The sequence below is a fragment of the Labeo rohita genome, chromosome 13 (assembly GCF_022985175.1).
Source record: "Labeo rohita strain BAU-BD-2019 chromosome 13, IGBB_LRoh.1.0, whole genome shotgun sequence".
NCBI lineage: Eukaryota > Metazoa > Chordata > Actinopteri > Cypriniformes > Cyprinidae > Labeo > Labeo rohita.
The window spans coordinates 7,325,590-7,469,768 of NC_066881.1; the positions used below are offsets into that span (position 1 = coordinate 7,325,590).

Below are 144,179 nucleotides of genomic sequence, written 5' to 3' on the forward strand. Positions count from 1 at the left end.
GTTACACATATTTATTGAGTGGAAATCCAATGAATTATTTTTCTGAGTGTACCAGAAAGAGGCAGGCATTATTTAGTTTATTAGTTTGGAAAGTGCATGATATTCTAGGGCAGGCTATCCATGTAAGATGGTATGATTTATGTTTATTCAGTGTATTGGTGGCACTGCAGTAAGGCTACATTATTAGTCACTTCATAACCCCAAGATTAATTTTTATTCTGCAGAAGCAAAAATATCATACAACATGAAGCTGAGTAAATAATGACAAATTTCCATTTTTTAAAGACTCCAGCAACCCAAAATTCAGCTATAGGCTGCCGCTGATACAATTATTACATTAATTATACCTGTAGTTCTGATATTTAGATTTAGTTTTAATGTCAGTTACTTTATACTTTAACTTAAGTATTGCTACTTTACCTGGGGAACTATCCATGAACGTATGTTTACTTTTACTTAAGTAGGATGATACAACACTGTTAATTAAAGGTTCACCCAAAAATGAAAATTATGTCATTAATTACTCACCCTCGTGTTGTTCCAAACCTGTAAGACCTTAGTTCATCTTCGGAACACAAATGAAGATATTTTTGATGAAATCTGAGAGCTTTCTGACCCTGCATAGACAGCAACACAACAGACAGGTTTAAAGTCCAGAAAGGAAGTAAGGACATTGTTAAAATAGTCCATGTGACACTGTGGTAGGTCCCTTGCTGTTTATGGAGGGTCAGAAGCCTTTTGGATTTCACTGAAAATATATTAAGTTGTGTTCCAAAGATGAACATAGGTCTTACAGTTTTGGAAAGACATGAGGGTGACTAATTACTGACAGAACTATCCCTTTAAGCATTGGGCAATACATGTTTTCCCATTGAGCTTTGGGGTGCTTTCCAAGCAAGAGCAGACCACACATGATAAAGACAAACCAGAGGAAGCCAAAATATAAGCACAGTTTGGTTGTGATTGCTCCTATACAGATGACACACTGGGCAAAGTCTTTTCACCACAGGGAATGTTTTTAGCTCTCAAAATGTTGATTCTGGTTCATAAGAGATCTACTGCAGATGTATGCAATAAAATCACTGAGCAACTGTGCACAACATGAGAGGATAAGATCAATGAGCCTGACTTAATTAAAATCCTTTGTATTTTTTTGTTTATGTCTCTTTCACAGATTAAATGTAATGAAAACAGATCTGGACAGCAGAACTAACGCTTTTGCTGTTCACTGTGCTGTAAGAATAAATCATCTTTGCTGTAGGGACAATTAATCTATTCTTGGTGTGTCATATTAGATAGAGAGCCAAAACAGATTTAAAGATTAAAAAACATCTAAAAAAGTCTGTCATATTTTACTAACCCTCATGTCATTCCAAACACATGGGACACAAACAAATAAACCTGGATTATTCCACGGGACTGTTGAATGCCTGAAAAAACATGGAACAACATGAGGGTGAATAAATGACAAAATTGCACATTTTTGGCTAACCTTTCCTTTCTTTTTATCATTTCCTTCTTATATAAGCACTTAAGAAGTTCTTAGGGATAGTCAACCTGATCTCATGACGAAAACGTACTATAGGAACATTTTCGCAATTCATAAAAAATGTATGTAGCACCACGTATGTTTCATGATATATTCAGTGTGAAATGTCCACTGAGTGGCGCTAAAATAGTGATCTTTTTTCCCCTGGAACAGATGAACATACGGTACGTTTCACTGCAGTTCTGACTTGAAATGTCCGTTGAGTGGCGCTATAACTAATGCTCCGTGAAGTTTTAAAATAACGAACCATCTGCACTACACCTAAACCTACCCGTTAGTATGAACAAATGCGAATGTGACGTAAAAACGCAATCGCAAGCATGCTTTTAGCTTGTTTTTCGGTCTCTCCTCTTACAGCTCTTTTATTGTGAACAGTGTTGCCAAGTCCGCAGGTTTCCCCCGGAATTGGGCTATTTTGACGCTGTTGCTGCGGGTTGCTTTTTATGTCCGCGGGTAGAAGCAACCCCAATAACGTTATATTTAGCCCCTGGCATGTGAACTGTATGGGTAACCCTACCCGGAATGCGAATTTTAGTGGGGGACCCCCCTCAAAACGCAACTGGGCTAGTTTTGAGGAGCAATTGGGTGGGTTTCGTTGTGCAAACCTGGCAACCCTAATTTTGAGTCATGTTTTTCGCTGGATTCGTACCCAAGGACATCCAAAGTCCAATTCCATGCTGGCAACTACCACTTTCAAGGCCCAGAAAGGTAGATAGGAGACTGTTAAAATAGTCCATGTGACATCAGTGGTTCAACCTTAATTTTATGAAGCTACCAGGGTACTTTTTGTGTACAAAGAAAACATAAATAATGACTTTATTCAACAATTTCTTCTCTTCCCTTTCGGTCTTTGACGCACGTTGACAACAGTACCTCGACACATGCCGGGTTTATAATTTTATCACAGGTTTGAAACGACAGGAGGGTTCATAATTAATAACATAATTTTTGGGTAAACCATCCCTTTTAAAAGAAGTGAACACAAAGAGTGTTTGATTTCCTCTTTATGTAAATATGGTCATAAGTATAGCAATTATGCTCATAAGTGTTCTACATGAATAAATAAAAGTAATACAAAAATACAGAAAATAAAGACCCTGCCTGTGTTGTCACATTTCACAGACCAAAGAAATTGTTCTAATTTCATCCCAGTGTTTTCATAAATATGTGTTGATTTCATTTCACAATAACGCTGATATTACTTAATTATTATTATCATGTTTTCTGTTAGATTTGAGCGGCACGCTCAGTCCTGTAGATCACTCTCGGCATGCGTTCAAACTATTTCATAATTAATATTCCAGCCTCATTTATCCGCATACGTCTGGGCTTCTCATGACGAAAGTACTTTGTAATTATTCATGCTGAGTTTTGAAATGGACTTTTCCCTCACATTCTCCAAATCCCTTTTGTGACTGAGAGAAAAGCACAGGTTGCACTGACATGTCCTGCAGGGGTGTAACCTCCTTCAAGTCTGTGCCGCGTTCAAAAGCCGAGAGCTCCTCTTCATCTTAGCAATCAGTACCTCGTTTAATAAAAGTAATAGGTTCTGGCGTAAAAAAAAAAAAAAACAGACTTCAGAAATAATTCTAAAAGTATTAATTTAGCATTTAAGCACAGTTTGTGCCATGCATCAAAACAAATTCTTTTTGGGTCTTAGCATACATGTGTGATCACATCTCTGCGTATCCTCCACATTAGCGCTCATGTTACTGTGGGGTTAAGAGTCTGGTCCTCGCTAGATAAATGTGTGTCCGTCTCCACAGGGGCAGCTGGAGTGGTGCCGTGTGGTCAGTCAGACTGGTGCCCTGAACGCTAATTAGGCTCATAACACAAATCCATGAGGATTCGTCATCCTCTAATTACCTCCTCACCGTGCCTGGTGGGTCCACGTCGCGGTGCTGTCGCACATTAATGAGCTACGTCTCAATACTAGCGTGTTCCAGATCGAAATAATTAAGACAATGTTATACACGACTGTGTCTACTCATCTCTGCCCTGTCTCTAGCCAGGTTGTGTAGGTGGTTAAGAGTCAACCTGACCTGAATGACTGCCAAAAATATTAACTTGGCTTATGGCCCTTTGCTTCTTTTTTGATCACTCTGTTCTTCATTTTAATTTTTTTTTTTTTTTTTTTTTTGGCTTTATGCTTTACTGAGTCAAAGATGCCTGGGGGAGATTTAAAAATGGATGATTCTTAAGCCTTGATTCTAGAGCAATTATCAGAATAATACTAATCTATTTATGTTCATTAAAAATACAGTGTGAAACTGCCATTTTGAGAAAGCCCTCCCCCAGGTGCAGGACCTCTTAAAAAGGAGATTTGAAATCTGCCATCTTTGTTCATGTGACTAACAATTGCAGAAAAATATATCATGACATGCTGACTGACAGTCTCAAAAACGTATAAACTTAATAATTATCCTGAGCTGCGAGACAGATATCCATTTAGTGCTTTTTAAAAATATTCTGTTGCTGGTAAAAAAAAATAATAATAATAAAAAATCACTTTAATATAGTGAAACATTAGCAATATATGATGGTTGTGGTTAGTAACTTTTTTATTTTTTAAGGATAATAATGATTTTATTTAGGAAGGATGCATTACATTGATAAAAAGTTGCAGTAACATCTTTTACATTAATACAAAACAAATGAATTTCAAATAAATTGCATTCTTTTGAACATTTATCAGAAATGCATGAAAAAAATATTAGGCAGCACAACTGTTTTCAAAATAATAAGAAGAATATGTATATTTAGAATAATAATAAGCAATGATCACATTAAAATGATTTCTGAAGGATCATGTGACACTGAAGACCGGAGTAATGATGCTGAAAATTAACTGTGCATCACAGGAATAAACATTTTAAAATATATTTAAATAAAAAAAATGTTGTTTTAAATGTAATTTCACAATATAAATTATTTTGTGTATAATACACAAATACACTTTGTTAATATATATATATATATATATATATATATATATATATAAATATGATGTGTTGGGATTTTGAAATTTACATATCCATATAAGGGGTTATGCATTGATGAACTAACTATGCAAATGTTTATGAATTATTCTCATATTATTCTGTATTAATAACTCATAAGAATCATATATTAGATGTACTGATGATAGTGAGCTTTTTGTGATGTGACTAGTCTTTGACACGTACAGTCCGTACTGTACTCGGGCTATGTCCTTGAGGTTAGATATGTCTAGTTTTAATTCCGGCCATGTTTATCGAACATAAAGCTGTCATTGTAACTCAAGAAAAATGCACATGCTTAAGCTTTAGAAGCATTTTTAGATATGTGAACTTGTTGTCCATCTTGTACCCATGAAGTGGTAAAACCACAGAGTATAATTATTCTGTTTTTCAGACATCATGTGATCATGTAGTCATTATTAACCTTTATATATCACAGTTTGTCACGTAGCAGGAAAACTGCTTCTTTTGGGTGGTTTCAAACCCTCTCGAGAATACAGAGTATAAACGCACCTGCAGACAAGGAACTGTAGCTCTTCTTCTCCTTTTCTCTGACACTTCTGGGCTAGCCCTAGACTTTCTACTTTATACTTAACCTTCTCAGATTTGTAAGACTTTAAGGTTTGAGATTAATTTGCTTGATTTTTAGATTGAATAAGAATAATTTTGATCAAATTGGTTTCATGCAACTTATTTTTCTTGAAATGGTTGCTTGATTTTCATACTGAAACTTATTGTAATTTCTCAGTTTTAATTTATTATTATTCCAGTTGCTTATTTTGCATATGTTAATCTTCTTTTAAATAAATTTGTTACTTCTTCAACCCACCCTGACGTGGATTCGATCGTAGATTCGATATATATATATATATATATATATATAAAACATTACTTACACTATCAGAAAAAAATCTATTTTATATTTTTAACAATGTAATCAATATATCATTTATTAAAGTTGAGTATGACTTTAATCAAGTTGGTGTTTTTAGACATTCTACTTTTATTCTAAAAAAAATAATTTAGGGCTGTATCAATTTTAAAAATATATATATTTTATTTGTTAACTTATGTTCGGCTAGTTGCCCTTTAACTATTTTCGATTTTTTTGCATCAGTCAAAGCTCTGTAAATATTGGTCACAGACAACTGATTACTCCCTAAAAAACCCCATCATGTTTTCATGCCATTTTAAAGGGGTCATCGGATGCTAAGTTCACTTTTTCATGCTGTTTGAACAGTAATGTGTGTTGGCAGTGTATGTACAAATCTACCCTATAATGATAAAAATCCATGCAGTGGTTTTTAATTAATCTGTTAAAAATAATATTCCCTTTTTTCAAATCGAGCCGTTCTCAGATGCCTGTCGGTGTGCTGTCACACCGACAGATGCCGCTCCCACAATAGTTGATTGACATGAGCTCTCACCTCAGACCAGCTGTCACAGTCCAGTAACTTTCCATGTTTTGTTGCCAGAGCAGGGATGTAAGTTAGACAAGAATATCTCCGACTGAGCGATTGAGGTGTTGTGTTGCTGGATGTAATAATGAACACAGTGGTCGTCATTTACTCCCGACATCTGAGCAGCTGAAGATGCAGTAGATTAAGTTTGTTTCTGAATGGAATGCGCCTCCCGATCTACATATATCCGTCTATGTTCGCGCGAATCATTTGTGATTCAGCTTCACTTACAGCAGAAGTGAGTATAAGGGGTTTTTTACGAATCTTCGCGATTGCCTTTCATTATAACGTGGTAGTTAGGAAGTTTAGTGGCTAAAGTAAACAACACCGTCTTTCCACAGAGAGAAGAGAGGGGCGGGGTGAGCAGAGCTCATTTGCATTTTTTTTTTTTTTTTTTTTTTTTTTTTTTTTCCCGGCCTGTCAGTAACACAGATAACACATGACAGTGTGTATGTGTAGCTATGTTATCATCATTCACGGCCATTTTTTTTTTTTTTTTTTTTTTTTTTTTTTTATGTATTTAATTAATTTAATTTTATGTACCTTTTTATTTAACCATACTATTACAGACAAGACCGGGGGGATAGAGAAAACGGGGAAAAAAAATAAAATAAAATAAAATAAAAATTGGGGAGAAAGTCAACAGAAGAGGGGGAAAGAGAGAGAGAGAGAGAGAGAGAGAGAGAGAAGAAAAAAAAAAAAAAAAAAAAAAAAAAAAAAAGGAGAAGGAGGATAGAGAAAGAGAGAAAGATCAAAAAAAGATAATCTGCTTCCATACCTGCTGACAAAAGGAGAAAACAACAGAAGACACAACAGCAGAGTAACTGCAGCAACAACCAACATCTATATAAATCACAGTAAATACTACATGTTAAATGTTATTGTGCAGCACACATAACTAATATTACAAAACATGTTTTGAAGCAACAGCAGATCAAGACAGTGTGTGTCTGTGAGCACCTGTTTTTACACCAATGTGAATGCTTGTGTGTACACCTGTGTGCACACCTGTGTGTGTGAGCGCGTTTGTGTTCATAAGGTTCTTCCATGTAAATGTTTAATAGTGTGTGTGGGGAACCACAGCCCCGCCCCGCAAGGTATGAAGCAGACATGGAGGAGACCCGGGCCCAAACATCCGGATGCCCCCGAGCACGAGAGTCCCAGGAGAACCACCGCAGGGACAACCGCGGCCCCCACCCAGAAAAGGGCAGAGGAGGGCCCGGAGGGGGATCATCCGGCAGCCACAATGCAGACGTCCCAGGGGGGCGTGGCGGCAAGCCCGCAGGTTCCGCCGGCAGCCGGCCACACCAGAGCAGACCGGCCCTGGGCCCGGCGATCCAAGGGCCCCCCACCCCTAGCCGGGGCCCAGCAAAGCCAGGGGGCCAGGCCCCGCCAAGCAACCGCCGAGATCGGGCCAGCGCTCACCCGAGCATCCCGCCCGGAGCGAGAAACCACCAACGCACCGGCGGCCGGGGCATCCTCCACCGGCAGGGCGTGGTGGGGGCCTGAGATGATGAGTGAGGCGGAGTCTAAGGCCTGACCTGACACATGGACATAGACAAACAGGCACACATATATACAAGCACACGTTCCCACCCTCATGCACGCAAACAAATATTCGCGCACTCGCCCCACATGTAGACATACAAAAATGGACACAGTACCCACAATCACACTCCCCATTTGTACTCTATACTCCTGGATCCAGGCACCACTACCCCCAGAGGGGCAATCAGCGCCAGACCCCGGAGCTGAACCCTCTTCACTCTGGCGTGGAGACAGGAAGACCACCCCGGTACCCCGCAGCAGCAGAGAAGACCACCAGCCCAGACCCCGACCGGATGGCCAGCTCGTCCTCACAGCCCCCAGCCCCGGACAAAGAACAGAGAACAGGGGTGTGAAAAAAAAAAAAAAAAAAAAGAAGACCCCATGCCTCACCTCACCCGCTCAAATGTAGTGTTGGTGTGTGTTGTTCTAAAGTGCTTTAAAACAGGGGAGGGGCAAGACACTAACCACCCTCCGCCAGCTCGTGTCAAATCGGCACCTCCCCAAGAGCCCTCAATGTCTATGTGTAACTTAAAATTGAGAAGTGGGCACCAGCACCAGAGAGAAGGCTGAATGAACAGACCGCCCCCTGGATGCCATTCAGTGTGCCCACCCCCAAGGCCCTATATGTATGTGTCATGTGACAGTAAGTAATGAGAGTGTCTAAGTTGTGATGTATGATTGAGATGCAGGTGGCCACAAGGAGACAGAGGAGTACCACCTCCCCTGCATCCCAGCAACACACCCGCACCCCAAAACCCTACCTGTATGTTGGTGTGATGGAGCGGGAGAAGGGAAGCATTAGGGATGGGGAGGAAATCATTGGAGGGGGCAAAGTACCCCCCCCCTGGAGCCAGCTCCCCCGCTGACCCCCATAGGCACCCCCGTTGCCCCAAATCTGCCCAGGGCAGGGGGCCCAGGCCCATCCAGACCGGGGCCCAGGCCCATCCAGACCGGGGCCCAGGCCCATCCAGACCGGGGCCCACGGCAGCCGGGGCGGCCCACCGGACCCCACAGCAGAGGAAAAACTACCCCCACCCCATCATTCAGTCAACTCCCAGACTACAGAAGACAATAGACACCCAGGTTAAGTCCGTCCTCCGCCTATATTGCCCCCCCTGCAGAGTGGATACTGACAGATGGTAACAACGTCCCTACCAGCTAAAGAGGCCACCGGATCCACCGACGCGTCAAAGGCCCCCGCACCAGGGCCGAGCCCAAGCGCATGCACCAACCCACGCTCCCGGCGGCACACCAACCAGGACCCAAGCCCCCAGGCCCAGCCGGAATCCCAGCCCGGTGGCAGAGCGGCCCCAGAACCCCAAGCCCCCCCCGGACCTACCCCGGAGCAGTACGGCCGCCAGGCCGGCAACCTACGTCCGCCGGCACAGGCCTCCCCAGCAGCGCCGCATGCAGCCGCCAGAAAAACAACACCCAAGAGCCACCAACACCCCATCCAGGCCAGGACCGCAGCCCCAGCGCCGAACCCCCCAAGAAACCCACCCCTAGGGAACTCCCAGATGCCCCCAGCCCATATGGCCCCCCCACGGCGACAACAAAAACCAAAGCCGGACAGAACCGTGACCCCCACTCACACTAGGTGATGGAGCTGATCAAAGGAGCCCAGAGAGATTGATCTAATGTGGCAGCAGAAGCTGTTTCAAGACTAATATAGTCCAACAAACGATCTCTATATTGGTTGATATTAAGATTATTTTTATTTTTCCAGTTCATGAGGACAGTCTTCTTAGCAATGCATAAGGCAGTGTAAGCCATGTGGATTGAATTATCTTCTGTAGTGACACCATCTAGGTAGCCCAACAAGCAGACTGATGGAGAGGCTGGAATGGAACATTTAAGACACTTTGATAAGTCTTCACAAATCCTGTACCAGAACCTCTGAACAGGTGGACAGAACCATAGAGCGTGGATATAATTGTCAGGTGTATTGCCTTGACAGTGTGAGCAGTTGTTAGAAGCTGTAAAACCCATCCTGAACATCCGATGACCTGTGTAGTGCACTCTATGCAGGATTTTGTATTGTATTAATTGTAAACTGGGATTTCTAATCAGTTCAAAGGTTTTTAAACATATCTGAGACCAAAAATTATGGTCCCAGCTGACTGATAGATCTGCCTCCCATTTTGTAATAGGAAGCGATACTGATTCATCTATTTTGGAAAGTGTCCTGTATATTTTAGACAGTAATTTAGGGGTTTTGAGATTAAGAAATTCTGCCACACTTGGTGGTATTTGTAATTTGATATGATTAGACTTAAATTTTCTTTTTACTATAGATTTAACTTGTTGATATTCTAAAAATCTGTTCTTGTTAATCCCATATTGTTTAACTAATATGTCAAAGGGAATAAAGTCCGTCCCTTCGAATATATGTTCCAGGTATTTAATACCTTTACAACTCCAATCTGTGAAGTTTATCATATTATTGTTTATTAATAGGTCAGGGTTATTCCAGATGGGAGTACGTTTGCATGGGATTAGTGAAGACTCAGTCATTTTTAGAAACTCCCACCATGCTGTCAGAGAAGAGCTGATACTGATGCTTTTGAAGCATACGTGTCGTTTGATGATCAAGCTAATGAATGGCAGATCCGAAATCTCTATATTATTGCATAATGCCTGTTCTACATCTAGCCAAGGCTCGTCTAAGAGCGTGTGTTTTAACCACCCTGAAATGTGTTGAAGCCTGTTAGCTAAGAAGTAGTGGTGAAAGTTAGGCAGATCTAGTCCTCCTTTATCCTTGGTCTTTTGCAGCGTTTTTAAGCTAATACGCGGGGGTTTACCTTTCCAAAGGAATTTAGAGATGGAGGAGTCCAGAGATCTAAACCAGTCAGGTGATGGTTTGCTCGGGATCATTGCAAATAAATAATTAATTCTTGGCAAAACCATCATTTTAATTGAGGCGACTCTTCCCATGAGTGATATGGGTAGAGACTTCCATCTGGCTAGATCATCTTCTACCATCTTTAAAAGTGGGATGTGGTTTAATTTAATTAAATCTCCCAACCTAGGTGAAACATTAATACCTAAATATTTAATATTTCCGGATTGCAGTGGAGTGGAAGAGTTCTGGAAGGAGCAATTAATTGGAAGAACTGTAGATTTTAACCAGTTTATTGAATAATCTGAGACTCTTGAGAAAGAGTTTATTAATGTAATTACCTCAGAGAGAATGGTTTGTGAATGCTGAAGAAAAAGTAACACATCATCTGCGTAAAGACTGACTTTATGTTCTACATTCTTGCATTTAATGCCTTTAATCACTGTAGCCTGTCTAATTGCTGCTGCTAGTGGTTCAATAAAAATTGCAAACAGTGAAGGGGAGAGGGGGCATCCCTGCCTGGTGCCCCTCTGAAGACAGAAGCTGGAGGATGTTTGGTCATTTGTCCTAACACATGCTGTTGGAGAGTTATATAATATTTTTAACCAGTTTATGAAAGAATTTCCAAAACCAAATTTGTGTAGAACTGCAAATAGAAAATTCCAGTTAACCCTATCAAAAGCTTTTTCTGCATCTAGAGACAATATTGTAGTTTGAAGGTTTTTATTGCATGAATAATCCATCAAGTTAAGTAACCTACGTGTATTTGTTGAGGAGTGCCTCCCTTTTATTTTAGTTTGGTCGGGATGAATTATGAGAGGAGTTATCTTCTCTATTCTTTTTGAGAGAGCTTTGCAGATTATTTTAATGTCCACATTAATAAGGGATATTGGACGATAGCTGGTAGGCAATACAGGGTCTTTGCCTGGTTTTAGCAATAGACTAATGTTGGCAGAATTCATATTTGGTGGAAGTCTACCATTTTCCTTGGTTTCCTGCAACATTCTGTAGAATGTTGGTGCCAAAATTGGCCAGAATTCTTTATAGAATTCTGCTGGAAAGCTCATTTGCATTTAAAGGAACAACCCCTTAGAATGAGATGATTTTTGCAGAGCTGATTTTAACCAGGTAAAAAGGGTGTTGTTTTACAAAACCATTGAGAATTTTTAATCAAAGTATATTAGAGACTTTTCATTAAGACCCTAAAGAATCATATCAACTTGTGGAAAATGGGCATCCGATGACCCCTTTAAGTCTTAATTTGACGTAACAAAGTGGTTTTATCCAAGTGTGTTGAGTTGAGTTGTTTATTTTTATTTTTTTAATTAGTCTACCCACTAATGGCATTATATTGTTCATTCAAACTGATTTGCAAACACACACAAACACAAAGGCGTGATTTATCGCATGAACCAATCACAGCCAAACATAACCAGTCATATCCAATCATATTGCGATGAAGGTGTTGCCTCCTCTCACGTGACTTTTCCCCATTCATTCCAACGTGATCTCATGATAATTTGTATGTATTTTACGTAAAATGTGGTTCCACAAAACGTACATTTACTTACGTTTTTACAGGCAGTAAAACGTACAATACTGACGTATTTTTAGCATTTAAACGTACAAAACTGACGTATTGAGAACACCTAAAATCCGAATCCATATGCATATTGAAATCGCTGCGTTGATTTAATTATTGTTGTTTTTAGTTGTCATACCAATGGCCTTATGTTTTCAGTTGCACTTTTAAATAGTTTAGTTTATTTAATATGAAATTATAATATTTCATTCTGTTCTGTGTGATTTCTGCTGCCAGTTCGTTTCCAAGGATAGGTATATATATAATGTTAAACAAGACTACACTTTAAACCCTTAAAATAAATAGCATTTCTGCAATCGTTTAACCATCCATGTAATATTTACTTAGTTTGCTGTGGTGGGACACATATGACGTTTTTTTCTCCGACATGCTGTGATAGAACCATAAAACATACCAAACACGCAACATAATTACAAAATGAAACAATTTTATTTGTGCGCTATAATCCAGATCTTCAGAATCCATACGATTGCGAGGAACAGACCCCAAATCAAGACTTTATACGGCGATCTTCATCTCCATCCCAGCAGTGAGTCCAGCAGCAACAGCAAATAAACCCGCGCTGAAGTGCATTTTACAAATTCAAATACTGCCGCAACAAGAAACTACAGGTTTTACGGCAGGAAAATCTAAAGCTCATTGGCTCTCGCCTGCATTCGTCACAGATTACGACATGCAGTGTTTCTGGTGGGAAGTGTTTGAAAGATGCGCGGGCACCGCCTTCATGGAGTGGATCAGGATAATAATTTGGATGATATTTTCACAGATTAACTATTTAAATTTTGCTGTGCACCTCAAACAAACCTACTGTATTCCGCCAGAGAAGACTGCAGCTGCAACGCATCGTCATTTGGATTACTTTTGGTACTGCTGTACGTTTTTAAAATAAATTAATGAATGTGATTGCACTTTTCTGTCTGCCATGTTTTTGTACAGAGAGAGTGGGATTAGTGACTATAAAAATATTTTAATGCTGTATTGTTACTAAAATGTTAATTTCCCTGCATATTTTGGTCAGTTACGTTTTATATCTTTTTATATTCGCTATAAAATGGGTAGGCTCCGAACGTTACGTATAAATACTTACGTATAAACAATGAGACCAGGCTGTTCATTCTCAATTACCCCCCACCAAACTCACCGCACGCTTTAGGGAGTCTGTTAAAACTCAATGGGCTCAGGGAGGCGAGAGAGACGTGGACTCCCGCTGTAACTTTACCTACTGGTGTCACTGTTTGACAATGTTTCCTTAGAAAAACAAGTAATTTATACACTTCTTAATGTTACATTTTATAATACCGGTGTTGTTTTATTTTTGTACTTTGAATTTCTTCATAACTCAATATTTTGAGGAGACAGTGCCTCCCTTGCCTCCTCGAAGGAAACACCATTGCTTAAATGTACGAGTTGACATGTCTTTGGAGCTGTTTAATGTTTACAGTGTGTAAAAATAAATGACAATAATTACAAATCAGCAACATTCTGTTCCTCTTTGAGGTAAACTTTCCTACGTATGAAAACAGAAGCTGGTTTCCTGTAATGGCATCTCTATATTCCACAGTAACATGACTAGCAACATTGTGAATTTGCTGTCTTGGTTCACTCTGTTTTATATCCGAGGAATAAGCTTTACTTACAAATGCTGGTGGTTGCTGGCATTTTGGCCCTAGCAGCTTTAAATGGATGTTAAAAGGATAAATAACGCTTGTCCACATTGAAATGTGGCCTTAGATAACCAATGGGTGGAGAATGAGGAGAGAGAACCAGAGACATGGTTCTCTGGGCCACTCTAAGTGACTAACAACCAAAATCTACTATAACGCCACTCAACACCTAGTTTTCTTCTTCGTCTGTTCTGTCATCATTTCTTTTGATTGAAAATGTGTTTTCAGGTTTTACACTCTCAGTATGTTTATTTGTTTGCAGGTACAAGGCTCTCTTCTCTCATTCCCTTCCCTATATCTACTGCTTCTTTAGTTTAAATGCCTCTTCCATCACTTTGGCCCACAAGCAACCTGCTGTCTCAACCAAAACAAAAAAGTGCAGAGCGCTGAATATGTTCTGGAAAGTCATGACAGCACAGAACACAAATAGATGCGCTTCCACTAACTCAACCATCTTCCATCCTACAAGAGTAGGCTGTTTCAATGGTGGAATTATATAAACACTGAAGTAGTCTCAGCAACCTTACACATAAATAATCTTTAAAACTGTTACATGTATAAACGTGAAGAGAAACATTCTCTAATCAGGTCTGACCTTGCAAGAGGTAACATAAACTATAACTTAAACTATACATGCTCACAAAACATTAAATTAAGCACACTGCCTTATAATACTACCAAAAAAAGGGAGTCTACCACAGTTGAAGTGCATTAAGACATTGCTGTAAGCTAACATTTGGGTGAAGGTTCTCTCTGGTGGTCTGGGGGAGAAGCTGCAGTCTACTGAAGAGAAGCTAAACCAGGGGTGTCAAACTCCGGTCCTGGAGGGCCGCAGCCCTGCAGAGTTTAGATGCAACCCTAATTAGACACACCTGATCCAACTAATCAAGTCCCTCAGGCTTCATTGAAAACTGCATGGTATGTGTGTTGGAGCAAGGTTGGAACAAAACTCTGCAGGGCTGCGGCCCTCCAGGAACTGAGTTTGACACCCCTGAGCTAAACTAAAGAGAAGCCTTTCTCAGTATAGTACATTCTCTCCTAGACAAAATTGCAATTGCACACTTTGTATACAATGACAAAACGCTTTGGAACAAGCATGCATCATAATCTGGCACATTACATATTTTTGGTGAGATTTTTTGAACGTGAAGAAAGAAAAGTGGGATATTTTCAAGGAAGGCTCAAGCTGGAGACACCTAAAATGAAAACTGGAAAATGGCATTTGGTTGAACAACACAGGATAGTTCACCAAAAAACCCTGCTGACAGCAATGCAACTGACACATCCAAGGCCCAGAAAGTTAGTAAAGACATTGTTAAAATAGTGACATGGAAGAGAAGAAATTGTTGAATACAGTCGTTATTTTTGTTTTCTTTGCACACAAAAAGTATTCTCATAGCATTATAAAATTACGGTTGAACCACTGATGTCACATGGACTATTTTAACAATGTCCTTACGACCTTTCTGGGTCTTGAATGTGTCAGTTGCGTTGCTGTCTATGCAGAATTAAAAAGCTCTAAGATTCGATCAAAAATATCTTAATTTGTGCTTTGAAGATGAACAAAGGTCTTACGGGTTTGGAACGAGATGAAGGTGAGTAATTAATGACCGAATTTGCATTTTTGGGTGAACTGTCCCTTTAAGGCCCTTTAACAGTTAAGAGATTATCCATTAATTCCAGTACAAACCTGGAGTTTTCTTAGGGATCATTTAACAATATATGTTCCACAGTCATGTGTCTAAAACATTTTTAAATGCACAACTGAAGCACGATGACAAACAAGCCTGCATGCTTATCCACTGCAGTTCTCAAAGAATAAAATTGAGGGTGCCAAAATTCCACTGTGGGCTGATGGAAAACAACTCCTGACTTGATCTCTCAGATAAACTGAGTCTGAAACCCTTACTTCAGACAGTCCTCAAACCTTTCATTTCTGCCTCTAGCCATTACACAGTCATTAAAGTGTACTTTCAGAAGTGAAACCATTTGTGAAGCTACTCCACAGCCTGGCTTTGTATCAACTTACATCTTATCAGGAAAACTTGTTTTGGGAAGTCCAAGTCATTTTAGGCAAGCGGTTCTTTTGAATCACTTCAAATATTGGTTGTGACAAGTTTGGAATGAACTTTGCGAGGGCATTCCCAAGAAATCTTACCACATCTTTTTGCTCGCTAGAGTGAGCATTTTTCTGATTGCCTCGATTTTGCTCAGAGCAGATTTCAAGCCATCTGGCCAAGGTATTTTATCTCCTCGAGGGCTGTTCAGCATTTCTTTAGATTTACTCTGAATTTCTTCAATATAGTTCTCAGGTCATGCTGTTCTTTAGATTTTGCCTAGACATCCTGAAGGGAACTGACTAGCTGTCTTGCCATCCTACATTATTACAGACGTGTTGAGTTTATCCTAAAAAAGAAAACAAAGGAATTGTGCATTTGACAAAAGGACTGTTAAATGTATAAAGACTAAAGCTGACTTTATCTCGCTTGAGATGCCAGAAGCAAAAGCATTTTACATCAATTCATGTGATTTCTTTCTCTGTAGGCAGCTGTTAATGTTCTTTCCTCGCTGCTGTGTTCAGATCACACAGGTCGAAGCAAATTCATGTTTGACTTTCCACCAATCACAAAGGGTTTGATCCACAGGGAAGACGCCTCAGTCTTTTTCCTTCTGATTCACTCTGATTTCTCATTCAATATGAATACTATCTTTGTTGGTGGGTAGACTTTTGAAAGTACATGCCTGAACAACAAGTTCTCCCTTTAAGCATCCAATGCCCTCAAACACATCTGTGCTAATACTTTCTATGAACTTCTTTTCTTTACAAGTGTTGCTAAAATGGTTTGGCTTTGCAGATATTTATAAATGTTTTTGCATGTCATTTATTAATGTAATCAGTGCATTAGTTAGTAGATGTACAGATATCAATAGATAAAAAAGAATAATTTTACAGATTCTATTAAGTAGTTTCCACAGTAGTTTCTATTAGTATACTGTGAAACGTTTTCACCAGTTTCAACTTAAAAACTTAAGTTCATCGGATGCCCATTTTCCACAAGTTGATATGATTCTTTAGGGTCTTAAAGAAAAGTCTTTAATATACTTTGATTAAAAATTCTCAATGGTTTTGTAAAACAACACCCATTTTACCATGTCAAAATGAGCCCTGCAAAAATCATCTCATTCTAAGGGGTTGTTCCTTTAAATGTTAATGAGCTCTGCTCACCCCGCCCCTCTCTTCTCTCTGTGGAATGATGATCTTGTTTACTTTAGCCGCATTTAGTCACGTTTAGCCGCTAAACTTCCTAACTACTACGTTATAAGGAAAGGCGATCGCAAAGATTCATATAAAAACACTTATACACACTTCTGCCATAAGTGAAGCTGGATCACGAATGATTTGCGCGAACACAGACAGATGTATGTAGATCGGGAGGCACATTCCCTTCACAAACAAACGTAATCCACTGCATCTTCAGCGGCTCAGATGTTGAGAGTAAATGACGACCACTACGTTCATTATTACATCCAGCAACACAATACCTCATTCGCTCAATCTGAGTTATTCTTGTCTAACTTACATTCCTGCTCCAGCATCGAAACAAGGAAAATTACTGGACTGTGACAGCTGGTCTGAGGTAAGACGCTCATGTCAATCAGCTATCGTGGGAGCAGCCTCTGTCGGCGTCTGTCGGTAGGCACTGCATGGATTTTTATCATTATACGGTAGATTTGTACATACACTGCCAACACAAATTAATGTTCAAACAACATGAAAAAGTGAAGTTTGACCCCTTTAAAATGTAACTTAAAAGTACAAGTCATTTCAACTAATGAGTTAAATCAACTTAACCCTCATGCGGTCTTCGGGGTCCTTTTGACCCGCAAATGACTTTCGCTTAATATTTAAAAAATGTTCTCTTTGTCGAAACAACATGAGACTTCCTGAACCTGTCCGCACTATCTAGATCTACAAAAAAAAAAAAAAAAAAAAAAAATTGGAGTGATATCTTGATTTTATGTTAGTGTTAAAAAAAAAGTTACATTCGTGGTCTTTGGGGTCTCTAGAGACCCCATGCAACAAATTTAATTTTGTAACAAAGTAATAGTTTTTTTTTTAAAACAAATTTTTTTTTTCCTGTTTATTAATGTTTTTACTACATTTGTGCCATTTTTGGAGCATTTATTATATATTTTTAAATTTATATAAATTAATAAATACATATTTTTTTATAAGTTTTTTTTTTTTACAAAAACAGCTTTTTGTGTAAAATTCACTTTATAAAAGACCCACATTTTTAACTTTCATTCATGGGGATAACATGGATAATTTGACATGGTTTGGTGTAAGATTTTTGCCCATCATTTGTAAAATGCCCTTTTAAAAATAAAAAATTATCATTTTTACCAGTAGATGGCTACAGAGCTCCACTGTTTACTATGTGCTATTTGACCAGCTAAAAGATATCTTTTTACAAGTTTTTTCAGTTGGATTGATATCTACATATAATAAAATCACAATTCTAACAATAAAAATACTTTTTGTCAAAGTTTAATATTTTTTGTACTGAAAAAAACAGTTTAAAACCAGTTAATGGTTAGGGAATCGGGCTTGCAACTGAAACGCTGCAGGTTCGAGTCCCTGATCCGGCAGGGATTGAAGGTGGGGGGAGTGAATAATCAGTGCTCTCTCTACCCTCAATACCACGACTGAGGTGAGTCCCTTGAGCAAGGTCCCCAACTGCTCCCCGGGCGCCGCAGCGATAGCAATATGGCTGCCTACTGCTCCGGGTGTTTGTTCACTACTCACTACTGTGTGTGTGCACTTGGATGGGTTAAATGCAGAGCACACCATACTTGGCCACACATCACATCCTTTCCTTTCCCACTGAAAAACTTGAAAAAAAGATGACTTTCAGTTAGTCAAATAGCACATAGTAAATAGTGGAGCTCTGCAGCCATCTACTGGTAAAAATGATAATTTTTTATTTTTAAACTGGCATTTTCCAAATGATGGGCAAAAATCTTACACCAAACCATGTCAAATGGTCCATGTTATCCCCATGAATGAAAGTTTAAAATGTGGGTCTTTTATAAAGTGAATTTTACACAAAAAGCTGTTTTTGTATAAAAACCTATTTTTTTTAATATTTATTTATTAATTTATATATGTTTAAAAAATCATAATAAATCTTCCGAAAATGGCACAAATGTAGTAAAAACATTAATAAACAGAAAAATGATTTTTTTTTTTAGAAAAAAACTATTATTTTGTTACAAAATTAAATTTTGTTGCTTGGGGTCAAAAAAGACCCCAAAGACCATGAGTGTCGTACCTAACGCGAGGACCGCACAATTAAAGGAGAAGTCTACTTCCAAAACAAAGTTTAACATATAATGTACTCACCCCCCCTTGTCATCCAAGATGTCCATGTCTTTCTGTCTTCAGTCATAAAGAAATTATGTTTTTTGAGGAAAACATTTCAGAATTTTTCTCCATATAATGGATTGCTATGGTGCCCCGATTTTGAACTTCCAAAATGCAGTTTAAATGCGGTTGTAAATGATCCCAACCGAGGAAGAAGGGAGAAAAGATTGGTTATTTTCATTGAAAAAATACAATTTAAATACTTTTTAATCTCAAACGCTCGCCTTGCCTTTCTCTCCCTTAACTCTGTGTATTCTGGTTCAAGGCAGTTAGGGTATGTCGAAAAACTCCAATCGTATTTTCTCCCTCAACTTCAAAAATAATTTCAAAATCATCCTACATCACTGCAGAAGTACTGACACAGTCTTTGCAAAGTGAACATGCAAAGAAGGTCAAACACCCTTAACAAAAAAAGGTAAAACAGCGATATAGGACGATTTTGAAGTTGAGGGAGAACGTGAGATGGGAGTTTTTCGACATACCATAAACAATCTAGGCAAAGTAAGACAAGACAAGCATTTAATATTTAAAAGTTAATAAATTGTATTATTTTATGAAAATAACCAATCGTTATGCTAGATAAGGCCTTTCTTTCAACGCATTTGGGATCGTTTGAAGCCACATTTAAACTGCATTTTGGAAGTTCAAACTCGGGGGACCATATCAGTCCATCATACGGAGAAAAAAGCTGAAATGTTTTCCTCAGAAAAACAATTTCTTTATGACTGAAGAAAGAAAGACATGAACATCTTGGATGACAAGGGGGTGAGTACATCTTTGTTTTGGAAGTGGACTTCTCCTTTAAAAGTAATTTTAACTCACTTTATTGTAGAGAGTTGAAGTGACTTGTACTTTTAAGTTGATTTAACTTAAAATTTAAGGCAGCTGCTAAGCTTGTTTTTAAGTTGAAACTGGTAAAAACTTTTTACAGTGTAGTTTCTACATATAAAAATATATTTTAACCTTTTTAATGAAAATTCTGTTATTAATTACTCACCAAACCCGTTAGACCTTTGTTCATCTTCAGAGCATAAATAACGATATTTTTGATGAAATCTTTGATGAGCTTTCTGACCCTGCATAGACAGCTGACCCAGAAAGGTAGTAAGGACATCAATAAAATAGTCCATGTGACATCAGTGGTTCAACCGTAATGTTATGAAGCTACAAGAATACTTTTTGTGCGCAAAAAATATTTTTCCATCATGAGTTTGAACCTATGCCAACAATGGTCTTATGTCTAGCAGTGCTTTTGTTCATTTCTCAAGTAATTGAGGCAGAAACAAGAGTAAAGTGCCTTTTACAGGGATTTGGATGAAGTACAACAAGACAACTTTGAAAAAATAATGATAGCTTTTGCTGTGCCATTATCTGCTGTAGCACCAGTGGAGCAGTCAGGTAAATTGCTTTGGATGGAAGTAAAGGTTCAATAAAGCCAGCCCCTCTGGCATTTTCTGAGATGTGCATCTTATTTAATACATATCAGATGGCCTGATGAGCCTCTTCTATGCCTGTTGGCTCATACACTGTGACTGATACTATTTTAGGGTAAGGCAGGACACAAAGCAAGGAAGAGTTACAAATCAGGTTAGGCAAGAATTGGCAATTGATCAGTAGAGAAGACAATACCTTAACAGTACCCTTCTTTAACCTTCACGCCATGCTGCTTTGCTTCAAGAAATTGACATATGGTTCAGGCAATTCGATATTAAGAGCGAGATGAGTATTAGCATGCAAAGTTAGATTTAAGATATACTCAGTGTATTTTAATAATGTGGTGGGCCAGAGTGATTGGTCGAGTGGATGGCCGTACTTTCATCCAAATGAGCAATTATATCAGGGCTGAGAGGAAATGAGAGATTATACTCTATTACGCTGTCCACTTTTTGCTCCCTCTCAGAGAATAATGAACTTTGAAAATGATAAATGCCCTGATGATTTAGTTGCGTAAGAGTACAAAGCATTAGCAGGATGCAAGCCATCTTTTCTCATGCAGTCAACCCTCTCATGTGTTTCACACTGCTTTGCATGAATTCTATTTTGGTCTTTAGATTTTTACCAGAATTGACAATTTGCAGTTATTTTAACAATTATCACACAAACAGAGAACTGTTCTGACTAACTGTATTTCGTGACTGACTGCAATATATCATATCCCATTTCCTCATTTGGTTTGAAGACAAAAAGTACTTGAGAAAAATATGTCTACTTTTCTATATGGTATGCAAGAAAAACAATATGTTTAATGAGGAGTAAATCCAAATATGTAGTATTCATAAGATAGTTGACATTAAATAAGTAAATAAAAATTTGCACCCAATGGACATTAGTAATGTCAGTGCTGCTAAGGTAGACCGTGCACAGTTGAAGCACTTTTTACATTACCACACCATGTGATACTTTTTTTTATTTGTCTACTAAATAAATAATGATTAATAATACCAATACATAGTTCATATTTTCCACAGTTAGTTCATGAGGTACTTTTTTGAGGTACAAGTACTTTTTTTGTACTCACATCAGATACACTTGAAACTAGGGTTGTCAAACGATTAATTGCAATTAATCGCATCCAAAATAAAAGTTTGAATTTGCCTAATATATGTGTATGTACTGTGTGTAATTATGTATATATAAATACAAGCACAATTATGTTTAGATTTTAGAAATATTTACAAGTATATGTATTTATTATAATTTGTATATAATTGATATTGTATATAAATAAAAATATTTTGCATATACACTACCGTTCAAAAGTTTGGGGTCAGTAAGACTTGTAATAGTCTTTAAAGAAGTCTCTTATGCTCATCAAGGCTGCATTTATTTGATTAAAAATATAGAAAAAAAAAACAGTAATATTGCTAAATGTTTTTACAATATAAAATAATGTTTTTTATTTTAACATACTTTAAAATAGAATTTATTCCTGTGATGAAAAGCTGAATTTTTATCAGCTGTTACTCCAGTCTTAAGTGTCACATGATCCTTCAGAAATCATTCTAATATGCGGATTTATTATTAGAATGATCAATGTTGGATAATATCAACAGTTGTGCTGCCAAATATTTTTTGGAACCTGTGATTGTTTTTTTTCAGGATTCTTTCATAAATAACAAGTTTAAAAAGTACAGTGTTTATTCAAAATATAAATATTTTATAACAATGTAAATTATTTATTATGAACTTTTAATAAACTTTTAATTATTAACTTAATACATCCTTGGTGAATAAAAGTATTAATTTCTTAAAAAAAAAAAAAAAAAAACAATAAAAATGTACTGACCCCAAACTTTTGAACGGTAGTGTAAATTTTTCTCTTAAATATATACATTAATTTGTGTGTATTTATATATATACGTAATAATTGCACACAGTACCCACACAAACTCAGACTTTTATTCTGTATGCAATTAATCATAATTTGAAGCTAAATGCAGATGTTTAAACGGACAGACTATGGATGAAACCTGCTATAATTACTCTATTTTTAAAGAATACATTTGATTTAAACTATTTGAAGAGTTCAGATGCCAACCCAGCTAAAAGCCAGAAAGAAATTTAAAGAAATATGTCAAATGGATTTAGCTGGTTTTGCATCTGAACTATTCATTTGTCTAAATAATATTCACAAATGCAGTTCATAGGGGACATGTCATATTATAGTTACAGTATGAAATGCTATTTAAACCATATTTACACATATTTACACATTTACCTATTTTATCTCACAGTTCTGCCTTTTTTTTTTCCTCTGCAAATGCAAGTTTATATCTCATAGCTTAGACTTTATAACTCAACAATAGCAAGTTTGTCAATTCTGAGAAAAAAAAAAAAATAGAAAAACAGAAGTGTGGGATATAAACTCATGATTCTGAGCCGCGGGGAAAAGAAAGAATGACAAGTTGTTTTTTCATATCAGAACTAAGATATAATCTCGGAATTGCGGGAATAAAGTAATCATTTTGAAATATAAACTCAAATTTATTCTTTTATTCCATAGGCCACTACTTGAAAACTGTAATTTTCTGCCACAAGATAAGCTCCACCCACCAAAAACATCATCACTGTTTGCAAACACCAAACTGGTATTGTACCATTTCTTTACTATACACAACTGATAATTTGCTACTTAGTAGCAGAACATCTAATAGCATGTTTGCACACCAAAACCAAATTTAAGTATTTGTGCTAACAGATTACATGCAAAGTCATTGCAAAGATGTGACACAAATGATTCAAATTGGGCGATGCCATTGTCAAGAACACGCAATATCTACCTTTTCCTTAAACGCAGAAGTAAGCCTATGGGTGAAACATCTGGTTCATTAGCCACTATAGAGAAATAACATGACGAATAACGACATGCGGTAAATGGTAAGACTGTAAGAACTACAAACCAGTGTGCTTATAATTAAGTTAATACATTAAAATAATACAGTAAGACACACCAATTTGCAATATCAAGCAGTAAAACAAACTGTTTTGTACAGCTAAATACAGTTGGACACAGATAAGACTGGAAATCTGACCCATAAAATTTACAAATGGCCATCCCCGCTCTTACGGGAAGAAAAGAGTGGATAGGCCTTCACCTCAATAACGTCTTCCATGCAAGTTGAAAAATTTCTTCTTAGGCGAAAAATTTGTATGACGTGTTTTCACCCAATGCAATCAGCGAAGAGCTTATTGAGACGTCCGGTTGCATCAGAAATTTGCGCGAGTGACACGAAAAACATCCCGCCAGTAATCACTGCAATAAAACGATGTGAATATGTGCTTCACTTTTTTTTTTTGTTTGTTAAACAGCCCACATTAAAGTTAAACAGCCCACAGTTCATCCCTGAATAATTAAGATTAAGAGTTTAAATTAAGAACAGTTCATCCATAAAACATTTAACAGCATTTGTAATACTTTTAATACTGAACAATTAAAAACCATCTTAAACCAGTGTAGAACTCTAAAATCAAATATTATCACTCAGCCAGTAAATGAGTAACTCATTCACATACTCATAAATCAACTTACTATTATTTAATTACTAATCATGGTGTCAGATTCAGATGTACAGTAGCTCCATCAGTTCGTCCCAAAAGTCTAGGCCTTAACAGAATCTGACACAATAGGATTCAACTGCAGCTACAGTTGTTAGTGTGTGTTTCATCTTCACCCCATTGACCAACCCGCACTGCTCTAAATTGCACGGTAACACTGAAGGATACATTGTTAGGACAGACCAAGTGGCAACCTCCCGGTTTACCTCTTGAAGCCAACACGGAAGTGACTAATACTGCAATTCTGTTCCAACTATACACGGTCTACCCTACTATTTCTGCAAGAATAGCATCATGTTTAATTAACAAAAGTAAAAATGAGGCTGTGAAGGATAGACACAGAGTATGTTCAATGGATTGTACTGTTGTTTAACAAAACGCCAGTTGTTCTGCTGGTGAAACCTTTTTCCAAAAACATTTTAGTAAAGAAAAACAAAAATTCTAAGTTTTGAAAACTCTGTTTCTTTTTCTGACTTTGAAAACAACAGTCATATATGTCATGTACTCATATATACAAATCAAAGGAAATTAGATTTCGTATGCTATGACAGCATTAAGGCACTATGAGTTATTCAAGTAATACAAGCCAAGGACTTTAGGAAGTTAGAAGTGTCTGCTAGATCCTCACACCAGAACTGCCTTCAGGCCTGCTGTTTCTCATTTACTGCCTTTTATATATTCATAGGCATGGATCACAGGGTAATGGCCACTTTACCCAGGTGACATCTGTAGCTTTTTCATATATGTGACTCTCTGCAGTAAATCTTCAAACAACTTGCTGCAAACACTCATGCACACTCTCTTTCACACTGCCATTTTATCTTCATTTTCTGAATTTTCTAGCACACTATTCTAAGTAAACCATCTGCTGAGTCGCACTGGCTCCGTGTCATCAGAGGATGATTTGGGTTTATGGATTTGCGTATCTCTATTGAGCACTGGCCAAAGGGTATGATGAAAGCGATGAAGTGCAAATGGATTCCATTATCCTGCACTTTCCACTGATAACTCACAATTGAAATGAGTGCCGCACTTTCACCAGGCTGCAGGGTCATACAGGTTGACAAGAACAAAAATACCATAGCCATCTTAAAAAGGTCTTAGCATCATTTTTATTCATTTTGCTTTGCAAGGGTTCTTGAACACACACAAATGTCTTTTCAAACAACCATTATCCACCTTCTCTCTGCACATTAAATTATGCACAATATAAAAATATGAGTTAAAATTACAATGATTTGTCTTTGTTTCTAATTTCTTTAATGTCTCTCATATTTCATTCACTAACACGGTTTTCACCTTGGCAAACTAGCATAGTAATTCTTGACAACATTTTATTGTGGGCAAAATGTTCAGTGGAAAAGATGAAAATGTAGTTGTATAAATCTTTATCACACAATAAATTTTAATACAAATTCTCATTATCACAGCAACTGTGGCAAATTAAGCCAATGTAATCATTATATTTTTAAAATAAAATTTAACTTACAGTCTGGATCTAAGACAAGGGTAAAACAACAGCATCTATACAAAGGATATTTGAGAATATACAAAAATGATTAAGCAAATAATACACAAATAAAAAAAAATACATAAACGTATATATGCATCAGGGTTGCCAGGTTTTCACAACAAAATCTGCCGAACTGCTACTCAACACTAGCTCAATCACATTTCGAGGGGGTTCCCCGGGTAAAATTCACAGGGGCTAAATATACTGTTATTGGTTAAAAAACGGACATGAAAAACAACCCACGGCAACAGTGTTAAAGTAGCCCAATTCCACGGGAAAACCACAGACTTGCCAACACTGGTATGTAAGAATCAGTTCGTTTTAATAAAAACCAAAAAGAAGAAGGTCTCATTGTTAAAGAAACACATCTGTGAAGTTAAAATGTGAACAATTCAGCTTCTGTTTAAAAGATGATGCAGTACAACACACAGGCCATATAGGAACACTTCAATACTTGGTACACAATACACCATGACAGAAACATTGTGTGGATTATTTTTTGAGTATGTGTCATTTTAAATGGAAAATGAACAGATGTAACAAAATTACAAGTTACTAAACCTAACAGCAAAGGCAATGATAAAACATTGTAAACACAGCAGGAAAACAGCCAAAAAACTACAACAAAAAATTATTCAACAACAAAAAAACAAAAACTAATTATTTATGCCCCAGTGCATGATGGGAACACCAGTATCAGAAAAAAATGAATAGGTTTTACTTAGTTTTATAATATTGATATTTATGCTTTAATTTTTACAAGCTAGAATTGAGTACTAATATAGCATTTGCATTAAGTTACTGCCTGAACCATCTTTTTTATGTAGAAATTTCATTTTTCTGTAGTATTTACTTCACCATAGAATTTTTTATATTTTTTTTCAAAATTGTTTCTCCCACCTCCTCCTCAGACTCTATGCTCACATGGGGTTGCCAGGTCGAAGAAATGCAACAGGAACAATATGCCTCTGGTTTAAGGATTTTTAGATGGATGCCAAGGCTTTATAGATCGGTTCGAATCTGCGTTCTCTGTCCCGGTTCGTTTACTGGCTTCCATGGCTGGTGTTTTCCGCTAATTGGCAACTCGGGGGTCAAAATACTTTTGGGTCGAAATCACACAAACTAAAACAAAAACAAACATTGCAACACGGAATCACGTTTCAAACTAGAATAACTAGCTTTGACATTGTTTTTCCAACAAACGCAAACAAATGTATGTTTCCTAAATATCTGCAAACATATGTTTTTTATTAGTCCTGTCAACATTCACAGGCAATTAATGGTTACAGTTTAACAGCACAAAAAATATTTAACGCTGGGGCGGGGCTAAGGTTGGTCACCCCACTCATGTGTTTCTCCTGCGTTCTTTTGAACCTTTGCACTACAGTCATGACGAATGTGCCACTGTATCTTGGCGCTTTGGAAATGAAAACTTTTTAAAATCTGAAGTACAAACATGAAGTGAGCACACATCCATTCATTTACCATCTTCTGCATGCTGCCACTCAGCTGCCAACAGCTTACAACAGCTGCCACTCTAATGACACAAACATACCATGGTTCAGCACCAAAAAACACAGTATGAACACAAACCAGTGGGGCCAGTGGGAGAGGGGGGGAAAATCAAACTTAGGTTTGCACCAGGCAATTGAACTAAGTGTGAAAGCAGCCTTAAGAGTCACATTAGTTATCAAATACAGTTGCCAGTCTTAAACACTAACCTGGCAATTCACGCACACCCTTGTACCACCAAACCTGCCTTAAACAGGTTAAACAGTTCCTTACGATTTAAATATTATACATCGAGACTCCCTGATTGTGTTCTATTATGCAAATTTCACTCGCGTTTCATTTAAATGTCACACCACAGTTATGCCGACACACATAAGTGCACATCGCAGAATCTCTCTGAGGGTTTTCATTAGGAGTATCATTAGTGACAGACGTGAATTTTGTGAATGCATGATTCTTGTTTGAGAGTTAGGCTAGACTAACTTCAGTCTAAAGAGAAGGAATGAGTGAAATCATCTATTGACAAAAGTCTTCATATCTAAAAGCACAATGTGCAGACCATACAAAGAAGCTAAACGTAGTATGCAGACTTTACAGAAATACACTCTACAAATTTAATAAATCTACACCAGACTTTATGTCTTCAAGATTATCGTCAATCTCTGAGGAGAGTGTAGAGTCAACTGAGCCTCGGCACTCAAAGTGCCATGGAGGCTCTTCCTATTAAGAAGAGCTCAACAGGCAAGATTGAAATTATGTAGTTATTTAAATTAATAGTTTTAATATTAGATAATGATAATAACCCAGGGTCATATTTGTTTTTCTTACTTTCAGAAAAACATGCAAGCTGGAAAATGATCATCATGCCTTCTTTCTTCAGGAGAGTATGTAAGGCTGCAAAGCTCTTCCTCTGCTGTTCCCAGCACACAATGGAGTATCTACCACAGCTGGACCCACAGTTAAACAACTCGAAACCAGACGTCAGTTTATTCATCTCTAAGGACAGTGTGGAGAGACTGGAATTGTTAAGTCTCAGCAGCCAATATATTCAATGCCTTAGCATAGGAAGGGTGGAGTGATGATGTTTTATCCAGTTCAGAGAGCTACCAAGAAAAGTGTAGCTTTATACTTTCAGGTGAAATGCCTGTTGAGTCAGTAGGGGCTTCAACTTGCCTGTGCCTAAAGACAGCATCCAAATTAGATGACTCTACACCTGACATCTACTCTAAGAACAACACAGAGAGGCTGCAGTAGGAGGCTTCAGGTGATTAAATAAAATTGCATTAAAACCAAGGACATTCATGTAGATTTAACAGTAATATAATAACTATTTTCATTGAATTGAAGGTCAGAGATGTCTCTAATAGTTATCAAATTTGTTGATCTTCGTTTTAAAATGTAGGAAGAGGAAAGGAGTCTGCTCTTTCTTCAGGAGAGTGTGGAGGGCTATGAAGCCTCCTTTCCACTCCAAGAACAAAATGGAGCCCTTTGTGCCGCCGCCAGAGCTGGATGATCCAGAGCTGTCACCTGACCCAGAGTCCTCAGACTTCATCCCTACTAATGGTAAGTCTGTGATCATTATAACAGATACATTTAACTGAAGCCAAAAAAAAAAAAAAAATTCAATTAAGTTAATTTAAATATACTTCAACTGGAGATAGTTTGCAGCTAGCTGGCAACTGCTGTCTCTTAAACAGTCTCTGAAGGTCTGGCTATGCGAGACTAGCATTACACTGGCTCATTCACCCGTAGCGGTAACATAGTTTGTGTTCACCTGTGAATACAATTAGCTTAACTGCTGTTAAAGTGCTCCTATTATGCCATTTTAAAGGCTGCTAATATTGTTTTATGAGTCTCCTAAAACAGGTTTACATGTATGCAAGGTCAAAAAACACTTTCTCCAAAATTAGATTTCATTTTACCTAATTTCTAATTGATTCGTAAACGACTCTCTAAACCCCTCCTTTCCGTGAGTCCTCACTGCTGTGATTGGTCAGATGGTGCAGTCCTTTATGATTGGTCTACCGCGTACAACGCTTGTCGAAAACTAAATGCCCATTGCCATAACTGAATGACAGACTTGTCATTACACAGAAAAGATGGCATCGATTTTACCTTACCAATTCGAGCTGGAGTCTGGCGATGAAACGGTTGAACTGGCTGATCGACAAGCACGGTCTACCGTGGAAAGTGCTCACAATTTGCTTATATAAGCAAACCGAGCACACCTCTATGTTGTAAACTTCAACACTGTAACGCATTACACTGTGTAAAGTTGTTCACCATCCTTTATCATTACTCCAACTAATGAGACAGACAGTCAAGCTGCAATCACAATTTTTTAGACTACAGTGGGCCCACAACTGAACAACAGAAGCGCGAGTTAGCCGGTTAGCAAGACATGTGTAGGGTTGTTTCACAACATAACATACACAACTACGTGTTTTGAACAATCGCTAAAATACAATCATCAATTCTTAATCATACTTACAGGTAGAGGTTCAGATGAGCAAGCTGGTCAAAATAAACTGGGCACTAATCTATCTTTTAAGCGCAAATGTTTGGTGAATCCCACTTTGTACTTCCAGAGATTGGAAAAGCAGTCGTCAATAAAATGACAGGAAAACAACACAAGATTGGAATTGTACTGCTGAGGTGTGCTGAGGTAACATAAAAAAAAATTATGTTAACTACTGATTCTTTGTAGATTCGTCTTTTGGAAGTTAATATAAAACAGATTTGCTCTCACAGCATAGTATACAGTGTCTTCTCAACATGAGGTAAACCACATGGAAATTTTACTGTGTTTGTGGGCAGGCAAGTTGTTCGCAACGTAGAACGTGGGCGGACATTATGCAAATGTGTTACTTCATGATGTGCAGCTGTAACAGAATAAGATGCAAATTCCTGATGACTCGTTCAGGCAATTGTGAGCCGACTCTTTTTTTGATAGACAATAACTTTATTTATCGTGCACTGTCGATTTCACAACTTTGCAGATATTTTATGTTCACATACAGCTACATGACACTGCATGAAAGGTCATATGTGAACATGGATCACAAAACCAGTCATAAGGGTCATTTTTTCAAAATTGAGATTTATACATCGTATGAAAGCTGGATATATAAGCTTTTCATTGATGTACAGTTTGATACAATGAGATACAACTATTTAAAAATCAGGAATCTGAGGGTGCAAAAAAAATCAAAATATTAAGAAAATCACCTTTACATTTCTTTAAATAATGTTCTTAATGTGTATGACTAATCAAAAATTACAGTAAGAATTTTACAAAATATCTTCATGGAACATGATCTTTACTTAATTTCCTGATGATTTTTGCCATAAAAGAAAAATCAATAGTTTTGACCCATACAATGTATTTTTGGTTATTGCTACAAATAAACCCCAGCGACTTAAGACTGGTTTTGTGGTCCAGGGTCACATATTTGAAAAGGCATAATAGGAGCACTTTAAAAGGATGCTAAAAATAATCATCTGAATGGGTGAATCGGGCTGCTGCTTTCTCAAGAAAGTTTATCATTTTCACATATTTTAAGAATTGTTAGTTTAAGTCTTTAAGCCATTCAAGTGCAACACATCCTGAAAGAGATTTTCAACACAGTACCAACATTCACGTCTTCTTGAGTAAATGCACACAAAAACGTGTTTTGATTCTGGCACGCTCTTCACTCCAAACCAGCCCTAAATGCTACGATCAAACATCCCTTTTCCTGAAAATGATTACATTTATCATGTTTGTTATACTTTTTTTTTTCTTCATTAAAGTGGAAATCAGTTTACTAAACTTGACTGACTGCTTCACCTCCACTTTAAGCATAAATTCAATAGACAAGCAGCAAAAACTTGACTTGATCAAATGTACAAAACTCAAAAGAAATGTAAAGTACAGTACAGTACATTTAAAAAAATATATTTATTTAGTTATAGTTTTCCAAAATTAACCTTTTGTCGCATCTCATCTCTAGCCTGGGCATCCCAAACCTCTTATTGCAGAAGTTGCACTGCTGCTAATGATGATGGAAGAACCCATAAGCCCTTACGCCATCCAACTATATGAGTGATTTAAAAACCCCCGAAAATTCACACTCATTATAGAGTTTCCGGATCCGAGCTTGTGAGACTTCATCAACAATAATCCTCAAATGAGTGAGACAACAGCTGTTACGGATCTGGTCGGTGAGCTGTGGACCGCTTACCACCAGATGTTGCTCTTACTTTATTTTCACACTCAGACCACACCCCGGACTATCTCCCTTCATGCAGCGCGCTGATTGGGTCAGCACCTGGGACCAATCAGGCGCGCTATAAAAGCCCCGGTCTTTCCCCATGCAAGCCACGGTGCATTGTTGTAGTTTTCATTGTTTTGTAATCTGGTGTTTCCTAGTTCCTAGTTCTTAGTTCCTAGTTCCTGTGTTTAACGTTTCTGCCTGGCCATCTCGTTTCGTCTGTCTCGCCGCCTGCCTTTCTGGACTCTAGCCCGTTGTAAGGATTCCTCTTCCATTTAACGTCTTGGATTATGTTCGCCGGTGATCGACCCACACCAGCCTCACGGACTTCTATTGTGCCTAGCCCCAACATACCTGTTTGCTGTGATTTTGACCCTGCCTGTTTGACCACGTATCTGTCTCGTCCCTACAATAAAAGCTCGCGAATGGATCCGCTCGCCTCCCGTCTCACTCGTCTCTCTGTAACAACAGCACAGCTCATCATGCATCAGGCTGTGCAAGCAGTACAACACTGTATTAAGCATTGTGTTTTTGTTTTGTTTTTTTTATAACAACATTCATCCAGAGAATATCCTGTTGAGAAAACCCACTTTGGAGCTTAAGTTGACAGACTTTGGCTGCGGTCAGCTACTTAGTAGTAATGGCTATGATTACAAGCAGTATAGAGGTGAGTTGGGATTTTGTGTAACAGAGTGTGGAAACCAGCATGTAGTGACTAATTAATCATGTGATGCTTCTAAGAATTGCCTAATGCTGAAAATACCTTGCTTAAGGGCTTACTTCCCACCTCTTCATCTATGGCAAATTCTACACCGTCTCCACAAACGTCTGGGCTCTTGGAGTGTTGTTATATGAAATGATAAACAGATGTTTTCCATTTTGTGACAGAATGGAAATCATGCAAGCTAAAGTTAGATTTGAAACCCCAGATTTATCTAAAGGTGAAAGAATAGCATTGATAACACAGATTCAACGAAACACTGGTAGAGAATGTCATTTAGCCTAGTAAAACACAGAATTAAATGTTCGCATTAAATGTTCACCAGTTGATAAAGGTTAGAATTACGTGTTCAGAGATTTTATAATAACTGTAATGCTCCCCTAACCTTAAATGAACCATTTTTCAGAAGCTGTTTTCATACATGTCAACATTAGTATCACATGAAGATGACTAACCAGCTCTCTCCTACAAACAGAATGCTGTGATCTGATTCTCCAGTGCCTAACCCGTGATCTAACTGAACAGCCAATCCTCGAGCAGATCTTGCAGCATGACTGGTTTCAAACAGTGGATCTAAAATAAAAGTATTAAGATGATTAAAACATCATTGGTTTCGGAGTTGAGACAGTGTAACAGACAGAATAGGAAACTACATTTGTGCTGTTGTATATCTTCAGCCCTCGATCAGAAATGTAAATTTAAAGGAGCAACAACAATTTACAAATAATGTACTCACCCCCTTGTCATCCAAGATGTTCATGTCTTTCTGTCTTCAGTTGTAAAGAAATTATGGTTTTTGAGGAAAGCATTTCAGGATTTTTCTCCATATAATGGACTTCATTGGTGCCCCAGGTTTTGAACTTCCAAAATGTAGTTTAAATGTGGCTCCAAAGGGCTCTAAACGATCCCAGCCGAGGAAGAAGGGTCTTATCTAGCGAAATGATCGGTCATTGTTTTGGGGAAAAAAAAAAAAAAAAAAATTCGGTATACTTTTTAAAGGCTCGTGTAGCACAGGCGCTGGGATGCACATCCACGGGTCGTTCTTGAATGATTTGTTCATTTTGAATGAATCTTTAATGTGACTCGAGAAGAGCGATCTCGGGGGAGTGATTCGTTCAGTCGCGCAACATCCTATTAGGTTCTGTACTGGAATTAGTTCACCTGTTTCGAGTCTTCGGGTTTTTCAAGTCGTTCGTTCATCTTATGGGGCTGTCACGTGACGGTGATTTTGCTAAAATGAACGAAATGACTCGAAAAAAAGATTAGTTCATTTTGCTGAACGAGACCCAAAGGTCAGAGTCTGTAAAATGATCCGAACTTCCCATCACTACTACGAATCATGTCTTCGAATCACCACAAGTTCATCGTCTGTGTATTCCAGCTCAAAAAGGTAGAGTATGTCGAAAAACTCCATCTTATTTTCTCCTACAACTTCAGAATCACCTTTTTGTTTGTAAACAGGGTTTACAAACTTGCACTTTCTTAGTCTTTGTGCGTTCGCTTTGTAAACACTGGGTCTGTGGTTCCGCATGACCTTTCGACGTGATTCAATAGTACATGAACGCACATCCCAGAGCCTGTGCTACACAAGCTTTTGTGCTTAAAAAGTATACAAATTTTTATTTTCCGAAAAAAAAATGAACGATCGTTTCACTAGATAAGACCCTTCTTCCTCGGCTGGGATCATTTAGAGCCTTTTGAAGCTGCATTTAAACTACATTGTGGAAGTTCAAAATCGGGGCACCAATGAAGTCCATTATATGAAGAAAGATCCTGAAATGTTTTACTCAAAAAAACAATTTCTTCACGACTGAAGACAGAAAGACATGAACATCTTGGATGACAAGGGGGTGAGTAAATTATTTGTGAATTTTTGTTCTTGAAGTGGCCTTCTCCTTTATGTGAGAGACTCGCATTAATTGATTGAAGGTGAGTGTTTGTTTTTGCTCTATAGGAGTTTGGCACAAACGCGATTCACTTAGCGAGTGTAACCGGTATTTACAGCTCTTTAATCCAACCCATCAAAGGCTTATATAAAATAAGCCTTAAAAGTTATTAGCGGTGCAACAGCACGTTCATATATTTTTGATGCAGTTGCAAATAGCTGTGCATTTATTTGTGTTTTTTACTGAGAGCAAAATGAAACTGTCTGAACCCAAAGCTGTGTGTTTTGTCTGTCTCCCCTCTTCTCCATCCTCTCTACAGTGCACCAACCCAACTTTTGTAGCATTTTTCAAAACTGTGGTGAGAGCTAACTGGTGCTGAAATAAGGGGTTTCATGACGCTTTAATAAAGAAAAGTAGGAGAAGCCACTGAATATAGTAATTTTCATATATAATAAATTACTTACGCTTTAAAGCAAGCAGACTAAAAACAATAAATGCAGTCATTGCTTTCAGAGGTGGATGCCTGCTGTTTGGGAACACAGTCGTGTAAGACAGTTCTGGAAGGGAATTATACAGAAATATTTTGACGACAGACTTTGCTTGGGCATTTAAGAATGACCACAATGACATAATTACTCTATTTTTTTATTGTATTGTCATTCTGTTGTAATTACTTTTCACCCTATTATTTTGATTTCTTATTTGCAGAGAGGAGTGTCCAAAATGAAACCCGAATTTCTCAAGTCACAGGGGTGTGCAAGAAGACAGTAATGCGTCCCAATGTGCCTACTTATACTATGCCCTTAAATTATGTACTCTTTTGGTGAAGAAAATGTGCACACTTTTCAGTGTGTAGTAAAAGAGTAGGCAAGCTTTGGCACATATTATCACGTCACACAACTGCGATTTTGAACTTCCAAAATGTAGTTTAAATGCAGCTTCAAAGGACTCTAAACGATCCCAGCCGAGGAAGAAGGGTCTTATCTAGCAAAACAATCGGTCATTTTTTTTTGGAAAATAAAAATTTGTATACTTTTTAAGCACAAAAGCTTGTGTAGCACACGTTTTGGGACACGCGTTCACGACGCTACATACTACTGAATCACGTCAAAAGGTCACGCCGAATGTAGGCGGAACCACAGACACAGTGTTTACAAAGCAAATGCGCAAAGACTAAGAAAGTGCAAGCAAGTCAAACTCTGTTTACAAACAAAAAGGTAGGTCGGACGATTCTGAAGTTGTAGGAGAAAATAAGATGGCGTTTTTCTCCATACTCTACCTTTATTAGCCGGAGTAAACAAACGATGAACTTAGACGTGATTCGTAGTAGTGATGGGAAGTTCGGATCATTTTACCGACTCTGACCTTTGAGTCTCGTTCAGCAAAATGAACAAATCTTTTTGAGTCATTTCGTTCATTTTAGCAAAATCAGCGTCACGTGACAGCCCCATAAGATAAACAAACGACTCGAAAAACCCGAAGACTTGAAACAGGTGAAGAACCAGTACAGAACCTAATAGGATGTTGCGCATGCGCGACTGAACGAATCACTCGCCAAGATGACTCGTTCTTCGCGAGTCACATTAAAGATTCGCTCAAAATGAACTGTGGACGCACATCCGAAAGCATGTGCAACGCAAGCTTTTGTGTTTAAAAAGTATACAAATTTTTATTTTTCAAAAAAAAAAATGACAGATCGTTTTGCTAGATTCCTCGTCTGGGATCATTTCAAGCTGCCCTTTGAAGCTGCATTTCAACTACATTTTGGAAGTTCAAAATCGGGGGCACAATTGAAGTCCATTATATGGAGAAAAGTCCTGAAATGCTTTCCTCAAAAACCATAATTTCTTTACAACTGAAGACAGAAAGACATGAACATCTTGGATGACAATGGGGTGAGTACATTATTTGTAAATTGTTGTTCTGGAAGTGTACTTCTCCTTTAACATCCTCCGCATTTAATTTTATTTAACTTCCTACCATATTAGAAAGAAAAGTAGCAGCATGTTGATCTGCCAGTCACGTGTCTTTCATGCCGAAAACTCTGCTCATATTTTCTGCATAATGATGCATTTAAAAGTTAATGACCAAATGGTTTATAAATGTTTATAAAACTTCACATTGCTGTTGCAGATGAAATATAACACAGATAACATTACATAAATATATTTTTACAAGGTTAAATGTTGATTATTAGTAACTCAAACCATTTTTTCTAAACATCTCTACCCAACCACCGGTCGTGCACATCTGCAACGTTTGTAGTTTTTTCAACGCATTTTATTCCTGTTTGTAGTTTGTAGTAGTGCCAGAGCGCAATTAATTAATGGCTAATATTGGCCACAGAGTGTGCACGGATCCACACTTCAAACCATCTGGGGACTTTTGGCATACTCTTTACACCGTACTATGCTTTGGGACACACTTATTGTAATCTCACATACTATTTAGGATGGATAGTATAAACATTGGGATGCAGGGAGACTCTTACAGCTGGAAAAAACAGAAGGCCCTGATGAGTGCACAGATTTAAAGAGGCCTGCACCCACACAAGCTCCTCACAGAATTCCTAACAAGGTGGGGATCTCGTTTGCAGATGACTGAAAGAGTCCTGAAGCAGGAGAAAGCAATTACAAGCAATTAAGTCCTGGCAGCAGACAAAAAGACACGGCACCTTGTACCTACGTGGCAAGACATCATGGTCTTGGAGTCAGTCACAACAGTACTGAAGCCACTCCAGGATTTTACAGATGCCCTGACATCTGAGCAGCTGAATATGCAGTAGATTACGTTTGTTTGTGACAGGAATGCGGCTCCCGATCTACATGTATCCGTCTATGTTCGCGCAAATCATTCATGATCCAGCTTCACTTACAGCAAAAGTGAGTATAAGGGCTTTTTAATGAATCTTTGCGATCGCCTTTCCTAATAAAGTGCTAGTTAGCAAGTTCAGCGGCTAAACGTGGCTAAAGTAAACATGCTCGTCACTCCACAGAGAGAAGAGAGGGGCGGGGCGAGCAGAGCTCATTTGCATTTAAAGCAGCCTCGAAATCTATTCGTCAGACATCACGAGACATTATAGTCATTACTGACCTTTTCATGTATGTTTAGTTGGCCACGCAGCAGGAAACGGATTCTTTTGAGTGGTTTCAAACCCTCTACAGAATACAGGGTATAAATTACACCTGCGAACAGCTGGGGGCTTCTTCTCTTTTCTGCTCTGAAGCTCCTAGGCGAGCCTAGACCTTCTTCTTATAGACTTAACCTTCTCAGATTGATACAACTTATAGATTTCTTAGACTAGCTTAATTTGATTTGAACTGATTAAGAATGACTTTTATTGAGTTTGTGTTATGCAATTTATTTGTGAAATGATTGGATTGAACATTCTTATTGAAACTTAATTTTACTTTCTCATTTGTAAGTTATGGTTAATTATGTTACTCATTTACATTTCTGAAACATTTTGAATAAATTTGTAACTTCTCCAACCCACCCGTCTCACGTGGATTTGATTTTTGCATCACAGCTACATTCTGGCAATGGCACCAGACAGTGAGACCACTCTTTTGGAGTGGTGGCGTTTTCATGGATCTAATTTCCCACGTGTGAGCTGTCTGGCAACTAAGTACTTATGCATCCCTGCCACAAGTTCACTCTCTGAAAGGGCATTTAGCACTTGGGGCAATGTCATCACATTTAGCAGGGTGGCACTGAAGCCAGAAATAGTCAACAGGCAGGTGTCTCTGGCACGGAGATGATGTGATGTTAATACTTGATGGTTGAGGCCTGGAAAGTTTACTTTGAAAAGCTTAAGTTTTTTAAGCACATATTTTATGCATATTTAAGTTTCTATGAATGACCTTATTTTCTATATAGTAATCATCTTCTGAAGCTTCAGAAGATTTGTTTAAAAACATTAGTTTAAAATATGAGTTTGTAATTACCTTACCTTATTAACTTCCATGTAGCAAAGAACTTTCATTTTTTAACTTGTTTATTTAATTGTATGTAATTTTTAATTTAATTCATACAGATCTACCTCATGTTGCATGTTTGCACTTTTTGAGAAAAACAACAGCACTAATCCCTCATTTTTTCTAGTTATATAAGGTTAAAAGGTTAATAATTTTGCCAATAGTTTAAGTAAGGTGTACTAACATGTAATCCCAATTTTTTCCCCTCATATCACAAAATAATACAGATATCGTCTGTAAAGTGGAAAATATTGTGATATAAATTTCACATTACTTTTTGATGCGCATGGAGCAATCTGCAAATTATCTCATTATTCGGCAAATTACCCCATTAACTCTTTTTTGCACAAGTCAAAAACAACCCATGAGTGTAAAAACGTTTTTTGTAAATTAAGGGATTTTTATTCTTTTTTTTTTTTTTTTCGAAATTTCTTTCTGATACAATACTACAAAATACAACAGGTTGAAGATGGAAACAGCCGTTGGTCAATCTTCTGCGGAGGTGGTGTTAGCAACACTACTAGCTATGTAATAAAGTGGCATATTCCACACCCTGTCGTTTAGCAGATTGGCTTTAATCTGTTTTTAAACTAAGAGAAAGTTTTGAGTTATGAAACTTACAGAATGTTTATTTTTTTTAACGTATGATAGTATAGTATGATAACCTCTTATATGTCAAAAGATCAAGGGAATTTTGATTTCTCAGTTCATGACCCCTTTAATGGAAAGTGCCCTAAATCACGTTTGTGTTACTCCTACATTGTTTTTATTTAATAGAGAATCACGAAAGTGTAAAATGAACAATGGGCAATGTCATTACTATTTTTACTATTTCATTAAAAAAAAAAAACATTAAAAAGAGTTCGTATGTGACAGTTCAGTAAAGCTTTACCAACAAAATGGCGGACAGCAACAAATCCTCTCAACGCAAGGTACCTCCTGAAATTAGGGATGGGCGGATCGATCCTGAAATATCGATACTTTCAATACTGACGTTGTATCGAAAGGATCGATCCTCACATAAAAATATTGATTCTAAAGTGCATTTTTAACCATTCATTTTATTTATTTTACAAGAAGTTTGGTGTATAAAATAAGCCTCTAAGAGGAACAACAGACTATTAACGAATTATTGTGTAGGATAGAACTATTTCTCCTGCTCATCGGAACACACACAAATGCTGTAAGACAGAACCAATCGATCACAGATAGCGTTCACTGCTGACGCTTCATTCAACATTGATAATAATCAGAAATGATGTTTCTTCCTCTTCTTCTCATGGCATTGAAATAATAAAGCATTATTTAAAAAAAAAAAATGTTTCTTGAGTAGCAAAGTATATTAGAATGATTTCTGAAGGATCATGTGACACTCATGATGTGAGTAATGATGTTAAAAAGGTGTGTTCGACTTAAGGCAGTGCTGCGCAGCTCGATCAAATTCTGACTTGAAGAAGTGCATGCCGGTTAGAAATTTTGTCCGACTTCAGGCGGCGCTGACGCCTCGTGACTGTTACGTGTGCCATCAAAGTACCGCGACAGCCGGCGCAGTTTCTTCAGAACGGCTGCAGGAGCGCTGATGATCACATGGCTGTTGCACGATTGGCCAGATTCACCACATGACAACGATCACGTGTGTTTTGTGTTTATTCTAACATCCTCAAGTCCAATAATACTCACAAATTTGTGTTTTTAGAACAGTAAAAATGTTTTTACTGTAGTCGCAATGTTATATTGAGTCACATTTATTCATAAAACACTGATAAAAGCATATATAACCCCACTTTATTAGTATTTAAATAGTATATGTTTATGTTGATCATTATTCTTGTTCAGATGGTGCTGTATTAAGCAGTGTATGAAACGTGTTTCTGTTGCTCATGAAAACGCTTTTGAAAAGTCTGTGTATTTGATAAAAATTGCATTTAATTCACTTCATCTGTGATAGAGCATGCAAACACCGCGAGAGCGTCACTAACGAGAGCAGAAAGTGTCCGACTTGACAGCTCCGTTTTCAACTCCGCCTGCGACTGCTTTCGGCTACTCTCGTTGATCGCCGTCTGTAGCCGTAGATGAAGTCGAACACACCTAATAATTCAGCTTTGATCACAGATGCTTTTTAAATTACATTTTTCAAAATATATTAAAATAGAAAATAGTTACTTTAATTGTTCATTTTCCCAATCTTGCTATTTTTACTGTTTTTTTTGTTCAAATAAGTGCAGCCTTTGTTAGCATGGGAAAGACACATTACAAAGTCGTACTGACCTCAAACTTTTGAACAGTATAGTGTACGTGAAATATTTATTTTAATTAGGCTAGTCTGTGTAAGTAAATTTATTTAAACGGATGTTAAAAGTTCACATTGGTTGTTATATCCCGTAATTGCTGTCTGTAAGAACAATTTGTGCTATAGTTAGGCCTTTAGGGGTACAACAGCCTGGCAGCTTTTTACACACACACAAAAAAAAAACAAAAAAAAAAAAAAAAAAAAAAAAAAAACACACTTTGCAACAGTAACCACAGTATTTGTAGTAAAACTGCAGCAACAACACATTAACCATGGTTAACACTCTCTCTTTTGGCTTGCTTCCTTTTACCATGATTAACACTACAGGAACATTATTTCAACCATAATATTTGTAGCAAAAACCATGGTAATAATAATTAATAATACTAATACTAATAATACTACTACTAATAATTATTATTATTATTATTATACATTTTAATACTTATGTAACACCATGGTTGTTTTTCATCAGGTACCCACCAAGGTACACCTTTGTACCTTATCTACCCTTAATGCGTGCGTACTCGTATGGTATTAGTATGCTCCCTGGCTTTTAGGGGTAAAGAAAGCAGCACCTTTGAGGTAACTGCCCAGTAAAGAGCTAAAATACAAAATTTTAGTACATTTTATTTCTGACAGTGTTATCAAAAAAAAAACAACAAAAAAAAACCCACTTATAAAATGTTTAAAACACATGACTTTCAAATATAATGTTAAGTAAGTATAATTACTGATTTTATTATTTTAATAATTTAAAAGATCAGTTTAGTTTAGAGGTATCGGTATTGGTATTGATATCGACGATACTTGGCTTGAAAATATTGGTATCGGATCGAAAATAAAATACGAGGTATGGCCCATCCCTACCTGAAATTTAATACATAGTAAGCTTTGGCATTAACTTACCTAAGTGAATGTTAATTAATACAATAATAATTTCTCGTTAGAAAGGTTAAAAAAGTTTGTCAAAAACCTACATTTACACACATTTAAGACGCCATTTTTTTTTTTATTGAACACACAGGTAAGTGTGACAGGAAACATAGGATATGCTATCGATCATCGTATGTATTCATACCTTGTTGCCTTCCTTCAGCCGTTGTTTCAGCTTTCAGACACAGCCAGTGCTTTGTGTTTATGGGGTTCTCTTATCATAACACATGTTTAGTCTTAATTTCATAGATTCTGTCACTTTCTATCACCGTAGTTCCTTCGTCAGTTTTGTGGTCCTCAGTTTGAATACAAAATGCTCCGCTCGCTGTGGTCGGATATTTGATTCGCCACGGTTGCCAGATCTACGAAACAACCAGCCCAGCAATTCAAAACTAAGGTTAGGCCAATCGTGCTTCTTCCGAGATTAACCTGCGGACTTGGCAACACAGAAACTCGCGCGTCGTGACACAGCCATTTTTTTAAATTTACTTCAGTCACTCTTACTATGGTTACAGGTGATATTCGCGTGACTAAGGGATTGACATGGTTTAATATTTCATACATTAGCGAATGAACAGTTTTAGAGTCACGTCAGTTATTAAATACGGTTGCCAGTCTCATTCATTTGACCATTCACGCACCTTTTAAAGGTAAACAGTTCTGTACGGTTTAAAAAATGCACCTGGAGACCACGCGCTCTAATCCAATTATGCAAATCACGTTCCATTTTCACTGTCACAGCAGCCGCGCTTGCAGACCTAAGAATTTCTCTAGGTATCATCTGTGGCAGACGCAAATCTTGTATATGCGCTATCCAGAGTCTCCTGTGAGAGTTTAGCTTTAGTCAAAAGACGAATTTCACGAGTGAAATCATCTGTTGGCTAAAGTTACATAGCTGAAAGCACAAGTGTGCAGGCCTGAGCATAGTGTGCTGACTTTACAGTCTACAGACCGTACAGACTTGCAGAACTGCAGATACAATTCTGTGCAAATTTGAGAAATCTGCACCTGATATTATGTCTTCAAGACTATCGTCGATCTCTGAGGAGGGTGTAGAGAGCCAGTTGAGCCTCCACACTCAAAGTGTCATGGAGGCTCCTGTGGAGAAGAGCTCAACAGGTGAGATTGAAATTATGTTTGAAACTGTTCAACTGTGATTGACACAGACTCACAAATTCAGAAAACGAGATAATAGATGGTTATGAGTTATTTTTGTTGTGTTCCTGTCATTTTTGCTTTAGCATTGGAGAACGTAGCATTTGATATCTGCTGGTAACTAATAGAAGTGGTGGTCTGATGATTTTTCAATTTAAACATGTAGTAAATATAAAAATTAAAATATACATTGAATAATGTAGGCCTGTCTGTTTGGGAAATGAAAATAAAAAAAGTTTTTATGTTTTAAAATACCTTTCATTTTTATGTTTTCAGTTTTCATTTCTAATTTGATGGGCTTTTATCATGTTTTTAAAACACATTATTAAATTTATATTCAGTTGGTTGCCAAGGCAATTAAAATGTTTAAGTTTTAGTGTATCGCTAATAGTATTTTCTATGTTTTTCTTACTTTCAGAAAAGCATACAAGCTGGAGGAAGAAGAAAACCATGTCTTCTTTCTTCAAGAGAATATGTAAGGCTGCGAAGCTCCCCTTCTACTGCTCTCAGGACACAGTGGAGTCTCACAGTGGAGACCCACAGTTTGACATCTCTACACCAGATGTCAATCTGTCCATCTCTAAGGAGAGTGTGGAGAGCCTGGAACTGTTGAGCCTCAGCAGCCAGGATGTGTCGTGCTTTAGCGTAGGCACGTGCATCATTAGGAGAGGAACCGTGGACAGCCTGGAAGGGGAGAACGAAAACCGCTTATCCAATTCCGATAGTTACCATGAGGAGAGTAGCTTTGTACTTCCAGGTGAAGTTCCCGTTGAGTCAGTAGGGGCTTCAGCCTGCATGAGCCTAAAGGCAGCACCCAAATTAGATGACACTACACCTGACGTCATCTCTAAAGACAGTATAGAGAGGCTGCAATTGGAGGCTACAGGTGAGAAAAAATTGTGACATTCATGTAGACACAACCATAAAATGTCAAATAATGTAATTTAATTCAGTGTATGAGATGTCTCTAATTGTTGTCATATTTGTTTATTTCAGTTCCACCAAAGGCTACAGAAGAACGAAGAAAGAGAAAAGGAGTCCGCTCTTTCTTCAAGAGAATGTGGAAGGCTATGAAGCGTCCTTTCCACTCCAAGAACAAAGTGGAACCTTTTGTGCCTCCTCCACCAGAGCTTGATGACCCTGAGCCGTCACCTGCCCCAGAGCCTTTAGACTTCGGACCAACTAATGGTAAGTCTGTGATAGTTACAGTCTTATTTTTCATTGTTATACTTCTTTAAGCATTTGTTACAACTTTGAATGACCTAGCATGCTTATATGTTCTCATTCTTGTGTTATTTCAGAATCCATCCACTCTCGCTATAGAGTGAAGAAGCCTATTGGAGAAGGAGGCTATGGCAAGGTGCATGAGGGCATCCGTATTTCCGATGGCAAAAAGGTAGACAAACATTTAAATCTGTCAAAACATTTTAAAGCACCTACAGATTTAACACTTAAACACTCAGTTCTTCATGGTTAGGTTAAGGTCAGGTGTTCAGTATGCTCATCTGTGTTTTTTATCTTTTACAGGTTGCCATCAAGCGTATTCGGAAGACTCCACATGATCAGTATCTTCAAATCGTAAGTTAGCAAAACATGTATTTAGTGCTGATTACTGTAGATTAAGCAGTAAAAACCTCAACTCTGTTGATTAAATCTACCCAAAGCAATGTAAAGTATGTTTAAAATGATGCATGTTCTTCAGAGTTTTACCAAACTAACCATTTGTTGCATCTTTTCTCTAGCCTGGGTATCCCAAACCTCTCATTACAGAAGTTGCACTGCTGCTAATGATGAGGGAAGAACCCATAAGCTCTCACGCCATCCAACTATATGAGTGGTTTGAGCACCCCCGAAAATTCACGCTCATTATGGAGTTTCCGGATCCTTGTGAGAGCTTGTTTGACTACATCAACAACAATCCCCAAATAAGTGAGACAACAGCACAGGTCATCATGCGCCAGGCTGTGCAAGCCGTACAGCACTGCATTGAGCGTGGTGTTTTTCATAACGATATTCATCCAGAGAATATCCTGTTGAGAAAACACACTTTGGAGCTCAAGTTGATAGACTTTGGCTGCGGTCATCTACTTAATAGGAAAGGCTACGATTGCAGGAAATATAGAGGTGAGTTGGCATTTTGTGTAACAGTGTGTGGAAACTAGCATGTAGTGATTTATTGATCATGTAATGCTTCTAAGTATTGCTAAATGCTGAAAATGTCTTGCTTACAGGAATAAGAGCTTACTTCCCACCCGAACTCTTAATCTACGGCAAATTCTATGCCGTCCAAACAAATGTCTGGGCTCTTGGAGTATTGCTGTATGAGATGATGAACAAGTGTCCTCCATTTCGTGATATAAAGGAAATCACGCAAGCCAAAGTTAGATTTGCCAACCCAGATTTATCTGGAGGTGAGAGAATACCATTGATAACACACACATACAGCCACTGCACAGAATTAACTAACATTGGTGGAGAATATCTTGTGTCTATATCTTTCACTTGAACATGACTAACCAGCTCTCTCCTACAAACAGAATGCCGTGATCTGATTCTCCAGTGCCTAACCCGTGATCTAACTGAAAGGCCGGTCCTTGAAGAGATCCTGCAGCATGACTGGTTTCAAACAGTGGATGTAAAATGAAGGGAATCAGAAAATTGAAACATCATTGGTTTCAGAGGTGAGACTATGTAACAGACAGAATAGGAAACTACATTTGTGCTGTCATCTTCAATTCTGGATCATATGTGATATGAATTTAAAATATGATTAGTGATGTGAGTTCATTTTAACAATCTTGTTATACTATAATATTCGATTAAAGGAAAAAAAAAAAAAAAAGAAAAAGGCAGTCAGTGTGTGAAGTAAATATGCTGTCTTTTTCTTTTCCAGGGTTGGACACGCACCATCCTGTGAAAAAACACATTGGATTCACATACGCTGATGGGAAACTCAGGCCTCTCAAGTAAGCCCACTACAGCAGAACTATAGAGCGTGTCCACATCCTTAAAGGCCCATCTGAAAAATGCCAGAGAAAGGAAAGCATGTCAGTGCCTTTAGCCTAGTGGTTAGCGCACTGACATTCAGCGTACCTGCGCTTCCGGCTGACCTGGCTTCGAATCTCGACCCAGGGACCTTTGCCGATCCCATTCCCCCTCTCCGTCCAACACTTTCCTGTCAGCCTCCACTGTCCTGTCATCTAAAAGCATGAATAGGCCAAAAAAACAGCATTGGCAGTTAAAAGTTTTTAGATTTGTTTTAAAAATGTAGTTTTAGCTTTGTTTTAAAAGCTTAGTTTTGCTGTTTTAGAATAAATGTTTTATTAGGAAGCAATAAAAAAAAAATAAATAAATAAGAAAAAAAATCTATATATTTATTTTAAATTAAACATTCATAAAAATGATAATAATTATATCCAATAAAAGATATATAAAATTATAATTAATAAAATGTATGAAAAATATATGTAATAAAAATACTAAAAAATACAAATAAACTGTGTATATAATAAAATTCTAAAAATAGTGTCTGTGATGTGTGTGCTGTATGTCTGTGATATGACCCTTTATGTGTGTCTATATATATATATATATATATGAAAATAACATTCTAAAAATAGATGAAGGTTAGATTTAGTAGATAACAAATTTAGTTATTAATATTTTGATTATTTTAGTTGCCTTCACAACTAGCTGAAATGTTTTTTTAATGTTATATGTATTTTAATTAACGTTTACTTTATCACTCTGATGAAGTAAAAAAACACTGAGTTATCCCCCTGTTGTACAAAAATAAACATAGAACATAATGCCCTTAAAATGCAGTGTGTGTAAAATAGATTCAAGAAAAGCTTTAGCGAACTTAATAATTAAATAATACATAGACTATAATTATATATACATACACTAGTATAATGTAATTTTAAATATTCTGAGCCCTAGAAAAGGGGGGAAAAAGCTGTTGCAAAATAACGTCATAAAATCTCATATTTAATATATGGGGGAAAAATGGGAAAGAACCAGATTTACTCTTCAGTGGGATACAAAGCAACTCGTCAACTTTGAGAGATCAAGGAGAGGGCCGTAAATCATATGCAAACTGTGAAATGCAACAATTATATCCAACCTGCAATTTAAAGTCATGCATTCTCTGCTTCTTCTGTAATTGTCTGTGTTTGAAGAGCGAAGATTTGTGACAAGAAAAAGCGCAATTAAGAGAATGAAGGAGACACTCAGCATTTAGTGCTTCTAAAGTTATCAGGGTTTAGATGCAACAGCCAATCAGAGCGGCCTGAAGAGGTGCAGAGGCGGAATGAAGAGGGAAGAAGGTGGGATATGAACAGACAAGGGGACATGAACTGTCATGAAGAATTTGACGCTTTACTCAAACAGGCAGCAGAAATCAGTTTTTTTTTTTGGCACATTGATTCAGATCTGTTTAAGAGGCAGATCTACCAGTGTGGCATGCGTTGACATCTGCCACTCCAGTATTTGGTATCCAGATGTCGTTATAAAATATAAAAGAAAGTGGTATTTCCTAAACTGCTTTCAGTGGCAGAGCTTTTATATAATGGGGAAAAAATGAAATGATGACAAGAAGCATGTCTTTCAGCTTCATGGTCCAGTTTTGACAATCACATGCCAGCTGCACTTCTGACACCTTTCTATTGTAGCCAGCATTACGTTTTTCAACACTTTGAGCTGTAGTAGCTCTTCTGTGTTCGGAGCAGACGGTCAAACATCTTGGTCTTGGGGAGAGTCTTGGGCACCACTGCATGCCAGGAACGCTCCACAAGTCTTGTCATTTTGTTAACGACAGTCATCTAGACATCACTATTTGGCCCTCATCAAAGTCACTCAGATCTTTTTGCTTGCCCGTTTTCCTGTTTCCAACACATGAAATTCAAAAGCTGACTGTTCATTTGCTGCCTAATATTGCCAACCCATTGACCGGTGCCATTGTGATAATATAATCAGTGTTATGCAGTTCACTTCTCAGTGGTGTCAGGCATTCTCTATGCACTGAATAGGTAGTGAGTGAACAAGTGGATTTGGGCACAGTGCATGCATGTACATACTGCAGTAAGTCAGGGCTCTAGAGTGCGACCTAATTTCTCAATGGTGCGACTAAAAAAAATCTGAGGTCGCACCGGTGCAACCAGCCGTTCAAGGGCAAAAAAAAGGTCTACGCAACTGTGGTTCAGCAGACACACATTAGGCCCATATCGTGGTCTAAACCAATCGGAGATAGTGAAGGGCGGACCCTTCATTTACTGTAAAGAGTGTGGGAAGACCATGGCCGGCAATTAGTGATGCACGGATGGCGATTATATCTGCGGGTGCTGCGGATAATCCGTCTGCGCCAGCACCAGATTTGTTGCCTGTTCATACGCGAGAGCATGTCAAGGGAGGCATGCCGAGTATTAAAATAAGAATTATTATTGATTACTAATTTGAATCAGTACATTATAACGAAAACAATACATTAAAAATGTAAATAATTAAAATTTTATGATTAGAAATTTCCTAAACTGGATGAACCCCTGTAAACTTTTGTCAAGGGATCCAGTAGGCGTTCAAACACCCAACCGATTTCATCAGAGATTGTGGATTTAATCACCCCCTTGTCATCCAAGATGTTCATATCTCTCTGTCTTCAGGCGTGAAGAAAAGGTTTTTGAGGACAGCATTTTATGATTTTTCTCCATATAATGGACTTCATTGGTGCCCCCATTTTGAACTTCCAAAATGTAGTTTAAATGCAGCTTCAAAGGGCTCTAAACGATCCCAGCCGAGGAAGAAGGGTCTTATCTAGCGAAACGATCGGCCATTTACTTTTTTTTCTTATATTTCTCTTATATTTTATACTTTTTAAGCACAAAAGTTTGTGTAGCACAGGCTCTGGGATGCGCGGTGACGTACTATTGAATCATGTCGAAAGGTCATGCGGAACGTAGGCGGAACTACAGACCCAGTGTTTACAAAGCGAATGTGCAAAGACTAAGAAAGTGCAAGTAAGCCAAATGCTGTTTACAAACAAAAAGGTACAACGATGTCCTCCTCTCAAGTTGTAGGAGAAAGTAAGATGGAGTTTTTCGCCATACTTAGTACACAGACGACGAACTTACACGTGATACGTAGTAGTGATGGGAAGTTCGGATCATTTTACCAACTCGGCCCTTTGAGTCTCATTCAGCAAAATGAACAAATCTTTTTTCGAGTCATTTCATTCATTTTATAAGATTAATTCATTGTTTACCTGGGTCTTTACCTGGGTCTTTAGTCTATGATTAGCTCACCTCACCTCTTATCTGACAAGTTTTCAGGTTTGAGTCATTCGTTCATCACGTGACAGCCCCATAAGATCAACAAACGACTCGAAAAACCAGAAGACTCGAAACAGGTGAACTAATTCTAGTACAGTACCTAATAGGATGTTGCGCATGCGCAACTGAATAAATTACTTCCCGAGACGACTCGTTCTTCCCGAGTCACATTAAAAATTCATTCAAAATAAAACAATTATTCAAAAACTAACCATTACTAATTCGTAGCATTGTAGACGCGCATCCCAGAGCCTGTGCTACATGAGATTTTGTGCTTAAAAAGTAAACAAATTTGTTATTTTTCAAAAAAAAAATGGCCGATCGTTTCGCTAGATAAGACCCTTGTTTCTCGGCCTTGTTTCTAGAGCCATTTGAAGCTGCATTTAAACTGCATTTTGGAAGTTCAAAATCAGGGCACCAATTAAGGAAATTGTATGGAGAAAAATCCTGAAATGTTTTCCTCAAATATCATATTTTCTTTATGACTGTAGACAGAAAGACATGAACATCTTGGATGACAAGGGGGTGAGTAAATTATTTGTAAATTGTTGTTCTGGAAGTGGACTTGTAATTGGAGTAGGCTCTTAATGCTGTCTATTTCGCCTGTGGAGTAGCGGTATTCCAGCTTCATTGATTAAATATTTCAGGAAACACATTTATTTTTGCTTTCAAGCTGAATCACTATGACAATGATTTGTTTCTACACACTGTCTGGGTTGCACAACATATTCACTTTCAATCAGATAACAATACATGCCAGATGCAAAACCATACATGTTGCTTCTGAGTTCTCATTTGTGATTGAAATACAGCTGGACTCAATGGGCTGTTTTAAATGTTCAAATAACGCTTGACTTTGGGCCTGTATAAATGCCTGGTTCTCAATAATTTGGTCATTGGAACATGTACAAAAATGTCTCTTTTAATCTAAATGGAGTCATGCTTTAAAGAGGACATCGGATGCCCATTTTTCTACAAGTTTGAATGGTTCGTTAGGTTCTTAGGTTCCGTCCGTCACTTTACGCTAAGGGTGATCTATTGTAACTTGTAACTGTAATTCTCACCCCTGTCCAGTTGGTGGTGAGTGTGCTCCAGTGTGGCAGCAGAGCACAGGATCCAGAACAAAAATGAAACTCTCAAATCTTTTGCTATGCATTATTATGACAAGCTACGCAATAATCGCAGATGAATCACATTTGTTAATGAACGCGATTTTGCGTTGCTTGTCAGTGATTTGTGGCTCTGTGTATTAATTGCCGCTCCAAGCTGAACACACGTGATGGAGATTTACTACTTATCACAGAACCAGCTTTACTGACTAGATGCGCATGGCAATCACATGCGATTTATCATGCAGTCCTAATCTATTTCAAAAACAACGCGCATAAGAAAGCGATTACACCCTTTCGTGAGTGTCAGCAACTTCCCACCCAAAACACCCCCTCCCTCACAACGTGATTTGTGCACCCCCTAGATTAAATGCCCCTCAATGGAAGTGCCCTGGAGTCGGTTCTGCAATGCAGCCACTCTTGTCAATGCTTGTGTTCTTACCAGCAACGTCGCGGCAAGTTTCTAAAGTGCCCAAAGTGCCTAAAGTGCGGCTCTCCGCACTGCATCGCTAAAGTTAGGAGAAAATTAAGACTTTTATGTTCACTTATGTTCACACCTGCATTGCTTATGAGATATTGTTGTTGCTACAGCTGCTCGAGCATGGAGAACATGACGGACAGCGTACAGCTGGCTAAGTGTGAAATATGCAAATACGGGACAGTCGTATTATATGCAAATAGCAGTCGTGGGTGGGGCCTGAACAGTATGACGTCATACTGCTCAGAAGATTTAAAATGGCTTGATTAATTGAGACAGTAGCAGGAATAGTAAAGATTCAAAACTTGCTGGTTTTTAGATTTGATGGACTCTAGTGATTAAATGCTCCCCCCCTTTTCACTGTAAGAGCTCAGCAAGGTGAGAGCTGTGAATTGTTGATAAGAATGTGTCTTTGCGCTCAAACAGACTCCGATTCTGTCTGGACATATGTAAAAAAACACGTCAAAGTCCAAACAGGGGATGCCTGTAAGCATGCTTTTGTATATTGTAGGCAAAGTAGGTGAATTATACAGTGACAAGAGGGCAGTTTTTTTGTTTTTTTTTTTTTTTTTTTTTCCCAAAAAATCTATATGAAAGCAAGGTGCACAAACACACACACACACACACATATATTTTATGGTTTGTTATAAACTGATTTATAATAAATGGCAGTGATAAATGATTTGATAAATAATAACAATATTTGTGTTCTGAAAATATTTTGTCCTACCACTGTTTCTATGGTTACCTCCTTAGTTGAACGAATTTCAAGCATCTACACTATAGGTGAAAACAGGTGAAAATATAAGTTATATATATACACACACTGATGTGTATGCACTTAAGATACCCATCAACCGTTTTTTTTTTTTTTGTGTAGTTGTTTTTTTTGTGTTTTTTTTTTTTTTTTTTTGTTTTTGTTTTTTTTCTGTTCTTTCTGCAACAGTTCAAGTGTTGTTTACAGTGAGACTCGCCGTATTTTGCACCATGGGGAAATGCAAGTGCATCTGTTTTTATTCTTTGACCGTTTAAAATTAGGTTTTAATTTGTTACATTTGGTACATTCATTACCACTTACTTTTGATCACCACTCTCAAATCTAGCAGTGTGATTGTGACTCAGTAATTCTTGTAATACATAGATGCATATTCCTGATTCATTTTAGAATGTGTTTTAGAGTGCATCTTTCTGAGGTTTTTGTTCACCACGAGGTCTAGCTTGCACTGCTCTTATCAGCTTCAGCATGCTAGAGGGATTATCTGATTCACACCAACAGACTGTCAGCTCATCTATGTGGGTTTCTGTTTCCACATAAGTGTATGTGTGTATTTGTGTGTTCTCACCTGTATGTGTTGGTTTTCTGAGCTAGAGAGAGAGAAACAGAGTGCTTTTGTTTGTGTTCTGTGTTAGCCTTGCTTGTGAGTCAGCAGCAGCTCTGGTAAACACACAGTATGCTTCTGCTAGCCCTGAACAGTGAGATAAGACCAGCGCAATGGATTTCATTGCAGTTAGCCTACTGAATAGATGCTCCTTCCTGTCCAAAAGGAAATTAAATTCACCATGTCCACTGCCAAAGTTTTGCCATCTAAACACAGTACCAAAGCTGTGACCAAAGCTAACAGCAAGGTTACAGAGCATTTCAGTACATGCGTGAAATGCGGAAGTGGTTATGGTGTGAAGCCTAAACAGTTTCAAACTGTAAACATTTCAGACTATATATCTAAGTGGTTGGGCTGCGATATAGCAAACTACCAAACATCTTTAGAGATATAATTTTACCACTAAACAAATAGTTAACATAGAAATGTTGGCTTAATTTCATCAGTTTCAAACCTACATACTATTATTACTTCCGTAAAACACAAAAGGCCAATGCTGAGAAAACGCTGTTCAGATTAACACAAACAAGTGAATGTTGTCTTTTGCAACAACATGAAGCAACAAATAAAGTACACTTCTATTTTTTTTTTAATGTAATAAACACCAAAGTGAATAGAAAGATCTGAAAATCTGAGATCAAAAGTTTACATACACCTTGCAGAATATGCAAAATGTTAATTATTTTACAAAAATAAGAAGGATCATTCAAAATGAATATTTTTTTTAATTTATTTATTTATTTATTTAATATAGTACTGACCTGAATAAGATATTTCACATAAAATACATTTACATATAGTTCATGAGAAAATAACCATCCACCAGTTTACATACATTTGATTCTTGTTACTGTGTTGTTACCTGAATGATCCACAGCTGTGTTTTTTTGTTTAGTGGTAGTTGTTTATGAGTCCCTTGTTTGTCCTGGACAGTTAAACTGCCGGCCTTCAGAAAAATCCTTCAGGTTCCACAAATGCTTTGGTTTTCCAGCTTTTTTTGTATTTGAACTCTTTCCAGCAATGACTGTATGATTTTGAAATCCATCTTTTTACACTGAGGACAACTGAGAGACTCATATGCAACTATTACAGAAGGTTCAAACACTGACTGATGCTCCAGAAGGAAAAATTATGCATTAAGAGCCAGGGGTGTAAACTTTTGAACAGAATGAAGATGTGTACGTTTTTCTTATTTTGTCTAAATATCTTTTTTTTTTTTTTTTTTTTTTTTAAATTTAGTACTGCACTTCAGTAGCTACGGAAGATACTCCCACAGGACAAAATAAGTTGAACTTATATTAGGGGTGCCGATAATCACTTTGGAATGTTTGATCGGCGGTCTCTAAAAAGGCTGATCTCATAAACCGATCTAAAGCTGATGACGCCCTGAAAGGTTTGGCACGACATGCAGCGGCACTGTTTCAGTCTCTGTTCGGTGCGGGTAAATGCTGAATGTGAGTTATAATTCATATTTCTTCATTAACTTGAAAATTAAAGTTATTTGAACATTAAAGTAATTTGAAAACCTTACGTGAGACATAATTTCACAAACAGCGTGAGTGAATGACCACGCACTTTCTCTCTTTCTCTCTCAAAAGTATGCAAATGGGGTCTAATTACCACATTGTGTCTGACTATAAGCAAGCAGCATAGCTGGCACAGGAATTGTTACTTGCACAATAGAATCAGTGTCGCATCATCACTAAAGTTTTTAACCAGTGTTTAACCATTCAACGCTCGTGCGCTCTCCAGGAGACTGGGCACTCATGCACACTCGAAGCGCACACACATAACGCCACATTCACATAACTCTGTTTGCAGTGCGTATTTTTCCACGCTCATGTTAACGGATTAAAGCGTTCAAGCTGTACACGGTTGCGGTCTAGTAGTGCGTTTCAGGAGCGGTGCGTCTGCAGCAGTGCAGAGATCGTTTTCACACAGACTCTGTGCTGAGTTAAAGTGACAGCACATTGTTTGCGGTAAATATAAACAAGGATTGACACAAAAGTGTCATAATTACACCATAAATGCATACAAGTAAAGTGTACTGTTTCACAGTAAACACATATGTGACCCTGGACCACAAAACCAGTCATAAGGGTCAATTTTTCAAAACTTTAACAAGATTAAAACATCATCTGAAAGCTGAATAAATAAGCTTTCCACTGATGTATGGTTTGTTAGGATAGGACAATATCTGGCTGAGATACAACTATTTGAATATCTGGAATCTGAGGGTGCAAAAAAAATCTAAAAATTGAGAAAATTGCCTTTAAAGTTGTCCAAAAGAAGTTCTTAACAATGAGTATTACTAATCAAAAATTACGTTTTTATATATTTACAGTAGAACATTTACAAAATATCTTCATGGAACATGATCTTTACTTAATTTCCTAATGATTTTTGGCATGAAATAAAAATCAATAATTTTGACCCACACAATGTATTTTTGGCTATTGCTACAAATAAACCCCAGCGACTTAAGACTGGTTTTGTGGTCCAGGGTCACATATGGGTTTTTGGCCAGGTTTAAAGGAAAACTGAGAGGTGAATTTCCCCATTAAATAAAAAAAAAAAAAAAAAAAAAAAATTCAGGCCCTGAATAAGTTTCTAAAAATCCTGATTGGAGTATCACTATAAATAATTCTACATGATAAAAAGAAAGCTTTAACAAGATCGGTATTGGTGATCGGATCGGCAGATACTGCTTTCTGTGATTGGCGATCATTTATCGGCCTCAAAAATCCTGATCGGTGCACCCCTAAAACTTACCCTGATCTTCAAATTTAAAAAAAAACTTTACCCCTGGCTTTCTTAATGCATTGTCTTTTCTTTTGGAAGACATTAAACGTCTTGTGTACCATGGTAGTGTACCATTTTTCAATCTGATGCCAATTTGCTCTGAAAACCACTGTCATAGTGAGTTTGGCAGCTGTATGCACTATTAACTGTTGCTTAGAACAGATCTTTGTGAAGATAATGATTTAAAAGATTTTCTCATTTTATATTTCATAGAAAAGGAATACGGATTTGGAACAACATGAGGGTTAATACAGAATGTTTATTTTTTGGATGAACTGTCCCTTATTAAACAGGCCATTTTGCTTGTACATTACAGAAGTCTCTCTGTTTCTTTATAAATGTTGTGGCACTAGTCATCTGCCAAAGCAGTTATCTCCCACTTTCACCTGATCAATGGTGCTATTTAGAAATGGACATTTTCAATTACTGCCACTTGGCTACTGATCTAAGAGAGCTGAACACGGACTACTCCGAATGAGCCTCTCTAATTGATCGATTGCTTCTTCGCTTTCAATTTAAAATCCACACTTCAGGCTTGTTGCTTTTATTTTTTATAACTAGAGGAAGAAGAGCAAAGCCCTGGCTGGGAAATGTGTATGAGCTGGCTTCCTCTATTTCATCTGCCAGTTCTAATTTACAGAATCCATTACGGCATGATGCATGGAAATAGAAAAAGTGATTAATAGCTGCTGAAGACAGCATAAAGACCCAAAGTGCTCATGTTTGTTGTGACTGGCAGATCGGAAGTGATAAATAATAGTTATAAGGAAAGACAATTGACTCCTCTGCCATTATCTTTATCAGCCTAGCAGCTCATAATGTTAAAACGAAGTACTCTATTCATAGATGTTGTCACAGATCTACCAAGGCTGTTAATTGACTTGGCTTCTTTGTGGTTTCTGATATTTGTTTTTCATGCGTGTGAAGTTGTTCAGATAAAGCGGGGTGTAAAAATAAATAATATGATAACTGCACACTGCCAGTTTTTTTACACTATGTGATATGCATGACTGCCTTGTGCTGTTTCACCTTGTGTTTTGCATTCTGAATCTCATTAATAATAGAAGAATTTAAAAATGCCTACAGATAAATTCATGAGAGCATTGTTTCTGCAGACGAGGCCAGTAAACACTGACAGAAAACAAAAGAACAGTCACTTTTTTTTTTTTTTTTTATAAACAGTGTCCTTGACAACTTAGGAAGAGCAGTGCTGTTTCACATCGACAGTTGTAAAGCTGAAGTGTCTATTTTCTACAGCACCAGTGGCACCAGATGAAACTGCAAGGGCAATGTCATTTTTCCATATAAATACGAATTTCCAACATTTTCTGAGCTCAGTAGGATGACTTGTGTAAATCTGATTGATTGATTGATTTTTTTTTTTTGTTTGTTTTGTTTTTAATGTGGGGGTTCGGGACACGACAGAATAGATATACAGAGAAAAAGTGTGCAGAACAAGCAGCTATGTCACTCTGTCAAGAACTGATGGCAAGAAAAATGCCAAAGATGCAATTGTTGCAGAAGTGCAAAGATCAAATCAGAAATACCAGAAAATGTGTATGAAAGCTTTGGCGTTTGCAGCTAAGGCTAAATAACGCTTGATATACTGTAATAACACTTGATATACTATAATTTAAAAGTGTCTAATTTGGTCTTGTGTGTGTGTATAATCATTAATTATTGCACCCATTTGAGGGGTGTGGCCTTCCTTCCTGTTTTGTCGTTGTCTGACCACATGCCTGATAGCTAGATAAAGAAAAATGTCAAGACCAATGTTGTCTTCATAAAGCCTGGCCTGAAACGTTTTTTTTATTTATTATTATTATTTTTTTTTTTTTTTTTTTAAGTTGGATGTTTTACTATACAACAGGGGTTCTCAATCAACCACACCTCAACAAGTTCATTAAGGTCTTCAGGATCCCTAGAAAGTTACATAAAGACTGTCAGATAAACTATTAGATATATTAAAGGAGAAGTTCACTTCCAGAACAAAAATTTACAGATAATGTACTCACCCCCTTGCCATCCAAAATATTCATGTCTTTTTTTTTAATCAGCTGTAAAGAAATTGTTTTTTGAGTTAAACATTTCAGGATTTTTCTCCACATAATGGACTGGTATGGTCCCCCGATTTTGAACTTCCAAACTGCGTTTGATCCCAGCCGAGGAAGAAGGGTCTTATCTAGTTAAACAATCAATTATTTTCATAAAAAAAAAAATAAATAAATAAATACTTTTTAATCTCAAACTCTTGTCTTGTCTTGCTCTCCCTGAACTCTGTGTTTTCTGCCTCAAGACAGTTAAAAATCCTGAAATGTTTCTCTTAAAAAAAGGTAATTTCTTTATGGCTGAAGAAAGAAAGACATAAACATCTTTGATGACAAGGGGTGAGTACATTATGTTAATTTTTGTTCTGGAAATGGACTTCTCCTTTAAAACAGAATAAAGGTCTTAGTTCGTTTGTTAGGTGGTTCTAGCAGGTTTTTAACTTTTTATAGGGTGTTTGGAGTTACTTGCTAGGGTATTTTTGTTAATTACTTTATGTACTTTTACATTTTCAGATGAAAAACCAGTTCATCCTAAGGAAAATTTAAAACATTTTGTAGAAACATACAAAGAAGGAAGTAAGACATAGTAAAACCATAGAAAGATTTTAGATTAGGGAACACTGTTCACTATTAACTAGTTGCTTATTAGCATTTATATTACTAGCATATTGGCTGTTTATTATTACTTATAAAGCACATTAATGCCTTATTCTGCATGACCATATTCTAGATCCCATAACCCTACCCAGTGCCTAAACATTACAACAACTACCTAACTTACTGTTAATAAACAGCAAATTAGCAGTTTATTGAGGAAAAAATCTTGATTAATCAGGGATGTGATATCGCAAAACTGTATTATCGTAGTCACATGATGATATGAAACAATAGCGCATTTGGGAATACAACGGCCAACAGTTATGGTTTATTTTTGTGGCAAATCTAGTGAAATGAAACAGCATTTCACTAGATTTGTAGTGAGGCGTGTTTTTATAAGCCTGTTTTCACTGAAGCTGGAGTTTTCCATCAAAATAAAAGCTCCACTGCTGTTTTCGGTCGATTAAAGGCCTCCTATAGCGAATCTGCGTTTTTGTAAGAAAAATATCCATATTTAAAATGTAAATGTAAGTCACTATAATCTATCTTGCGCTAACACGGATCTTGCTTCTTTGACAAGGGGCGTGGCAGTACTGAAAAACCGTCTAAGCTGTTTGCCAATTACAGCGCAGTGGGACAGCTAACCAATCACAACACATTTTGTTTTATGAAGGCGGGCCTTCATTAAACCTGAAACTAATCAAGCTATTTGTGCCAGGCTCGGAGAAATGTATTGTAATAATGTAAATTATGTTAAAAATAATGCGTTTTTTGAGCATGTTCTAGTACACCACCAAAACAAAATCAAGACTTTGTAAAAGAGCATAATAGGACCCCTTTAATTAAATTTTATTTTATTTTTTTAATGACCACTTAATTTTTAATCAAAATGTCATAACATTATCTTCCAGTGGAATGACAGACTTCTCTCAAGTGATGCATGCTGGTCCAGTTAAGCTCTGTGCTTTTTCTTATGACTGTGAGCTTGCTTTCTGATCTGCCTCCATCCAAGCAGCAACTATAGATAGAACCAAGACCCCACCTTTTTTTTTTTTTTTTTTTCTTTTATGATGATCTGCTTCACTTGGATGTGCAATGTGCATCACAATATGGAAGAAAAGCTCTATTGCTATCTCCATTGCAACTAAGTGCTTGCAAATAAATCAATAAATGAAGTTTTTAGCTGTTTCTTGAAAAGGTGTAATATATAAGGGATTTGCTGAGTTCAGTTAGAGGTAGTGTTTTTTCGTCCATGTCTGGATGTCTGTCAGACTGGCTGAGATCCTCCATTAATACACAGCAGATAAATATCTTTCAGTGCAGTACTGTATGTGAATAGCGTTTATTTGAGGAAATTACAAAATCAACCAACCATTTATGTGGTTCCCACTATATTACACTTTTTTTTTTTCTTCTGTATTTCTGCCTGTTTCTTTTTTCTCTTCATATAAAAACGTGAGAATGTTGTGGAAATATTAGTGGTAACCATTTTGAAGCTGAACTCAGAATATAAAGTTATTATGTGAGTGTTCTTGATGTCTTTTGGGGTATTGTGGTTGTGTGTTGTTTGTTGGCATTGCTAGGGTTTTCTGGTTGGTTGCTAGCCATTGTTTGGCTGATCTGACTGGTTACTAGGTGTAAACCAGACATAACCAAACTTTCTTAGGTGTATTTGGCCATTATTTAAAGTTGTCTCTGCTTATTAAACTGAGATAGGAGAAAATATTTTAACAAAAAAAAAATCCACTGAAGGGAATTGGTATTGCTTGAAAACTTTAATGGTACAGCAAGTGCAGTCTTTCTCATTTAATAACACATGCTTTCTCAGCTGTGAACTTCATCAAAGCTGTTGTTGTGCCTTTCATTGAAAAGATATCAAGAAGCTGCTAGGAAGCAAACACAAGCATAATAACACTATTCTGCACTCAGCTTCAAAGTGGTTACCACTAATATTTTCACCACAATCTCATACGGTCTCATAGAGTAAAGTTTTGAAAACAAACAGGAACTTTTACAGAATGTATTTCTCAGGAACTGAGAGAAATACAGATAAAGTAAATGTCTGATATGGTGATTGACAGAATGACATAACTGGGTGATTTTGCAATTTCCTCAAGTAAATGCTGCTCATATACAGGATTGCAAAGTAACCAGTTTTTCCTTCCTGTGTAGTATCGGTGGTTGCTAAGGCATGCTTAAGATTAGGGGGTTTCATTTCTTTTCTCCGGTAGATGATAAACTGTGTCAAAAATCCCACATTAAAAGGTCAGGTGGTGCTGTGTGGTTTGAAATCAAGTAGTTTTCTCGCTAATCAAGATGAGGCGTCAATGCAACATCAGTCAATGTGCGCAATATTATCTGAAGCTGCGTCAGAATATACTCATTTTCAGTCATTCTGATAACAAACTACTACATAGTGAATAGAAACCGAATACAGTGCAGCCTAAAAGTTTGTGAACCCTTTAGAATGTTCTATATTTCGGCATAAATATGACCAAAAGTTAATCAGATTTTCACACAAGTCCTGAAAGTTGGCTAAGAACCTAATCAAATAAATGAGATGAAAATATATAGTTTGTCATTTATTTATTGAAAAAACATGGTCAAGTGTTAAATATTTGTGAGTTGCAAAAGTATGTGAATCTCTCGGATTAGCAGTCAATTTTAAGGTGAAATTGGAGATGTTATCAATCAAATAGGATGACTGTCAGGTTCCAGTGTATGCCCTGTTTTAATTTTAAAAAACGGGAGTCTGATCATGTTTGTGGAAGTGAATCATGGCATGAACAAAGTAGAACTCTGAGAACCTCAGAAAAAAAGTTGTTGTTGCTTATACAGCTAGAAAAGGTTACAAAATTCAAGACCACTATTACCCTCCCTAGGAGTGGTCGACCAGCAAAGATCACTCCAAAGCAATAATCTGCAAAAATGACCTCAAGGTAACTCAGGGCCTTTCTCACATTGGTTAATATTAATGTTTATGAGTCCATCATCAGGAGAACACTGAACGACCATGGTATGAATGGCAGAGTTGCAAGGAGAAAGCCACAACTCTCCAAATAAATAAATAAATAAATAAACAAACACTGCTGTCAGTCTGCAGTTTGCTAAAGATCATGTGGACAAGTCAGAGGGCTATTGGATAAATGTTTTGTAGACTGATGAGACCAAAAAAACACTTCCTGGGTTTAAATGAGAAGTGTTATGTTTGGAAAAAGAAAAACACTTCATTACACCTTTTTCTATCTGTGAAACATGGTGGTGGTAGTATCATGGTTTGGGCCTGCTTTGCTGCATCTTGGCCAGAATGGCTTGCCACCCTTAATGGAACAATGAATCTGAATGATACCAGTAAATTCTAAAGAAAAATGTCAAGACATCTGTCCGAGAACTGAATCTTAGAAGAAAGTGGGTCATGCAGCAAGAGAACAACCACAAGCACACAAGTCATTATACCAAAAAATGGTTAAAGAAGAATAAAGTTAATGATTTGGAATGCCTGTGTCAAAGTCTGGACCTTAATCCAATTAAAATGTTGTGGAAGGACCTGAAGCAAGCAGTTCATAAGAGGAAACCCACCAATATCACAGGGTTTAAGTGTTTCTGTACTGAAGAATGGACTAAAATTCCTACAAGCTGTTGTGCAGGACTGATCAGCGGTTACAAAAAAATTTTTTTTTTTTTTTTTTCTTTTCTTATTTGTTTGATTGGGTTTTCTTTGTCAACTTTCAGCAGCACTGTATGCAGGAATGTGTAAAATACATATATATACTCGCTTGATCTTCATCACAGATACTGGATGTGGCAAGATGTCATGCTAGACAAAACAGAGACAAAATCTTCAGTTTTTATCTTAAGAGCCTGAGCGCTTTACATAGCAAGTTCAGTGCTCTACCAGGTGAGCTTACAAGCAAGTTTGCTATGTCAAAAAAGCCCTACATATAATGCTGATTATGTGATGCAACTGTCAAAATGTATTGGTTTACAAGTCATCCACTATAGATAAAGTTTTATTAAAGGAGAAGTTGACTTCCAGAACAAAAATCTACAGATATTGTACTTACTCCCTTGTCATCCAAGATGTTCATGTCTTTCTTTCTTCAGTCGTAAATAAATTATGTTGTCTGAGGAAAACATTTCAGCATTTTTCTCCATATAGTGGACTTCTGTGGTGCCCCGAGTTTGAACTTTCAAAATGCAGTTTAAATGCAGCTTCAAACAATCCCAGCCGAGAAAGAAGGGTCTTATCTAGCGGAATGATCGGTTATTTTCTTTAAAAAATAATACAATTTATATACTTTTTAATGTCAAACGCTCGTCCTGTCTTACTCTGCCTGAACTCGTTTATTTTTTTCTTGTTCAGGACAGTTAGGGTATGTCGAAAAACTCCAATCCCATGTTCTCCCTCAACTTCGAAATCGTCCTGTATCACCGTTTTACCTATTTTGTTAATAGGCGTTTGATCTTCTTTGCATGTTCACTTTGCAAAGACTGGGTCGGTAATTCTGCAGTGATGTAGGATGATTTTGAAATGATTTTTGAAGTTGAGGGAGGAAGTACGATTGGTGTTTTTCAATATACCCTAACTGTCTTGAGCCAGAATACAAAGATTTCAGGCAGAACTAGACAAGACGAGTGTTTGAATAAAAAGTATTTAAATTGTACTTTTGTAATGAAAATAACCGATCGTTTTACTGGATACGACCCTTCTTCCTCAGCTGGGATTGTTTACAACCACATTTGAGATCGTTTGAAGCTGCATTTAAACTGCATTTTGGAAGTGTAAACTCAGGGCACCATAGAAGTCCACTATATGGAAAAAATTCGCAAATGTTCTCCTCAAAAAAAAATATTTCTTTACAATTAAATCAGTAATTTTTTGTTCTGGATGTGAAATTGTCCTTTAAGGTCATAACATAGTATTGTGCAAGGAACCAAATGTTTTTATTAATCGATAGTCATGATTTGCAATCATAATTTGTTGGTTGTTGGTGTTTTGCTGCCACTAGTGTTCATTTTAGGGATGTCTGTCTGGGTCTGAAGGTACTTAAAGAAGTGTAGCAAGAAGATCAGGGTGCTTTCTGTAGCCAGAATGAGCCCATGGTACGAAGTGTGTTGACACACTTTGTACTATGTATTTTTCTCAAGTCAGGTATGCATCTTACTCCTAGATTAATCTTGGAGATTTCTTGTATTGATTTGATATCTTTGAATTGGCTGTATAATTGGCATAATACATATTTACCTGACTGCTAATAAATTGTTACATTTGATTTTATTCTGACTTACGCTGAAATTTTTTTCTCAAGTAGATTAAGTGAAGGCGTATGTTACCACAAATATGAGCAACATTTTAATGAAAATGAACAAACAGAATACATATTCCAAATTAATAAAATTGGAAGACTGATTGGACAAAAGGAAGGCAATTTAAGTTGATGCATGTATATATGAAAAGGAAGTTGGGCAAAACAGAGTTATGTAATCATAACACAGATAAAAGTTCTTTACGGAAAACTTAATTTAGGCCAAAATTATACCTCAGCTCTTGAGGACTACTGCTACAAAGCAGTAAAAAACAAATAAACAAGAAATAATCCAAATAAAAATCATGATCAGACAAGTTAGAACAGAGCAGACAGAAGGAAATCAGGGAAGAAAAAGTGAAAAGCTATGTATGAGATAAGAAGGTTCCAGAATGCCACCAAAGAAGGCATGTTTGTGCTGTAGAGCTCTGAAGTTGTAAATATTGATGTTGGCCAAATAGTACCACACACTTAAACATATCAGACCTTATATGTCTGCTAATGACAAACCCAAACAGTGATTGTGCATGATTGTACATTCTTATTTAGCACCCAAACTCTGGAACAATCTACCCAACACTGTTTGGGACGCAGACACACTCTGTCAGTTTTAATCTAGATTAAAGACCCATCTCTTTAACCTGGCTTACACATAATACATTAACACATTTCTATTATTCAAATCCGTTAAAGGATTGTTAGGCTGCACTAATTAGGTCAACCAGAACCGGGAACACTTCCCCTAACACCTGATGTACTCAGTGCATCGTCAGAAGAATGGCATCTACGCTAATATTAGTCTGTTTCTTTCTTATTCCGAGGTCACCTTAACCACCAGATCCAGTCCGTATCCAGATCAGATGGTCATTGCAGTCCCCCGGATCCAGTCCGTACCCAGCCCAGACGGTGGATCAGCACCTAGAGACGACCTCTACAGCACTGAATGTCATCGGAGACCACATCGACTAGATGAGCCCCAGAGACGGATCCCCAGTGAAGACCTCGTCACCTAGACGGCTATCGGCACAGGACCACGGGACCTGGCGAGTCCTCTGTGTCTGGCCAGAGGAGAACTGGCCCCCCCGACTGAGCCTGGTTTCTCCCAAGGTTTTTTTTGTCCATTTGTCACCGATGGAGTTTTGGTTCCTTGCCGCTGTCTCCTCTGGCTTGCTTAGTTGGGGACACTTTATCTTCACTTTATCTTCACACAATATTGTATTTTATTTTGTTGTATTTGATTAACTACCTTTACCTGAAAATTGAGTGTTTATTGTTGCCTTTTGCATTGTTGATTGTGGCAACGGGGGCGTGGTTCTACAGAACCGGCAGCTGGAGAGAAGGTTGGGAGACGAGCGGTGAGTAAGTAGGTCAAGTGCAAATTTGTAACACCTGTGTTTGATTGCAGTAATTGGCTTGGAGAGACCGGATAAAAGGGTGATGGTAGAACAGGGAAGGAGAGAGACACTGGACAGAGACTTGTGTGCGTTGCCAGAGTGAAGAGCTGGAAGAAGCCCAAAGAGACTGTTTAGTTATTTTGGAATTGTGGATTGGTGGAACACGCAGTGAGCGTGACTTTTTGTTTATTTGAGTTTTGAATAAAGCACACAAGTCTCCCTAAGCCGACCTGCCGTCTTCCTTCCTTTCTGCGAACATTTCTACACTGGTGCCGAAACCCGGGAAGGAAGTGGGAACGCCGCCGCCGTCATGTCATCGCCGTCAAGTTCGCCCTTTGCGGAGGTCATCCATTCGCTCGCGGGACTCCACTAGGAACACCATCAGGCGCTGCTGGACATGAGGGAGGATCAGGAACGTCGGTTCCAAGCCCTCGTCCAGACGCAGCAGGAGGACCGCGAGCTGTTCCGGAGCTGGATGGACCGGGAGGTTCGGGCTGGGGGAGTGACATCTGCCCCGGCCCTGCCAGCCCACATGCCTTTGAACAAGATGGGTCCGCAGGATGATCCAGAGGCTTTCATCGACCTCTTCGAGAGGACTGCGGAGGCATGTGGGTGGCCCCAGACGAACTGGCCAGTGCGCCTCATCCCTCTGCTTTCCGGGGAAGCACAGATGGCTGCACAACAACTGCCAGTTCAGAACCTCCTGGTCTACGACGACCTAAAACGGGCCATCCTGCAGCGGGTCGGCCTGAACCCCGAGCAGCAACGTCAGCGGTTCAGATCGCTGGAGCTGGGGGAAAACGGCAGGCCCTTCGTGATGGCCCAGCAGCTCCGGGACGCGTGCCGCAGATGGCTGTTGGCCGGGGGAAGCGACGTCGACCAGATCATCGATCGTGTGGTGTTGGAGCAGTTCATTGCGCGGCTGCCGAAGAAGACTGCGCAGTGGGTCCAGTGTCATCGGCCGACGTCGCTGGACCTGGCCATTCAACTGGCGGAGGACCAGATCGTGGCGTGCCACGGGGTTGGCGAAACTCTGCCTTCTGTCTCTCTCTCTCTCCTCCCTTCCTCTACCTCCAAACCTGTCCCTTTCCCTAGGTCCCGGGTGAATCTCCCTCCTAGACCGCAGCCCCGGTGGAGGGGTGGTCCGGCACCAGAGTCTGCTGGACTGAGGCCCCTGTCCAGGGGTACGGGGCCTACCAGTTCGAGTGCCGCGCCTGTTCCTGTTCCTGTTCCTCCGCTCTCTCCGCGCCAATCTCTTGACCTACTTCCCACCACTAGGGCGGCGGGGAAGTCTGGGCCGGCTTGTTGGCGTTGCGGGGACCCAGGACACTTTATTGATCGGTGTCCGGTGATGGAGGTGGGGACACTGGTCCGGGTTCCGGATGCCCCGCAGGCTGCCCCCGATCAAGCTGGCCTGTACCAAATACCTGTGAGTATTAAGGGGGGTACTTATTGGGCTCTGGTGGATTCAGGATGTAACCAAACCTCAATCCATCAAAGCCTAATTCAGCCTGAGGCATTGGATAAAAGCCGCGTGGTTCAGGTGCGGTGTGTGCACGGGGATGTGGTGGGGTATCCTGTAATGTTTTTAGCCATCCAATTTCGGGGACAAAAGCATAATGTGGAGGCTGCAGTTAACCCGCACCTCAGGCATCCGCTGATTTTGGGAACCAATTGGCCAGCTTGGCCAATTTGTTATGCTTCCCTTCGGCTTGTTCGGGGCACCGGCCACTTTTCAGCGACTCATGGACAGAATCCTCCGGCCGCATGCCGCCTATGCCGCTGCCTATCTGGATGATATCATCATCTACAGTCAGGATTGGCAGCGTCATATGGTGCATTTGCGGGCTGTCCTGCGAGCGCTGAGAGGGGCTGGGCTGACGGCCAACCCGAAGAAGTGTGCGATTGGGCGGGTGGAGGTCAGGTATCTGGGCTTCCACTTGGGTCATGGACAGGTGCGTCCCCAAATTAGTAAGACGGCAGCAGTTGCGACCTGTCCGAGACCCAAGACCAAAAAGGAGGTGAGGCAGTTCTTGGGGTTGGCGGGATATTATAGAAGGTTTGTACCTAATTATTCGGACCTCACCAGCCCACTGACTGACCTCACTAAAAAGGAAGCCCCAGATCGTGTGAGGAGCGGCCGGTGCTGTACATCAGTCGTAAGCTCTCTAAGAGAGAGACTATGTACAGCACCATTTTAAAGGAGTGCTTGGCAATCCGATGGGCAGTCCTCACCCTCCGCTATTATCTCCTGGGACGGGAATTCACTCTCTGTTCGGACCACGCGCCCCTGCAGTGGCTCCACCGTATGAAAGATACCAATGCGCGGATCACCCGTTGGTATCTGGCATTACAGCCCTTTAAATTCAAGGTGATCCACAGGCCGGGGGCACAGATGGCAGTAGCTGACCTTCTCTCCAGAAATGGAAGGGGGGGGCGCTGCAGTCCGGAAGGATCCCCGGCCTGAGTCAGGCGGTGGGGGTATGTGGCAGCGGGGGCGTGGTTCTACGGAACCGGCAGCTGGAGAGAAGGTTGGGAGACGAGCGGTGAGTAAGTAGGTCAAGTGCAAATTTGTAACACCTGTGTTTGATTGCAGTAATTGGCTTGGAGAGACCGGATAAAAGGGTGATGGTAGAACAGGGAAGGAGAGAGACACTGGACAGAGACTTGTGTGCGTTGCCACAGTGAAGAGCTGGAAGAAGCCCAAAGAGACTGTTTAGTTATTTTGGAATTGTGGATTGGTGGAACACGCAGTGAGCGTGACTTTTTGTTTATTTGAGTTTTGAATAAAGCACACGAGTCTCCCTAAGCCGACCTGCCCTCTTCCTTCCTTTCTGCGAACATTTCTACATTGATGTACTATTTCCTATTTAATACTGTACAACCGCCTTGTCACAATTCTGTATTGTTAAAGGCGGTATATAAATAAAGGTGATTTGATTTGATTTGATCAGCCCTGAGCTTGCCCAGCCACTCAACATCTTTTCATATTTAAATAATCGACATAAAAATACAATTTGTGACCACTTGGACATTATTGCAGATGAAAAATCTATCATATGAGTAGTGATTTGATGATGTACTCCAAATGTGCTTGCAGTCATTGGATGTTAACAACTGCAGAGTCTCTCATTGGCTCTAAGCCTGACCTGTTGTTGTACATGCAATGTACATGCCTGTACTGATGTGACTACAGAGTCAAATCACAAGAAAGCCTTCTCCAAAACAAACACATTGACAGCTATGTTATCCCAAAGGCTCTCTAGAGATAATATAATTATATTATAATTCACATTATACTGTACATTATATTATAATCGCCAAGCATGGCATTACGTGGAGAAAGGTGATAGACTAACCCTTAAAAATAAATTTCATTGGTCCACTACTAGGTGCCAAAAGGGAGGAGGTGTGTTTTCATTTCAATAGTGTGGCACAAGTGATAGCTAACCAATTCATCGTTCGGTGAGTAGCGCCAACTGAAATTTGAAACTGATCAGAAAGAATGGTTAACATTAACATCGAAACATTCAAATTTCAATGATCCAGTTTGCATTTTTTTTAAATTTGTAATTGTGCTAAAAACTGTGTGCACACAGACCACATATTATAGTTGTTTGTGCTACTATGTGTACACATAGACTAGTAGGGTTTATTCTTAAAAAAACACATGACTGCCTTACTGTAAGTGTGTAAACACTTAGGCTTAAGGTTGTAGATGCTACATGCATACTAGACCATGTGTCTTGTGTAAAATTGGAATAACTGGAATACTGGAATTGTGTAGCAATTTCAAGTTGTATGTGGGTCTATAATGAATTTGTTTGCCTCCTGAGTGGCACACTCTGCTATTTTCCATGTAGCTGCAGTGATCCACGTACAGGAACGTAGAATTGCCATGTGGCCACAGTGTGATTCACAATTGTTATAACAATGAACAGGTTTCTCCTCACTGCAGCATTCAATACCTCTGAACTTTGCACCTTATCATGCTTCTTTACAAAAACATTGGTGTTAAAATATTTTGAGCCAGATCACACCTCATACTCACATTCTCATGATGGCTGCCTATTACTGCAACAGGACCACATTTACCTCACAATTGGTAAACTTCCTATCCTTTGTACACTGACACATAGCCACAGCTGAATGCAGTCACATGAGGCCATTTGGTCTTCTACAATTTACTAGAGAAATAATGAAAGGGAGGTGTAAAACACTACATTTCAGACCGAAATACCACATCTTCATGTTCCACAAAGATCTGAATGTGTGAACAACGATTGTTAAACAATTGTTACATATAATGCTGATTATGTGATGCACCTGTCAAAATGTATTGGTTTACAAGTCATCCACTATAGATAAAGTTTTATTAAAGGAGTTGACTTCCAGAACAAAAATCTACAGATAATGTACTTACTCCCTTGTCATCCAAGATGTTCATGTCTTTCTTTCTTCAGTCGTAAATAAATTATGTTGTCTGAGGAAAACATTTCAGCATTTTTCTCCATATAGTGGACTTCTATGGTGCCCCGAGTTTGAACTTTCAAAATGCAGTTTAAATGCAGCTTCAAACAATCCCAGCCGAGAAAGAAGGGTCTTATCTAGCGGAATGATCGGTTATTTTCTTTAAAAAATAATACAATTTATATACTTTTTAATGTCAAACGCTCGTCTTGTCTTACTCTGCCTGAACTTGTTTATTTTTTTCTTGTTCAGGACAGTTAGGGTATGTCGAAAAACTCCAATCCCATGTTCTCCCTCAACTTCAAAATCGTCCTATATCACCGTTTTACATTTTTTGTTGATAGGCGTTTGATCTTCTTTGCATGTTCACTTTGCAAAGACTGGGTCGGTAATTCTGCAGTGATGTAGGATGATTTTGAAATGATTTTTGAAGTTGAGGGAGGAAGTACGATTGGAGTTTTTCAACATACCCTAACTGTCTTGAGCCAGAATACAAAGATTTCAGGCAGAGCAAGACAAGATGAGTGTTTGAATAAAAAGTATTTAAATTGTACTTTTGTAATGAAAATAACCGATCGTTTTACTAGATATGACCCTTCTTCCTCAGCTGGGATTGTTTACAACCACATTTGAGATCGTTTGAAGCTGCATTTAAACTGCATTTTGGAAGTGTAAACTCAGGGCACCATAGAAGTCCACTATAAAGAAAAAAATCGCAAATGTTCTCCTCAAAAAAAAAAAAATTATTTCTTTACAATTAAATCAGTATTTTTTTGTTCTGGATGTGAAATTGTCCTTTAAGGTCATAACATAGTATTGTGCAAGGAACCAAATGTTTTTATTAATCGATAGTCATGATTTGCAATCATAATTTGTTGGTTGTTGGTGTTTTGCTGCCACTAGTGTTCATTTTAGGGATGTCTGTCTGGGTCTGAAGGTACTTAAAGAAGTGTAGCAAGAAGATCAGGGTGCTTTCTGTAGCCAGAATGAGCCCATGGTACGAAGTGTGTTGACACACTTTGTACTATGTATTTTTCTCAAGTCAGGTATGCATCTTACTCCTAGATTAATCTTGGAGATTTCTTGTATTGATTTGATATCTTTGAATTGGCTGTATAATTGGCATAATACATATTTACCTGACTGCTAATAAATTGTTACATTTGATTTTGCTCTGACTTACGCTGACATTTTTTTCTCAAGTAGATTAAGTGAAGGTGTATGTTACCACAAATATGAGCAACATTTTAATGAAAATGAACAAACAGAATACATATTCCAAATTAATAAAATTGGAAGACTTGTGATTGGACAAAAGGAAGGCAATTTAAGTTGATGCATTTATATATGAAAAGAAGTTGGGCAAAACAGAGTTATGTAATCATAACACCGATAAAAGTTCTTTACGGAAAACTTAATTTAGGCCAAAATTATACCTCAGCTCTTGAGGACCACTGCTACAAAGCAGTAAAAAACAAATAAACAAGACAACAAAGAAATAATCCAAATAAAAATCATGATCAGACAAGTTAGAACAGAGCAGACAGAAAGAAAGAAATCAGGGACGAAAAAAGTGAAAAGCTATGTATGAGATAAGAAGGTTCCAGAATGCCACCAAAGAAGGCATGTTTGTGCTGTAGAGCTCTGAAGTTGTAAATATTGATGTTGGCCAAATAGTACCACACACTTAAACATATCAGACCTTATATGTCTGCAAATGACAAACCCAAACAGTGATTGTGCATTGCATCAACCCTGAGCTTGCCCAGCCACTCAACATCTTTTCATATTTAAATAAATCGACATGAAAATACAATTTGTGACAACTTGGATATTATTGCAGATGGAAAATCTATCATATGAGTAATGATTTGACGATGTACTCCAAATGTCTTTGCAGTCATTGGATCTAAGCCTGACCTGTTATTGTACATGCAATGTACACGCCTGTACCGATGTGACTACAGAGTCAAATCACAAGAAAGCCTTCTCCAAAACAAACACATTGACAGCTATGTTATCCCAAAGGCTCTCCAGAGATAATATAATTATATTATAAATCACATTATACTGTACATTATATTATAATCGCCAAGCATGGCATTACATGGAGAAAGGTGATAGACTAACCCTTAGAAATAAATTTCATTGGTCTGCTACTCTGTGCCAAAAGGGAGGTGTGTTTTCATTTCTATAGTGTGGCATTAACATCGAAACATTCAAATTTCAATTATCCAGTTTGTATTTTTTAAATTTGTAATTGTGCTAAAAACAGTGTCCACACAGACCACATATTATAGTTGTTTGTGCTACTATGTGTACACATAGACTAGTAGGGTTTATTCTTAAAAAAACACATGACTGCCTTACTGTAAGTGTGTATACACTTAGGTTTAAGCTTGTAGATGCTACATGCATACTAGACCATGTGTCTTGTGTAAAATTGGAATAACTGGAATACTGGAATTGTGTAGCAATTTCAAGTTGTATGTGGGTTTATAATGAATTTGTTTGCCTCCTGAGTGGCACACTCTGCTATTTTCCATGTGATCCACGTACAGGAACGTAGAATTGCCATGTGGCCACAGTGTGATTCACAATTGTTATAACAATGAACAGGTTTCTCCTCACTGCAGCATTCAATACCTCTGAACTCTGCACCTTATCATGCGTCTTTACAAAAACATTGGTGTTAAAATATTTTGAGCCAGATCACACCTCATACTCACATTCTCATGATGGCTGCCTATTACTGCAACAGGACCACATTTACCTCACAATTGGTAAACTTCCTATCCTTTGTACACTGACACATAGCCACAGCTGAATGCAGTCACATGAGGCCATTTGGTCTTCTACAATTTACTAGAGAAATAATGAAAGGGAGGTGTAAAACACTACATTTCAGACCGAAATACCACATCTTCATGTTCCACAAAGATCTGAATGTGTGAACAACGATTGTTAAACTGACAACACCAAAACAGATGAAAAAGTTTCTGCCCACAGATCTGGCTGTAATAAGAGCAACTGCAACTAAAGCCATGGACACTGGTCCATTGCAGATCATGATGATATCAGTGACAAAACTCCAATTAATCTAGAAAGTTTTCTAATGCTCATGACACAGCAGACTGTGAAGGTTCAACTGCAAGAGCAGCATCAGGTGTTACACACCCAGACTGCACTGAAACAGCAGCAGTAATTCAGATCTAACCAATAAGACTCAGAACAAAAGTACAATACATGATAATGATGATACAGTTAAAATAATTCCACATGTCTGAACGTGAAACTGAGGAGAAGTCCAATATTAACTGTGGTTCTCTCTGTATTTATTTCCGCCTCAGGTTGACCACTGCAATTCCTTGGAGATCAGATAGGAGGAAGGCGCCTAATCCCATCTGCATCAAGCCAGGACAGCGGAATGGTTAGAATATAACCTGAAATGCGGGAGATGGTTGCGAAGACACTTGAAGGGGCCATTCACACTTCGCAATAGTACATTACTATACAAATATCTACATAGCATCCCGGATTAGCACCGGAACTACATTTTTGCAACACGGATTGTTATAGATTAGACTCTATCCATCTCCCAGACATGAGCACAGAGCACACACCTCCACGATCACATCATCACTTGATCTCGACAGTTCAGTCTGAACACTACACATCACAGAAGACAATGATGGCTTAGATCCCAAACGTGGTACTCCACTAAAGATCCATTGTACATCTTCACACTAACAGAACCACACAGCTTCACACACACAGGACAGAGTTAATCCCATGATGACAATCCAAAGAAACATAATAATTGCTATTTGCAACCATCTGCCAACTCATGGGAAGCACATAATTTACATATGCAAGGCTATCATCACAAATCAATGATGTAAAATCCTGAACACAGAGGCATGTTATTGGGATGTTTTGGCAAATCAGGGGGCCCACTGGTTTCCCAGCAGATCCCTAATAACAGAAACTTTATCAAAATGATTAAATATGAAGTGCGGGCACTTCTGTTGATCAACTACAAAATTTTCTATTTGACTGTACCATCGACTGTGACATACCTTGCATGACACACAAACACACACACACACTATTACAAAGGATCCAGGATCTCCATTCTTGTATGAACCTAAGCACGCTTTAGATCACAACCTTGAAATCTTAGGGCACTTGCATTGGAGAATTATATATAGATTTATACCTTTGTAATTGGGATTGAATATTAATTATTATTATTCCTGTTGATTGAATATGGTTTAATGATGCATACCATTTTTATAAATATGTGATTTACACTGACCTTTTGCTACTTCACCACAGTGGTAATGAAGAATTGGCAGTTTTAAATGGGACCACTTTATGACATATAAGACCTTAAAAGACACTTGAGACCCAATGTACCATTCACACTTGCTTACATTAATCTACCTGATTCCTTGCTTTGTTATCTGTTCTTGTATCATATCTCACAACTTTCTTCCCATCTTTAAATGACATCAAGCTCATCATTGTTCAATAAGCGAGCCGTTAAGGTGCTGTTTAGGTGTCTCACACAAAGCAGTGTGTATCTACTGAGAACCCTTCACCTGTTAAAATCGGACACAATTGGAGGTGACAAGATTCGTCAAAAGAGGCAAGAAAGTCCTTGGAAAGGTGTCACTAGAGACAGAAGTTTCTCCACGATGGAATGACACGTCAAACTAAACAAGTCACAAAAAAGGCCTGGATTGATTCAATGAAATATGCACACGAGTTGTCCTCAACCAAACAAATTAAATGCTGAACTTGTCAGTCCACCTGCTGAAACTGGTGTACACAAAGGCCTTTCTAAAGGCCCCTAAAACTGCAAATGTTACATCACAAGGACCACAACAAGTGTCTGAAAAGTGACCCCTGTGGGACTCATCTGGATTTGACCACCGGGGTCAAAGGGAGGAAAACTGTAAGGTTTACAGAACCTCAGACACTTTGATCTTCTGAGACAGACATTACACACACAGTGTATTAAGATACAGACATTTGTTTCCACATCTCACTGAGAGAAGATGTGAGAAAAGGAAGGACGATTTGATATCTTTGAATTGGCCATATAATTGGCATAATACATATTTACCTGACTGCTAATAAATTGTATAAATTGATTTTATTCTGACTTATTCTGAAATTATTTTCTCAAGTAGATTAGGTGAAGGCGTATGTTACCACAAATTTGCGTCCAGGGTGAAGTATATATTAGATCTCAGGTTAGATGGAGCATGGGGCACATCAGGTGAGATTCTACATTTCTGACCAACTGCTTGACTTTAGTTAAGTTGTTATGCAGTTCCATTAACTATGAGGAGCTAGACAAAATACTATTGGAGTACTAGCATGGTTCGGGCATATTTCATAGTACTAGCCATAACCTCTGGTTATTGTCTTAGCTTTATTTAAGTTGTTATATAGTTAGACTAACTATAGGGAGCTAGATAGCTAAACAGAACCACTATTTAAAACATGACAAGCGTGAGGCGGTCTATTAAATAGTTAGCCATAATCTCTGACTAATGATCAGACTGGAGGGTTTGTGATCGTGGGTCCCATGTAAATCGGCCGACGTGAGGCACCCTGAGCGACATAGATTCCTAATGAGAGAGTAAATATAAAGTAAAGAGTTAAATAGAAGAAGCAAATGTTAGAATAATAACAATTACAAATGGAGAAACAACCAATTCATATCACAACCTCAATTCGAGGTCATAAATAAAATGGAGTCAGATTGAATTTAACTTCAATTAAATAACTTTGCGCACTGGAAAGACCCAACACGCAAGAAACCTTCACCCACCATTGGATACCTCCATTGGGCCAATTGCGTGAACCTCACGAAACACTTGCATATTTTCTGCTGATCTTGTCTGTTTTTCCTTTCTTTGAAATACGTGCAAGTAACTGTGTCATCTGTGCCAGAGAGGTTACAAATGTACTGAAATGAGTGCATGAGGTGTAATTTCCTGTCTGCTCTATTTTCTTGCATTTAGGGGGGTCAGACTTCCACTCAACCCACCATCACCTGCCTGGAGGTCTGCAGGTGATCAGAGGTCAGAAAGACAGGTATGATAAAAGAGAGTGCCTGACCTCAGCTAATGTTTCTCACTCTAATGTTTCTTTTTCTCTCTTTCTCTCTTGCTCCACAGATCCGAGAGGAAATGTAATAAAATATCTGAATGAAATCTCCTTCTGGCTGTTCTATTTTCATATTTAATCATCAACTCGTATATGTGTTAAAGGTTTCACACCTGGATTTTCGAACAATCTCATATACATTTTTTGCAATATTGTGGGGCATCACCTGTATGTACCCTTACAAAAATGCAGCGGTGATACCACAGTAATGTTTTAGATAGTAATACATGGTACTAAATGACTACCATGTTCTTACATCATGGTGTTTACATCATTCTCCAAAGTACCTCATACAATAGCATGGTATTCACATGTCCAAAAAAACAATAAAACAATAGTTATGTGTGCCTCTTATTAGATATTTGCTAGTGCCGCAAGGGGTGGTTGCTAAGGAAAGCATAAATGATAGTTCTGTTTGTGTGGCTTGATAAAGAGATAATGTTTATAAGCAATCAGAATTACAATTTCTCAGAGCAGATGTTAAAAAAAAAAGAACATGCCTGCATTTTTTTTTTTTTTGTGTGTGTAGCCTGAAAAAATTCTCTAAAAGTGTTAGAAATTTAGGATGACCATCTCATAGTGTGCTGCTTTGACCTACATCTAATGACTAGCGAATAAAAATTCAACCTGAAATGACATACTGATTGATGCAACATGCTGCTGATCTCATCCATATTGCACTATCGATATATAAAACAGCATTCTGTGTAGAATTCAAATGTGTCCGATATGTTTTGTGGTCTGCACCAAGTCACACATATGATCCGCTCCATGCTATCGTGTCTCTGGACCAGAGCAAGCTGTGAACGCGCTGCAGCGGTTCGTGACACAATGTGAAATCTGACTTCATTCGCACTAATGAATGCATATTTACACTGTCTGAATCGTCCCAATCACCGCACAGAAAATACAAATTCTGTGAACAAGTGACCTATTTCAGTCACAGTTTTGGCGTCTATTTATAGTGTAGGGGGCGGGACGCTTCGGATTCTATAGAGCATTTGATTGGACAAAAAGTTTGCAGGGTGATGTCATCAAAATCAGGTTAGAGACTGTAAGTTTGAATGCTAATATCTTCTAAATGTGAATTTTGTCATTGTTTTGGAGCATAGTTGCTTACAGATAACTTTAAAGTCTACACTTCCTAAACAACAGTTTACAGATAATGTACTCCCTTGTCATCCAAGATGTTCATGTCTTTCTGTCTTCGGTCGTAAAGAAGTGATGGTTTTTGAGGTAAAACATTTAAGGATTTTTCTTCATATAATGGTCTTCAGTTGTGCCCCCGATTTTGAACTTCCAAAATGTAATTTAAATGCAGCTTCAAAAGGCTCTAAATGATCCCAGGCGAGGAAGAAAGGTCTTATCTAGCGAAATGATCAGCTATTTTTTTTTTTTTTTAATAAAAATTTGTATACTTTTTGAGCACAAAAGCTCATGTAGCACAGGCTCTGTGATGCGCGTTCTTGAATGATTCGTTCATTTTGAACGGATCTTTAATGTGACTCCAGAAGAACGAGTCGTCTCAGGGAGTGATTCGTTCAGTCGCGCAACATCCTGTTAGGTTCTGTACTGGAATTAGTTCACCTGTTTCGAGTCTTCAGGTTTTTTGAGTCGTTCGTTCATCTTATGGGGCTGTCATGTGATGAACGAACGACTCAAACCCAAAAACTTGTCAGATAAGAGGTGAGGTGAGCTAATCATAGACTAAAGACCCAGGTAAACAATTAATTAATCTTTTCTGTTTCTTATAGCGTGTTCGCTATGTAAACACTGGGTCTGTAGTTCCGCGTGACCTTTCAACGTGATTCAATAGTATGTGCTACACAAGCTTTTGTGCTTAAAAAGTATACAAATCTTTATTTTTCAAAAAAAATGAACGATCGTTTCGCTAGATAAGACCCTTCTCCCTCGGCTGGAATCGTTTAGAGCCTTTTGAAGCTGCATTTAAATTACATTTTGGAAGTTAAAAATCGGGGGCACAATTGAAGTCCATTACATGAAGAAAATCCTGAAATGTTTTTCTCAAAAAACATAATTTCTTTACGACTGAAGACAGAAAGACATGAACATCTTGCATGACAAGGGGTTGAGTAAATTATTTGGAAACTGTTGTTCTGGAAGTGGAGTTCTCTTTTAAGAATAAGGTGGATACTAATTTGCTATGTGGTCTGTGATGCAATATGTGTCATCATCGTACAGTCATCCATACATGACGTAAGTATATTAGATCCATGTTGCACAGTATGATTTGTAATAAGATTGCTGAAATCACAGAAGGCATTACAGAGAGCCAGCAAGCAAACATCTAGCAACCACCCAAAACACAATAGTAACAATCTAGAAAACCCTAGAAATAGCACTGCAATATGCAAAAATCACCTTTAACACAGCTGTGAATACTAACCACCCCAAAAACCTTAGCTACTATGTAAGTTGATTACTCAGAATATCTTAGCAATCACAATGTACTGTCAACCACCCTAAACACCCTAACAGCCACAAAGCTCACACTAGCATCCACATGACAGTACTCCAGCATTAAGGTGTGGTCATGAGCAATGGTCTGTCCCAATGGTCTGTGAATTGAATCTGCCATTGGCCAACAAAAGCTTTAATGGGTACTCTGTTCAGTGCCTGATTAGAAATCCTACAAAATTTTCGATGTATGTTGTCTGAAGAGAGCTGTATATAAACTAAGCTCTACATTTCTTGTTGGACTCAAGTCAAGCCATTTCTTGTTTGCATTTGTGTGAGATCTAACCCAAGTGCATAACCACAGTGGTGAATTTAAATGAATTAAAGCGTGTGGGTTTGTTTAGAAATGGCTGTATTGATTTTTAAAGGCTGTGAGAGCAGGTCTGCTAAGGAGCTCATACTGCCACTTCTTCCTCTCAGGAGTGGATGATTTCTAAACCTAAGGCCATTAGCTAGGCCTCACAATGCTGTTCCTGTCAGGAGACATCAGTGCGATTCCTTAGCCAGGAACAGATAACAAAAGGTCTTTCACAGCTCGCACTTCGTGTCACATTAGCTGGGGATGGCATCTTGAAGAAAAGGAAAACAGAAGCTGGGTGACATTCATGCTTTGTCTGGTTAATGCAGGTTCCCAACATACACAAGAGTTTAGAAACAGTGCTGTGACAGATGATAATAGGTCTTTATTTCTTGATTTCTGTCTCTGTTTCTTTCTTTTAACTTGACAAACCGTAACCAGACACTGTATCGTGGCCCTGGTGTTCAGGTTCAGAGCTGCTCTGACAGTTTCATATGATTCAGTGTTTTTGTTACCAATTCTGGCTTGGTGCTAAGTCACAGTGTTGCAAGCTGTCTATTGGCTCTGTCTGGGTCTGATAGTGGGACAATGCATCACATGATGGATATTGTGTAGATTTGATCTTGAGGTTATTTTTACGCTGGTGCTGTGGCCACAACCGGAGATAATTGAGTGTAGCAGGTCTGATTAATCTACTGTGTCCGGCGGAGGGGGAAAATCTCGCCCCTAGGCCAATCCACGATAACACACCCCATTGAGAAACTGCATAAACACACTTCCTCGTTCCCAATTATCACTTCCCAAACTGTCTGGGAGAGCGTGGCCAATTAGACAGTCAAACAAGCATGAGCAAGCAAGCACTGACGTTGTTGTGATGACTGGGAAACAGCATTGGCTGTTTCTGACATGTTCATGTTCACATTTGTTCAACATGAAACAGAATCACACTCACGCACACACTTTTTTTGCATTTTTAGAATGAAACTAGCCAGCTGAATGCTAATTAAATCTTGATGTGGGTTTGTGGACCCCAAAACATTCTGTGTCAGTGGAAAGGTCATAGAAAATGTGTTATTAGTATGCTTGGATGGGTTCTTAGATATTAATTCTAGGATACTAATGATCTGAAACTGATGAGGCAGACGTTTTGTTACATTGCCTTCAAGGTATGCGTTTTGTCAGTTTATGCATTCCCTGGGAATTGAACCCATAACACTGGCGTTGCTTGTGCCACATTCTTACAAATGCATAAAACAAACAGAGGTTGTACATACAGGCATGACTCTATGCTTACTTTCCTTTTTAGTAGGATGATTTTGTGTAGGATGATTTTGAAATTATTTTTGAAGTTGCGGAAGAAAATACAATTGGAGTTTTCGACATACCCTAACCGTCTTGAACCAGAATACACAGAGCTCAGAGAGAGAAAAGCAAGACGAGCATTTAATATTAAAAAGTATTTAAATTGTATTTTTTAATGAAAATAACTGACCCTTCTTCCTCGGCATGGATCGTTTACAACCGCATTTGGGATCGTTTGAAGCTGCACTGAATTTTTGGAAGTTCATCTTCTGTCAAATTAAAAAAAAAAAAGAAGATATTTTATAAGCTTTTTAAAATTTCAAATTAAAAAACAACAGAATAACAACAAGTAGAACAAGAATAAGTTAACAATCAAATGAAATCACTATTAACACAGTTAATTTGTACTATGGAGGTGGCACACAAGAACACAAAAGTGGCTTGTAGGTGTATTTTCAGATGTTTAATGAGGCCAAGAGGTGGCATAAGTGCAATTAAATTTATAAATTCATGTTGAGATTAATGTTGTAAATATACATTTTTGAATATAAATATATATTAAATGATTTTGTAACTGAAAAGATACTTTAAAAATGAAACTAAAACTGCCAGTAGGTGACAGCTAGTCACTGATTTAATTACTGAATCATTCATTCATTTGATTCGTCTGAACGGCTGATTCATTCAGGAATAAAGCAAGTGACTGTTTTCATGAATGGGAAATTGAATCATTGACTCACTAGAATTGTTGAAAAATGGAGGTTCATTCATAAATGTTTACACTCTCTCTACACTTTGATTATGAAGGGATTCATGAGATGTCTCTGATACATTACTCAATGTTGCAACGTTGCATTGGTGCTCCTAAATATTTTTTCATAGTCGTATGCGGTAGTTTGCAGTCGCAAATGCGACTGAAATGCTCACACTGTAGAGCCCTGCATAAGGGTAGACCTCAAATCCAAAAGAGGAAACGCAAGTGCAAGTAAATTGTACTTATGTTGTTGCTGCCAAAAACTTAAAAGCAAGAAGTTTTCTGCAGAAATAATGCTGTCTGAAAAACATTACTGTGGAAAAACTGTTTGTTTGTGGCATGTTCATATTCACATGCATTAAGCATGAAACAAACACACACTCACTTAAGCTGGCAGAGCAATTACCAATACAGCCTTTAACTTCATTTCATTACACTGTTAACCAAGACCTTAAAATTTACATATCAGCATTTACTAGTCTGGCCTAGTATGAGCCTGTCTCCTCTGTCAGCTTTTATTATCAAATCAGACATGCTAAAGAGACAGGCGTAAGGTTCTGTCTAGAGTCATTTACATAAGCCCCCGTGAGATAAAATGTTGTCTGAATCTATGCCCAAAACCATTTTAGGGAAGTAAAATTGTTGTAATGCAGCCGACTAGGCTTAAAATGTTTATTTAAACCAGGCATGGTGGTGCAGTTCCAAACCCCATCGATCTTAGTAACTATTAATTTTGTATATAATTATTTATAAGTGATGTATAATTGTTAAAGTGGTCATCGGATGCCCATTTTCCACAAGTTGATATGATTCTTTAGGGTTTTAATGAAAAGTCAATAACATGTTTTGGTTAAAATTTCTCAATGGTAGTGTAAAACACACTTTTTTTTACCATGCCAAAATCAGCTCTGCAAAAATCAACCTGTTCTGGTCGATGTTGCTTTAAATGTTAATGAGCTCTGCTCGCCCCGCCCCTCTTTTCTTTCTGTGGAGTGACGAGCCTGTTTACTTTAGCCACGAAACTTGCTATCTATCACGTTAGGAAAGGCGATTGCAGTTTCATTAAAAATATAAATTGTATGTATATATATATATAATATTGAATTGAATATTAAATTGTGGTATTTCTCATTAAAACTTTCTGATAACGTGCTGCCATCTATCCTTACTTTAGCAACTTTCACAGATTGTATTATCATTATTATTTTTTACATTTAGTTATTCTTTTATTTTTAATATATATTTTTGTGTTACAACGATTTTTTACATCTGTCACTTGAATTATATGACTCATGTCACTCCTGCTTACAAACATGTTAAATAAGCTTGCTAATCATCAAGGTTCTGTAAGGGAACAGAATGGGATTTTTACATTTTTAAACTGAAACTAGGCAGTTGAATGCAAATTAAATCCTGATGTGGGTTTGTTGACCCATTCTGTGTCAGTGGAAAAGTCATAAAAATAAATTATTAGTATGCTTGGATGGATTCTTAGATATGAATTATCGGATATTAATCATCTGAACCTGATAAGGCAAAGTCTAATTAAATGCTTTCTTATTTAAGGGAGCCTTACATTTATGCATTTGGCATACATTTTTATTCAAAGTTACTTGTAGTACATAGTACATAGTCAATTTATGCAGGTCGATTTATTTCATGATGCTGGTGGTGCTTGTGTTGCTTACAAATGCTTAAATCACAAACACAATTATGAATATAAGTAGATCTCAGATTCAAAAGAGGAGACTCACAAGTGCAAATATAGTGTACTTCTAATGTTACTGTAGGCAGGAAGTTACTGTAGAAATTCTGACACCAATTCAAAGACATCAAGTCTGTAATGTTTCCTACCAAGCCTAATTTCCAAATGATCACAAGCGGTTACAGAATGGTAAACTGGAAGTGATCTATAACGTTACAGAAGCCCATAAACATTATTAATCTTAAATTTGTAGTACAGCTGCTTTACGGAAACCAAGTGGAAATCCTTCAGGAAGGGTTGTGGTTGATTTAGTTCAAGATTGAGTGTATAACGAGAAGCTTTTTTGGCAGCGGTGTAAGCCAAGAATGTACAGTCACTTTTGGGTTTGAGGAACTTTCTTAGAGGAACAAAGAAAGGAAGTTAAAGGACACTATTCTGTTTCTGCAAGATGTTATCGCAACGTAAGTTCGTTAGATCTCTCGCCTTCACAAATACAATCAAACCACAACTGAGAGCATCTGCTAACTGAGAGGAAATAGTTAAAGAATATAGTGAACTCAAGCAGTTTTGTTATCATTTAATAACCCTACATTCCAGCACTTTTTCCGAAGACTGATTTTCTTCTGTGTAGCCTTAAAGAAGATATAAGAAATGTTTCAGCTTTTTTTTTTTATTATTATCCATACAATAGAGGTCAATGGCCACCAAATCAGTTTGCTTACCAACATTTATTAAAATATCAACAAAAAACAGAAAGTGATACAAATTGAAGCCACTGGATTGAAAAACATAAAAATAAAGGTAATTGTGACTTTTTATCTCACAGTTCTTGCAATTGTAAGTTTGCATATCACAATTTTTTTTATAGTTTTTCTTGCAATTGCGAGTTTACATCTCTCCATTCTGAATTTTTTTCTCAGAATTGTGAGATATAAACTCGCAATTGTGAGTTATAAAGTCCAGTTCTAAGGGGGAAAAAGACTGATATGTTCTCAGTCAGGAGTTTGTATCTCACAATTCTGACTTAATAACCTGAATTTATGTTATAAAATCATCAGAATTTATTAACTCACAATTCTGTTATTTTTGTTGTTATTTTTGTTTTTAGTTAACTGTGACTTAAAGGCTTTTAATTGCAAATGTGCTACAACAAATGCGATTTCATCTCAGTAGTCACAGAATCATAGTTTCTAAAACATGTTTGTATTGATCCAGCATTTCTATAGGCATTAATATTACTGATATTTTCCAAAAATACATCAACCCTTGTGGTTTTCACAGAGCTGAGTAGCTTTTCAGGGATATAACTGAGGATAGAAGTGCATCCTGCCTGCTTGAGTGTGTGGGAGCCTTTGAAGTGCAATCTTCCCCACTGGCAGTTAAGAGACCCTTTTCTGCTTCCACTCTAGCCTTCTGTTGCAGTTATGACAACATGATTGAGCCAAATTTCATCTGTGCCTGCATTCTAATATTCATATTCGCCTGTACTTGTGTGAATGCAGCAATACAGGTTTTGACAACTGATTATTTCTGTTGCAGCTCCAGCTGTCAAGTGAACATTTGTAAACAAATTTACAGAATCTGAATTATGCATAAACAACAAGAAAATGTCAGCTGTTGTTAATATGCTACTTCATATTGATATTTCTAATTAACATCATTAATACCAAGGTAAAAGACTAGTTTAGTTGGCAAAGCTCAAGGGACTTAATTATGGGAAAGAAAGCCAGGGGGTTTGTTAAATACACATGGTGCTACTCCAGAATTCAGTCAGTTATCCAACATGATTGCACATGGGCTTGTCCAGCTAGAATTTATTCAGTCAACAGCTGTTCTGCTGAATGATTGATTGATTGGTTGATTGATTGATTGATTCATTCATTTCACTTCTACAGCTCCAAAAAGTTGTTATTGCAATATATTATGGACATCAGCTGAGCTGAGACTGTCAAAGCAGCTGGTACATTGTGGTCCACCTGCACTAATAATATGAAATAACTATATATTAAGATAATTATAATGTAAATACTGCATGTGTTCCATGTTTACACTACACTTAAAGGGATAGTTCACCCAAAAGTCAAAATTACCCTATGATTTACTCACCCTCAAGCCATCCTAGGTGTATATGACTTTCTTTTTTCAGACAAATACAATCAGAGTTATATTAAAAATGATCCTTGGTCTTTCAGGCTTTATAATGGCAATGAATGGGTGTTATATTTCAGTAGTCCAAAAGAAGTCCAATAAAGCACATTCATCCATCATAAAAAGTGCTCCACACGGCTCTATATTTTAAACTTTATAAACTGTAATCTCTAGCTTCCGCTGACTGACGTACACGTTCACAAGAGAGTGACGTTCCAGCGGATGATGTAACGTAGGATGTAGGCGTAGCATAAGCTCCCGTGAGAATATGTTAGTCTCGTGAGAACCAAGATTTGTTTTCAAAAGCAAAGAAAACCAGTCTCCTCTTGGCTTATATCAAAATCCTCCAACATTTTCTTCAGTCCTACAATCCTCGTTTTGTACTTCTGATTCATGTTTAGTTTTGCTCTCTCCTCTGTACTTCCATGTTTGTCACTTCTCACAGGAGCGTACGCTACGCCTACGTCCTGATTTTTTTTATGATGGATGGTTGCAATTTATTGGACTTCTTTTGGTCTAGTGAAAAATAACACCCATTCACTGCAATTATAAAGCTTGGAAGAGCTTTAATCTCTTTAAATGATCATTCCATCCGGAAAACAAACAAACAAACAAATAAAAACCTTTTAAAAATGTTTTTTTTTTTACTAATTCTTGTGCGTTTATTTATTTTGCCTTTGTCATATGTTAATTACATTTAAGGCTAATAATTGTATGACATGATATATAATATACAACATCTTTATGCAGCAGTATAAAAATATATGTACAAAATAAAAAATGTATGTATCTGTATCAAAAAGAAAACTTGGGGAAAAAAAAAACAAAAACAATCCCAAATCCATTCTCAGTCACTTCCACTGGGCATACTGGCCCTTCGGCTCATCTGTAGCTCCATGATTCCAGTTCGGTTGACGACACTTTTCAAGTAATTGCGGAAGATAGAGCTGGAGAAGCAGTAGATGACCGGGTCGAGAGCACTGTTTAGATAGGTGAAGGCTATGGACATAGAAAACAACTGACCGATGAACGTGTAAGCCTGACAGTATTCGTTTCCAAGTTTTTTCAAATAAAGTACCGTCAATCCTGTGCCGATGCTGGGAAAGAAGCAGAGGACAAAAACCCCGACGATCACCAGGACGGTCCGAATAGCCCTTTTCCCTTTCTTGTCCTTGTCCATCTGGCGTGTACGTAGGATACATGAAATACTCACGGAGCAGAAGACCAGGAGTAATAGAGGCAGAAAGAACTCTAGGATAAACACGGCCATATGCACTTGAATACCTATTGTTGGTGTCTCATAATTGCTGAAGCTCCTACAAAGAGAGGTGTTGCCGTCCTTATCCAGAAGTTTGTTGGCAAGCAAAGGGATCCTCAGAGATATCACAACCGCCCAGATAACACAGGCAACCCCACCTGCTTGTTTTGTACTAATGTAATTGATTTTGTGATGCGGATGGGCCACTTTAAAATAGCGGTCAACGGCCACGGCCGTCATGAAGGCAATGCTAGCTGAACGGTTGACGGACAACATGAATAGGTTGATCCGACACCACGCGTCTCCAAATACCCAATTCTCACGACGTATGAAGTTGTCGATGCGGAAGGGTAGGCTGATGAGGAGCAGAAAGTCAGACAAAACCAGGTTGACGAGGAACATGACGTTGGCCCTCCAAGTCCTGAGGGTTTTGCTGAAGACTAACAGTGCCATAACATTGCCAGGCAGGCCGAGTAACAGCTCAATGATGAGTATTGGAGGAAGGACGGTGGCCACCAGGTCCTGAGTTGACGAACCACAGTGTTTTGAAGTGTCATTGGGTGTCATGGTAGTTCAACACTTGCTCTGAAAACAGAGTTCAGAGTTTTACGTTAACACAGTTCTGACACAGAAGTGATGTCACTGCAGTAAGGTGATGTATAACAAGTATAGCAGGGATTTCACTTTTTTTGCCACATTTCTAATTGGGTTAACTGAAACTGACTCATGTTACAACACTCTCCACTCTAGAAGTGGGAAGAAGTATAAACTTGTTGCAACAGTGTTTACGGTGTACAAGGAAGCGTGTCTTCCTGCGTAGTGTAAAATGCTGAAGCAATTGTTTTAGAGAAACAGCAGTTTCATAAACTGGTTGAAACGCAAGTACTGTTGCATAAGCATCTGCTTGTGAAAATAATTTAACACCAAAACAAGCTGGCATTTTAACCCTCTAAATGATGCATGATGGCCACACAAGTGGAAAGATTTTTACGAGACATGTTTAACCTTTCAAAAACGGATGTCTAAACCACCATGTATGATTTCCTTCACCCAAAAATAAACTTTTTTGTCATAATTTATTCATCCTTGTGTTGTTTCAAACCTGTATGGGCCATTCTACAGAACTGATTCAAAGTCAGAGTTGGAAACGTCTTGAAAAAAATGTCTTTTTCAAATTGTATAATATTCAGGATAAACATTTCTAGTAATTGTGCAGTTAATTTTTCAGAAAGTTTTGGAATATTTGTTCTCTTCCAAATTTGTCACTACCCGAAACACAGTATTGTATAGTTTAATAAAGGAGGGTTACACTGACCTGTTAAGATTTTGCTTACATCTTCCTTGAATATACAGTACTGTGCAAAAGTTTTAGGCCACTAGTATTTTCATCAGCTAAAAAATGGTTTAAAGTAAGTTATTTCTGAGTCTGACAACAGCCAGTGCTCCACACTGAGATCTGATCTCACCATCATCCAGTCTGTCTCTGGAATGACATGAAGACACAGAACAAACTAAAACAGAGTAAATCCAGAAGAACTGTGGCAATGTCTCCAAGATGCTTCAAGAGACCTACCTGGAAAGCTACCTGAAAAATTTTGCGCAAGTGCACCTAGGGCAAAAGCTGCTGTAAACGCAAAGAATGGCCGCACCAAATGTTGATTTCATTTAGTTAATAGAAGGTAACTGATAAAGAAAATCTATTTATGACAGCATCCTCATTTTACAGCATTTTTACACAAGTGCCTAAAACTTTTAACAGTGCTGCAGCTTTGCAGGTAGGTTTCTTGAAGCATCCTGGAGACTTTGTCACGGTTCTTCTGGATTTAGTCTGAGTTTGTTCTGTTTCTTCATGTCATTCCAGACAGACTGGATGATGACAAGATCAGATCTCTGTGCAGAGCACTCGCTGTTGTCAGCCTCCTTGTGCAAACAAAAATCTCACTGGATTATTACGATTAATGACAAAAGGAATGTTTGGAAATCTGATATTTCCTACTGACACACTACAGCAAAAGACCGACTTTAACTGACTTTAAACCATTTTTTAGCTGATGAAAATACTAGTGGCCTAAGACTTTTGCACAGTACTGTATATATATTCAATTTTATTAAAACGTTTTCAGAGGTAAATCAATAATAGTTACAATTTCGACAATATTTCAGGTTTGATTTATGAGATTTGTATTTTGAATCAAATTTTTCTTTGTAAGGATTTATTAGTTTGAATGTACATTGAACCAAACTTGAACCAAACGCTATCATAACATCTTAGCTACAATTTCATTGTAGCTTATTTTTGACAAAACATCCCATGTTTTGGTCATAACAGCACATTTTCAGTAGTGACAATTTTTTGGTCATTACAGAATTTTAACTCAAATACTAAAAGATACTAAAAATCTAATAAAATGCATAACTGGATTAATTTGTTTAATTTGTTTAACAATTTGTTTATTTCCCCCAAATAAAGGATTATGCGTTCCCTTTTGTCACTACCGAAACAATGATGACATGTTTCGCTCGTGACTGTTACGGTAGTAACAATTTTAGATACTTTTGAAAGCTAGTTCAAAGTGACATGAAAATGTGGGACACATTTTTTTACATAAAGTTTCATAATTTACAAAATGATGATTTTTATATATAATAAGCTTAATGATATTTTGAATATTTTTGTGGGGTTTATTAGATAATAAAAGTATCTTAGTAAGGTTTTAATACTTAAATGCTTTTTTATTTTATTTATTTATTTATTTATTTTTTTTATTTTTTTTTTTGGTTGTGGGACAGCAGTTTGCACCAATTCTGTAGAATAGCCCTTACAAGTTTTTTTTTTTTTTTTCTTCTGTTAAAAACAAAAGATATTTTGAAGAATGATGGCATGACCTAAGATCTAAATTACTGATGTGGTTCCAGACTCTTGTGGGGTTTCATAGTAATGAAACTAAACATGTGTATACCCAAGTATAGCATGCAAATAATTTCTACCATGAATTTTGACATTTAACCTTTCTGGGTAATGGTGTAGTAGTTTCTGTACTTACTGTTCACACAGACAGCTTCACTATCATCTACAAACTAAACTGAATTAACATGACATTGGGACTATTAATAAAAACATTTCTGGTCTCAAATAGATTTACTTTTCCTTCTACCCTGCTGTAATTAAAATAAAGCCATGTTTTGTTATTTTTAGAGCTAAACAAGATCAGGGTTCTTTCTCCTTGCGGAGAGCAATTTAACAGCAGATTTTACTGTTAGCTTAGTCAGTCTTTCGTGGAAGCTCACTTTCTAAAGTCACAGAAAATTTTGAGCCTCATCAATGCTGTATTAAATGTCAGGGCAGTTCAGGTTTGTTTCAATAAAGTACATGCACTCATTTAAGGTGTTTGAAGGACCACAGAGCTCCTATGTATAAAAGATGAATAGAAATGGTAATGCAAGCTCTCTTCAGATATATTATATCCTTGTTTAGATACTAGTTCAAAAATCAGTTTGATCTATGCAGTTTTAGAGTGATTTTGGTGTTTAACATATAGTAACCTAAGTAACCCATGTCCCCAAGTCACTCTGTCTGTAACACCCACTTATAAGACCAACTTCACAGTGTTTATTTAGCACTTGCAAATACGGTCCTGTTATCCTGAGCTACAGTTCACCAGTAAATATGTCCTAACCCAGAGTGGAGTTCTTAATTTAGATAACATTTTATAAATATTTCTGCAAGAAAACTTTCTCAAGACTTACCAGAGTTGCCAGCTGCCTATTTTGATGATTGCGTCTTTTAGATGCAAGCAGATGGTGTGAAATAAGGTCTGGTCTGAGCGAAACGACCGCTCAGTAGTTGTCTCAAAGCGAGCTTCCTTTCTCTGAGTCATAATGACATGAAGGGAACACGTCTTACCCAATTGTGGCACATTCTCGAATTTCCCCTACACTTGCCCTGTTTAAACGAGTTTTCATTTTTTCCATAATGCAATATAGATATGTGCAATAATGCTTAAAGTATAAGGAAGCATCCAACATCGTTGGACAAACTAGCAGCAGCAGTTTCACAAACTGGTTGCATGCAAATATGCATCTTGGCATAAATCCTTTTTGAAAAAATTTCAAAAAGGCATTTGAAGTATGTCCTAATCATAAAATCCATCTGTTTTGGTAGCTAGAATTTCTAAAAGTTTACTAAAGTTTACTATTTACTATGTATTTTATTATCTTAAGATAATAAAAAACTGTGCTTACCTTACTTTAAAAACAAAAACAAAAAAAACATTACAAAAGATGTGAAACTTTTATCAGATATTGTTTTGACTTACCAGAGATGACTACTGACTAGTTTTCTGATAAAATGTCATTAAGATGTAAGCAGAAAGTGTAAATAAAGTTGTCTCAGCTGAAGTTCAGTGTACTTGTTTGAGAGAAATGACCGCCCAGAACTTGTCTCTAATAAGCTTCCTCTGCCTATGTATGTCGTAGTGATATGAAGATAGGAAAGTGAAGTCATAGCCTATACTAATGCTTCTTTCTTTCTGAAAGTTTAACTATGAGGTCTGCAGAGAAAATATTCTTTCTGTTCAATGCATTAAAAAATAAAAATAAAAATAAACTAACAGCAGTTACAACTGACAAACCTACAAAATGACAAACTTAACTGTGATTACAAAACAGCTGTATCAGAACATCATGTTTTATCATGCCCTATCTTGATATACACAGGAAATTGTCATCATTTGTTTCAATAGAGAAAAATAATGACAGTTCAGTTGACATGAACACTCCCACACTCATAGGTTTGGTTGCGAGCCAGTGTTGCTTTGTTGTGCTTGTCATAATGTTCATGCCTCAGTCTTTACACTTTTCACACTGTTGCAAAGCGTGACTGGGTTACACACATTTTTCATGTGTTTTTCATGCAAGTGTACATGCGAAATAATTACTGTTCAACCACTTTTTTATCTTTTATTTTTTGTGTGTTCAAATTTGCAGTGGACTCTGTTCCCCGCTAATCAGTCATTTGAATTTTTTATTACTCAGCGGAGAAAAGCAAACATGAGAGATATAATAATGGTGCCGTGGCAGCTTTTGTATGTTTTAGAGGAAAGTGCTTCCTTTGTGTGAACTAGAGCTGTTATTTATAGTGATGTGCTTGACTTGCTCTTGTTTTAGGTTAAAGTCTCTTGTGTCATTAATCCAGCTCACAGAATTGTTTGTCTTGACTTTATATGGGAAGCAGAAAATGGATGTGGCATGCAGCAGAGAACAAATTTTAATTGCTAATGTATCATTGTCATATTCTGTATAATGAGTGTTGTGGTCAGCTGCATAATGTGATATTTACCTGAAATATCAGCCTATATCTACGATCTATGTTCCAAGACATAGTGAGCCTTGCTGTCTACTCTCTTTACAGGACGCTGCCTTGTAAAGCATAGCGCTCCTCATGTGAAGCTTAAAATAGATCGATTTCAATAACTTTTGAAAACAATGCAAATCTGACCTGTTTATTATATTATAATATGTATAAATGAATGAAATGGATATTTAATTTTTTTGTTTTTATAATGATAAATACATAATTGAAAAAAACATAATTGATATTTTTCTCACTGTGTTGCTATGGCTGGACATTGTTACAAAACAAATTGCATTTTGGGATTGCCTTGGAATGTAGGCAAACATTTTGGGACAATTTGAGCATATATTGCATCAGAAATGCATTTAAGTCTGTTTCTGCCACAAAAAACCAAAACAAAAACAAATGTGTGTGTGTGTGTGTGTGTGTGTGTGTATATATATATATATATATATATATATATATATATATACACACACACACACACAGCGGGGAAAAAAAAAAGTATTTGGTCAATAACATATATATATATATATACACATACACACACACACACAGCGGGGAAAAAAAAAAGTATTTGGTCAATAACAAAAGTTCATCTTAATACTTTGTTATATACCCTTTGTTAGTAATGACAGAGGTCAAATGTTTTCTGTAAGTCTTCACAAGGTTTTCACACACTGTTGCTGGTATTTTGGCCCATTCCTCCATGCAGATCTCCTCTAGAGCAGTGATGTTTTGGGGCTGTCGCTGGGCAACACGGACATCCAACTCCCTCCAAATATTTTCTATGGGGTTGAGATCTGGAGCCTGGCTAGGCCACTCCAGGACCTTGAAATGCTTCTTACGAAGCCACTCCTTCGTTACCCGGGCAGTGTGTTTGGGATCATTGTCATGCTGAACGACCCAGCCACGTTTCATCTTCAGTGCCCTTGCTGATGGAAGGAGGTTTTCACTCAAAATCTGATGATACATGGCCCCATTCATTCTTTCTTTTACACGGGTCAGTCGTCCTGGTCCCTTTGCAGAAAAACAGCCCCAAAGCATGATGTTTCCACCCCCATGCTTCACAGTAGGTATGGTGTTCTTTGGATGCAACTCAGCATTCTTTCTCCTCCAAACACGACGAGTAGAGTTTTTACCAAAAAGTTCTATTTTGGTTTCATCTTACCATATGACATTCTCCCAATCCTCTTCTGGATCATCCAAATGCTCTCTAGCAAACTTCAGATGGGCCTGGACATGTACTGGCTTAAACAGGGGGACATGTCTGGCACTGCAGGATTTGAGTCCCTAGCGGCGTAGTGTGTTACTGATGGTAGCCCTTGTTTCTTTGGTCCCAGCTCTCTGCAGGTCATTCACTAGGTCCCCCTGTGTGGTTCTGGGATTTTTGCTCACCGTTCTTGTGATCATTTTGACCCCACGGGGTGAGATCTTGCGTGGAGCCCCAGATCGAGGGAGATTATCAGTGGTCTTGTATGTCTTCCATTTTCTAATAATTGCTCCCACAGTTGATTTCTTCACACCAAGCTGCTTACCTATTGCAGATTCAGTATTCCCAGCCTAATGCAGGTCTACAATTTTGTTTCTGGTGTCCTTTGACAGCTCTCTAGGACAGGTGTCTTTTATACTGATAACGAGTTCAAACAGGTGCCATTAATACAGGTAACGAGTGGAGGACAGAGGAGCCTCTTACAGAAGAAGTCTGTGAGAGCCAGAAATCTTGCTTGTTTGTAGGTGACCAAATACTTATTTTCCACCATAATTTGCAAATAAATTCTTTAAAAATCAGACAATGTGATTTTCTGGATTTTTTTTCTCGTTTTGTCTCTCATAGTTGAGGTATACCTATGATGAAAATTACAGGCCTCTCTCATCTTTTTAAGTGGGAGAACTTGCACAATTGTTGGCTGACTAAATACTTTTTTGCCCCACTGTATATATATATATATATATATATATGTATGTATGTATGTATGTGTATATTTATATATATATTTGCTATGCTATGCTTTACATATATATATGCGAGTTTGTGTCTTGCAATTCTGACTCTTTTTTCGCAATTGTGTGTTTATATCTCGCAATTCTGACTTTTTATCTTGCAAATGTTTGTATCTTGCAATTCGGACTTTTTTCGCAATTGCGAGTTTATATCTCGCAATTCTAACTTTTCTCACAAATGTGAGTTTGTAACTTGTAATTCTGACTTTTTTCTCGCAAATGTATCGCAATTCTGACTTTTTCGCACTTGCGAGTTTTTTTCTCGCAATTCTAACTTTTCTCACAGATGTGAGTTTATATCTCGCAATTCTGACTTTTTAACTTGCAAATGTTTGTATCTTGCAATTCTGACTTTTTTCGCAATTGCGAGTTTATATCTAGCAATTCTAACTTTTCTCACAAATGTGAGTTTGTATCTTGCAATTGCGACTTTTTTCTCGCAAATGTTTGTATCTTGCAATTCTGACTTTTTTCACAATTGCAAGTTTATATCTCACAATTCTAAATTTTTTCTCACAATTCTTACTTTTTATGTGATTTTGTTTCTTGCAATTCTGAATTTTTTTTTTTTTTTTTTTTTTGCAATTGCGAGTTTATACATTGCAGTTCTGACTTTTTTCCTCACAAATGTGAATTTGTATCTTGCAATTCTGACTTTTTTCTTGCAAATGTGAATTTATATCTCACAATTCTGACTTTTTTCTTGCAAATGTGAATTTATATCTCACAATTCTGATTTTTTTTTCACAGTTGTGAGTTTATATCTCTCAATTCTAACTTTTTTTCTCACAAATGTGAATTTGTATCTTGCAATTCTAACCTTTTTCTTGCAAATGTGAATTTATATCTCACAATTCTGATTTTTTTTTCACAGTTGTGAGTTTATATCTCGCAATTCTAACTTTTTTTCTCACAAATGTGAATTTGTATCTTGCAATTCTAACTTTTTTCTTAGAATAGTGAGATATCAACTCAATTACAAGCAATTACAAATTATAAAGTCCAATTTGAGGGGGAAAAAGACTGATATGTTTAAAATGTATCAGTTTAAATCTCAAAATCCTGACTTAATAACTCGTAATTGTGTGTTTTAAAGTCAGGATTGTGAGATATAAACTTAAAATTCAGAGAAAAAAGTCACAATTGCAAGATATAAACTCACAATTCTCAGAAAAAAAAAGTCAGAACTTTGAGAAAATAAAATCTGCAATTATCTTTAAAAAAAAAAAAATAAATTCAGTGGCGGAAATGGGCTTCCATAAAAAATGCACATAAAAATGCACTCTAATGCTCAAAACTGTTAAGAGCAATCCTGGAGACTTGTGGGAAGGCTTTAGGTTGACCACAGTCTTTCTGACTGTGTACGCTACTACATCTGCTTGAATCCACAAAACCTCTTTACTATAAAAGGTAACATCTTGGTCCATCTCTCCAAAACTTTTGCTAAAATGAACAGTGATGAGCAGGCCTATCGCCGCACCTCCAGGAAGCCTTACGCCAGTATATCTTTTTACATCTCTCGATCCCATATGAGAGGTAGTATGCTTAGGGTTCCCGCCCTTTAGACTCTTTATTTCTGTACAGCCCGAGTGGGGATGTCACTGATAGCGCTGGCTTAATATTTAGCCATTGTGCGCTCAGGACTAGAAAACTTAGGTAGTAACAGGAAATGGTATAGCCTCAGAAGCTGCTGTGTGCTGTTAAGCTGGACAAACTGGAGATGGAGTCTAGAAAGTTACTGATGAGAAGGCAGGGCACTAAGAGAGATGGTAAGTTTTAGGTGGTTTATCGTTTCCAGTAAGCAATTTATTTGAGCTGCGTATAGTAGTTTTTTGGAAATCATGCATGCATGGCTGATAACCGAATGGATGATAGCGCTTCTTTCGTGATGATTTCTAATGGCAAAGTAAGCTTCTGTATTAACCTAGGCCTAGCTCCCATACAAGGCATCCAAATAAGAAGTTAAGACGCAATTCATTACAGATAGACCCATCTAGAAATATCACTGGGTTAGTTAAAAGTAAAATACCATTGGATAGACTAAAGGGTCTGTTCGTACCAAATGTGAAATGAAAATGCAACACAAATCACAAGAAAAAAAGCATTCAGAATGATGGAAACAGGGTATGAAACCCAAATTACTCCTGTACAGTAAGTGGCACCAACCGACAAACAGATTTTCTCAGATACAACAGATGGTAGGTGCACTGTAGTGCTGTCAATATGACATATTATTACATTTACATTAATGCATAACTTACAAAATAGGAAAAAAAAATTCATCACAGAGCCACCTATCTAGCATAACCCAGTGTTCACCCAATTCTGCAATATTTTGTCTGGTGCTTTTTACAAATTATGTATATAATAGATGAGTAAAATGAGTTGTTACTTCTTTTTTACTCCTTATATTATACCTTATATAGTACATATATTTTTCAGCAAGTGTTATCTAAAAGGATTGCTGATGTGTGCTAGATCTGAATAGGTCCTTTGGAATCTATTGTTTCTGTTCAAAATCCTGTATGCAACAAATATTAAAGGGGTCATGAAATGCAGAGTTGAAAGGTAAGGTTAGAATTTTTAAAAAGTCCAATATTTGTAAATCATTTTCCGTCTTCATTTTCACTCTCTGTGAACAAAGCTCAATATCACGGGGCGTTTACTCTTGCAGAAACGGAAGTAAACATCCACTGCTCTGATTGGCTCACCGTATCCATGGCCTTCTTTACAGCAAGTCATGTATTTCGATATTCAAGATGGCAAGTGCTGTAATGGAGCTGTATATGTTTGAGCCCGAAGGCAGAAGAAATTGAAACAACGCAACTATTTGCATCGCAAAGCAACATAAATGTGACTAAATATTTATACACTAGTGGTGTTCTGAAATGAGGAGGCTTTATTTGTTTATTTTTTTTAATCAAATGTAAATTCATGTCTATTTTATATTTTTACATTAACAATGTAATCAGTATTCTGTTTATTACAGCCAAGTATAAATCTCATCAAATTAGTGTTTGTAAGCATTTTATATTTATTCACAAAATAATAACTCAAGGCAATTTGTGAACTTATGTTCATTTATTCTTTTTAATAGAGATTTACATCAAATTTCAGCAAGCTGATTAATCACTAAAAGCTCCCACAGATCATGTTTTCATGCCATTTTAAGTTTATTTTGATGTAACAAAGTGATTATATCTAAGTGTGTTTTAAATTAGTCTTCCCATTAACAGCATTATATTGTTCATTCAGACTGTGCACAAACACAAGAGGCGGGATTTATCGCATGAACCAATCACAGCCAATCATAACCAGTCATATCCAGTCATATTGCAATGGAGGCATTGCCTTCTCTCACGTGACTTCGCTCCTATTCATTCTCAATTAGCCCTCACTAAACTCACCGCACGGTTTAGGGGGTCTGTTAAAACTTAATGGGCTCAGGGGAGGCGAGAGAAACACAGACTCCCGCTATAACTTCACCTGTTGGTGTTGCTGTTGGACAGTGTTTCTACAGAAGAGCGAGTGATTTATACACTGTTTTAATATGTATTATTGGTGTTGTAATATGTTCGTACAACGTTTTTTTTTTTTTTCTTCTTATCCAATACTTTGAGGAGACCTTGCCTCCTCGGAGAAAACACCCCTGCTATACACAGACTACTGTTAACAAATTTCTTAAGTCATTGACAGTAAAACACTAGCTACAAATTGTGTGAAGGGTTAGTAATAGCACCTGCAACATAAACTATAATAAAATGTATTCAACTCACATAAAAATATCAAACTCAAACTTTTTGATCTGGCTATGTACTGATTTTATTAACAACACTCAGTGATATGTTTAAGACTGGTTTCACAGACAGGGCTTAGACTAAACCAGGATTAGGCCATAGTTCAATTAGGACATTTAAAGGAGAAGTCCACTTCCAGAACAAAAATTTGCAGTTAATGCACTCACCCTTCAAGATGTTCATGTCTTTCTTTCTTCAGTCGTAAAGAAATTATGTTTTTTGAGAAAAACATTTCAGGATTTTTCTCCATATAATGGACTGATATGGTGCCCATATGGTTTAAACTTCCAAAATGCAGTTTAAATGCAGCTTCAAACGATCCCAAATGCGGTGTCTTCTCGAGCAAAACGATTGGTCATTTTCATAAAAAAAAAAAAAAAATAGAATTTAAATGCTTTTAAATCTCAAATGCTCATCCTGTCTTGCTCTGCCTGAACTCTGTGTATTCTGGTTCAAGACAGTTAGGGTATGTCGAAAAACAATCGTATTTTCTCCCTCAACTTCAAAAATCATTTCAAAATCATCCTACATCACTGCAGAAGTACCGACACAGTCTTTGCAAAGTGGGACTAGGCTTAAGCCTTGTCTGTGAAACCGGGGGATTGTGTCTTAGTAGTGTTTAACTCTATTTTGATGATTATTACAAATACACTGTAAGATTAAAAATAAATGTCTCAGAGAAAAAAAAAAAATGCTTGGCCCCAGCTAAAACCAGCAAGCCTCCTAGGCTGGGTTTAAGCATAACCTAACGTAACCTAAACTACTTGGTCAAAATGCTCTCACACAGCAAACTAAGAATGAAAGCTGAACGATCTGTATCCGCCTTTCATGAGCAAATATGTCTGTAGCTTAGAATGTGACCTATTTGTGTGCAACTTATCTCATGCTTTATCTCCACTATGGTTTAACTTGTCAAGTTTGCCTCACATCAGAAAAGCTTCCTTTTTAACATGCATTTTATACCTCAACTACAGTGAGCAGTTGATCTCAGAGTTTATTTTTACGTCACTAAGATAGATGATGGTAGATTGATGACTGATTAAAAAAGTTACAAGAGATCGTATTAAGAGAAAAAAAAAAACACATCAAGGTCTTTTTTTTTCATTTGTAAATGCACTGAAGTGAATTGAAGCAAATAACATTCATAGTCTAGTGAGCTGTCTTGCTATCAACAGTTTATAAGCAGTTGATTTCTAGAGAGTAGAAAGTAGCAGTGAATAAATAAATTGGAACACTTGAAACTCAGCTTTTAATATGCAGATCAGCTCTGAAATTCTGAATGCCACAACAAAAGAATTGCACTTGGCACATTTTGTCAAGCTAAAAATAATATTAAAATTCATGGCATAAACTAATATTAGGTATAATAGTTATTATTAGATTTAAATCTTTTTATTATTTTCAGAAATATAAACTTGCATACTTTTAATTGACCTTTGCCTTACTTCATTTGCTATACTGAAGTGGAGTTTGATGCAGTGCATTCGGGGATTGTCTTCACTCCAAATATACAGTATACATAGTGTTGCTTTATAATATGGCCAAAACATACATCACAATTCTCACTTCCACGATTCTGAATCAATCAGAAAACTTCAGAATTCATTGTGAGCTTAGAGATAGCCGTATTCTGCTTGCAGAGCAAACACACACAAAACCATAAAACAGGTATATAAATTTGCATAAGGTTTCATGATTGAAGCAACATACTAGGGCATTCGTGGGCTTTATTGTACAGGATATGGGCCAAGAGAAATGCTTACCTTGACATTGTGTGGTTGCATCTGCCATTATTTCTGTGTTTTCCCTTCCAAATGGTCTACAAAACATTATTTTTTACCTATTTAGAATGCAATAAAAACTTGATACACTAAATTTTTTTACTGACAGTCATCTGCTTTCAAACGCAGCCTATTAGACCTGCTGTGACATCATCAGTGATAAATAAACAGCAATAATGCTGAAAAAAAAAAAAAAAAAAACACATATCCTGGTCTTGTCTGGAAAACATTCAGATACTTAAAGCATTTTAAAGCATTGCCCTTTATATTTGCTTTTATGTTTTGAAGCTATATTTATTTGGTTGCTAATTATTGCTATAAAATGTGATTTCACATTTCAGCATTTCAGCATCATTTTAGTATATCTTCTCGAGGGACAATACTATAGAAATGAAACTTGGATATATTTTAGAGTAGTCAATGTGCAGCTTGTATAGTAGTGTATATTTACTGCCCCCTAAAAATAACTCAACATACAGCCATTATTGTCAAAACAGCTGGCAACAAAAATGAGTACACCCTAAATGAACTTGTCAAAACTGTCAAACCATTGTTATCTAGCACTGCCTTAATCATTCTGCGCATGGAATTCACCAGAGCTGCATAGGTTGTTGCTGGGATCCTCTTTAAATCCTCTATAATGACATTATGGAGCTGCTGGATGTTAGACACATGGTGCTTCTCTACCTTCCGCTTGTCAGGAATACAGGCCGCACCTGGGGACAGTTGGAAAGACTGGCCCAGGACCGGGATGCCTGGAAAACTCTTGTTGGTGGCTTATGACCCAGTAGGGGTAATAGGGGTAAGTAAGTAAGTAAGCAGATCACCTGCACCTTCCTCAGCAAGGCAACTTTCATCTTGATGTGTTTGGGGTTATTATCATGTTGGAAATCTGCCGTTCGGCCCAGTTTCTGAAGGGAAGGCATCATGTTCTGCTTCAGAAATGTACAGTACAAAATGGAATTCATATTTCCCTCAATGAACCGCAGCTCCCCAGTACCAGCAGCACCCATGCAGCCCCAGACCATGATGCTACCACCACCATGCTTGACTGTAGGAGAGACACAATTTTCTTGGTACTCCTCACCAGGGCATCACCACACCATAAGACATGGTTCCAGTGATTCATGCTCTTGGACAGGTTGTCTTCAGCAAACTGTTCGTGGGCTTTCTTGTAAGACAGCTTCAGAAGAGGCCTGCAAACTTCTTGGATGCAGCGTGCAGCGTATGGTCAAACTGACAACTTTTACTTCTGCAACCTCTAAACCAATGCTGGCAGCACTCATGCATCTATTTTTTTGAAGTCAGGTTCTGCACCTGCAGCGTTCAACTTCATGGTCTGAGCACTGACAAGTGGACCTTTTACTTCTGCAACCTCTAAACCAATGCTGGCTGTAATTTAGTTTCAGGTTGTTACTGAACCTCTTATAGCCTAGGCCATCTTTGTGAAGAGCAACAATTCTAATTCTCAAATCTTCAGAGAGTTCTTTGCCATGAGGTGCCTTGTTGAACATCCAGTGGTCAGTATGAGAGAATTGTACTCAAAGCACCACATTTTAACTGCTCTAATATAATATACACAACTTTGTATGGTTCTGTCAAGCAGACAAAAACATCAACATGATGAATAGGACATGTGGCTTTGCATGGTTAAATGACATAGTGCTGTTTTCACTTAGGGTGTACTTACTTTTGTTACCAGCTATTTTGACAATAATGGCTGTATGTTGAGTTATTTTCAGGGTACAGTAAATACACACTGCTATACAAGCTGCACATTGACTACTCTAAAATATATCCAAGTTTCATTTCTATAGTATTGTTCCTTAAGAAGATATACTAAAAACGCTGCTGAAATGTGAGGGGTGTACTCACTTTTGTGAGATACTGTATGCATCTCTGCAACATGATAAAAAATAAAATGAGAATTTGAGAAGTCAAAATTAAGATATATAATAGATATAAAAAATAGATATAAAAAAAGTTTGTATGTCACAGTGTTGAACAGTTTTAAGAAATCTGGAAAATCTGGAAAGAAGGCTTATCAGGAAAAGGATTGCAATTAGCTTGCATTTTTGAATTTTGACAGTTGAGAGTTTAAATTACTCAGTTCTGAGAAAAGAAGTCAATATTGTGGGATATATGCTTGCAAAAAAAAAAAAAAAAGTCAGGAAAAGGTTTGCTTTTATTTTATTTTATTTTATTTTATTTTATTTTATTTTTTATTTTATTTTATTTTATTTTATTTTATTTTATTTTATTTTATTTTATTTTATTTTGTTTTGTTTTGTTTTGTTTTGTTTTTTGTTTTGTTTCTCCCCAAACTCTGTAAACTACTACATAAAGTTAGTTGCATTTTTGAATTAATAACATGCAATTACGAGTTAAGTCAGATTTTTTTTCTTCAGAACTGGTCTTTATAACTCACAATTGAGAGTTTTTATTACTCAGTTCTGAGAAAAGTCAATACTGTGGCATATAAACTTGCAATTGTGGAAGAAAAGGTTTGCATTTACCTTTTATTATTTTATTTTGTTTTATTATTTTATTTTATTTTCTTTTTTATTTATTTATTTTTTCCCCGTTGTGGAAATGGCCTTCCATATGCAAGTAAATTTAATAAAAATGCTGAAATAAATGTAATACCTTAATTTATTTACTTACTTACCCATGATGGAAATGGCCTTTCATATGTAAGTTTTTTTTTTTTTTTTTTAATGCCAAAATTAATTTGATATTCATACTCTATCCTCGTTTTTCTTCAGTGTGGAAGTATGCCTATGGGTGAGATTTCTGGTTCATTATCTGCTATAGGGAAATAACAAGAAGAATAACAATGTGCAGTAAATGGTAAAATTGTTTGCACTACAAACCAGTGTGTTCATAATTAAGATAATGCATTAAAATAATATGGGAAGACACCAATTTGCAATATCAAGCAGCAAAACGAGCAGTTTTGTACAGCTAAAAATAGCTGGATGCAGATGAGACCAGAAGCCAGACCCATGAAATTCACAAATGACCACACCTGCTCTTACAGGAAGAAAAAGGTGGATAAACTCAAGTTAAAAAGGAAAAATGTGTGTGTGTTATAATATAAAGGAAATGAACACTAGTTCTAAGTGACTGGATGTAATAATTAGATTACAGATCCTAGTGTACTTATCTAATGTCTTTTACATGCAAATAATGAACACGTAATGCTGCCTCAATTGTTTTGCACATCCTCCAAAACTTGATCTCATCAAACATTTACTTACTAGTTAATTATACTAAGTATAATCAATAAAAAAAAATTCGAAAGTCAAGTACGCACACTTGTGCTAACAAAACCTGCTTCTGTTGTTGCAGACACTGGTGTCAACACTGACGTCTCTGAGCAGATCACACTCTCACCCCTCTCACCTCTCGCCAGACTGTACATTTACGCCCTGCACGGGTGCCTCTGTGAAGTGGCGTTCACAGCAGCCTGGGATTGGTACTACACCCGTGACCACAGACTCGCGGGCCACACAAGTCTATGGGCGCTTCTTATTTACAGCTCTGCCATCTTCTCAATGGAGGGTTTAAGTGCGAGGCTGCAGCGGAAACACTGCCCCCTGCCAGTCAGGCTGACTGTTTACACTCTCTTCATCTATCTTTGGGAGTTTAGCTGGGGGTTTCTGCTCAGGCAAATCGGGGCCTGTCCATGGGACTATTCAGAATTCAGGTATAACTTCAGAGGACTGGTGACGCTCGAATATGCCGTTCCCTGGGCGTTGGCGGCACTTATAGCTGAAAAACACGTAATCAGGAACACTTTGATGATAAGGCTAGATAAGTAGTCAATAACAGATAACTTACTGCACATGTAAACAGAAAATGTTCAAAATCTTTGACTTTGTATTGGGATAGCGTGTCAAGTAGGCCTGATAAATGCTACAGTTGGGTTTCAGAAATAAAAATTTCATTCATTTCCTCCATGGGAAAATTGATTATTAATTATAACTCATTAAGACAGATCTACTGTCAGTTACAAGATTGTTAATCAGTGGTATATTCTGTTGTTTGAGGGGCTGTTTACACAGAACGCGTGTTTGCGTCTAAAAATGAGTGACGCAGCGCTCAGGAATGGTGTTTAAAAAAGTGCAGCACAGAGTTGCCATGCCAGCTTGCTACTATAAACAAAAGCTTGCCCCGCCTTCAGGGTCTTCTGATCGGTCCAGTGTTGTGGAACTTTCATTGATGAGCAGCGCTGAGTGTAAACATTGAAACTGACATGGCATCTGAAAACATGGGACTCGTGCGAGATGCTGCAAAAGATGTGAACCATGAGTGCAACGGTCATAGACATTAGTCTAGCGCGTGTTTACGTAGAAAAACAATGGAAAAGTAGTGCATTGGAATGGAAAAACGCATTCTGTGTGAATTAACTGCATGAAAAAAAATACTACATTACCCTTGATACTCCATAGAAATCTCCACCATTCAGAAAATCGAAGCAAGGAAATCCCACCCACTCCTGTGAAAAACTATTTAATTTTTTTTTTCTTTTAAATATTCCTGTTTAAGGGGCTGTTCACACAGAAAGCATCTTTGTGTCTAAAAATGCGAGACACAGCACCCAGGAATAATTTTTTAAAAAGCACTGCGCAGAATGTCTCTTGCCATGTTGCCATCAAATAAACACAGTTGCCATGCCAGCTTGCTACTGTAAACAAAAGCTTGCCCCGCCTCCGGGGTCCTCTGATTGGTCCAGTGTTGTGGAACTGACATTGATGAGCGACGCTGAGTGTAAAAGTTAAAATTGACACGGCGTCTGAAAACACGGCACGAAATCCCAACCACTCCTGTGAAAAACTGTTTAATTTTTTTTTTTTTTTTTTTTAATATTCCTATTTAAGGGCCTGTTCACACATAACGCATCTTTGTGTCTAAAAATGCAAGATGCAGCACTCAGGAATGGTTTTTAAAAAGCGGGGCGCAGAATGCTTCCTCCACCATGTTGGCGTCAAATAAACACAGTTGCCATCCCAACTTGCTGCTGTAAACAAAAACTTCGCAAAGCTTTCCCCGTCTTTGGTTTCTTCTGATTGGTCCACTGCTGTGGAGCTGAAATTGATGAGTGGCGCTGAATGTAAAAGTCAAAGTTGTATTAAAAACGCAGCGCTCATGTGTGAGATGTTGTAACGGTACATTCACACGAGGCGTCGGCGTTGATGCTTGACAGAGAGCGTGGTGGAAGCTTGGTGCTGACGTGACCGTCATAGTGACAGCAGCCAATCACATTACTTTTCTGGTTTTGCAGAACGCAATTGGCTAGCGTCTGCACTAGTATATTTGCATAAGGCGATTTAATCGACGTCTACGTTGCCGTTAAAAGGTTAAATGCCAGTGATGCAGTGCAATGGACCTTGGCAATGCTTGACGTCAGTCCGTTCAAAGTAAACTAGAGCTGACGCCTCGTGTAAATGCACCGTAAAAGAAGCAAACCACGAATTAAAGTGTTAAACACGTTTGTCAAGCATGTGTTTACCAAGCAGCAACCTCCCGCTCTCAAACCAACACGGAAGTGACTTAAACTGCAATTCTTTGACTGGCCACTAGAGACTGGCTCTAAAAGGAAGTCAATCCCATACACTCCCCATGTTAAAATGCCTAACTTTACAGCAGAAAAATATATGTTTACAGCCTGGTACAAACAGTGGTTTTGGTCTATATAGGTAATTTTGCCCTTCATGTCAACTGTGAGGGGTGAATTTTTTTATAACTCATCCATTTAAATTATATTAAGCCCTAAAGTTCTGCATAATGTAGGGCGTGGCAACTTGAGTGACAGGTGGATTGCCACTGCTGTAACCACCGTCGTGCTGGGTGGGTGTGGTTTCAGCAACCAGCTCCACCCACGCCCCCGCCTTTTTGCCCATTATCGATTATCCGGGAGTGACGTGCAGTGACGCGATTCCAAGATGGCAACGGCCCACCCATTAAGAACTTCAGAAACGCTCTTCAGAAACCTACGGGTGACGTCACGGACACTATGTCCATATTTTTTACAGTCTGTGGTGTTTACATAGAAAAACAGTGTAAAAATAGCACAAATGAAAAAAACGCATACTGTGTGAACAGTCCCCAACTGTATATATAAAAAAATGCATTACCCCTAAAACTGCGTTAAAATCTCCACCATTTAGAAAATCAAAGCAAGCCTGTGAAAAACAATTTCATTTTTCTGTTCACACAGAATTTGTCTTTGCATCTAAAAATGTAATGCAGCACTCAGGAATAGTTATAAATAATAATAATAATAATAATAAATAATAATAATAAAAAAAACGCAGCACAGAATGCTTCCTCTGCCATGTTGCCATCAAATAAACACAGTTGCCATGCCAACTTGCTACTGTGAACAAAAGCTTGCAACGCTTGCCCCGCCTCTGGGGTCTTCTGATTGGTCCACTGCTGTGAAACTGACATTGATGAATGCTCAGTGTAAAAGCTGAAATTGTTTTAACTTGACACAACGTCTTTAACGCGGCACTCGTGCAAGATGCTGCAAAAGATGCAAACCATGAGCTTAGCGGTCATACGTTAGTCTAGCCCATGTTTACATGGAAAAACAATGAAAAAGTAGTGCACTGGAATGAAAAAAACACATTCTATGTGAACAGCCCCTAACTGCATAATTGGAAAAAAAAAAAAAAAAAAAAAAAAAAAAACTACATTACCCATGATTCTGCATAGAAATCTCCACTGTTCAGAGTAAATCCCACCCACTACTTTGAAACACTGTGAAAGACACTACCTACACTCTCAAACGACTTAAATATTTGTATGTATTATGCGTATTTTGAATTAAGTTACTAATACACAATAAACATCCTTAAAATGTATCTTCCATTTTAAATTTGTGCTTCTTGGGATCGTCTTTCGGTTGTTTACTTCCAAAACTAAAGCTGATGAAAAACTGGACTGCACTGTTGCACTGAAAAGCAAAGATGAAGCTCAGTATGAATGTCAGGAAAAGATTTAGGTAGATTGCATATAACAATAATAATAATAACAACAGAAAGACAGTTTATATGTACAATAACTGCCACTACAGGCAAGAATGGTTGGCAGAATATCAAAATTCTGGCTTTGGTTTGAAACCAAATCATCATTGTTACCTTAGGCAGCAAATTAACAGCCTTACACAAGCGTTGAAATAGAACTGCAAGTTCACCTTTTCCGTTTGCTCTGTTTGTTACGCTGTATTTCACTTATACACCCCTGCTTCTCAATGAATTGAGGGCAGTGAACCACATCTCACATGTTTACCTCCATTTCTATCACAGTGTGGCCAAGTGTGCTGGATAGCTGCCAGATACACCAGCTAGCTTTAACCACAAGTGACTTACAACTACATTAGCTTTTATGGTTTAGACAACAAAACCGAATAGCAGCACATTGTTATCAGGTACCAAAATTTGACGGTAACATACATTACACATTTCTGATACAACTCAACCATACTCAGCTGTTAGGTGTTAAAGAAATTAAATTAAATGAAACACTACTAATTATGATGGAGACTTACTATTCAAGAGGTTTTATTGACTTAAGGAGACTTAAGAGCTTAGTTTCTTTATTATCTAAGGCCTAAAACATGGAACATAATGCAAAAAAAAAAAAAAAGATTATTGTGAACATGCACTCCAAATAATTTTGTTATCAAAACCGTTGACATTTGGTCCTAAAGAAGTGTTTATGTGTATATATGTGTCTCAGTAGGGTCTCTTCCTGTCTGGGTCTTGGGCAACATACAAAGCGACACAATCATGTGACCGTTTCCACTGATACCTAAAGAAGCCCACACACAAACACGGTGTTAGCAAAGAGTTAGTATCCATCAGACTGGCATAAATACTTGCTCACTTGGTTTTCTGTCACTGAGATTTCTTATCCCTCACAAACAGCTCTGTCACTTAGCACTTATTTGACTAAACACTAATGTTCATTCAGGTACAAATGAATAGCACTCACTTTGTCTCTCCAGAAATAAGAAGACAATCTCCTACAGACAGGTTGTACTCCTTGCCATTCATGGAGACGCTGGAGGAGCCCTCCTAAATAAAATACAATAAAGGAAAGTGTAAGACTGAAATAACCATGAGGGATAGAAGAAACATAAAAAAGATGATGAATGAATGTGTTACCAGCTGCCAGATCCAGCCATCAGTTTTTCTTCTAGATGTTTCAGATGTCCCAGGACCAAAGAGAAATGTCTAACAGGCAGAAGGTCTCAAGTCAGCATATGCATTATTGCCAAAGCTCTATCTATCTGTCTAGACTTTCTCAATAGTCAAATCCTGGAACATTTAAGACTGTCCCACTATTGTTGCATGAGTCAGTCAAAATTTTACAGGACACAAATGTGTAAAACTAGTATAAAAAAGTACTGAGGTTCAAGCTGCAGAAGGTCTGTTTCCTGTTCTTGTAATGGTTGAGTCCATTTGACAGACAGGCCCTGTCTCTCTCCCCCTTATGCATACGTCGATGCCTTGCTGATGGGAAACTGCTCACAGTCAGACCTCTGATTAATGACCAGGATCTCATCTGACTGACTCCTGCAGGAAGCAGAGCTGATTGGTTTAGCTATAGGCTTTTTCTCCTCACCTCAGTCTCAAACTGTGCTCCAAACATATCCACCGGTTGACCACTGGCCAGGGTGGGCTTCTGCTTTTCCATCCACTCTCTGAAGCAGAACGGTGCCATCACCTTCATATTGTTGAGTGGGTATGGGGTTGGCTTGGTGGGTTCAGCTGCAAAAAATTAAACAGTTACTGGATGAATAAAGTTATTAAATACAAGAACTAAATACAATTTGGGTCAAAAGTTTACATACAACTTGCAGAATCTGCAAAATGTTAATTATTTTACCAAAATAAGAGGGATCATACAAAATGCATGTTATTTTTTTATTTAGTACTGACCTGAATAAGGTATTTTACATAAAAGATGTTTACATATAGTCCACAAGAAAACATAATAGTTGAATTTATAAAAATGACCTTGTTCAAAAGTTTACACACACTTGATTCTTAATACTGTGTTATTACCTGAATGATCCACAGCTGTGTTTTTTGTTTAGTGATAGTTGTTCCCTTGTTTGTCCTGAACTGTTAAACTGCCTGCTGTTCTTCAGAAAAATCCTTCAGGTCCAACAAATTCTTTGGTTTTTCAAAATTGTTGTGTATTTGTACACTTTCCAACAATGACAATGAAAAAACGATGCATTAAGAGGCGGTGGGGGGTGAAAACATTTGAATTTGAAGATCATGGTAAATTTAACTTATTTTGTCTTCTGGGAAACATGCATGTACCTTCTGTAGCTTCTGAACGGCAGTACTAAATGAAAAAAAAAAAATTATATTTACGCAAAATAAGAAAAATGTACACATCTTCATTCTGTTCAAAAGTTTACACGCCTGGCTTTTAATGCATACTTTTTCCTTCCGGAGCATCAGTGAGCATTTGAAGCTTCTGTAATAGTTGCATATGAGTCCCTCAGTTGTCCTCAGTGTGAAAAAATTGATCTCAAAATCATACAGTAATTGTTGGAAAGGGTTCAAATACACAAAAATGATAAAAACAAAAAGAATTTGTGGGACCTGAAGGATTTTTTTCAGAAGAACAGTGAGCAGTTTAACTGTTCACGACAAACAAGGGACTCATGAACAACTATCACTAAACAAAAAACAGCTGTGGATCATTCAGGTAACAACACAGTATTAGGAATAAAGCGTATGTGAACTTTTGAACGAGGTCATTTTTATACATTCAACTGTAATTTTCTTGTAGACTAGATGTAAATGTCTGTTATGTAAAATATCTTATTCAGGTCAGTACTAAAAAAAAACCCCACATATTTTGTGTGATTCCTATTATTTTGCATATTTTGCATATCATAACATTTTGCATATTCTGCAAGGTGTGTGTAAACTTTTGACCTCAACTGTATATAATACAAAATTTCTCCAAATCTGTTCTGATGAAGAAAGTAAATCTTCCAGAAATTTTCATTTTGGGTGAACCTTAAGGTACCATGTAAGTAAGGCCCGACAACACTTTTTATTACACAAAACCTTAAGCTATAGGGAAAAACAAATTTGTACAGAAGACCCCTGAACAACAGCACTATACAGTAATGCCATGTTAAGGGTATTTCACTTTGTTTCATCATGCATGAATCACAATGAACAGCAACAACAGAAGAGTGAACAGCTGTATTTACCTGGATCAGGCTTTCCTGTTTTATTTTGTTTAGAATCCATAAACCTGACATATACAAATGCAACTCATTAGTATTTAGTACTTATAGATAGACAGATAGATAGATAGACACTGGTGACTTACTCTTTGATGATGGGAACAAGTTGGGTTCCTAGGTTCTCACAGTAGAACCAACGTTCAAACAAGACATCTGTACTATTATCCACAAAGTACCTAGAGTAGCGGAAATGAAACTATCTTTTATCTCTAACACACATCTTTTATCTTTCATTCCACAATCTAGTGGCATCTGGCATTGTGGTCTAGGTAAAGATACAGTAACATACACACTGTGCATGATGAGGTCACAAGTAATTGATCCCAGTGCGTGTAGGAGTTGACTTAAGAGTATAGTTAATGGGAAGGGAGACATAATGTAGGATGGATGTGTCTGGGAGAAGTATCCCATGGTACCTGAGGCCATCTGTCTCTGAGCGAAGCCTCCTCCTCTCTACCACCAGCCCTACTGTGTTTGCATATCTCTGAGGAGAATGGGGAATCCGCGCTGGAAGCAGGAACATCTGAGCAACAAAAACGAGGCTTTTGAAGAATAAGAAACGTCTTTATAGACTAAAATGGCTTTTGTGACATGAATAGAGCCAGCACACACTGAGATAAATCTGGATGATTCTCACCTCGCCTTCTCGAATGTGTATGTCTTTATGCTTGCCGTTCTCTATCACTTTCAAAACCATGTCGCCCCTCACCTGGTAAAACAGCTGCGAAACAGGCAAATAAAACAGGAAGTCAGTGAGAGGTGTTCTAATATTCAAATCTTTTAGCTTCCCTTGTTTGCCTTTGTTTGAAATCATCAGCCTTGTAACTGTGACCTGTATTACAAATGCAGTGCTGTTGTGTCAGAAACTCTTTTTCTGCAAGTGTGATTTAATTTATAGCCTTGGAATGAAACTTCATGCTAGATGGGGCGAGAGTGCCTTTTTCTTCCAGAGAAAATCTATATCGTTCAACCCTGTGAACTGTATCTGATTTAACAGCTTCACTGTTAAACCTTCACAAAGCCTAAATGACACTCAACGGAAAACTTATGTAACATACAGTGCCTATTCAGCTCATCACGATTATCTAGCAAATATAGCCACGATTTGGATGGTTGCACTGACCTCTAGTGACCAAGATTAAAACTTTAACCAATGAAGAGAGTCCTGACTGGCTCACTAAACTAAAGTAGGCCAATAAAAATAAAAAAAGATTTGGAAACTTTAATGCCATGCAGAAATTGTATGTATTTCTGCCACTGAAATAGGTGTCATTTACACCTTTACATTTATTCATTTAGCAGATGCTTTTATCCAAAGTGACTTGCAAATGAGAAATGCAACTTTTCCCAGGAGACATGAGAAATGCTGCAATTTAAAGTTTCAAATTGAAGTGCAGAAGTGCAGACCAGAGCAGAGATGAAAGCAAGGGACAATATAACAAAGAAAGAAAAAGTAGTTTTTTTTGTTTTTTTTTTAAAGAAGTTAAGGTTGTCCTGAGGGGGGAGGATGTAAACTTTTGACCTCTACTGTGTGTGTATGTATATATATACGAGTGCACACATACACACAGTTAAAGTCAAAAATTTACATCCCCCTTTCAGAATCTGCAAAATGTTATTTACCAAAATAAGAGAGATCATACAAAATGCGTGTTTTTTTTTATTTAGTACTGACCTGAATAAGATATTTCACTTAAAAGATGTTTACATATAGTCCACAAGAGAAAAAACAAACAACAACAACAACAACAACAACAAAAAACAACAGCTGAATTTATAAAATTCAGTTCAAAAGTTTACATAAGCTAGATTCTTAATGCTATGTTGTGACCTGAATGCTTTTTTTTTTTTTGTTTTGTTTTGTTTTGTTTAGTGATAGTTATTTATTAGTCCCTTATTTGTCATGAACAGTTAAACTGCCTGCTGTTCTCCAGGAAAATCCTTCAGATCCCACAGATTCTTTGGTTTTGCCGCATTTTTGTGTATTTGAACCCTTTCCAACAATGACTATGATTTTGAGATCCATCTTTTCACACTGATGACATCTGAGGGACTATTACAGAGGGTTCAAACGCTCACTGATGCTTCAGAAGAAAAAATGATGCAAGAGCTGGGGGGTGAAAACTTTTTGAATTTAAAGATCAGGGTAAATGTAACTTATTTTGTCTTCTGGGACACATGTAACTATCTTCTGTAGCCTCTGAAGGGCAGAACTAAATGAAAAAAAATATGATAATTAGTCAAAATGTACACATCTCTATTCTGTTCAAAAGTTTTCACCCTCCAAGTTGCAACATTTGCTTTTCTTGGCAAATATGCTGTGAAAGTCTACTGTCATGCAGATTATGTTGTACTTTATGTAAGTTATTCTAAAACTTGAATGCAGCTAAATAAAACTAATAGTTCGCTAAGTGTTGTAGCCAAACGTTATAAAACACAATAAAGTGTGAGCCACTCTCAAACACAAACACACTCTCAGTAGCAGCAGGGAATTGCATCATCACAAAGACTTTGTCCCCATTAAAAAAAAAAAAATACTAAGTGTATTTGGAAAGCTATTGCAGTCCATGCACTGCAAAGTAAGCCATTCAGTTTGTGGTGTAAATCCCAAGCAATAGTTAACACGCGGAGAGCTTCACTGCAGGTGTAGAAAATCACGCTGTCAATATCAGATCATCTTTAATTATTAGTTTTGTCCTCTTGTCCCTTTCCTCTCCTTTTCCTGGAAAATCTAATCCCGCAGCTGCTGAGTCTCAAGCGCTAACCTTTATAAAGCTCATAGCTAATTCTGTTCTTATCACCTGTTAGCCTTCTCAGGTCTGATTCCCAGAATGCAGTGCAGTTAATTTAAAATAAAAAAGCAGTCAGCTAGTCTTAAATGAACATGTCATATTTGTAATATTATCTGGTACATGAATAGTACCTCCTCACCTCTTCTCCTTCCTCAATGTGATAATCCTTTCTTACGTTTGGACCACCAACATACATAATATTGAGTTGATAAAAGAACCTATAACACACAATGTAAAAACAAGGCTTATTCGTGGCAAATGTGAATATATAATGACATTTTTGTTTGTTTATGAAAGATCATTTCAGCTCACTTACATTAACTTGTTGCATACAGGTGGTAGGAATGAACTCTCATTCTCAGCAATCCACTTGTCGATGTTTACATGAAGAGACTGGTTGGTCATTTTTCTCTAATTTGAGTATACAGCAAGATGCTTGCAATAATCTTAGTAAGCAACAACTTTCTGAGCGCTCGTTTATTATATCAGGGAATGCGTGACAAACTACCTTTGAGTTATAGAATAATGGGGGCGGTGCTCATGCATACAATATGTGACCGTGAGGTTGAAATCCATGTTTACGCAGCAGTAACCTATCAGTGCTGAAACCTGCATTTCAACACAGACACCACTGATTTACAGTGTTTTGTGTGGAATAAGTTTGCATTTAAATCACTTGATAGTCCAGCAGGTTTATGACCTGCTTCACCAGTCCATATTAGCTTTAACACACTGAAGCCCTGAGATAAACTAAAAAAGTTTTGATTGTGGGCCTAAGATGCCCACTACTACCATGCAATAAACCAAAACTAAATACACATTCAAAGGGTCATGAACTGCCTTTTTAAAATTATTTTGTAGGTTCTCTGAGGTCCCCTTACCAAGATGTTCACATCAAAAATTATAAGTAATAGACTATTTTTTTATCCTTTTTTTTAACACCCCCATCAGAATGCTATGTTTGAATTGATGTGGTGGCTTGTACAGGTGCCATCTCAATAAATTAGAATCTTGTGGAAAAGTTCATTTCAGTAATTCAACTCAAATTGTGGAACTTGTGTATTAAATAAATTCATTGCACACAGACTGAAGTAGTTTGAGTCTTTTTTTTTAATTGTGATGATTTTGGCTCACACTTAACAAAAACCCACCAATTCACTACTTCAACAAATTAGAATATGGTGACATGCCAGTCAGCTAATCAACTCAAAACAACTGCAAAGGTTTCCTGAGCCTTCAAAATGGTCTCTCAGTTTGGTTCACTAGGCTACACAATCATGGGGAGGACTGCTGAGCTGACAGTTGTCCAGAAGACAATCATTGACACCCTTCACAAGGAGGGTAAGCCACAAACATTCATTGCCAAAGAAACTGGCTGTTCACAGAGTGCTGTATCCAAGCATGTTAACAGAAAGTTGAGTGGAAGGAAAACCGCAGCCTTGAGAGGCTTGTCAAGCAAAATCGATTCGAGAATTTGGGTTAACTTCACAAGGAATGGACTGAGGCTGGGGTCAAGGCATCAAGAGCCACCACACACAGACATGTCAAGGAATTTGGCTACAGTTATCGTATTCCTCTTGTTAAACCACTGCTGAACCACAGACAGTGTCAGAGGCGTCTTACCTGGGCAAAGGAGAAGCAGAAATTGACTGCTGCCCAGTGGTCCAAAGTCCTCTTTTCAGATGAGAGCAAGTTTTGTATTTCATTTGGAAACCAAGGTCCTAGAGTCTGGAGGAGGGCTGGAGAAGCTCATAGCCCAAGTTGCTTAAAGTCCAGTGTTAAGTTTCCACAATCTGTGATGATTTGGGGTGCAATGTCATCTGCTGGTGTTGGTCCACTGTATTTTTTGAAAACCAAAGTCACTGCACCCGTTTACCAAGAAATTTTAGAGCACTTCATGCTTCATTCTGCTGACCAGCTTTTTAAAGATGCTGATTTCATTTCCAGAAGGATTTGTCACCTGCCCACACTGCCAAAACCACCAAAAGTTGGTTAAATGAGCATGGTGTTGGTGTGCTTGACTGGCCAGAAAACTCACCAGACCTGAACCCCATAGACAATCTATGGGGTATTGTCAAGAGGAAAATGAGAAACAAGAGACCAAATAACGCAGATGATCTGAAGGCCACTGTCAAAGAAACCTGGGCTTCCATACCACCTCAGCAGTGCCACAGACTGATCACCTCCATGCCACGTCGAATTAAGGCAGTAATTAAAGCAAAAGGAGCCCCTACCAAGTATTAAGTACAAATACAGTAAATTAACATACTTTCCAGAAGGCCAACAATTCACTGAAAATGTTTTTTTTTTTTTTTTTTTTTTTTATTGGTCTTATGAAGTATTCTAATTTGTCGAGATTGTGAAATGGTGGGTTTTTGTTAAATGTGAGCCAAAATCATGACAATTAAAAAATACAAAGACTTAAACTACTTGAGTCTGTGTGCACTGAATACATGAGTTTCACAATTTGGGTTCAATTACTGAAATAAATGAATGTTTATTACTAACAACATACTAATTTATTGAGATGCACCTGTAAACTTGGAAGTAAATGCCCACTGCTATGATGATTCCTCATAGATGGACACTGATGTAATTTAGGTTAAAACGCATAAATACTCAATATATTTCAAACATAGTAACAAACAAACCAATAGTGACCACATAATAAAAACAGTTACTCACACTTGTGTGGTGCGACATTACTGTTGAGTCCAATATAGTTGGCTTCAGTATAAGCTGTTTTTAGACTAACAAGGAAGTGTTAAGTTCTGAACAGGATGTTTTTATAGTACATTGACCTCTTATAGGTCAAAATATCAAGGGAATTTTGGTTTCTCAATTCATGACCCCTTTTAATGACATTTAAAATGCAAAACTAGTTCATTTATTATGCAAAACATCCACCATATGTTCATTCAATTTATTTTGTCACTTAGCAAAATCTGTTTAAATTAACGCAGGTTAAATGAGATTCTTCTATCCTCAAAACCATGAAGAAAATTAAAAGAAATGAATGAATGAATGAATGAATGAATGGCCTTGTGTAAATGTTTTATGTGATGTTAGATGCTCCACAGAAAGAATGACCAATTTTTTATACTTTTTTGTTTGGACCATGAGAGTACCCCCCCCAAAAAAAAAAAAAAAAAATCATAATAACAATATTTTTATGGCTAGACATTTGTGCGAATGTAGCAAGCAATTGAATCTATATATGGCTGCAGCATCCTGATGATGTTATTGCACTATTTCATCCCATAGCTTGTCTCGGGGGAGTTTAATGAGCTGTTTAAAACAATTTCCTTACTATCAAAATATAATAAAAAAATAAATAAACCAATGGCTCATAACCCAACAGACACATTTAACATAAAAAAGTGAACGTGAAACTGACTGTCTCTCAGTAGCCTTACATAACCTCACATACTCTTGTAAACATAAATTGTTGTTTTATCCAGATTACAACTCTGTTTCTAAATCAATAAAATGAATTGTGGTAGCATTTGTGAATACCAGTACCACATTTTAAAGCTTTAAATCATTATTAACTATTCAGAGTTGACAAATCTTTCTTTCTATTTCTTCAGTGTTTGACGTCTATGAAAAGGGACGTGTTTTATAATCCAAAGCATCACATTAGTTCTGTAAATTCCCACTGAAATCATAATTTTAGTCATTTTAGTTTTAAGCAAACCTTATAAATACAGAAATGTGTTCAAATGTTATAATTGTAACCACAATGTCAAAATGGTTTGAAATTTTAAAACTTACCAGACTGAGCACAAATTTACAGCGCAAATACAAAAAGGAAGTTACCCGTGTTACTTAATTCCTCATTTATCATAAATCATTCGTCATCCTGTATCAAACTGCACATGTGCTTTGCTAGAAGAAACCAGATGAAACCAGAAATGCAAATTAAAGATAAAAGTTTTAGGTGGAAGTATACAACAGACAGCAATAGTGTAAAAACCACAAGAAAGAATTTCTGACAAGAGCAACAAACAAAGGAAGCTTCATAGCACACTTTTATCTGCATAACAGTTTATCTACTAACATACAGTACAAGCAGTGCGAAAAACACCTTTGTAAGTTTCACTTCTATGTATGCATATGGATCTGAGTACTTGTGGTTTTAGTTTAGTTTTTGAACACAGATTTGATGGCCTTGTCATTATGACCTTTTTGTAAATTGAAATAATTACCACTTCTCCTTTCGCCACAAGTGGGCATCTCTTTAGCTTCTTTGGGATCTCTGGCTGATGGATATTGGGCTGTTGAGAAATGTGTTACATATACATATACAAATATAGCTGCAAGCAGTGATTACCAGGGTTCAAACGCTTTAATTTAAAAAAGCATTTTTGGCAAATACAGGTAATTTACCACAGAAATACATTGTTTTTAACGTTTATGACTGTTATAGCGGCAGCTGTGGTCTGATCTCCCTAAAACTTTGCATGCTTGTTTAGAATTACCTGTCGTATGTGCGTTTTTATTTAGGCTTTATAGGATTTTGGGTATATTTGGACGGGCCCCTTTTCTAAACAACCCTACTATAGCTTCTCAAAGGGTAAATTTAATCTTTTTTGATAATTATTGACTTAGAGAGTTCAGAGAATTGCACTGCAGTGTTTTTTTTTCCAGTTTGAGTGAAAAACCTAGGACTAGTTTGCAAAAATATTTTTTTTTACATCTTTTCAAGCATTTAACTAATGTTTGATTGACAGCAGTGGTTCTAGAGGCAAAGTTGTTTGTAACGAGGAGGTCTATCGTATGTGTGAAAAACTGCATATATATTCATTTACGCACTTGAAAACTGTGATATCGCCTTCCCAGTGGCCAAATTCTTTCAAATTTATCACAGACCTTGAGTCATGGACCTTGGGGCCGTGAGTCAATAAGGCCCACCAAGTTTTGGTCTGATCTGCCTCTGTTAACCTTGTTTAAAAAAAGGTGCTCAAAGTTTATCGGCCTATGGTGGCCATGTTTTTTGAGATGTGCAAATGTCCTTGAAGATGCTTGTGGCATTTTGGGCCAACTTACAAACAGTTAAGGAGTTATGATCGATTTCGTACTTTTGATCGCTTGAGCGCCCACATCAGGACGATTTGGGTGAGCCTTGGTGACGTTGCAGACGGTGTGAGTACTACCAATTTCAAGTCTTTACAACTTAGTCTGCCCATTCAGTTTTACGTGGAGATTGCTGGTCCTTGGCCACTCTAACAATTAGAGTAGGGTTTCAGTGCTATGTGCCTAAACTCCTGAATATGTACAAAACCCAGTTAAAATGGTAAAGAAGTAGCTTGCTTGTTGACCAACACATACTTTTCAAACTGTCACAATTTATTCAAATGTATTACTTTATCTCAATGTTTATGCACTGCTCTAAATACTCTAAACACTTACTAACCTGAGAATATGCACATAAGAAAAATCAAGAAATGAAACGACAATAGAGAGGCTGTGGTAACACACAAAAAGAGATGTGTTTGTAGTAGAAAAATTGAGGAAGAAGCCAGTTAAATGGGAAGAGCACAGAGGGGATTTTTTTAAAGAAGAGCACAAAAATAAATATGCATATGAGATAAATGGGACATTTATTCAGAGCAGAAGAATAGCTGCAGTTTCAGAATGCAGGGTGTCTGGTGGAAGAGGAGAAGCGACACAGGGAGGGTGCGTCAGTAGACGCTGAGGAGTCGAAACTGGAAAGCATTCTGAAAAATAGCTTAAACTGAAATGAACCCACAGCCTACCGGAGTTATTTCTGTTGTCATGTTATTTCATCACTGCAGCTTATTTGCAATGCACCATCACCCTGACAGCTCCTCTCCCCCATTATTTACCGACTGTTTCTGTCACTTTTATATATGAAACACTATCTTACCTTACTTTACAGATTCTTTAAGTAAAACTAGAGAGATGGGGTTTCAACAATGGATGTGTTTTTAATTGTGTATAATTTCATCTTTTAAATTCATTTAAAAATATTTAGTAACACTTTACAATGTGTCATTTGTTAACATTAGTTGATGTGTTAACTAGCATGAACGAATATTGAACAGTACATTTATTACACTATTTATTAATCTTTGTTAATATTATTTAATAAAATTTTCTTATTAACACTTATTAACGTTACAAGGACCTAATAAGGACTTACAAATTTCTACTTGTCAATGCACCACAAATCTTTTTGCACTATTTGCATCTTAACCTTTAAATACCTTTTCTGCACATTATCATGCACAGTTATTATGTAAACTACTTGTATAGTCTGTCTTAGGTTATGTTTATGCATAGTCAATTATTTATAGTATATGTATCGTTACATGTATAGGTTTAAAACAATGTTTCTACGTCTAGTGTATTTATGTTCATATTTATGTTTATTTATGTAGCACCGTGGTCCTGCGAGACATAACATCTCATTCCACTGTATGTCCACACATGTAGCGGAATGACAATAAAGCTTGACTTGACTTGACTTGACTTGACTAAAAATACAGTGGTTTATTGCTCATGTTTGTTCACAGTGCATTATTTAATGTTAACAAATAATGTATTAGTAAATGAAGAGTTCAGATGCAAAAGCCTCTAAATCCATCTGAAGTATATACTATATATATATATATATATATATATTTTTTTTAATTAGCATTTATTTCTGGCTACTTTGTATAGGTTTCTATGTAAGTACTGGTACTTCTGATTGGGTAAAAGTATTTGATGGACGTATACTATGTGTCAGAAGCATTCACTCAGTATCATTATCTCATTTTTGACCAAGATGGCTTTTAGCTGGTTTCACATCTTCAAATGCTGAAATTAACATTAACTAAGATTCATAAATGCTGTAGAAGTATTGTTCATTCTTAGTTCCTGTTAACTAATGAGTGTTATTGTAAAGTGTTACCAAATATTCATTTTAAATTGGTTGATAGTCTGGTTCCACTCATTCTCAGTGGAAATGGTGATGTTTTTATTATTGCAGATATGTAGGCCATACTGTAGATCTGGACCAATGTAATTTATATTGCTACACGACCTTCATGGTACGTACAACCTGGAAATGTATTTAGGGCATTCAAGCAATCCCAGAAGACATTTTCCAGACAAGTGAACAAAGAGTGTACCATATAGACTATAATTATTGGGTTTGTCATATTATTCAAATTCGTAAACAAGGTTGTATTAGCATGTTATGCAGGGTTGTGACCTGATGGGAAGTACACGTTTTCTCATTAAATACCTTATGACACTGATGTGTTGGTCACCTTGAGATTAAACCTAGTTTGACATGTTCTGATCCCGCGATATTACAATATTGTCCTAGAATCACTCCCATTTTCACCCAGTCATTAGCTGTAGCCAGTGTTGGGGAGTAACTAGTTGCATGTAACGGAATTACGTAATTTAATTACAAAATAAATGTAATTGTAATTAGTTACAGTTACTGAGAAAAAATATGTAATTAAATTACAGTTACTTTTGAAAAATGCTAGTGATTACAACTTGATTACATCTGAATTTTTTCACACACCCACCCCCACTTACAGATTTAAATGACTTCTTTCATAAATTGCATTGACTGCTCTAAAATGAGGAGTTTAGGACACAGAATAGGACACATGCTTATTCGATAACTGTTTTATTTCCTATTTGGGTTTATGCATAAACTTTATTTTTTAAGACTGTTTTTTCCAAGGCATTGTTAGATGCTAGTGTTTTCTGTCATATCTATGCAAACATTTAATTTCAAACCTAGTATCATAGCTATTAAACTATTTCTTGTTATGATGTTATTTATGTTATGATCTTGTTATGACATATAGCGCTCACGATGACCCAAGTTCGATTCCCGTCTCGAGATCCTTTGTTGATCCTGCTCCCCTCTCTCCTCCCAGCTCTTTGCTGTCCTCTCTCTACTGTCCTATCACAATAAAAGGCATAAAAAGCCCAAAAATATAAGTAAAAAAAAAAAAAAAATTGAATTTGTGGTGGCTGTGCTTTAAATTAAATTATTACACAGCTCAGACTCATTCGGGGCGACTTAAGTCAATGCTATATGCTTGATAATTTTTATTGGCGGAAGCTTTGAGTTTGGTTAGCTAATAAAATATTAAAGCTTAATTTAATATTATGTGGACAATTTCTTAATTCTGTCATCCTGATATAGTGGACTTGCTCTATTGTTTTATACAAATGCAGCTGCTGCCATTTTTATTTTAATTTTAATTTTGTACATTTTAATGAATTATAAGATAAGTAGCAAACTAGTACTACTACTTAATTATTTATGTGGTGAAATGTTGTGTAAGAAAAGTGGTTTGACTGCACTGTGTCCCTAAAATGTCTAGTTTGAACTTGCCGTTTGCTAGCAACTGATTTCTTCATGGAAGCTTTGCGTTCAAATATTTCAGCTCAGATCAGTGTTGCGTGTGTCGTGACACAAAACATCTAAATAATCTATCAAGCAGCTGTGTAATAAGTGAGATAATGTACATTCAGCCAGTTGTTATTGCAAAATAAAGATGTATGTTATCCCTTACTTATTATAATCTTAATTCAAGTGATGAAGGATTTTGAAAGTCTGACAGTAATCAGTGTTGAGTGCTACTGTAAGGTTAACTCTGCCTGATTTAAATGTTTCAAAATGATTAACAGTTGAAAACATTAGACATTTAGAAAAGTAATCAAATAGTAATTAAAAGTAATAAGTTACATTACTTTAACAAAGTAATTGAAAAGTTGCACTACTTATTACATTTTAAATCAAGTAACTTGTAATCTGTAACCTATTACATTTCCAAAGTAACCTTCCCAACACTGGCTGTAGCACCGGCTGCAAACACTGGCAAGTATACCCGGCTGCAGCCTGCAGAACAGGGCGGGGCTGCACGTCATTGGCTGCTTTCATTGGCTAATGACATGTAATGACGTAGTCAACTCCGTAAACAGGAAATGCGGTTACGAGCATAGTTCAAGCTACGATTCATTCGTGATATTAAATATCTGTTACATATAAAATATTAAACAATATATTATAAATTCGTTAATTATCTACGTGATATTAATAAATGGTTCAGTTGGCTAATGACATGTAATGACGTAGACACCTCTGTAAACAGGAAATGCGGTTAAGAGCACAGCTGAAGCTATATATATATATATATATATATATATATATAATATCATTCGCGATATTAACTTACATACAAAAATAAACAATATATTATGAATTCGTTAATTATCTACACGTTATATTAATCAAACATAATACATTATGTTTTCATTCATTATTTTGGGCAAAATTTCATTATTATTTCTAAGCAAGCATCCACTTCCTGCTTTCGACCTGTCATATCTTTGTGCATTAAGAACTGTATATCGCAACTATTAATGTTTATTTGCAAATTTAAATTATTTATGGGTTTTTATTTTTATTTACGTATTTACTTGTATTTAATGTATTTTTTTTTTGTCACCAACTCAACACTTAAAGTTTCTTTGAAAATGTTGTCTTAGAATTATGAATTGATAAAGTGCCATTTTTATAAGAACTACATGACAGCTATTGCTTTGTTCTGATAACAAAACCTTTCACAATAAATTATGTGTACATGTAGAGATAAAATATAGAGATTACCTCATGTTAAAGAAAGTTGGAAGTCCAAAAGCGTTGGACTAAACAATATATGAAGAGGAATAAACTCAAAGAACATGAAGATAATGCAGTTTGAGTATTTCATTTTATTGGTCATACAAAACAGCAGTTTAACATCACCGTTTTATTAGCAGAGGCCCACCTGTTGTGTCTTCCGTTGTTACCACATACATTTAACATGTAATAATACACACACACTACTCACCAACGCAGCGACAAACGAGTGGAAATAAAATCCTGCTGACCAATGATATACTTTGTGGGCGGGGCGACACATGTAGCCCTGCCCCACATGCAGCTCCACCCCGTTCTGCAGGACCTTCTCAACACTGGTAAAAAACGTTTAACAGGAACAGGAAATATCCTATAGAGGGAGCTATAGTGCATTCATAAGAATTTCTGCCTAATATGCACAGCCTAGTAAACGTAAGCACATTGTATGGTATTGTACAACACACATGTTGGTCATAGTTTTGTAAAACGCGTCCATGAGTTACTAGCCAAGTACTATATGTAGTAGCGTAACGTTATATGGTGACCAAAGTGACCAAGTTGCCATTCTAAATGGTTGAGGCAGGGTAATGTAAAAGAAGTGCATTGTAAAAACCCATGTTGTATACTATTAGGTTCGCAACAGACACATTTTTGTCACTGAAGCATATATATATATATATATTACAGCTGTGAAATGAAGAAAATGCAGCTTGTTTCATTATAATAGTGTTCATGTAGGACTATTCTCTCATGTTGACAGTCTGCCGTTAACGTTAGCTCTCTTGCTAGTCAGTAGCATCAAACAGTAACGTTACAAAATGCTATTCCCAGAGCACTGGCTGTATTACTAACATTCAACAATGCATTTAATGCTTATAACACGAGCCAAATCGATGCTAATTACTAAACTATGCTACTAAATCGATATAACTTAAGGTATTACTGTATCTGTGTGTTGTTTTCATTAACTTACGCCGCAAGATGAAACATGCAAGACGTGAAACAACAAGTGGCACCATCAGAATCTAATTTTCGCCAATTAACCAACAAATACTTAAGTAACAGTGTTGAGAAAGTACTTAGAAACATCTAATGTGAGGTAGTGTATGGATGGTACGGCTTCAAGTCATATATCCAATTGCAGCCAATGTGAGCGAAGCTCCAGTGGCGCAATCGGTTAGCGCGCGGTACTTATACAGCAGTACGTTGCAGAGCAATGCCGAGGTTGTGAGTTCGAGCCTCACCTGGAGCAGTGTTTTTGTAATATTGCAACTTTTCTGTTATTGCAGTTCGAATAAGCCTGTGTCTATTTTTTTAAGAGGACGTATAATGACGTAAATTATTAGTTAGGTATTAGGAGTTTGGCAATGAATATATAATTACTTAATGGCGTAAAATAATGTGTAATATAATGACTTAAAAAGTCTAACATGATTAATTATTTGAATATTGTGTTAATTTTCCATTTACATGCGTATTTACCTTTAAAAAAAACAAACAAAAAAAAAAAAGAATGTGACACAGTAACACAACTAACGTCTTTATATGTTTGATAGCTTCTTTTGAGATTCTGACTTTCTGGGTTTCAGTCGAACTGATTGTAGTACCTCAGTCTAGACAGCAGGCCGCAGTCTAAGATCGTCTAAAAGGCCTAATATGTCTTGTTAATGACCGGCACTTACACATGCCCATCAGTTGATGGCAGTGTTGTTCATGAATTTTATGAAATATCTCTCTTACTTTCAGTTCATGTAGTTCGTTTTCCTCATGTTCACTTTTTTTCCTAGAATGTTAAAGTAACATTTCATCTTGGAAATCCACTCCCCGCACATTTTTTCTAAACAGATTCTTTTAAATTTTAGTTAGTTTACAAAATAACAAAGACAGATACAAAAGTTTAGATTCTTTTATGCATGCTTTACTTCATTTTGAAGCACTGATCTCCGTCACTAAATGTGCAGTCTAACACAAGTTTGAAAATTTAAGCACTTTCACACACTATTGCAACTTGTTTAAAATACAATAAAATGCAAATCACTCAGTGATGCTGTAATAATTCAAATTCAAATTTAATAATCTGAAAATATTTAAAACCAAAAGTAAATTCTGTGACAATGTCTAAACATTTGGATTGGTAATCTTTCTCAAAACTCAGCTTTATCATCTCATCATCCTTCGGGCCCTGTTTTTACATGGTATCTACATTCCAGGTGATCTGTTTACATTTGGTCAGCACTAAATGCAGGTGTAAACAGTGTCCACCTCATTCAGAAATTGTTAAATACCACACCACATTTTGGCCATTAACATTAATCATTTCCAAACAACACCATAGCATTTTCAGGACAGATGTTTACACCAGGTGTAAATGGAAACTTTATGCTGCTAGTCAGAATCATTGCCCTCATATCTGTTTCATTACCTTCATCTACGCGCCAGTCAAAATGACACGGCCCTTCAGGCTAAAATGTTTTTAAGACAAACCAAACATGAGATGTGTCAGGCTGGTTTCATTCCACTCTTGATCTTGACAGTATGGATAAGATCTCTGGCCTGACTATAACATTTATAATAGAAGAATCAACAACTTGTTATTATATACCAAAATCTGGGACCCGGGCCAAATCTGATGCTGTCTGTGGGAAGATTTTTACTCACAGTTGGCTGGCTCTTGTATATTGAATTCTGATTAGTTCATTTTTGATAACAGAAATAGATAATGTGATTCAAACACAACTGGTGCCAGTGAATAAGCCAAGAGCCTGGCAGGTTTACCGCTATGATTCCGATAAGACTCTCTGTGAGTGAATGAGTCAGCAGATTTGAGACAGTGGCAGACAGCTGACCATCAGTTTGCGATCCTTAACTAACCCTCGCTCCTAATACACTCACTCGCCTCAGATTTGGTATCACTGCGAGTTAAATGACTAAAACTCATACAGTTGACTTGAAAAGGACAGACCCTTGCTGATACATAATGACATAGCCTGCTGAGGGATTTAGCCTCCCTTTGTTTAGCGGCCCGCTAAGCAGCGCTGGAGGCCTAGAGGCGATTAGCATGAGATCAGCTGAAAACAAGGTCAAGTCAGGGAAAGAAGCTGCCTTTCGGAGGAGAGACCACATGAAGACGTGGCTCGTCCAGTGCGATGACCTTCTTCTCTGGAATGAGCCGTGGCCGCAATTCACTGGTTTCCATGGGCTTTAGCTCCACAGTTTATCAGGAAGTGCAGTAACAGAACATTTTACACAAGAAAGACACATCATTCATCGTTAAAGGTCATTCAGCTGTATTTTTACAGGCTGTTAGTCTTAACAAAGTTATATTTAATTTTATAAAAAAGGACAGATAATTTGATCTCCATGACACTCGATGATAAACTGCATCTTTGGTTATTTTCAGCAACGTTCATATGCTGAAGTTCATCAAGGAAGAAGAAGAGTAACCTCAGTTATCTAGGTCATAGACACACTAGATTACATAGGACACTCGAGGCGTTTTTGTGAGAAAACGGTTCTTTGCTCATACACGCCCTCTGTCAGCGGGACGTCAGCTGAAACTGTCATCGGCGTGCTCTGTCTGCACTTGCGGTGTGTTTTTCGTGGAAGTGTACAGCAGGCCAAACACACAGTCATCACCACAATGCGCTTGTCTGTCCAAACACTACCTGGAATGTTTTTCTTATACAATTTCGTTCTTTGGCCACAAATTTCATTTGTCAAACACCTGCCTAACATGGTTAATTTTGTGAACAGTTTTAGCTATACAGTTCGAAAGAGTATTGTATTAAGTAAGAAATATTGTGTACTTATGATTTTGTTATGTTATGCTTTTTTATACCATACAGGTGGTGCACAATATTGTGAAAGCATGTTTCCACCACTGAAAAAAAAAAAAAAGATAATTTGCGACTTTTTATCTCACAATTCTGACTTTTTTTTTTTTGGCGAGTTAAAATATAAACTTGCAGTTCTGAGAAACGGAGTCAGAATTGTGAGAATTGTGACAATTCTGACCTTTTTTTCAGAGGATTGTGTGATACAGACAGCTGCGAGTTATAAAGTCAGAATTGCGATATAAACTGAAAATTCTGATAAATGAAGTCAGAATAGTGATATGTAAACTTGCAATTGACTCTTTGCAAACAGCTTGATTGACAGGTAATCTGACCAATTATAATGCAGATTCCGCCATTCTGTCCGACAAACAAATCAGACAGGAGAGTGGATTAACTTCGGTAGTCTTAGGGCTCGTTCACATATAGTGCCTAAAAACATGTGGAAAACGCTAGGTGCACTGCCTTCTCCTTCTTTCCAAAGCGCTCTGTAGCTTGTGCTCCCGTTGCGTCTGCTGTTCCTAAGCAACTATGACCTGCAACTATGACTCTCCATGAAGGCGTGGAAGTTTCAGTAGAGGATAAATGGATTTCCAACAGTGAAAATAACTTGCAGTAGCTTTGCTACTAAAAATGTCTATCCCTGTACAGCTATGATCAGCTGGTTCTTCATCTTGGCTGAGCTTCTAATGTTGTTGTGGGAAGGGATGAAGCTGATTGGTTGGTTTTTGTCACATGACCTGTGGTGCGCTTGCGGCATTCTGAAAAGTTGTGATGTTTTTATCTCGATGCGGCGCAGAAAAAATGAGTGCGTTGCCTCCATTATGAAATAACAAACTTGTGCGACATGTGAACGGCGCTTTTACACCTGTAAATCGATTGCTTTGTTCCGAAACAGGGATTAAAATTATTACAGTGTTGCTTTTTATTCTTGGTGCGGTTTGTTTTCACACGTCAAAGTTTCTAAACAGACCAAATGTGTTAATACAAGTCATGCGCAAGTAAACTGTCCTCTGGTCAAAGTTACACAGTTTATTTTCCTTGATTCCGCTCAGCTGTCATCCGTCAGGATGGAACAATTATTACCCATTATACAATGTGATATAGCCTGGTTCATTGGTCCGTTGGATCGGATTGCTTTCTCACTACAACTGAACTGCTCCAGAGTTGGTTTTCAATCGAGCCGAGACCACCTCGTTCAGGCGATTTTGGACCGGTTGTTTTGGCAGGGATGCAAGCGCGATTCCGAAACAACGGGCTAGGTGTGAAAGCACCCTTAGCGGTCTCAGTCTGCTTGTTTGGTGCGCACCAGGGTTCGGAAGGCAGCGTTCACACTTACTCAAATGATTCGCACCAACAGAGCAAACGCAGTAGAGTTCGATTTAGTCAAATGAAACATGACAAGTGTAAACACACCCTTAAACTTGAAAATATTGACATCTTTCCACGGTTGAAATAAAAAACGTTTTTCGTGCTTGAAGTAAAGAAGAAAAGACTATCAGTTCACGTGTTATTGATCTAACAACGCAATACACTGATCTGTCACAACACATTAAAGAGGCACAAAACGGTATTTATTGTTTGAATTTCTTAAAAATGACAACATTTTAAAGCTGAGACCACAAGTAACCTGCTCTGTTTTGTCGGTTGACGTGTTGTCAGTTTCGTCTTTGCTCCACGATGTATTTTTCACTGCATTAGAACATGATTTATATTGTGAGAGCGGCATTGTTTTTTGGACATAGCAACAGTAACTAAGTAGGGCGGATTTTTGTAAAGGTCAGATTTTATTTCTCAGAATTGCGAGACAAAAACATGCTATTCTGAAAAATAAAGTGAATTTCTCAGAATTGGGACTTTATTTCTCAGAATTCAACTTTATTTCTCAGAATTACGAGTTTATTTCTTAGAATTATTTCTTAGAACTGCGCAATTCTGAGAAATAAAGTCAGTTTATATTTGTAATTGTGAGTTTATCTCTGACAATTCCGACAAAAAAGTCAGAATTGAGAAAGAAAATGTTGCAATATCTTTATGTATTTATTTATTTATTTATTTAATGAGCAGCGGAAACGGGCTTCCATGCAATATATCATTTATCTTATATATATATATATATATATATATATTACCATTAAATGTAGTTTTGGGTGAATATTACAAAAATAAGTAAAAAAATATATAATGGCGAGAGTTGTTAAAATTTAAATTTATGTAGATAAAATAGTTGTTATATTGGGCATTTGTAGGTTATCAGCCATAACATGAAAATAAGTACATTTATTTATTTATGCATGAAGACATTTCATTGCTGATTTGGATTCTTTAGAATTCTTTCTTAATGTTACTTGAAAGTTCTTAGTAATGTTCTCAAGAGTTTTGCGTGCTTGAGCACAAACTTTTTCAGGGCAGGGTTTTAATGCCTTCTCTTACCGTAAGTGCACTGTAGCAATTACTTATAATTGAAAATATTATTATGAAATCGTCAAACCTTACATGCAGCAGAATATATATGCATAGTTTTTGTTTGTTTTTAGGAAATATATGTAAATAATTCAGCCAGAATCTGGACTGTAGGCATATTCGAGATACTGCACATGAGCCAAACTGGTAATGTGCGTCTGTATGTTATGTTATTCGCCGCATCTCTGTAAATGATAACCATAATCTATTCTCCATGAACCTAATGACAGTTCCATAACCATAACTCTTTGTAAATCCTCCCTGAGCTTATGTGTTTTGAAAGGTCTCAAATGCACCAGTTACTTAAATAAATCTCACCTCTGTAGGGTTATGGGCAGAGGAATGTATCTTGGGTTAAAACTCACATATGTCTCTGGTTAGGCATGAGCTGTGAATTGTGACAGGTCATTGGTTCAGTGCTATGTACTGTGAGCCTCAGGCAACGCTCATTATAGTAGAAGACATAATTATTATCATTACTGTGGCTGTTTTTTTCCACACGCCGTTTTCCTCCAGGCAGGTTGATGATTAAGTGTTTGTAAGCCTGCCAAAGGGAAGTGATGTCACCTTATTTGGCATGTAAGACAACAGATCAGGTTACATTACTTTTCTCATGAATACAGTTTTTATCTTGCAGTGGTTTGACTGGATTTATAACCAGAATTATTTAGTGTTTGCTTTTCCAGTCTATCTTTTTCTTCAGCCTTCATCTTCTTTGCTTTTAAATGCTTGATTGCTCAAAAACTATTTTGGAAAATACCAACTGTCTTGAAGTGTGCTTGATTTTTGAAGGACTAAAAGTACTAGAGGAGATCAGAGTATGTAACTGGGGTGGAGTGTGAGAAGAACTGATTTATTTCACAGAATGATGATGATGGCTGTCCACAGATCTTGAGCAGTAACTAAATATTTGTTGAAGATGGATGAGTCAAGTGAGCACTTGCGGGTGGGGGGAAAGGTCTGGTCTGGTATCGGCTCCTGTCCCCCCTACATCTCTTTAGTCTTATTAAACATGTCTCCAACAGACTGTTCCTCTGCCAGTTCCCTTGACATATTTCTCCTCTCTGCTGGAAATCTGACTTGATTTACAGAACTCCAAATGAACCCCATTCACACTTCCCCAAGTTCAGATGATTTTCAGAGCTCGCTATGCTTTATAAATCTTCCAAATGCCTTTACGAAGACATAGCAAAGATAGATTTTTTGACTTTAAACAGCTAATCTTCATATTCTGAAAATGTCCATTGCAGAAATAGCCTGGCTTCTGTGTTCGTGTCATTTGAAAATTATGCTAATGATCCTATCTGAATATCCTCATGCCCATGTGCTGTCTTTTTTGTTGGGGATTGTTTATGACTGGCTCATACGTGCCTAGATTCAGCCCCATTTATCAATAAAAATAGTCTCCTTGTGCAATTTCCTTTGTTTTATCAGCCAGACCAAAGATTGTATCCTCCTTCCTCTTTCTACCCTATGAAGCTTATAAAAACGGATGCTTCCCGACCACATCCACTGGACCTACTGCCCATCCAGATACATGTCATGAATAACGAGTGCTCAATGGAAGTGCTGTTTGATTTATGGAAATTCAGGATGCCCAACATTTGGGAAGTATCCACGTCGTGGTTCAAAATATTATTATTATTTTATTTATTTATTTATTTATTTTATTTATTTTTATTTTTCCAGAGATCATCCTTGCCAGAATCATTCTCTTTATCTAAAGCAGAATGAGCATTTGTAAAGTCTCTTGTAAAGTTTCAGAAAGTTTTAGAATATTTCTCCCCAAATTTGTCACTATCAAACACAGTAATATATATATATATATATATATATATATATATATATATATATATATATATATATAAATTAATAAGGTTCATATTGACCTATTACAATTTTTCTATTTTATTAAAAAGTTTTTAGAGGTAAATCAATAACAATTACAATTTTAACAATATTTCAAATGTGATTTATGAGATTGGATGAGATTTATTTAATTGAGTTATTTCGAAACCAATTTTTCTTTGTAAAAGGCAAAAAGCTGATCATACTGATTTCAATTAAGGATTCATTAGTTTGAATATAAATTGAACCAAACACTATCATAGCATCTTAGTAGATAATTCAATACACTTTTGACAAAACATCCTATGTTTTGTTTTTGACTGCACATTTTCGGTAGTGACAGTAATGTTTTGGTAGCGACCATCACATTACAGAATTTTAACCCATATACTAAAATACTAATAAAACAATTTTAGTGACAATTTTAGATACTTTTGAAGCTCAAAGATGCTAATCATCACATGGTTACCTAGTACAGTTCTGACAATTTATACACATATAAAACTAAATTGTATGCAATAACTCCCAAAAAGTGTGCTCAATTGTAGAAAAATGGGTTTCGGTAGTGACATAAGTTACACACATTTTTTTTATACTTTTGGACACATTTGCCTCAAAATGATGGGGCCTATCTAATCACCATGTAGCTATGAGAGAAAGTAACACATAAATATTTCGGGACAGCAACCTCCCAATTGAACGTACCCACTAAATGGTGATTTTATAACAAGCTTACAGATACTTTAAATATTATTGTGGGTTTCAATAGATAATAAAAGGATCTTATTATTTATTATTAATTATTACTAATTTACAAATATGCCTACTGCATATCTATCTTTTTACAGTTGTCTTTGCAAGTGCACCACAAAATACAGTACTGTTTGATAAGTATTTTAATACTGGAAGAACCTGCCTGGTATTGTATACCATGCCTTTGTCTATCTTAAAGGAGAAGTCCACTTTCAGGACAACAATTTACAAATAATGTACTCACTCCCTTGTCATCCAAGATGTTCATGTCTTTCTTTCTTCAGTCGTAAAGAAATTATGTTTTTTGAGGAAATCATTTCAGCATTTTTCTCCATATAATGGACTGATATGGTGCCCCAATTTTGAACTTCCAAAACGCAGTTTAAATGCGGCTTCAAACGATCCCAAATGCGGTTGTAAGTGATTACAGCCAAGAAAGAAGGGTCTTATCTAGCATAACGATCGGTTATTTTCATAAAAATAATACAATTAATATACTTTTTATGCCAAACGCTCGTCTTGTCTTACTCTGCATTCACTGTGTTTGTTCCGGTTCAGGACAGTTAGTGTATGTCGAAAAACTCCATCTCATGTTCTCCCTCAACTTTAAAATCGTTCTATATCACTGTTTTACCTTTTTTGTTAAGGGTGTTTGATCTTCTTTGCATGTTCACTTTGCAAAGACTGTGTCAGTACTTCTGCAGTGATGTAGGATGATTTTGAAATGATTTTTAAAGTTGAGAGGGAAAATACGGTTGGAGTTTTTTGACATACCCTAACTTTCTTGAGTCAGAATACACAGAGTTCATGGAGAGCAAGGCAAGACGAGTGTTTGAGATTAAAAAAGTATTTAAATTGTATTTTTTAAAATGAAAATAACCATTCGTTTCGCTAGATAAGACCCTTCTTCCTCAGCTGGGATCGTTTACAACCGCATTTGTGATCGTTTGAAGCTGCATTTAAACTGCATTTTGGAAGTTCAAAATTGGGGCACCATATCAGTCCATTATATGAAGAAAGATGCAGAAATGTTTTCCTCAAAAAACTTAATTTCTTTACGACTGAAGAAAGAATGACATTAACATCTTGGATCACAAGGGGGTGAGTACATTATATGTGAATCTTTGTTTTGGAAGTGGACTTCTCCTTTAAAGCCATGGAGAAAGCCATGGTGTTCCCAAGGAAAGGGTGTAGGAGTAGAGAGTTGTCTACAGCGAATATATGCCTCTGATACTTCTTAAAGTTAGGCCGGCAGGGGGTTGAGCAGGTTGGATCTTTCAGAGTCCTGGTTATCTCTCCCTGTGGATATGTCAAGGCCAGTATGCCTGATCTCTTAGGAGGTGATGACAGTACCCCTCAGTTCAAAGAAGTCTTTAGGGAGTTCCTGGCAATGAAAGAATTTCAGAGCAAAGTCCATTTTTAGACCAAAGACTTGGAGAATAAGACAAATCCTTTAGAAAAAGTCCTGCTGACATGTGCTGCATCTTTCACTTTTTCAATCAATCTTGTAAACCACTGAATAAAAGCTTCAGTAGAAGTGATTTGTGGTTGTGATGTTTATTTTTCCACTAGTTCAGAACAACTGCTAGTTAAACATTTCGCCGTTTCGTTTTTGATTGATTGTCTGCAATGTCATGTGGCATATGTCAGTCCATGCAAATCTATGTTAGTACTCTCATCACTGTCAGAATCTAGTAATACAACTGTACGTCGTTTCCTCTGAATGTTATGAAATCCTTCATATTAGCTTGCGTGCAGCCTGCTACATTTTCATCAATGTCTATTTTTCAAACATAAACCATGTTGTGTTTTAATGGTGTACTAGGGAAACGGCATGAATGGCCCATTCAGTGGCTTCACTTATGCTGTAACATTGCAGGGGAGCAAGCCAACTGTATGTAATTTTGACAGTGGGTGAGGCTGCCCCCCTCCCCTCGGTCCCTCGATCCGTGCCAGGCTCTGATCCAGAACTAGGGGGTTGACATCATTCCCTCCAGACATCCAGGCTTGTTATTGCTGCCATTCCAGAACTCTTTGCTTGGGCTGAGCAAACAACTTGGACGACTTCACAAGGGCCCTGTCATTCAGACGGCAAAGCAGCGCAATAGGGCCACGCTAGCAAGCTGTTGAGTGAGAGGACTTGTGACTTTTTTAATTATAGAGCATGAAGCTTGGCTGTTCAAACTATTGCATTTGATCCCCATGAGAAGCTATTAATTATAAGCGCAGTAAGAGCTCTAAACCTGCACATCCCAAAGGGAGCGGTTGAATTGGCAAAACGGGGGGGGGAATGAGAGAGACTTTTGAAAAAGTATAAAGGTTATCCATATAACTTATACAAACATAGGCAAACAGAGACTATAGTACAGTAAATGTTTGTACAGGTGCGACCTGCCCTGTGGCACTTTCATTTCAGGAGTAAGGGCTAAGTTTGCTTTGAGTCTCTCAAATATCTATATTAAAATATATCCATATTAGTTTCTTTTATTATGAGTCTCACTGTGCATGATGCTGCTAGAAAATGAAGTGAAAATTCTGGCATTAATTACTCACCCTCATGTCGTAAGACCTTTGTTCATCTTCAGGACACAAATTAAGATATTTTTAATGAAATCCGAGAGCTTTCTAACCCTGCACAGATAGACACGGAACTACCACATTCAAGGCCCAGAAAGGTAGAACCCAGATACACTGTGGTTTGTTTACAATTTACAAGATACTTTTTGTGTGCAAAGAAAATAAAAATAACAGTTTCATTTTTTATTGTCAGCGACAATAGCCTTGTGGGTAGCGTGCCAATATATAGCGCCATTGCTCTGCGGGTGTCCCGAGTTCGAATCCCGGCTCATGGACCTTTCCCAATCCCACCCCCTTCTCTCTCTCTCTCCCCCACTCGCTTCTATCCAACTACACTGTCCTATCTAAATAAAGGCATAAAAAACACCAAAAATATATATTTTTATTACATTTTCTTCTTTTCCATGTCATTCTCCACTGCAAATTACGAGAGTATCACAATGTATGCGTGTGGTGCTGCTGACACAGGAGCCGGCGTTGTGATGAACTTCCAGCTCTTTTAAGCAGGGCTCACACTACAGGAGTTTTAGACCGATTTATCCCCATATTCTCCTGAGAATCAGAGAAAAAAATCTTGTTGATGAACTTGATCGGTTCCGCTGTTCAGCGCAGATTATCTGGTAATGTGAGGCATTCACAGATTGAATCTTGCACCTCCCGATTGGCTTGCACATAGATTGGAGCCTCGCTGATCATATCAAACGTTAGATATTTAGGATTTTAAATCGGGATGATGATAGCTATGATTACTTCAGTATTTTCACAATACCCAATTCAAGACTGTAAAACATGCTGCTGTACGGGTCCGTTGGATAGTAGAAATGGAGGAAACTGCTTGTGGACATTTTGCAATAGTACAACTGTCTAAACAATGTGTAAAAAATGTACTACAGCTGTAAGGACAAAGAGAAGCGCTGAGGTGAGATCACTTCAGTTTTGAACATGCCAGGTGAGTGTAGAAAGCTGCTAGCATGCTGGCTAACATATGTAAACATTAGCTGCCAAAATGTCAAAGGCGATCTGATGTGTGAGATCACACGAGTCTGAATATTGTGGTTCAAATAAGTAAGGCTGGGCAAAAAAATTGCATACTGTCTGTCGAAATCTTCATATGTGTTTATGGAGACCGTTTCATGTACTGTGTGCATCTTCCTGTGCTTGTAAACAAGACGCAGGTCATCCGGGTTCTACGTCAAAACACTGGCTTCTGCGTCAGCAGCAGAAATCTCCGTCAGAAATCTCTCGGATTTCATCAAAAATATCCTAATTTGTGTTCTGAAGATGAACAAAGGTCTTACGGGTTTGGAACAACATGAGGGTGGGTAATTAATGACATAATTTTCATTTTTGGGTATAGTATTCCTTTAACCCTGTTCCAACAGTACATATTTTTAAATGCTTTCTCATCAAACACACCTAATTCAGCTTATCAGGTCATTAGTAGAGACGCCAAGACCTGATATGGATGGGTTAGATAAGGTGGACTCTTAGTGTTAGCTTGCTTCCAGGAACAAGGTTGGGAAACACTGGAATAGATCACCACAGTGGTGGAACCCTCTGGAGAACCTCAAGATACCAATATGAAGGTGATACAAATATATACTTTGAGTATATACTTATACAAGTTTAAATGCCTCAAAACCCCTCGTATGATGACGTTTCTGTAGGAGATCAAAAGACCACCATTTGTTCTTCCATTAACCATGATTAAAACTTTAAAACACTTAAACTGAATTGAAGATTGAATTGAAGTTCCCTGAGTATGCAACAGGATAGTTGAAGCACCTTGAATTTGAGGTGACAAAAGGTTCTTCAGCGGGTTTACAAATCTGACAGTCTGAAAAACCCAACCAGATCTCATGATTAAAAAACGAGATGTTTTCGCTAGACGTGAAATACGTACCAATAAGTACATTATCACTGCAGTTTCCAAAGGAATATCCACTGAGTGGTGCTAAAACAGTGTTTAAGTTTTTCTCCCCCAGAACAGATGAATGTACATATGGTACGTTTTATGTTGGTTTTGTACTTGTCACCGCAGTTCTGAATTGAAATATCTTTTGAGTGGCGCTATAACTCTAATGCTCTGTGACGTTTTTAAATAACGTGCCATCTGCACTACACCTAAACCTACTGAACAAAAGTGAGTGTGACATAATAACACAATTGCAAGCATGTCATTTTAGCTTGTTTTTCCATCTCTCATCTTTCAGCTCTTTAATCATGACTCATGTTTTTCACAGGATTCGTACCCAAGGGTTCCACATCCAAGTCCAATTCAGTGTCAGCTGAGCTACTGAGCAAGCTTGTTATGTCTTGAAAGCGAAAAATCGAGCTGTAATCATAACTGTGTATGAAAGTGATTACAACTGCTCGCTGTTTTACCACCACTAGTGGACATTTCTTTTGGAAACTACAGTGATATGTACTTATTTGTACATATTCGCACAGATATGTTTTTCGTCATGAAATCAGGTAGGAAACCCCTAAATGGTGTTTTATTTGTATTTTTTCTCTGGTTGTTTTAAAGTAAACTGGCCTATCAGTTGAAAGGTAGACGGATCAGTTAAAAGCAGAAGGGATGACTGAAAACCAGTGTAACATGAACACATTGCTTAGTGATGCAGGAAAGATGACTCAGTGTGTGCCCCCATCTCTTCAAACTGCTCCAGCGTTGCCTGTCTCGAGCACTGTGTACTCAGTACTCGCGGCCAAGATTAGCAGAGAGCTTTATAGGGGCAGCTCGCTCCTCTGGCCCCATCTCTCACATTCCTTTGTCCATGTACACACGCAGCTCAGTCTGTTAACACAAGTCAGTCTTTGAGTTCTTCTGTAGCCACATCTTGTTAAGGGAAGCCATGATGGTAACCTTTGCACCCCAAAGCTTAATGTTTCTGACCTTGTGGTTTTTCTTGTAGCTGACGGAACCACTACCCATGTGTTGTCTTCGGAGAAGCAAAACCAACACATGCCGCTACCCATTGTGCTACAGCTTCGGTGCAAGGTTGACTCTTGCTTTGGCTCATCTGGTTGGTTTGGACAGCATTTGATCCTGTTTAATCCAGGCAAGCGAGACTCCTGTGCCTTTCTTTGCCAGATCCACTCTAAACACATGGATCTACACCTGCCAGTGCATATACATGCAACTGCATGAGCATACACTGCAAATCAAACTAATCTGGGTTGCATTTCCCAAAAGCAACCATAGTCTCAAATTCCGTCATTACCAACAAGTGGAACTTGCGACTATAGTTAGCTAATTATATTTTTGGGAAATGCACCCCGGAGTGGTTTAAAAAACAACCACAGCTTAAGAAGTAAGCTTCTTGAAGCAACCTTCCGTGGGTTGCTTCAAACACACAGTGACCTATCTCAAGTCATTATCCTCTTTGACAGAATGTTGTACCTGACTCACTGTTATGCTTCAGTGTAGAGCAGAACCCAGCAGACCCACAGAGCTTTGACTTTCTGTGAAGTGGTCAGTGGACAGTTTAAATGCATTCAGCGTTTTGTGGAAATGAAGAGGTAACAAAACCATAACCCACTAGGCTGTTTTGATTTATGCAAACGGAGCCACATTTGATATTCATTTCCGAAACCATAGCCAGCTAAAAACAACCTCAAATAGAAACAGTATCTAGATCTACAGTATGCAGTTTTGACGCACCATACATGTGTGAGTCTGTCTTATTTTTGGAATTTTTAGCCTTTTTATGTGTCGTTTAATATTTGGCAGCTGCTTTTGCTTTGACAGATGTAAATGTGTAATTATTTAAAACACCTTTTGGTTATGCAGTTTGGCCTGGGGAAGAACGATCCAGAAAGTTACTGAAAACAAGCAAATCAGTTACAGAGTCAGAGTTTCCTGTGGGAGAGCCTAGAATTTAAGTCTGATTTTATTTAGTTGTGAGAATGGTATAAATGAGGAGAAAGATGAAGGGTTGACGAAAGCTAGTTATAGTAATGTAATCTTATGTAAATCCGAAAGGTCTCATGGGAGTCAGATTGATATGAGAGCTGCAGAACGGAGGAGACAGAAATGCGCTTGGTTTGATTATTGGTACTGAAAAGGCTAGATGAAGATTCAGTATGCTAAGTAATCCCAAATGGTGTTTTGTTTGTGAATTATTTGTTGTATTTAAACAAATAATTTAAATGAACCATGTCTATTTTCTTTCCATGCACTGACTCATACACTGTGCTAACTGTAGTCTCTCTTTTTTCTTTTTTTTTTTTTCTTTTTTTTTGAGGCTTGTGATTGTTTTCTATTGCAAAAGAGAATGCGACATCATGTCATGCGACAGAGAAAAAAAATTATTTCTTTGTTTTCTTTGTTGTCTCTAGTTGAGAAAAATGATACTTAAACACTGTTTATGAATTCTTTTTGTAGATTTGTGGGTGCACAGATTTTAGTAAAGGATATTAAGTCTTCAAATTTGAATTAAAGATTCAAATGTCTCATAATACACAAAAAGACACCTACTGGTGTAGCAGTGTGACCTGCAGAATGGCTAACTGAAGGAAGCTATGTATGAAACTCAAATTCTTAGTGAAGAAATTCAAAAGATTTGAGTCACTGAGATGGATCAAAATCCCCACCGCTATTCCCAAATCACTTCCTCAAGACTTGATGAGTGCTAATCCTTTGTTTGAAAAATATTGATTTCTGTATTCATTTAGTTTCCTGTTTACATACATCAAATTGTACAGTAGCATAATGGGAATAATTCTATAGAGTATACTTGGAAGATAAATGTGTGTGTTACAGTACACAGATGTGGAGTATGGTTGTCAGACTGGATCTGATTACTAGTAGGGATGGCTGGGAGGCTTTTGCGGTGAAACGCTTTCTCAATCGTGCATTCCAGTGTTGAAACAAAGCACAACTGCTCTGCTTGCTGGGACAGGCTGAGTTCTCTCATGTTTGTGTTTGTGTGTGTGTGTGTGTGTGTGTGTGTGTGTGTGTGTGTGTGTTAGATGGAGGTGAATTGAGCAAGTATGCCTGTGGGAGATGTGCTGCATGTAAGGCTCTGCCTTTCTGGGCTGGGCTGTTCAATCTGAGGAGGTTCATGGCTAACTCCAGGCACAAGAAATCTGTGCCGTCGCTTACTTCTAAATACAATTTTGTTAAAAGTAAAAGCACAAAGGGCTACAAAAAACTTTCATGCTTGGTTAAATGAGAAAGGCTATGAAAAGCAATCGCTGACACTCGTAGATCACGATGAAGATGTGAGGGATGTGATCCACCTGGTTCCAGAGAACTTTATTGTGCTTCCTGGGTCTCTTGTTCTCTAAAATGTCTTTAAACAATGCAAATAAAGACTGTGCCAACATGCAACAGTAAATAACCTGCTTTTCCATAGGAAAGAAAAAAATTCTGAGGTTAAATGGAGAGCAAAGCGAGACAGTACTGCTTCTCAGATGTCTCAAGATACCAATTTTTCCCAAGATGAGCTATGCAAATCACGTTCATTTTATAGCTAGCAATTATAGATAGCAATTCTCTCTGTGTCTTTTTTTTATGGCAATGGGTTTTAGGAGAAATATTGAAAACTCAGTTTAGTCTCCATTTGTGACCCTGGACCACAAAACCAGTCATAAATAGCACAGGTATATTTATATCAGTAGCCAGCAATGCATCGTAGGGGGTCAAAATTTTTCTTTTATGCCAAAAATCATTAGGATATTAAGTAAAGATCATGTTCCACAAAGATATTTTGTAACTTTCCTACCATAAATATATCAAAAGATTAGTAATTTGCATTGCTAAGAACTTTATTTGTACAACTTTAAAGATAATTTTCTCAATATTTCAATATTTTTTTGCACCCTCAGATTCCAGATTTTCAAATAGTTGTATCTCGACCAAATATTGGCTCATCTCAACAAACCATACATCAGTGGGACAGCTTATTTATTCAACTTTCAGATGATGTATAAATCTCAATTTAAAAAAAAGACCCTTTTTTTCCCTGACGGTTTCAGCATTTTTTACATTTTTTCCCCTGACTGTGCCTTCTTATGAATCTGAATGCATGAAACTGTAGCATGATCATCCTCATTCTCATTCAGCACCTACCCCACCCCTAAACCTACTCTTAGGCCTATTAAAAATGTTGGTAGCATAATCTGATAGGCAGCATTATTTTTCAGAACACCAGAAAGCGAAACATCTGGAGCTGTAATCATAACTGTGTATGAAAACGATTACAAGTGCTTGCTGCTTTATCGCCTTCAGTGTTCATTTCAGTGTTCATTTCTTTTTGGAACTGCAGTGATATGTACTTATTGGTATGTATTTGCCATGAGACCAGGTAGACAGTCTATTCCCCTCAGAGATACATTAATATAACCCCTCACCCCCAGTTCAGTATTTAGGATTTTCTTCCAGTATTTTGACACATGGTGAAGTGAGTTTGCTCTGCCTACTACTGTATTTTCTCTTCTTTGTGGTTCGTCTTCAGCGTCTCTGGCTTCTCTTAACGGCGGCTTACAGTTGGTCTGTTTGCTCAGTTAAAGGATTAGTTGTGAGTTATTAATAGTTCTAAAGGTTCTCCAACCATTAGTCAGAAGTGTATGCAGTTAACCCTTAAATGCATGACTGTTTTGCCAATCACTATTACATGTTCGGGTCTTTAGCGACCCAGACCTATATATCCAGCACGGATGAATCTCTAACTGCTGCAATAGCAAAAAAAAAACAAAACTCTCTTGATATTTTAAGAACAATTACAGAAGAATAAAATAAAGCATATTTCGTTACCTTCTGAAACTTAGGTGGGTTTAATTTGAGCAGATGATTTTACCATCGCTGTTATCGTCAGAGCGCAGTACATTCAGCATCTGGCTCATATTCGCCATCTCAACCATATTCGCAAAACTATCATTTTCAGTGACTTCAAAATCATTATTTTGATCGCTGGCAGCTTATTCACCACATCCACCATTAAATGACAGTGACATTTGTATTTTATTGCATACAGTAATTGCTCTGCAGTAAAGCCATTCAAACCAACTCAAATTTTGCTGATGATGTTCTTTGTTTTATGCCTTTAATAATTACGAGTGATACATCACGTCATTATTGTCTATCAAACAGTGCCACCTTGAGGACTAAAGGTGAATTGTATGTATTTAGTCATCAGATATTTACATATTTTTGCACACTATTACACACCTCGGGACTCGACCCTATACACTTTTTTACAAAATATTACTCAGAAAACAGACATTCTTTTATATTTTATTATTTTTTTCTTGTTTTATTATTCATAATGAATAGATTGAAAAATACTAAGAAAGCTGAGGGAGAGGGTATAAATGATGTCTCGGGTCGCTAAAGACCCAAGGTATGCATTTAAGGGTTAACAGGGATCCCCTCTCAAATTACGGCGTAAATTTACCATTTGAACCGGTAAATCACCCAGCATTACTTTAAAGCAATAACAAAAAAACAAAAAAAAAAAACAAAATGTCAGGGTAGTGTCATGGTATAAACTATGTATTAAGAACTGCTCTATTCATTTGAGCATCCAGACAAGCTCAACACCAACACTAGCTTAAGCAATGGAGTAAGTTTTGGGTGCAACCATCTGTTTGTCTGACCAGCTGCAGTGTTTGTAAATGGAGTTGTGTACTTCTAGTTCTGGTAACACTTTAAAATACAGATCCGTCATTAGTGAATAATTACACGGGAACAAATGACTAATGCACTATTAACATTCTAGTAACTAACTAATAAGAAACTCTGATAAACAAATCAGTAAGTAATAGTGCTCAGTTGAACATGGTAGTTCAGTATTAGCTAATCAGTAACTACTATTTTTTCATATGTCCCAGAGAACTACTAAGAACTACTATATACAGGTTCATAATTAATGTAAATAATGCAAAATGTATAATTAATTCTAAAGTAAAGATCATGGTAACCCACTAGTAATGACTGGGGTATTACCAAATACTTCAGAAGGAATTGCTAATTATTTGGATCAATATTCTAAAGTGAAGATCAAGATAACTCCTTAGTAATGAATAATGTCATTAAAAATACTGAGGTTTTTGTAAGGTTTTGGATAGTCATACTTCTGATGGCTTTGGTAACACTTGAGTCGTTACTAGTGGGTTACCACGATCTTCACTTTAGAATACGGATCCAAATAATAAGTAATTCCTTCTGAAGTATGTATTAACACTCATTACTATCCAAAACTTTACATATACCTCAATAGCTTACAATGATTTCAGTCATTACTAGAGCATTATCATGATCTTCACTTTAGAATACGGATCCAAAAAATTTGTAATTCCTTCTGAAGTATTTGGCATTGCCTGAGTCATTACTAGTGGGTTACCACGATCTTTACTTTAAATTAATTATACATTTTGCATCATTTACATTAATTATGAACCCGTGGATAGTAGTTCTTAGTAGTTCTTTGGGAGATAGTACTAAAAATAGTAGTTACTGATTAGCTAATAGTGAACTACTACTTTCAACTGAGCACTATACTATGATTCGTTAGTCAGAATTTCTTGTTAGTCAGTAGTAGTTTACTAGAATGTTAATAGTGCATTACTCATTTGTTCCTGTGTAGTTATTCACTAATGACGAATCTGTATTCCAAAGTGTTACCCTAGTTCTCAATCTTAATTTTTTTGCAGTTCTGTTGTTAAATAACACCGTGCATGCAGGATCGAAATCTCTTGTTTTAAACATTTCAAAGTCTTTTCAGGCTGAGAGACAAGGAAGACATGGTGTATATCTATGAATCTTCCAGCATGCCACCAGGAAATGGGATACAATTGCAAAATACATATTTTTAAGAACAAACAGCTGTATGCCAGCAGCAAGCCCTGCCCTTCCAGCTTCCTCCATCAGCTACGCTGTTTTGGAAAATTCCACTCTCATGCTTATCGTTCCTCACATCTGTCTTGTCCTCCGCCACAGCTATAGGCTCAGCTTAACACCTCACTTGTGTTCACAGACACTCACAGCTCCCCTGTCACTCACCCCTGGCTCCTGGTTCACACGCACCTGCATGAGAGTCTAGGATTGTGTGCTTTTCCAACACCTCCCTGGCCTTCTTTCTCAACGAGTCAGGTGATCTGCTGAATTCCCATGCTGAAAAACATTGTTATGTTGTGTGAATATTTCCTTACAGTGCCAAGTAGGATTTCCTGGATCACCATGGGTCTTCTTTAGTTCTGCAACCAGTTGGTTTTAGGGTTAGGATTAGAGTGAGTAAAGAACCTCTTTTTTTGCATCATCCAATGGAATTGTGCTGACAAATGAAGGATATCTGGGTCCATAGCACACAGAGAAAGAGTACACTCATTGATCATTTACATAAACCACCAACATGAAAATCGAAACAAATAAGTACTTCAAAAGCCATTTTTAGAAGCTTTATTTTCAATTGTACATCATCTCCTTTGTTCTCCTCTGTGCTGTAACCAGTAAATAGCTTTCAGACTTCCTCAGAATATCTACCTCACCCACTATGATTTACTATGGAAAGGAAATAACATTCACCGGCAGGGTTTGTTTACTATACTTTGTATGGAAAATCTTTCAGGAATGTTAAGGAAGTGGGTGTAGCTCCGTGGAGTTTGTATTTTATGAGGTTGCAAATGAAGGGGGGTGGGGGATTCAAGCTTCAGGTGGGTTTGAGCTCTGTGGGTGGGGCAGAAGTCTCTTGTAGATGAGAGGCTATGCTTCTGAAGATGCTTATCCCTGTATCAAAACCTCAATTACATGAAAGTAGGCAATAATATACCTGCTTTAATGAATGCTTTCTTACCACAGGAAAATTCCCCAGCAGGATGAACTTTCAGTGGCTTGCTATCTGATTTAGGGCTTCTGTCTCTGGTTTTCCCCCCTTTAATTCCGCACATAACAGCCTCTGCATTACGACATGCATTGGATGCGTTGGATCGTAAATGCAAATGAACTGCCATTGAATTCCCAGTATTGTCCCAAGGTAGTGTTTACTCTCTCAAAACTATCATATGCACAAATCTAACCCAAGATTTCCAGAGCGTAAATGATAGTCCTGGGCGTATGCTTTGGGTTTTCATTGTGAATGAATTAGAATGAACATATTTTTTGGATAGTTGAAGCAACAGTTTGTACCAGAAGTTTTAATACAATCATAACTACAAGAGTACAATGATGTCATTGGTTGCTAACTGTGACATAAATGCCACATGCATTTTCACAAATCAGATCAACTCAACAATCTGTTGGGACTTTAATTTATTTACGATGACAAACGCAACATGGCCTCTCTGAGAGCTAAAAAGCAGACTCACCGTTTACACAAGCAGAGCTGTGCTTTGCCTCACTGGACGTTAAAAGAAAAGCCAATGTTTACCATTATCAGATGAAGGTGTAATTGGATCTCCTCCTATTGCTATGGTGGAGCTGGAGATGGATGAGATGGAGGGAGTGGTGGACTACGGCCAAGAGGAAAGACGAGATCACAGGGCAGGGGGAGAGGGCTTTTGGGTGTCTCTAATTGGTACCTTCCCAGTATCCCCAGAGGACAGGAGTTTTCTAAAACAGAGGTGGGCCATTTCAACCCTGGAGGGCAGCAACGGTGGCAGGGTTTTTCCATCACGGTCTTAACTGGTAGTGTTGGTACTGAAGTCATTATCTGGGGCTAGGAAAGTTATTTAGTTCCATATTACCAGGTGTCAAATCAGAGGCTAATTGAAAGGTAACTAGGCCTCTAGGTTTAACCAGTCATCCACCTCTTACTAAAGGGCCTGGGCTACACAGCACTGCCAAACTTATCCATTCTTTTCAGGCCTCTTATCAGGGCACACACAGCCTCAGTGCCATGGGAAGTTTGACTCGCTGGGTAGTGTTTTGTGTATTGTGTTCCTAGTGTAGCACTTTTACAATGACTTTAAAGAGTTGCCAATGCGATATGGTAAGAGACGGAGGAAGTCAGTCCAGCTGGAAGTTTGTAGAGCCACTTTCCGTTCCAGAGAAACAAGTCTCTTTTCTTTTCTTTCTTTAACTCGACTTTTGTTTTCTCTTTATCACCAGTGAACCCATTGATTGGTAGGCTTAAGACGTCAATGGGACCTCATATAGATTTGCTGAACTCCCTACAGGTACTGGATGGAATCCAAAATCAGGCTGGCGTATGTTGTATAAACACATGAAGGCAAATACTGGATGAATAAGATCTGATACATGATCTTACAAAACAAAATCTTGATACATGACAGTACATGCCATTATGTTACAGTATGAAAACGATAAATACAAACAGTTATTTATTGTAACATAAGATAAAAGATACTAGATATTCTGAAAAAAAAAATCATAGGTGGTTACAAGGCATTGGCTAAGTTGTTTTGAGTGGTTGTTGGTGCATTGCTGTGTTGTTGTTAGGGTATTCAGGGTGGTTGCTTGGTGGTTACTATCTAGCACAAGTCCAAAGATCCCATCCACAAATTTATACAATATTCAGGCCAACTTTCAATTAAATTTTCCTGCCAATTAGTTTGTATGCCAAGTGATGGACTTCAGCTCAAGTCAATCAATTTTCTGGCTTTTTGTGTTTTCACTGTTATATGGCAGGAGGCGCTAATTCACATCTTCTAAAAGATACGTTTAGGTATTGGGTAGGATTAGGGATGTAGAATATGGTCATGCAGAATATGTGCTTTATAAGTACTAATGAATAGCCAATATGTTGTGAATAGGCAGGCTAATGGTTATTAGACTATTATAACTAGATATTATAACTAGTTAATAGTGAGAATTGTTCCCTATACTAAAGTGTTACCGTTATTTCTTTGACATATTGCATATTCAGCTATTTATACAACAAAATGAACATTTTATGAAACATTCTGGCAGTGACTGGCAACATTGATGGAGAAAGAGTTAAAGGATCCGTTTACTTCCAGAATAAAAATTTCCTGATAATTTACTCACCCCCATGTCATCCAAGATGTTCATGTCTTTATTTCCTCAGTCGAAAACAAGTTTTTGAGGAAAACATTCCAGGATTTTTCTCCATATAGTGAACGTCAATAGGGATCAATGGGTTGAAGGTCCACCCGCAGTTTCAGTGCAGCTTCAGTGGACTCTACATAACCTCAGCTGAGGAATAAGGGTCTTATCTAGCTAAATGAGCGGCCATTTTCTAAAAAAAAAAAAAAAAAAAAATCTGGCATTCTGTAGGACGATTTTGAAGTTGGAAGGGAAAATGAGATGGAGTTTTTCGCCCTACCCTACCTTTTTTAACCAAAGTACTCAGATGAAGAACCTTTCCAACATGATTACGTAATACGTAAATAGCAGAGCTAGTGGGTCATTCTATAATTAGAGGTACATTTAGAATTTGACAATGTGAAGAAAAAGTTTTCCTTTTTCCCAAAAACCCAAACATGACCTTACATAGCTGCTTTGAAACAATCTATATTGTATAAAGTGCTATATAAATAAAGGTGATCTGTAGGATTATGTGCATAAAACACCATCTATGTTTGCTACTGTCCACCATGTAACCTTTACTGGGTAACACAGTTGACAGGTAACTTAGTTGACCTTTTTAGTGTTTTGGGCCTATACTCAACATG

At 37.4% G+C, this 144,179-nt stretch overlaps 6 protein-coding genes and 1 non-coding gene across 8 annotated transcripts; 5 read left to right on the forward strand and 2 right to left on the reverse strand.

Moving 5' to 3' along the window:
• The first annotated feature begins 7,107 nt into the window (after positions 1–7,107).
• Positions 7,108–8,644, forward strand: LOC127175155 (mucin-1-like). The gene is made up of 4 exons (XM_051126069.1): positions 7,108–7,505; positions 7,717–7,903; positions 8,246–8,389; positions 8,432–8,644. The coding sequence occupies exons 1-4, from the start codon at positions 7,108–7,110 to the stop codon at positions 8,642–8,644; spliced, it is 942 nt and encodes a 313-aa protein (XP_050982026.1).
• Positions 8,645–42,001: 33,357 nt separating this feature from the next.
• On the forward strand, positions 42,002–45,236 carry LOC127175156 (serine/threonine-protein kinase pim-2). Its single transcript, XM_051126070.1, has 8 exons — positions 42,002–42,352; positions 42,807–43,274; positions 43,385–43,576; positions 43,690–43,784; positions 43,916–43,966; positions 44,131–44,512; positions 44,620–44,799; positions 44,926–45,236. The coding sequence occupies exons 1-8, from the start codon at positions 42,250–42,252 to the stop codon at positions 45,030–45,032; spliced, it is 1,578 nt and encodes a 525-aa protein (XP_050982027.1). The 5' UTR covers positions 42,002–42,249; the 3' UTR covers positions 45,033–45,236.
• An 18,724-nt stretch (positions 45,237–63,960) lies between these two features.
• On the forward strand, positions 63,961–66,601 carry LOC127175535 (myeloid zinc finger 1). The gene is made up of 2 exons (XM_051126660.1): positions 63,961–65,256; positions 66,424–66,601. Exons 1-2 carry the CDS (start codon positions 64,225–64,227, stop codon positions 66,424–66,426), a joined length of 1,035 nt encoding a protein of 344 aa, XP_050982617.1. The 5' UTR covers positions 63,961–64,224; the 3' UTR covers positions 66,427–66,601.
• A 14,343-nt stretch (positions 66,602–80,944) lies between these two features.
• hcar1-3 (hydroxycarboxylic acid receptor 1-3) lies at positions 80,945–89,092 on the reverse strand. Of its 2 annotated transcripts, XM_051126661.1 has the most exons (3): positions 88,740–89,090; positions 88,171–88,292; positions 80,946–85,008 (listed from the first exon to the last, which is right to left on the reverse strand). In XM_051126661.1, exon 3 carries the CDS (start codon positions 84,988–84,990, stop codon positions 84,013–84,015), a length of 978 nt encoding a protein of 325 aa, XP_050982618.1. In that variant the 5' UTR covers positions 84,991–85,008; positions 88,171–88,292; positions 88,740–89,090; the 3' UTR covers positions 80,946–84,012. The 2 variants fall into 2 exon arrangements, with proteins under 2 accessions (XP_050982619.1, XP_050982618.1); XM_051126662.1 differs by lacking the exon at positions 88,171–88,292 and having other exon boundaries at positions 80,945–85,008; positions 88,740–89,092.
• A 4,334-nt stretch (positions 89,093–93,426) lies between these two features.
• LOC127175539 (transmembrane protein 229B) lies at positions 93,427–101,611 on the forward strand. The gene is made up of 2 exons (XM_051126664.1): positions 93,427–93,549; positions 100,710–101,611. Exons 1-2 carry the CDS (start codon positions 93,501–93,503, stop codon positions 101,180–101,182), a joined length of 522 nt encoding a protein of 173 aa, XP_050982621.1. The 5' UTR covers positions 93,427–93,500; the 3' UTR covers positions 101,183–101,611.
• Positions 101,612–104,902: 3,291 nt separating this feature from the next.
• haao (3-hydroxyanthranilate 3,4-dioxygenase) lies at positions 104,903–111,500 on the reverse strand. Its single transcript, XM_051126663.1, has 10 exons — positions 110,758–111,500; positions 110,581–110,659; positions 108,287–108,370; positions 108,066–108,172; positions 107,736–107,825; positions 107,614–107,657; positions 105,996–106,141; positions 105,536–105,604; positions 105,363–105,445; positions 104,903–105,179 (listed from the first exon to the last, which is right to left on the reverse strand). Exons 1-10 carry the CDS (start codon positions 110,844–110,846, stop codon positions 105,104–105,106), a joined length of 867 nt encoding a protein of 288 aa, XP_050982620.1. The 5' UTR covers positions 110,847–111,500; the 3' UTR covers positions 104,903–105,103.
• Positions 111,501–121,263: 9,763 nt separating this feature from the next.
• On the forward strand, positions 121,264–121,357 carry trnai-uau (transfer RNA isoleucine (anticodon UAU)). The gene is made up of 2 exons: positions 121,264–121,301; positions 121,322–121,357. It is a non-coding gene; the product is annotated as a tRNA-Ile (tRNA).
• The last annotated feature ends 22,822 nt before the right edge of the window (positions 121,358–144,179 follow it).

What these genes read in the sequence shown, in the direction of transcription:
- LOC127175155 (XM_051126069.1), top strand. Translation starts at nt 7,108, where the DNA reads ATGAAGCAGACATGGAGGAGACCCGGGCCCAAACATCCGGATGCCCCC. An exon ending in TCCTCCACCGGCAGGGCGTG is followed by an intron (nt 7,506 to 7,716) that starts GTGGGGGCCTGA and finishes TCCTGGATCCAG; the next exon opens with GCACCACTACCCCCAGAGGG. An exon ending in AAATCATTGGAGGGGGCAAA is followed by an intron (nt 8,390 to 8,431) that starts GTACCCCCCCCC and finishes TGACCCCCATAG; the next exon opens with GCACCCCCGTTGCCCCAAAT.
- LOC127175156 (XM_051126070.1), top strand. Translation starts at nt 42,250, where the DNA reads ATGTCTTCAAGACTATCGTCGATCTCTGAGGAGGGTGTAGAGAGCCAG. An exon ending in AGACTTCGGACCAACTAATG is followed by an intron (nt 43,577 to 43,689) that starts GTAAGTCTGTGA and finishes GTGTTATTTCAG; the next exon opens with AATCCATCCACTCTCGCTAT. An exon ending in ATGATCAGTATCTTCAAATC is followed by an intron (nt 43,967 to 44,130) that starts GTAAGTTAGCAA and finishes TCTTTTCTCTAG; the next exon opens with CCTGGGTATCCCAAACCTCT.
- LOC127175535 (XM_051126660.1), top strand. Translation starts at nt 64,225, where the DNA reads ATGAGGGAGGATCAGGAACGTCGGTTCCAAGCCCTCGTCCAGACGCAG.
- hcar1-3 (XM_051126662.1), bottom strand. Translation starts at nt 84,990, where the DNA reads ATGACACCCAATGACACTTCAAAACACTGTGGTTCGTCAACTCAGGAC.
- LOC127175539 (XM_051126664.1), top strand. Translation starts at nt 93,501, where the DNA reads ATGGAGTCTAGAAAGTTACTGATGAGAAGGCAGGGCACTAAGAGAGAT. An exon ending in GCAGGGCACTAAGAGAGATG is followed by an intron (nt 93,550 to 100,709) that starts GTAAGTTTTAGG and finishes CTGTTGTTGCAG; the next exon opens with ACACTGGTGTCAACACTGAC.
- haao (XM_051126663.1), bottom strand. Translation starts at nt 110,846, where the DNA reads ATGACCAACCAGTCTCTTCATGTAAACATCGACAAGTGGATTGCTGAG. An exon ending in CCTGTATGCAACAAGTTAAT is followed by an intron (nt 110,660 to 110,757) that starts GTAAGTGAGCTG and finishes TGTGTGTTATAG; the next exon opens with GTTCTTTTATCAACTCAATA. An exon ending in ATGGCTGGATCTGGCAGCTG is followed by an intron (nt 105,446 to 105,535) that starts GTAACACATTCA and finishes TATTTTATTTAG; the next exon opens with GAGGGCTCCTCCAGCGTCTC.